The following is a 144,179-nucleotide window of genomic DNA, read 5'->3' as shown; positions in this document are numbered from 1 at the left end:
GTTGGGTAAAAAAAAAATTTGAACACAATAGACTGATTTTTATAAGTTATAGCATGACACGAGGGAAGTTTCGCTAGTAATCGTTTAAACTACCATATTAATATATTATCTATATTATTTCATTCTTGTTGGCACAGAACAAGTAGTTAGACAAAACAGACGTAAAGTCGCGTGACCTACCTTATGCTCATCTTCCAGGTCATACCAGTCCGCCCTAGACTCCTCAAAACTCTGCTCGGCCAACGGGAGCTTGATGCAGCCAATCACGTGCTGATTCGAAAACGAGTCCAGCTCGTATAGGCGCACCTGCACGTTTAGTGACGTCACAGGTCGACCGCTCAGCGCGAATAGTACCTCTTCATTCCATTGGGGTTCAAAGGTCATCGGCTGTATTTCGATTTTACGCTCATCCAACATACGGTCATTTTCGTCATAGATCTGAACAACTGGATAAATCTGTAGATTGGGAAATTAAGTCCATTATTTTAGTAAGAGTAAAGGTCTGCGGTGACGCGGTTTTACCGTTTAGGTAGTTTGGTGCGGTTGGGCAGTTTGGAAACTTTTGTTTCATTAGTTCGTGCCTGAGAATTTGGAACACTTTAGTGTCACCAGTACGTACCTTAGCATTTAGAACAAACTTATGTATCATCGGTACGTAGCTAAGCATTCAAAACACTATTGTGTCATCCATACAGTACGTTCTTGAGCGGTTTAAACACTCTTGTGTTATCAATACGTAGCTGAGCATTTAGAACACTTTTGTATCATCAGTACGTAGCTGAGCATTTAGAACACTCTTGTGTCATCCATACAGTACGTAGCTGAGCATTTAGGACACTTTTGTATCATCGGTACGTAGCTGAGCATTTAACACTATGGTGCCATCCATACATTACATACCTGAGCGGTTCAAACACTTTCGTGTCATGGATACAGTACTTATTTTGGTGCCATCCATACAGTACGTACCTGAGCGGTTTGGACACTTGTCTTACAGATAACTCCTTTCCCCTGTACCACCCCCACAATCAGTACATCGTCCTCCGTACTATAGTCCAACTGCAACAACAGCTTCCCATAATCCCCCGGGGTCTCAATGATATAGGGGTCTTCACTTTCAACACTATCTGCATCCGATGGAACATTCTCGTAGGTTTGATAGGTATACTCCGCTGGCCATTTGGTGTGATGTGTGATGGCATAGGTCTCATAGTCCTTAGCAACTGGCTGCCTACTTCGCTTGTATTTCCACCAGACCCAGATACATTTGCAGAAGACGATGAAGAAGGCGCTGGCGAGGGCAGTAGACACGCCTACGACGATAATGAGGACTACCGAGGATTTGACAGGCACTGCAAGACAACAAGGGTGGTAAGGCGATAAGGAGTGTACTACTCCTGGGGGGTGGGGATCATGCAAGAGGGGACTTTATGGTAATGGAGATTTATGGGAAGAGAAGGCCTGCAACTTGGCGAGGACTACGAAGGATTTGACAGGCACTGCAAGACAACAAAGGTGGTAAGGCGATAACGAAGTGTACAGCTAAGGGGGCTGGGATCAGGCAAGAGGGGACTTTATGGTAACGGAAATTAAGGGGAAGAGAGCATGCCTACAAATTGACGAGGACCACGGAGGATTTGACAGGCACTACAAGACAACAAGGATGATGGCTGGGGGTCAGGCAAGAGGGGGTACTAGGGTATGGAAACGGGGATATTTCTTAAAGAATGTCAATCAACTTCTTCTTTGTTATTGTTTATCGTTGAAAATACAGCGGGTTTATATTAGCAAGGATACTTTTAAATAACCATCAACGATTGAAGTTTGATACTTTATTAGTGATAATTTGATTGAAAGTTTCTCAGTGAGCGGGAGCATAAAATGGCGGCGTGATTGGCCTTCTTTAAAGGAAAGAGAACACGCCTACAACATGAGGACCACATAGGATTTGACAATCACTTATTATTTTGGAGAATCTGAGCTTTATTGTTATGATTTAACATAGAATAGAGAAATTATGATATGGAGCCATTATACGCGTCCAATGCCGAACCATACTCTAACACTAATTTTTTTAGTGCTGTTTTTAATGCTTATGTAAATCTATTTTCTGTCGAGTAGTTATTAAGACGAACAAAAGAAAACGAATAAGAAAAAAATAACGCTAACGTTAATACGTCTAGAGCTAAAAGATATCGGAAAATGCCACCTTAACTAAAACAAATGTTTCCGGCAAAGAATTCAAAATCATAATGAATTGCATATCCGTGACTCAAAGATAGTTAGCTCTTAGCTCAAAGGCCGGCGATCAATTTTAGAACAATAGAAAAAACCATTAACCTGGTCGTTATTTCCTTGGACTATTTTTACCGTCACATCTTAACAAAACTTGTTATGATCGGTTCAATGGAACTTAAGAGGCGCGAAAGTGCAATTTAGTTAGATATATGTAATAAATTTCGCCAACAAACACCGGTAAGATGCCACGTGTAAAATTCAATCTAATTACAAAGGCTGTGTAAGAGCGTAAAAAGTATATATTATTTCATTATACGCTACTTACGTGTGTCACAATCCAGATATGATCTCACTGCTGTGGTATAAATTGGTGTGGGGGCCATTTTGTTAAATTTCGGACTTGGGGCGAATAATGTATGTAAAGTTTTCCATGCTCGCAAATCTCTGGTTAAGCAATGTTTAATCAGGCGATGATGTTTGATATATCGAATTGTCAAATTATACTCGTTGTGTTTGTATTGCCTCTATTCTCGTGAAGCGGGGTAACAATGATAATCATCTAACATTTTAGTAGAGGGGTGGACTAGGGGGGCCGCCTCCCTCCTTTAACAGCCAAAAATACGTTAAATATGAGACATTATCTAAAATACAGGAGAAAATACCTTGAAAGTCCCTTTTGGGCCCCTCCTGGTAAAAATCCTGGCAACGCCGCTGTAGAGTATGTGTCCAGAGAATGGTTGTGTTGTCATTATTGAATGACGATGTCAATATTTGAATGATCAATAACAGAAAGGGCTCAAGAATAACCACAATAAAGACAAAAATTTGGCAGTCGACTGCCAGTTATTGCTATAGCATATACGGGCATCAAAGTGTTGTTTTGAAATATGAAATTTAAGAACACGTTTGAAACTACCCAGACTCTGTAGGAAAGTTAGACGTTCGTACAAAAAAAAGTGTAAACTGATCAACTTACTAAAGTATAGGGAAGAAAATGCAACCGTATATTGGTTTCAAAAGCTCTTTTCCTTTGCTACCAGAAAGTTGCTCGTCGTAAAATCGTATACAACCAAAATACCTATATTGTTTTTCGGTATTTTTGAAAATAATCATCCTTTTATAACTTGTAAAATGAAAATCAAGGCTACCATGTATGCACTCCGAAAGACGTATTTCTTCGTTTTATTTTTGTGCGCTTTGCAAAGGATCCGATTCAATTAGCAACTCTTGCAAGAAAATGCAAAAAGCGCAAATGAAATTCAAATGAGATATCTGTTGGAGCTTTTAGGGGGTTTAAATGTCTGATCAAAGGATTAACCCTCTGTCTGTACTGTGACAGATTCCTATCATAAAAACCTGAGGATATATTTCGTCTGTCTTTTTCCTATTAGTTGTCTACACCTATTTAAAACCTTTTAAATGAAACAACAAAATAAAGAGTTGAAAAACGTCGGAGCAAACAGCGAATGGCAATTGTGCAACCGAAAGGTACTTATGGATGTTAGTTAATTGTAATAATAATAATAATAATAATAATAATAATAATAATAATAATAATAATAATAATAATAATAATAATAATAATAATAATAATAATAATAATAATAATAATAATAATAATAATAATAATAATAATAATAATAATAATAATAATTTAATAATTTAAATAAGTTAAAAAGAGAAGGTCTTGATCTTGGATTTAAACATACTCGATTCTTTACAATTCCGGAGTTCTAGTGGGAGGGAGTTCCATATAGATATTTGCGACGATCGTAAATAATGATAACAGATAATTTTACATATTTTCATTGTATTTTTGTAGAAATATATTGAGATTTTTAGTCCCTTTCGGTTTTACAGCTGCTATTTGCCGATCGCCTTTTGCCCTCGCGCTGTCAAAGTTTTTTTTTTTTATAAAAATAGCTTAAATTAAGACCTCTGATCAATTTGCCGAAACCATGAACTGCGAAAACTACATTTTCTTTAGGTGACGAGTTGATGTTCCAGCACAGTAGGAGATGCAGGGGCATGGCCAAGGGACCCCCCTTCTAGCAGCCAAAAATACAGTAAATGTATCAGACATTATCTAAAATACAGAAGAAAATTATGGCTACGCCGCTGAGATGCAACAAGTACACATTTTTAGAAACTAAAACCGAACCTCCGTCGCTCGAGGTCGGTACTCGAATCCCCAGTTACCCGAAATAGTCGAGGATTCGAGATAAATGAGTTTAACTTTAATTGTCTTTCTCGTCTGACAATTAGAGATCCTGTACAGTCACACCTTTTTTATTGTTTTTTATGCATCGGAAGATAAACTTCGTGAAAAGTTTTAACATAACTATCTAAAAAGAAGGTTTTATACTTTACTAACCAATATTCGATCGAAAATATCGCAAAAGCTTCCAAAATGAGTCAAGAATGTAAAGAATGTAAAATAAGAAATATAAACAATTAGGATTTTTTTTTCCATATCAAACATATTCTCCACGGATAGTATCCTTCGTATGGATTGCCTTATATGGGCATAGATGCCCATATTTAGAAGAGCTAAAGTTCTCCCGCTCCCCGATCTCTAGAAACCATGGTGAAAAATACTGATTTCTGTCAATTTGAGACTCGCGGCAAAAATTATTAAGCAAAACTTGCTCGCTTGGTCAAATCTTTTTCTTACTAATCCTATAAAGTCCTTAGACCTAGGCCTCCAAGAGATTGACCGAGCAGGTTTTAAGGTCACCCAAATATTGATATGATTTTTTCTGTCCCTGATTGACGCAAGAATGATAAATTGTGGTTTTCCTCTTTATCATGTTTCTAAGGTTCTAATCATCTTATCCGAAAAATTAGACACAAATTTGGGAAGGAGCATTAGCCAAAACGTCTTTCCTGATATCTGTCAGTCTTACGACCAATACTAATAATTCACATCACAGCCAATCCTCTTTTCGCGGATAATCTATTTATCAATAGCACTCATGCTGATACAGGAACATGTCAATTATTGGGAGGGTGTTCTAGCTAGCTAGGGGTAGGGAATCGCTGTTAAAAGAGGCAGATACGCCAGTTCAAATTTTACAAAGAAAATACAAAAATAACGCCCCCCCCCCCCCTCTCCCTCCCTCCCTTCAAAAGCATAAAATTCTCTAGTTAAGACCATGGGGTAAATTTATAAAGTTTTTTAAGCGTAATAAAACATTTTTGTGAACTTGCTCGATTTGCGGTCACTGTTTAATGTAAAATATGTTTGAGGTAAACATACTTTAGCTTTTTTAGGATGTCTTTTATTCGCTCCATCTTTTTCTCAACAGAAGTCCAACAGATCACTAACTACACAAGTTTTTTTCTACGTGTGAACTCAGCATCAGCCTAGAGCTGAGTTCACACGTAGAAAGAAACTTGTGTAAGTTGCGCTCTATATTGTTCTTACCTTGGCAGTTTATCTGTTTTTTAGTTTATTTATTTTTTATTCTAATAAATACAAAAAGCCCAAATAGTAGTGCTCGTGAACCGGAAGAATGAATACACCAAAAACTGGAATTCGACTCCTGCTTAATTTTCGTCTTTAATAAAGCCTTCTTCAGGGCCCTGACGAAAATTTGGAGTCGAATTCCAGTTTTGGTGTATTGGTGTAATTTTTTTTTCCTAAATTGTGATGTTCATAGTGGTAAAAGCCCTTTTAATGAAAAAACATCAAATAAGATGGCTAGGCGTCATTTTGTCATCAAAACACCAAGTGTATAAGAAAGCAAACATTATTTGAAACGCAAAACGATATTAAAAATATATTTTGACGCTTGTGTAAAACAGAAAGTAGTTATCGATCTTGTACAATAACGTCTATTCTTTACGAGAAATGAAAATTTGATATTTGACACAACTTTTTTTAAAGAACGTCTAATTTTCAGTTGAGGCTGGGCCGTTCTTATTATTGGTGAATGTTAAGGCTGAAACTTTTCTTAACGACGTTCTTAAATTTAAGTGTATATAGAAATATCATTCCCCAAAATGTGTTAGGAAGACATGACACAAATAGCGACAACATTTTATAGAAGGATGCTATTGTGAACACAATTCTGCATTTTAAATCGTGTCAGACTAACAAAACAATATTTTGCTATCTCTCAGCCTCAGCATGTTCTTAAAATTTGGCGAAATCTCAGGCTGGACGTTTTTTTTATATATAAAAAAGTTTCATATGAAAAAAAAAGTGTTATGCCAAGAGTTGTATCCGCCCGTTCTTTTTAGGAAATGGTCCTTTCTCATTTGATAACCTGAAGATGCTGGATAAATCATTGTCGCCCCTGGATCAAAATACCACCCACGCAAAGTCTTAACCATTTCGATGAAGTTAATAGCCACAAAGTTAACTGTCTGTTTAGTCAGGAAGAAAACAGGGAAGGCTTTTCGTCACCAGAGGAACGGCCGAATAAAGAATGGAATTTATTACGAAACAACTTTGCAATTCAAATCTATAATCGCTTCCACTTAGGATAAAAACTATATTTTTTTCCTCTTTTTAATTTTCGGTGGCAGAAATGCAATTTTTAACTCATAAACAAGCGAGATTACAATGCGCAAATTTTCATACCGTCAATTAGGGATAGAAGCATCATTTAGCTAGTGAAAGAATCGAAAAAGTATCGGTTCTAGTTTTGAGGGAATATATTCTGCTGTGCAAACACTAGCTTATTTCCCCCACTCCAAATAATTGAATATCGTACACGCACAATCTTGAAAAGTGCTATGTTTTGCAAAACGTAGAATATTATGCGCATCGCTGCAAGCGAAGTTCAATTTCTTGTCGCTGCTTAGAGATACATTCGCCTCAGAGTCATTTGCGTATTACAAGTTGCAGCCCGCATTTCGCATATACTAACTTTTTGTTTGTTTGCGATAGTAATCTGTCAGAAAATACAGATATGCAAAAGATGCAGCTAAGCCGCATGCATTTTTGCTTTTTAATAATGGGTTGGACGCAAAATTTGTTATCAAAAGTCTAATGTATTTCTGTTACACCCAATTAAATATCGACTGCTAGATTTTCAGCTTTTGCTGGTGTTTTTCACTCTGAATATCTATCGTTTTACAGCCTTCTTATCAAAACCAGAGACAAATATCTTATAAGGCAAAAGTGTATTATTTTATATTTAAGTTAGATATTTTTTTCAAGCGAGAAAAAATCTAATATTTTGCTTAATATATCCGCATTTTAATTCACTGAAATTCGCACATATATATATATATTCATATTTTCTGTTTTATGAGCTGTATTTAAAGAGAAACGACCCTACTTACTTGGTCTATGGGAGCTTGCAAAAACGCGTCAGTAAGCATTTAAACCGTCTGATTCGATCTCCTTCCGCCATCTACCGACAAAGCTCAGACTCGAAACTTGCTTCCCAAATTACGGCCAAACGTAACTACATTTGGGGACGGAAATCGGGGCCAAAATCCTGGACAAGCAAGCTGGCTGTGAGCTAACTTTAGGTAGTTCTGACGGATCGGTCCAGCACTGATGTTAAGAAAGCTTAGCCAGTGTAAATGAATGAAAGACTAAGTCATTAACCGAATGATTAATGAATATTGATTCGAAGGGAAATGCGTGAATGCTACTGGTGGAATTGTATGCCAATCAGAATACATCTGAAATGGCTCTCACCATTTGGGAAAACATCGGTCATAATGATGTAGGAGAAAATTCAATATTGAATGAGGTTCTGAATGAATCAGAACGAATTAGAGAGATAAACTACCACAAGCCGATAGCTCGTTACTAGATATTCCGTTCATCTCAACGCACGCAAAAGATGTAATCTTGCTCTGTAATACTTTAATTATTCAAGAACTTAAACACGATTCGAGTTACATCCTGGCTTTTGCAAATATTAGGTTTCGTTTACGTGTACGAAAAAGGGTGTTCATTTCCAAGGAAAAATAATCGAAAATTAGTTGATTGTGAGAATAGGTTGCTTGCAAACAAGTTTTTTTGTCATTATTTTCTTTATCTCTATGGCAGCACTGCCGTTCCTTTTTCAATTTTTTCACGCATTAATATATGTATGTTTTTTTCAGTTTTGTGTTTAGTTTTTGTAATGTTTTTTTTTTTACCGCGAAAGCAAAACACGATAAGAGAGAGGACTTCCCCGCTTGCAGTAGGCACTCTTATTTTGCCTTTTTCGATCCAGGCCACTCCGGTCAGTCTTTCATGTGCCCTTGGAACCCATGATAGTTTTTGCAGTTTTTGTAGTGGCGATGCTTATTATATGAAATATGCAGGCGGTGTTTGAAGATAACTTAAAGGGTCTCTTTCAACCTCTATTTTGTCATCCTAACACGGGGGAAGGGGGATCTTCTCATGTCGACCTATGATAGGATGCTCGTCGTATTTTATAGGGGTCAAAATCGGGCCTCGGGTAATTTTAAAGGGAGAGAAAATTTCTTTAAGAAATTGTATTGTTTAGGGCTTCTAGGGTATTTTTGGGGTAGCATTTCTGAATGTGCAGGATTCTGAGAGTCAACTCGGGGAACATTTTTTGTTCTAAACGTTAAAAACATTTGTTTTGGCGCTCTCGGATATCAAATAGTCGCCAAGAAGATTTCCGGGAAGACAGACTCTTGCGTTACTGGGAAAAGTTCGCCCAAAACACATGAAGCCCATTGAGATTTTTTGTGTGCTCAATCGATAATGATAATGGCGTTTATTTACAAAATTTTAAGGGGAGGGAAGGGAGATTTGGCCTGTGCAATCATTCCATTTAGTATTCTGATAGGCAGCAAGATATTCATTATTCAAAATAGATGTCTTTGGTAATATAACACAAGGTTATCGGGTAAATGAAATATGGTAAATATCTGTTCTAGGCTCTAAAGGTGCTTACGTGTATTAATTAGGCCTAAAAATGAAGGTTTGTCCAGCGTTGTCAAAGTCATAAATCGATGACCTGTAATGGATAATTTTATGATTCATCCATTTTCTCCAGCTTTTGGAAGAAACTTTAATGACCCATGGTTCCTTTCGGTCAAAGAACCGTCATTTGCCAATCGCCATTTGCCGATTCGCACTGACCTTTTTTGAAATAGGAGCCATCGTCTAAATGAAAAGCTTCTGGATACATGTCTTACACCCCCCCTCACAACTGTAAAAACGATGCAAAAATCAAAAGCATTTTATAGCAAAACCGTTCAAATACAATGCAAACGTAAATCAATCCCCCTGGCTTCAGGTCATGCAATTCCCGCTAAAACATATGCTCGACCAATCAGAGGCCGTAGATCAAATGCACAGACAGACACGACAGCGCATCCAACAGGAACCGCCTTGCATAATTTACCATTCTCTACTGCTATGAACTTTTAATTGAGTTATTATTATTATTATTATTATTATTATTATTATTATTATTATTATTATTATTATTATTATTATTATTATTATTATTATTATTATTATTTTAATTGAGTATTTATTGAATTAAGTATAAACTTTGCTTCCAGATCACGTGATTTATATCCCTCTGAATAAAAGCAATGACAGATCTCTATAAAGAATGTCGATCAACAAATCCTTTGTTATTGCTTATCGAGGGGGGGGGGGGGCGTATTTCATTCCGCGGTATTGTGGCTTCTCGAGACTGCACGGTTTACGGTTATTGAGTATTTTTACGGTTTTTGGCGTTTTTTTCTGTGCGGTACCCCCCCCCCCCCTTACCTTCTCTCCTTATCATTGGAAATACTTCACAATAGCAATCTACGAATGAACATATGAAGAAACCGTTGTCGTCTTAGGGGTCTGGTACCGAGGAATTTTAGTTTCTTTTCAGAGGCTTTCTCCATTCACTAGAAAGCGGTCACAGTCACTGTTTTTCCCTTCTAAATACAATTCATAAAGTTCGCGAAGCACCTGCGGTACGGCAGCCTTAAAAATGACAAGAATCGTGCAGGTTTTCCAAATAAGGAATATATTAGTTTCCTTATATGGAAGTGACCGCGTCTGGGAAAAACGACAATTTTTGGCTAAATTTTCTTGATATGGTCAGATACGTTATTGACGATATTTGATTGAAAACATCGTGGTTATCCGCTTGAATTGGCCGATGGAAATGGATGCTTTGTGTTACTCTGTGCTTTTATAACTCGGCATTGAGCAGGAGTGGGAGGTATCGGAGTTCTGTTCATAAAATATTCTGCAAAAAGTGCACCATTTAAATATTAATCATTCTAAGGTATTCACCTACGAAAACTGAAAAATATCTCCCGCAAGGTACCTAAGGATATTATTTTCAATTTCCCGTAACGCATTTGTTGGCCATAACGTTTGTAAATATGCCCGAATATTCTACACATGCAAGAGAGCATAAGATAAGAGAGGGACACTTTGGTATTACCCGCGCGCCATGTCGATTCCAAATCCGGCTATTTTTGGTAACCACCACCCCACCACTGCGCGTGAAGATTTGCTCTTTTTATTTTGTCCTACTCCTCCGCGGGTTGCGTGTTGTTGTTTTGCCCACTCGATAGGAATAAAAAGAGATCATGTAAAATAACTCGGAAGAAGAAAACAAGTCTAACTTAAGTTACCAAGATTGGCAAATATACTCACAGAAAGCTAAATCCATGAATAGTTTGACTGTTGTGTTTGTCTGAGCGGCGAAGTCAAATGAGAAAGAAAAAAACCGACGAGCGATAAAATGGCTGATACTGCGTTTGATTCAAATCCCGACACCAGCTTGTATAATAACAACATAATAAAAAAACATAAAAATAACAACATCAAAGAAATACAGTAATATCTCCCTCTTTATTTTCTCACTTTTACAAAAGCTCAGATACTTACTTCATCTTGCTGGCTTTGATCATCACAAAATTCCATTCCCTCGTTACAAGGATAGTTTTATGAAATGTATTTATCTTGGATTCCTTCGCAACTCACCGGAATATTCACAAAAAATCAACATTATATCTAATGTCTAACTTACAGATTTCGTTTGACCATTAGGAAGATAATGAATGTTGAGAAACCACGAAAAAGCAGCAAATTCCCAGAAATAAGAGACAACATGGCCGCCACGCATGCGTAATAGTGCACATACAATGTCAAAATGGCTGCCATTTATTATAAGGAAATGTGGGGAGACATCACAATTTATCAAATTTTCTCGTTTCAGAGATTTTGGGCTCACGATGCAGGACTCGAAAAAAAACACCTTGCCATTCGAGTGATACACTTTCCGTTCAAACGATGCCAGAGAAGTCCTATAATTGTTCCTTTGGACATCGCACTTTTGTTCGCTTGAGAGCATACAATCCTCCATACATTCTCTGTAATTTCATTGAAATCGGGCATAAAAGTAGTCGTTTAAAAGGTAGAACTGGTCGCCGTATCACAGGTGCAGGACTCGAAATTGGTAAATCGACTATCCTTCCATCAAATTGGCCAATAAAATAGGCAGTACCGCCTTCCAATCTTGTTCCCGAAGAGATGACATTTGATGTAGTTATGCCTAGTTCAGGAACCATTATTGTTGTCTTTAAGATAAAGACTGAAGCAAGGAAAACGGTGCGCTCCGCAAGAACAACTTCTCTCCGTTCGTCCGTGCTCCATTTTGTTTTTAAACGGCCCCACGGCTTTCTGGGATTGACACAGGGGAACCATAAAGCCTTTCTAAAATACATTTTCCTTTTTTTTAATTTGCGCATATAATGTTTTCCAACCTCAGCAAGACTGCCGCACTTCCATTATAATTGGACGTATCAAATCAGATGCCCCTTGCACATTTAAATACCGCTAATACTACTTTTATTTGGAATTTTAGTCAACCTGATTAAAAACTTCTAGTGTAACAACAAAAGGGGAGCCCCTGTGCTGGCCGGAATCTTGTTTTTATTTGTGATACCGCTGTTATTCCTCGCGGGCCTAGCAAAATATGAGCCCAGAGAAACCGCTGGCTAATGTCCCTTATTTCTGGTGAGTTAGAGCAAAAACGGTGATTGAAGCACAAGGTTTTCCGCTCTTGATTTTGAATGAAGTCTCGTTTTGGAAATCTTGCAATCCTCGAAGTACTACATCCCCTTAATAAAATGCAACTGCCCGTATCCTTGATGCTAGAATGACATTTTCGATGGTATTTGTGCAAGTAGGTTGTTTCTTTCGGTTTCATGTCACAAAATAGCGGCAAACAACGAGATGTAAATGCCAAAGCGCGGGGGTAGGGTGAGTAAAAATGCTCACGCGCAGTGGTGGGGTGGTGGTTACTAAAAATAGCCAGATTCGGAATCGACATGGCGCGCGGGTAATACCAAAGTGACCCTCTCTTATCTTATGCTCTCTTAACACATGTTATTATACCATGAAGGTATACTAATTTCGAAAAATGTATTTATTTGTAGATAAATATTTTTTTAGCAGAAGCAGAAATAGCAAACATGTACAGAGTACCAGTGTCAGAGAAAAACGACCAGTGCAGGCTCGTACCCAGGATTTTTTTTTTTTTTTTTTGGGGGGGGGGGGGGGGTGCGAAATCCGAAAAAGTGGACCAATTCTTTCTGGACGGGGGGGGGGGGGGGGTATAAAAATCTGACAACCCACAAAAGAACAAAACTTTTTTTTGCTTTTGCAGTATCTTTGAGGGATGTTATTGTCGGATTTGGCTACACAAAAGTCTGGTTTTTGGATTGATGACATACCCGAGTGATCTAGCATTGAACAAGTTAAACAGCCAACGTCAAAATACCAGATAATTGAGATTAATTGCAGATTTAGAAAAAAAAAATTAAAATCAAGACAAAATTTCATATTTAGTAGGTTATAGACATTGTATGTCCTTGATATATAAAGAATGAACTTTTTTACCTAAAATACGCGATTTTATGAGGTACTTCCAGCATATACAGTGCCAATATAAGCCGCCATCTTGGATAACCGTGAGGGGGATTGGGTCTAGCTTTGAAAACGTTTTCTTTTAAATAAATCATTTTAATGCAGCCGACGACAGTTTTATCTTGAAATATTAACAAATACTGTTATATTTCCCCTAACAAAAAAAAAAAAAAAAAATCAGATATTTCGCCTTAGTTTTGGAAATACAAGATATTTTAAACTTCACCACAAATTTTTTTTTCCGTTATTACACAAAATCCTCAAGTGGTACCGGTGGGCACCGGTCTCATTATTAATTAGCATCCTCTCAGCTATATTTATGCCAAGTTTGGTGCTTTTGTCCGCTATGTATAGATTGAAACACTAAGAGACTGGACTATAGGGGGTAATTTTTTTGTTACATATGGCTTTCTGGCATCCCATAGGGCGGTTTTAAACCCCCCTAAAACCCCCCCTAGATCCGCTACTGTAAACTTTGTTTTTAGATGATTATTTTTAGATTTTAGAACATTATGTGCCAAATTTTACATGTAATAATAACAAAGGTCTAGCTTACAGGTTTTCTGTAAAGTGAATCTCTAAATTGGCTTTGAAGTAACTGTTAGCGATGGGTAGAACCCTCTAGATCGATTCTCTTTTTCCGGTAAATTTTTTAATCCACGAATGTATCGCGCATCCTTTGCACAATAAACTGATCGCCCAAAACAAGAAAGTGAAAAACAAACTATGAAATATCCTACGTGGGAAACGAAAAACAAGGTCTACTTTACATCCAGATTTACAGCCATAGAATTTATACACAATTACTGTTTATGGGGTCTTTTAAGACCTTAAAAGTAGCGACTGCTATTTTATTCTCATTGTGCTGTAACAAGAGCAGGTGCGGCGCCAGGATTTGCTGCCGAGGGAGGGGTGGGTGGAGGGAGGCGCAGTAATAGATATGGAAAAGTACAATCTTTGGGCCAAGTATAGACAGATTGACTCCACCTTCTACAGTGGTTCTTTAAAAGCGAAATCTGAAACCTTTAATAGCACATACATTGCGGAAAGATAAACCAAATGAAAACTGAGTGCTCATCCACATCACCAAATGAGACAGGGCTCTTCGTCTCCTTCAACAAACCTCTATTTGAACAAAGTCTGAGAGGATTTCAAGATTTGGTAAGCTGATCAATCAACTCATGGAAAAGAACCGCCAACAATCGTAAACATTATTTGCCCTCACAGACATCTTAAATATTCGGCACCTGGTCTGTCTTAGAATTCGATAAATACGGCTTATGATATCCGTAATTTCAAGGTAGGTTCTATGGCATCCAGCGCGCTTAGTATATCTTATATATCTTAGCTTCAAGTAAATAAACACATGATACGACCGGCCTTTCGTCCTGGGAACCGTCGAATACGGACCAATCAGAGCGTATCTTTCTAAACTACCATTGTTTTCTAGCCAATCAGACAGGGCCCAAGATCTAGCAAGCGCGTAACCCTCCACCCCCCCCCCCCCCCCCCTTGCGGCCAAAAAGCGGATCATTTCTTATTAATAAATCTCCAAATTCTATGCCTTTTCCATATGATAACTATGACTACGCACCCTCTCTCGGCCAATCTGGGAATACGCCTGTCTGGTCCCCAAATATGAAGATTTAACAGTATCTGTATCATACCATCTCTTTCGCTTCCAGGAATCTGAATCATTTTATATTTGCGCTATTTGCAGGAATTAATATATTTTACACAGTGGATGAGGAGACGAAAAAGGGCTTGACATTTAGGCTAAAGAGATGCCTTTATATTGTTTAATTCTTTAACTGAATTCTTGGCTACGTCGATATTATTTTTCTACACTTGTTTTCCCACCTGTCTGCTGCTCAACCATTTAAAAAAAATCGATCCCTGAATAATAAGGACGTAATTGCCCAAAAGGTAATCTAAAATTAGCAGCAAAATTTTCGCGTAAAGCAAAGAGTGTCTAGAAGGTTTAAATTTTCACCTGTCTTCCTGATTATATCCATGGAGTTTTAATTTTTAATAATTGCTTTATCTTGTCAAAAATTCCACCCCCGTCCCGGTGTTAAAAAAAACTATGCAACTATGATTTCAGTTTAAAAATCACCGGTTGCTATTTAAGCGCAACAGTCAGTTGTTGAGGCTCGTGTGTCATATCTGAATTAGAGCGGTCTAGATGAGATGTCGTATGAAAGCCTTCGCCGGAACTATATGCAGACTACACGGGTTGATCTCTCAAAAGCTTTACTGACAGGGAGCAGAAATCCGTATCCCCGCGAAACGAACACTTGATCATCGAATTCTTGATGGTGCAAAAAAGAACAAAGCATCTATTTTGACGGCAAAGCTCAGCGTCGTTTATTGGTCGTTTGACAGAAAAAAAAATCAATTTAATCAACGCTTTTCCGATCAGTCTCTCTAAGTTATTTTCAAAACAGGAGGTCTGAATTTGACGGAAAAACAAGTGGTCGCTGAAAGGACATCAAGCAAAGAGATTTGTTTACCTGGGGTGTAGCCATCTGTTTTCAAAACATTAAGATCTTTATTGGTAAGTAGCTTGTACTTCTCGTAAAATTTAAACCGATACGATGAAGTATTGTGTGGATTCTATTAGCTATTGTATTTCAAGAAAGCGAATGCATTCGATGGATATCATGATATGACATGATATATGATATATGGATATTATGTATACAGTGGATACCAATGTATATTGTGCACCAGTCAATCAATTTGCTAGGCGTTACGCGAGGTAAAAATGGTTTTAAGCTCTTGTTATTGACTTTATCAATCGATTGATAACTTCTATTGCTTATCTTCTAAACAAAGAAAACATCTATTAGCAAGGAAAAAATGCAAATTCTGAGAATTGCTTTTTGTATCGACTCCGCACAACACTTTTATTTTTCTTTTTCTTTTATGACCGAGCTTTAAGCTTGCACGTTAAAAAAGTTAAGGAAATTGGATCGCCTTGTACTAAAAAAAATATCTACATAATTCTAGATCTGCCCTTCATTTACTTTATTGTTTCGTGTTTTCGAACGTTACAAGCATTAGTCCGGGATATCACATTGCTTGAAATTCCTTGTTGCTGTGTATTTAATTTAAAAAAAAAGCTAAATCTTTTCTTCTTAAATGTGCCCTGGAAATGTACATTGGAAAAGGTTTTAGCAGAACAAGTAAAGTTAAAGTAGTTTTTCCCATTGGCGTACAGCAGTGATCTTGGACTAAGGTTTTGTTTATTTGTCCATGAGATATTCCTGCATTACTGTGGTTTCCAATGTTCTGCGAACACTCGCCGAATATTTCAAGCACATCGTCTTCTGGCTTCCGTCATTCATAATCTTTGAAGAGTTTTCATTGGCCAGCACATGACGCACAAATGGCGTCCAATCACACCAGGGTCCGCAAGACGCGCTGACCAAAAGTACCAGTATTTCCGCTTGTTTGAATGACGGAAGCCTGAAAGTAGTTTATCAGTTGGAAATCATTGAGGAGTGTTCGCAGAATATTTAGAATCGCAGAAGAATGCAGTTGTCCATCAAACTCCAAAGATCGCATATTCCCATGTTCAGTGTAAATCTGAGCTAAAGTCGATCCCCTGCTGTCGCATTTCGAGGCAGATGTTTGTTGTTGTGGCCGGTAATCGTCTTTTTCGAGAAGAATAATTGAAACTCTCTCTAGTTTTGCGTTTAAACATTAGATTAGATTAATTGAAACTCTCTATTACAAGTAAAGTAAATCATTTTTGACATAAAATGCTTTTAGCACTTGATGAATTAACTTTTAGCTATCAATAATTTATCTACCTGAGAAAAAGATTATGGCGAAATATTGTATTTTAAGATTTTTTTTGTGGTGAATTATACACCGAATAATCGATTTCACCTTTATTGGTCACACAGAGATCCCTCCGCGAATAGGATTCAGGCAGCCGCCCAACTCGCTGCAGCTAAATGGATTCCCGTCGCCCGACTAAAAAACAGTCGATTGCACTTGAAAGTTGAAGCTGTGATTGGTTTAGACGGGATTTGAGTGGCGGACAATAGCCCGCCAAAAAGATAAGTCCATAGCTTTGACTAAAAGTCATCAAAAAGTAAAAGGGATTTTCGATTTGAACACAATATAAAAAGATCCTTAACTTTTTTTGTCACTTCACTTTATTGTGCAACCATTAAGAAATAACGCAGTTTAAATATGTTTTTCGTTCTTAATTGCAGACCGTCTTTTAAAACGCTTCCGCAAGCGCAGAATTGTTTACACGTTTTACATAAATTAAAGATTTAGCACATTATCTGCTGCCTTTTTAATGGCAAATACTGCTTCCCTGTTATGAAAGGATGGCGTGAACGCTTTCTTTGTGATTTTCAAGTGAGACAGAAAATTTTAAAAGATATCTGCGGCAGCGGTAATCTTTGGATAACTCTTTGGTCACGGGGGCTTTTTTATTCTTTGCAGTACACAGTAATTTTTAAAGCGCAGTATAATTATATGAAATAGGCCGTGAAACCACGGGAATTAGGATACTTTGTCAGCGATTTCTTAATAAAATAACCAAAAATGCATTCCCAATTTGTATTGAATATTGTATTCAGCGAATAAAATATCTCTTACCTTTGTGCGAAATGTCTCCTGCCTCCCGATTCAGCGAAATCCTTTCTCGTTATATTTCTATTTCTCTCGTCTAAAAACCCACGCGGTCGTTGTTTTCAACTCTCGAAACATTTGAACAGTACTGAGTAACCATAGCCTTTTGAGTGTTCGTGACTAGCCCGAACGCTCTCCGAACCTAACTTCGTATGTTCGTACATACGAAGTTAGGTTCGGAGAGCGTTCGGGCTAGTCACGAACACTCAAAAGGCTATGATTACTCAGTACTGTTCAAATGTTTCGTGGTGTATTGTTCGTAAGCAAAGTCACTCGGAATGGCTTACTGCCATTTGAGGGTTTATTGTGTCCATAATGGCTTTTTGTGTCATGATTTTAAAGTAAGTGTATAATATGTATCTTGAAAAAGCCGGGCCCTGCGGTTAAGTACCTGAAAAGCTGGAGAAATAGCTTTGTTTCTACAAACTCGAATCAAGTTAGAGACGGAAATATCAGGGCCAAAAACGCAATCGTCACTTGAGGCCTGTGCACTGAAAACACTAGGACACATCCTTTCAGTTTCTTGGAAACTTTCCCATCATTCATTGCAAGCATATTTTTTCCTGACGTTCCTTTCCGGTCTCTGTGCTTCGGGTTTCCTATCATATCAATATTTGGGTGACCTTAAAACTCGCTCGGCCAATCTCTTGGAGGCCTGGGTCTAAGGGCTTTTCAAGATTTGTGTGATAAAGATTTGACCAAGCGATAAAGTTTTTTTGACACATTTTTGCCTCGAGTCTCAAATTGACAGAAATCAGCATTTTTCACCATGTTTTCTGGAGAACAGGGAGCGGGAAAACTTTAGCTCTTCTAAATATGGGCATCAATGCCCATATAAGGCAATGCATACGAAGGACACTATCCGTGGGGAATATGTTTGATATGGACGTCACACGTCACCCAGACCTTCTCGTTCTTTGCCCAGCCCTCCACGGCCACAGGCATCCCGAGTAGAACGCCAGGTACGGATAAAAGGGAGATTTGTCAATGATTGCTGAAGTTGCCGCTGTTTGTACGGGGCTTCAGAAAATTCCCGGCGTATCTCCGTGTGTGTGTGTGGTTAAGTGGTATATTTTCCCTGGAATTCCCATAATGCGTCGCGCGCGTCCTTCCTCCCGTCGTTTCTTATTATTCTAATTATTATTTTTATTCTAAAGCTTTCCTTGTAACGCTAGATTGAGCTAGTTCTAGAAACCACTTATGTAGCCCCTTATCGCGCAAACTTGACACTTAATTGGAAGCGTAAGAGACATGAAGTGTGTTTATTAGTAGATTCGCCTCCGGCTACCTTATCCCCATAATGAAAAATTTTAAGTCTTAATTAAAAGAAACGTGATGCAAGCGTGCGACATTATTTTTGACTCGTTATTCAGTTATATATTCATTCTGAGGAAACTATAATCTAGAGTCTACAATTCTGCAAGAAATCTTATTATATGCTGAGCTAGAATTATTGGCGTTCATATTTGTGAACGGTTAAATAGGTTGTAAAAAAACTTCTTACCCAAAGCTAGAATTCTTCCTCGGATGAATTTGGTTTCTAAGGGAGTTAAAGGAAATAAAAAGTAGAGAATCTCTCCAGACAAAGCTAACTTTTTCCTTTAAACTTGAATTTGGTTTCTAAGGAAACTGAAGAGGATAGATCTGCAGAAAAGACTAGAATTTTTCCTCCAAAGCTGAGTTTTGTTTTTGCCTGAACTGATCTCATCACTCTTCACGTTGGTTATTTCCAACATTCCTCATGTTCGTGAAAAAAAAAAATAAGAAGTGTTCTAAACATAACACAGCCTTAGAAGCGATTTCGTAGGTGCGACACCGCGGAGAATCCAAACAATGTCTGAAAAAGTCGCAGTCAATCAAACCGGCTTAACCAATCAAATTTCTTGATGTTTGCAGCCGCCAAAGTTGTGACCATAAAAACTACTGTCAATGTTGCCGGAAGAACTAAAATATTTTCTTCCATTAGTGTGTGAGATCTCTATTATTTTAAACAGATTTATTATAATAATACGTACTTTATGTATTTTGTACACCAAAAACTGGTACTCGACTCTGCCTAATTTTTGTCTGTAAAAAAACTGCCTTGCAGTAGTCTTATTTAAAAACTAAATTTTGGCAGAGTCGAGTACCAGTTTTCGATTAGCCATATTTAAAAGCTCTGGTCAACGAACACGACTATTTGGGTATTTTGATTGATTTTATTTGATTTACTTTATGTATTTGGATACAATTAAGTGTTAAAAGAGATCAACAATTTTTGAAGAAATATCTCGAGACTTGAACGGTAAGGATGTTTAGAGAAATCATACTGTCTCTGTCATATTAATGGCATATCGTAAACGAAATATATAAAAAACATAACAAATTGAAGGGATGAATCATTGACTTTATCTTTCTAATAAAAAGGTCGATTTTATGAGAAAGATATGAAACATGTCTGATGCTTAATAAGTCTTCAAAAGTCTGATGTTTCATAATATAGTTTCTGTTTTGAAGATTGGAAAGATATTATTTCTTTTTCTATACGTAGACATAGATTTTGATGACAAAATATCAAATGCCTCAAAAATCAGAAATGCAGAAAATGTACAGCTGTTTTTAATCGCTATTGGTATTATTGCTTTCTTCAACTAATTCAAATGAAATATTGTTGGAATGGCTTCTCGTTAGGTTAACCCACTAAAGTCTCTGACCAATCTAAAAGCACAATTGAAAAATAAAATGAAAAGCCTGGAGGTAGTTCACAGAACATTGAAAAGAGCTGTAACATCAGAAGCATAACTGAAACAGAAAATTATGAAAAATGACTGCAGTTTTTATTCTCTTTTTTAAATTGAAATAAAAGTAAATTGTTCAGAAAACGTGATCTCTCGCGTGATGTTTACCCTAAGTATAAGAGGAACTTGATCTTGTTGACTTATAAGCCGATTTAAAGACATCAGATGGAACTTGCCTGCGGTGGTTTTCTTTATTTCATTTTTTTTATTCATATTTAGTGGTGTGGCAAATTATTGCCCTCGCAACTAACCCTAATACGTACTCGTACTTTTTATCGATTTTAATTGGAAAGAAATGTCATTTAATAGAGGAATTATCTGAGGTCGCAAATGTGTGGACAGATACCTCTAGAGATATTTATACAGCTTTAGACTTGAGATACCCAAAGAGCATGTCTGCCGCAAACAGGGCGGAGTTTCGAAATCAGGGTAACGGTGAAAGAGATCTTAAGACTGTCAAAAAGACCCCTTAAGACCATGGCTGAGGTCTGAAAGAGGTAAAAACTTGACAAGTCCTGTCTCTCTGAGTAACAGCAAACATTAAAGGAAGTGTTAAGTTCATCGTATACACTCGCTTTTTGAAAAACGCCGTCGCTTTTTATTTTTTCTATTTTTTCCTGTTTTTGATGGTCGGTCGAATAAGATCGATTCCTGTCTCTTTGAATAGAACAATCATCGCCAGAGGAAGTTTGTCTTCATAGTGCTCCACGTATAGACGTTCTGTCGCTTTAAAAAATAAATCTAATCGGTCCCTGTACTAAGCAACGTCTTCGAAAAGATCTTCGCAGCCTGTCAATTTTTACTAAAAAGGTTGCGGAAACAATTGTTTGAAGATTTGAACGGCGTGAATTGGAAATTCATTTTTTTTTCTATTGTTTAGAATCCCACGATCTGCAGCTGATAAAGAAAAAAAGTGATGTGAAACAAGGTAAATAATACATGACGTAGACAAGAGCGGTCCAACTCCCATTAATTTGACAACCGAAATTTATCTTACAGGTTTAAAGAAGCGACGTTGGTTGAATAAGGTTGGTTGAACGAGGTATTGCTTGCTACAAGTCAGTCGTCGTTGTTACAGAAGAATATAAAACCAAGGTGAAGTTAGGAAATAGTAATTTTTATGGAAATTGAGGTCGACTATTCCTACAGACGAAGAATAAGTAATATCAAACGCTGGGAAGTAATTAATGCTTTCCATAGGTGAATTCGATTACAAGAAAAAATAAGGCTTTTTCGAGTGCTCAAGCGGGGGCCATAACAAAGCCATAAACATTGTTCTAAAATCACTATACAACAGTTTTATACTGCAATCATACTTGTGACGTCAGACCAGAATCCTTATGTGATTGGTTAATTTTTTGTAACGATTCACCATTGGCGCTTCACCTGTCGAGGGATAAACACTTAGGCCGTGCTCTTTGAAGAAAGCTACCGAGCCATTTTCTACATGAAAAGAATCTTCATTGTGACGTTGGGAAAAATTCTATCCTTGTCAATCTTTGCCTGATATTGATGAACAGTTCTCCACAATATATCAACAATTTCGCAGAAACCCTTTGTGTTTGTTAAGGAAAGTGCTGTATTTCTGGTAACGACTTCTCGTAGTTTGGCCATCAGTACTGTCTGTGACTATGTGAGCAGGACAACGAGGAACATCAAATTCGTCATCAATTTACGGGAAAAATCTGTGTTATTTGAAGATAGCCGAACTACTTTTCGCATTGTCAGCTTTTGCTGACTGACTTTGGCTGTAGTCATGAGAACAGTTTAACAAATAACACCGCCTAACAACAGTTACAGTTACAGAACTCAGATATGAATGTCTCTGAGCTTGTAGAACCGTACTACGACGTTGACACGGCGCTCAAAGTGGTTCAGATAACGCTCTACTCATCAATCATCTTAATTGGGGCCGTGGGTAACGGAATCATTTGTTGGACTGTATTCCGCAACAAACAGCGGCGAATAAGTGAGTTCCTAATTGCTAACCTTGCGGTCACGGACCTCGCGACGTGCGTTGTAAGTATTCCCTTCGACCTTATCGAGCGCGCGACTGGGGGCTTTCCATTTGGGTCCATCATGTGTTTTATGGTGTACCCCTTGCAGACTGTACTCATGGCGGTCTCGGTCATTACCTTGCTGTGTATGAGCCTGGAGCGCTATCGTATCGTCATGAGCCCTTTAAGGCCACGCATGACAGCGCGCATGGCTAAAATCTGTATAGTCATCGCATGGATAGTCCCTGGGATCGTAATAACGCCATACGCGCTCGTCTTGAGGCTTGAAGGTAAACAGTGCTTGGAAAACTGGCCGGAGGATTGGTACGTGAAGATTTTCACGCTCTCGATATTCGTGCTTTTCTTCGTTATCCCACTTTTCGCTATTGGAATTTCTTACGCGCGCGCTGGAAGGAAATTACAAAACGATCTTCTTCGCTTCAAGAAAATGAGCGATACGCACTCACGTACGCATGCGCTGTACCTCCGAAAGCGCGCGCTGCAAAAGCTCCGCATAACCAAGGTATTCATGCTCGCGTTTGTCGTGTTCACAATTTGCATGTTTCCGACCCACGTCACCTGGCTATGGCACGACTTCGGCTCTGGGCGTACGAGTGATAACTTCTATAACATTCTAGTATTCAGTAGCATTCTAACGTACATCAACAGCGCTATTGATCCGTTTATATTTGGCCGAATAAGCATCCCTAATTTCGGCTCAGAGGCAAGGAGGCCCGAGGGATTGCAATGCGTGGAAGGCTGCTGGTGCGTGCTCTATGTTCTCCGGATCGACTCGCTGGTTGCTGAGAGACAGAACGCGATTCGTGTAAAGCGCTCCATGCGCTCCAGATCCTCAAGCTCAGGGAAAACGGTTCGCCGAGTAGCGACAAAACGCGCCGGGCTGATATCATACGTATCATCGGTATGACAAAAAGAGTGGGCCCATCATAAGGGGCTACCTATTAGAGGAGAGAAAGAAGCTATAAACTAAAGGGGTAGTGTCATTAGTTTTCCGTGGGCCACGGTTTACTCAATAATCCACCATTAGAGGAGAGACAGAAGCTATCAATTAAAGGGGTATTGTCATGAGTTTTCCTCGTGCCACGGTTACTCAATAAAACGCCATTAGAGAAGAGACTGAAGCTATCCATTAAAAAGGTAGTATGATGTAGTAGTTAACTCCAAAAAAAACTGTGTCGTATGAGAAGTGACACACGAGGACTGACGGCGGAAGACATCTTGAAGAATTCCACTAAAAGTCCTTATATCCGACTTGCATGGCGGTGTAGTTTTGTTTTTATTTTAAAAACAAAAAACTCTCATCATTTTTTTAAATACAACTTTCCCTGTTTTATCTGATATTTTAGAAATAGAATTAAGCTGGTTTTTTTTAGGATGGATTGAAATTCACTTTAATTCAAACGAATTAAATTCACTTTTGATTCTAGCATCTTATTTGCATAGGTTTTCATAGCCTACAAAACCAGTCCCGCAAGTCGGATCGACGAGCATTATTAGTGTGTTTTCTGTTGTTGTGGTTAGCGACCGAGTTTGAGGACAAGTTCAGGATGTTTGCAGATGTTTTTATCGCAGCCCCAGACAGAACTAGGCTGCCTGCTACAAAATCGGGAGGTGCGACAACTCGCGCTACGAAATTCCCTTCTGTAAACAGGCTTTGGTGCTTGGTTCTTGTGCAAAATATCGGGGTAGATCGCATGCTAGTCATGCTCTCCCCTATCTCGTACAGAATAGGCGACTAGCACTAAAAAATCACGTGACTTTTTGGGTTGCAAACTCACGCACGATTCGGCTTATAGCAGCAAATTAACAACAACAAAAAGCAATTTACTCAGCGCTTACGAATCAGCCAGAAAGCTTCTTTTTCCGGAAAGGCTTATTTTCCTTGAAAGATTGTATTTGTTCAGTCATGCGTTTGACACTCAAAAGGTTACGTGCTGATTTCTTAGTGCAAGTCGTTTATTGGCTCGGATGAATTCGGTCTCAAGTCGTGCTCGGAGATCCAGCGGTTATTTGCGGGCGCGCCCCTAAATGTTTCTTCCGCAGACTTTCGCGACCGAAGAAGGAAACCACTCGAACTTCGAGCATGAACCTCAAGCATGGTTGGCCGCCTAGTCCCGGGCGTTCTGATTGGGTCTCCTGTGGTTGGCCGCCTAGTCCCGGGCGTTCTGATTGGGTTTCCTGTGGGTGGCCGCCTAGTCCCGGGCGGCTGATTGGGTTTCCTGTGGCTGGCCGCCTAGTCCTGGGCGGCTGATTGGGTTTCCTGTGGTTGGTAAGAATTTTTACGTCACAGGAAACCTTTTCGCTCTCCCCAGTCCATATTTCCCCACAGTTGTATATGAAAGAGTGTAAAGAATGAATAGTGTACCCCATAGCTTTGGCGAGTAAGTCGTTGCAGAAAGGAAAATAAATCCATATCAATCTTGTTTTGAAATCTTTTTTATTCTAGGTGAGGTGAGGTGAGGTGAGGTGAGGTGAGGTGAGGTGAGGTGAGGTGAGGTGAGGTGAGGTGAGGTGAGGTGAGGTGAGGTGAGGTGAGGTGAGGTAAGAGGTGAGCTGAGGTGAGGATTACTAGGCATATGGTCAAACTATACATTTAGCCATTGACCCCTCAACCGGTCTGTACCGGCCGTGAGAAGTACCCACATCCCAAAGAATTTATAAATGAAAAATAAACGCAATAAGATCAAGATACTCAGGCATCAGTCTAAGGGATAAATTGTCTTGAAGATAACCAAGGTGATAGCAACTACTCTTCAGCCAAATAATAGCACAGGTTTTTTGACATATCTTAAAGTGAACCCTCTGAACAAAACTCTTACAATACCACACAAGGGAAAGCAGCAAATACAACTCAAGACACAAACAGATATCTTTATTCTGATCCTCCAGGTCCATTTCCATGACCTCAAAACACTTCCACTCTTTCCACACGTCCACTCTTTAAAAGCTTGTGAAACCACTTGGATGCCATTACAGATTGTAAAGCATTCTAGGAGATCTACAGAAAAACCGGGCATGGAATGACCAGTCAACACGCCCCTCCCCACAGTTAGAAAGTTGTTTATAAGTCTTCTCACTAAAAAGCCAAAAAAAAAATTTCCAGGTCATACAATTTTGGAATCACTTTATTTCCAGAAAAGACAGCATATAAGAGAGCTATGGTGATTAATTAGAAAATTAATTTTTGTATCCAGGCCAAGCAAAACAAGGAAACAACCCCATGAATCCACCTTTGCTTGCAAACATCCATGAGCACAGCACTCAATTATGCCCCAATAGTCTTTATGATGTCCTAGGACACTCTCCCAATATGCTAAAAGTTGCATTTTTAATAAAAAAAATACAAACAACCATCAACTAGTGTTAACGATTAGCAAATCACTGTTGGAAAGCTTAGATACTGCTGACAGTGGTGATGCACTTTGACGGGCTGTAAACAAACTCATAAACCATAGTTAATAACTGTGGTGAAACAGACGTTTCGAGCCAAAGATTTTAGGTTGATGCCTCTCCTAATAAAATCAATCATAATAAAAACAATAGCATTAATAAGGTTGTTACCATGAGCACAATTTGATTCTGCATTTTAGAACGCATCAGGACTAAAAAAGAAAAAAAATTCTGCTATCTTAGCATCGGCATGTTCTTAGCATGTTTTTAAATTTTAGTGAAATCTCAGGCTGGACGTTCTTATAAAACACGTTCTTATAAAAAAGAGTGGAAGCTGGTGACCTTATAACGACCTAGTAATATTGACCGTCGAAAATGTCACGATTTGTATTGTGTTAATTCACCCTTAACTGACGTCTTCAAGGTTTAACACACGGGAACACCTTCTATTTGCCATGTTTCGCCTCATTCCCTTTCTTACCCTCTTCTTGGTACCAGTCACACTTTGTGTGGATCCCACAGATATCATCAGGCAGAACCGCCTGTGGATGAACTCAGGTTTGCTTCGCCCAAACCACCTAAGTATTGGAACGGTATACGGAATGCTACGGAATATTCAGCTGTCTGCCCTCAGCCAACTCACTCCCCACGCTTCCAGCCACTGTATGAGAATGGTGAGAGTTCAATCGTTGATTCACATTGTTCGCACAGTTGCTTATTAGTCGCGTCCATGCGCATACAGTAGCACAGTGTAGACAGAACATTGTAAGTTTTCTCCTCATAAAACTAACAAGCCTATTTTACGTTACTATTGTAGTTATGGTAAAAGTCTACAAAAAGGCGTAATCAATCGAACGAATTATATTCTAATGGCAATAGATATGTTGTTGTTATTCTTAAGCTCATTTGTACGGAAGCCCATGGGGGCCACTCAAGGTTTTCGTTAACAGCATCTCACCTTTCGGTCACGACTTTGAACTATTTGCGTCACGACAACTCACTTTGAGTGTCACGACAAAGCACTATTTGATTATCGCTTAAAACATTGCAGGTTTAGTTCACAATATCGCACTTTGTGCTCAAAACATCGCACTTTGTGTCTTAAAAAACTCATCATTTTGCCTTTGCTGTAAACATTTTAGTATATCGTTCACGACATTCAACTTTGTGCTTGTAACATAGCACTATTTGTCTATTGCATAAAATATTTGACTTTGTGCTTTATAACATGGGACTTTGTGTCTTAAAAAAACTCGCGGTTTGCCGAATGCCCAAATTATTTCAGGTTTTGTCTATTGCATAAAATATTCAACTTTGTGTCTAAAAAAATCTCGCGATTTGCCGAATGCGCAGATCATTTCAGTTTTTGTCTATTGCATAAAATATTTAACATTGTGCTTCATAACATGGGACTTTGTGTCTTAAAAAATCTCGCGATTAGCCGAATGCCCAAATTATTTCAGGTTTTGTCTATTGCATAAAATATTCAACTTTGTGTCTTAAAAATCTCGCGATTTCCCGAATGCGCAAATCATTCCAGTTTTTGTCTGTGCATTAAATATTTAACTTTGTGCTTCATAACATGGTACTTTGTGTCTTAAAAAATCTCGCGATTTACCGAATGCGCAAATCATTTCTGGTTTTGTCTATTGCATAAAATATTTGACTTTGTGCTTTATAACATGGGACTTTGTGTCTTAATAAATCTCGCGATTTGCCGAATGCCCAAATTATTTCAGGTTTTGTCTATTGCATAAAATATTCAACTTTGTGGTTCATAACATGGTACTTTGACCTAAAACCTTTGTAATAATCCATGCAAGAAGGAACCAAGGCCCCATTGTTCTGTGGCAAAAAGCTTTTCCCATATAGGATCTTTTTATACAAAAAATATTGGTAATAACATGTAGAATATAGTAAGATTTTGAGGAAATTATGTAGAAAATGTGCTCCCTAATATATCTTCTTTGTGATTTTCTGTTTTGAACCAATCAGATGGAGCAGGGACAATAGTTTTTCTTTTCTCTTCTACTTCTAACAAGGTTCCCACATCAAGTTTCTCCAATAAGCCATATTACAAAAAAAAAATAATAATAACTAACAATAAATATTAATCGAGGGGGGGGGGGGGGCACTAATAGATGGCAGAATGTTAGAGCAGCTCCTACACATTCCTTTTTAAATATCCGAAGGGAGGGGGGGACCGGCAATCAAGGGACTGCAATCGCTTTGAAATCTTTGCTTTGTGTTATTCCAGATACAGTCTCAGAGGACTGTCTTTACCTAAACATCTACCGTCCTGCGCATTCTCACCACAGGCTGCCCGTCATGGTCTGGCTACATGGCGGCGGTAATTACGTAGGGTCTGGGAACTGGTATCATAGCTCCGTGCTTTCGTCACACAATGACATCATCGTGGTAACGCTTAACCACCGCCTCGCTTTGTTTGGCTTCCTGTATATTTCTGGCACAGACCTCGCTGGGAATTATGGGTATCTAGACCAAGTACAGGCTCTTAAATGGGTGCATCAGAATATTGGTAACTTTGGTGGGGACCCGAACAGTGTGACCATATTTGGCGAAAGTGCGGGCGGCGCGAGTGTTCACTTTCATATTATGTCGCCCATGTCTGCAGGGCTTTTCCACAAAGCTATCATACAAAGTGGAAATGCTAACAGCAACTTTGCCTTTCATTCTCCGGATTCTTCGGATTACGATTGGATAATAAATGAGCTTGGTTGTCCTGATAAAAAGAATTTGCTGCGCTGTTTGAGAACAAAGAAAGTCGAAGAATTTATGAAGCTAATGCGCCCATTTTCATTTAGGAAACTCGGTTTCTTGCTTCCTGTTACCTCTGTGGATGGGCAGTTTGTCCCTGACGATCCAAGAAATCTTCAACAAACTCACCAATTTAATAACCTCACCTCAATCATGATTGGGTTTACCAAAGACGAAGCCAAATTCTTGTCTAACGATTTAAACCCCATGACATTTGAACTGTTCGAGAAAATCGTCCAACATTTGCATTTATATGGGGATTGTGAGATTGTGAAGAAAGCAGTCTTGCATAGATACAAAAACCATACAAACCCACAAGAAAACATGTATGAAAACATCGCTCGCCTCTTTGGAGACATGGCTTATTTTGCCCCAAGTGTACTTACCGCCGATTCCTTTTCATCTGCTGGTATCCCCACGTATATGTATCAGTTTTCCCATCGTTCATCATTCTCGAATTTCCCTGAATGGCTTGGAGTGCCACACTTTGATGAGTTGCAGTATCTGTTTGGGTCCCCATGGCAACCCAACCCAAGGCTAGATTCTGCATCCAGGTACTCCTTGGTCGAGAGAGGGCTTAGCTCGTATGTGATGGCACTTTGGACAGGTTTTGCAAAAGATAGGTCAGTTAGCAAACCATAATTGATGATGTAAATGATCAGAAGTATTTGCTTGTCAGATTCTATTATCGACGCTGTTATAATTATCACCAACAACACCGATTAATCACCATTAATAGCACCACAAACAGCATCTTTATCATCATTATCATCAACAACATCACCACCACTGTCACAACTATCGCACCATCATCACCTATCATCATCATAATTAGTAACTCAAACGAACAATATCATCATCATCACCAAAACCACCACAGCCAATCATCACCCCCGCAATCATCATCATCACCAAAAACATTATAATCATCATTATCAACAACATTATAATCATCATTATCAACAACATTATCATCATCATTATCAACAACATTATCATCATCATTATCAACAACATTATCATCATCATTATCAACAACATTATCATCAATATCATCACCACCACAACCATGGCCTCAATTCTACTGATTGAGACTTAATGCCAAGAAACGCTTGCCACGCAGGCTATAATTTAACATGATCCTTACTGAGATTAGAATCCCACTGCACTTGGGTTTTTGTTATACTGTTATAGTTTTTTAAAGAAAGCCCCTCTCTAATAAACGCCTCCTATCTATTGAATGCCCCCCTCGGACCATCGAAATTTAATAAATGCACTGGGCGTTTATTAGATCATTTACGGTATCGTTATTTACAAATTTCAGAATTCCGGATGGTTTGGTAACCTGGCCTCGTTATACGAGCGCGAGACAAGAGTACATCAACATTGGCCTGGCGCCTAGCATCCACCATCACTTTCAGGCCGACCGCATTGCATTCTGGAACAAATTCGTTCCATTGCTGGCGAAGCATTGTAGGGAGAAAGAAAACAAGAAATAGAAAAAGGAAGATGACCGGTTTAGGAACTTTAACAAACAGCGAAACCCAGATACAACGACACGCTTCTGAGTGTGCGTATGTCTACGTAGCGTTGTGGAAATCGAAACAAAAAATCAACACAGGATACCACTTTTCACTTGTGTTGACTTACTCTTACATTCCCGATACCACCACGCCTGCGCCGACCACCATTTTTATTCTTCGGCTTATCTTTCTAGTTATACCTGTACACTTAAAAGACTAATTTTTGTCTATCTTCTGAAACTGAAACCTTAGAGATAACACTGCCTCGAACTGTCGGCATGGTCTGGAGTGTTTCCCAAAAATAAAAATTATAAAAAGGAGTAGCAATCGAACATGACATTTCTTCGTTAGCAGCTTAAAAAAGTGCGCGAGTATTGGTCGAATACTGCGAGCGCTTCCCGATTTTAAATAGACCACTCGGAGCACCTTCGTTAGCAGCTTAAAAAAGTGCGCGAGTATTGGCCGAACACTGCGAGCGCTTCCCGATTTTGAATGGACCACTCGGAGCACCTTTGTTCGGCGCGATTTTGGGTTCTCTACGGTGCGTAACCAAGGTAACCCATAAACTCGAAAATCCTGTTTCCGCCATGTCCTTAACCTGCACGTGTTCGCAATTACGGTGTTCACAACCCCAGGCAAAAACGCACCTGATATAATAGCGAAAGGAGATTTTCTCAACAGAACACCGGTATTTTACACGACTAATGTTGCGTAATGGAGCGCGAGTGGTCACCGCAGGTAGTTGAATTATCCAAGCACACAACACCAGGCATACGGCTCTGCCACGTTTGCATTTGACACACGAGCGGATATTGATATACAGCGTCCTTTAAATCATCACCGTTGCCACGTGTGTCAAAATACCCGTGTCATATCGGTGTTTCATAACATCTAAACTCCCATCAACCATTTAGGGTCATCCTGGGTTGCTCACCAGCTTTTTCCGCTAGCAAAATAGCTTATATCGATCAGAATTCAGTGTTATGTTCAGAACTGGTGGTTCCGGAGTCGAAGCACAAACAGAGTAAAGGAGCTTATTCATCGAAAGGTCAGTTTATCTAATTTGTTCATTTTCATTAGCTTTCATTATTTTGACGGATTGACTTTTTTTTAAATTTATTTTGTTCTTGAAATTTATTATTATACATACTTCTAAATACTACATACTACTAAATAGTTGATCTTTCTTTTGTGTTTTCTTTTTCAAACAAATATTAATATTGTTTGTCAATACTTTAAACAATATTGTACGGTAGAATTGTTCTAGGTTTATGCATATAATATTATATTCTGGTGTTTTATAAAACAAAACAAAAAAAACAAAATTCAAGGGTCTGATATCAAAATTACGCAATTGCGATTATTGAAAAATAAAATAAAATCAATAAGATCAATTATTGAGATTATTTATTTTGTTCTAATTGAAACGCATTTTACTTAAATTGGGATTTTATAAGTGGGTTGACTAAATGCTCACGCTTTTAACACGGAACAAAATCGGGTTTGAAAGAAACAGGGAACCCTTGTATTTCAGTTAATTGGGTAAATACGGACAGGTGGCTTTAAAAGGTGTTTACAAACACTAAAAGCATTTTCAAAATAGCCTGTATAAAAGGATTTACGGAGTATCAAAGCTCATAAATGGAGTAAAAACAACTTCTTTTTATTATATATATTTTTTTAAAAAAGGTGACCTGAAAGTCGCAAAAAAACAAATTGCAAAAAAAAAATGCATCGGATAACTGCAAAGCTTGGCCATATTTTGATTATTTTTGCATAATAAAACAGACTTGTGGAGACCAATTACGGATGCGTATAAAAACGTGACCTCAAAAGGCATGATTCGGTGCGTTAACTTCTATGTTAATTGATGGGGTATTTCCCGCTAGACTCCATGGGTAAAACAGCTAATAGAATAATCTGTGAATACAGGGAATGTCTCATCACTTATGAGCGCCTGGTTTAAACCAATATTTGTGTAATTTATATTTTGGGCTTTATTTTTTTCTTTTTTGGTACATAGCTCGTTGATTAAAAAAGGAAAATATTTGTATGGCTGGGTACAATCAACAACCCAATAGTCTAGTGTGTATTACAATGTCTGTGTGCTTTTGAATGTTCGTGTTTTTAAGTGTTTTTTTTTTTAGTTATCATTACTTCTTATCTGGTTGGATCACAGAAAAGGATTTTCAAAGCGACCACCACAAATCGCGACTAGGGAAGAAATTAGTTGAAAAGCATCATGGGAAGAGCTTTCCCTTGGCTCTTTGAGCAAAAGCTGGGCCTGCCCATAATCCTTTGCGCAATCATTTCTCCTTTTTTGCCGTGTTCCCCCTGTACGCGAGGGGGTTATTGTGTCTGAGATTTGAAACAAGACATTGATCTGATCTTTTAAAGAGTTCTGTGTTGTCCAGGTGCATGAATTCTCCTTCTTTTAAGGGAAGTAATTTTTACACCTCCTTTAAGTAAATATTTTGTATAGAGAGATGTTTTTCTCACCCCTGAAATCTGGACAAAGTTCCCCATCCCCAAAATATATATGATTCCCAGCCCAGCCCAAAATCCAATTTTTGTATTTACTGTAGAGGGATTGCATCTTTTCAGTAATCACACATTTTGTAAGAAATTGATTTAATAGGAATTCCATAAGAAATTAATTATGTTTTATTTTCAAGGACCTGCAATCACGGTAATGGATCTTCACATGTTTGACATGTGTTATCAGGGGATAACAGACGGTGTTCAGCCAAATATGGTAAAGTCGGACATTCCATAATATTGAAATAAAGGCGTTGCTTTGACATCACTTAGCCTTACTCAAGGGCCATTCGCTAATAAAGTAATTCATTGGTTGAAATGAGACCCTCAATGTTGTTGACCCTAATAGGTTCTAATACTATGATATTTCAGGTGGATGTGCACATGTATAAAACGTATGTGAAAATGTGTAAAATTTTGAGATTTTTTTAAGGACATACTAATTTTGTTTTGAAAACAATCGTTTTTCTAGCTCGCTCCGTGGACCATGTAGTCCCCCAATCAATTGTTTTTTCTAAAAATCTAAATTTATATATATAATTGTTTAATTTCCTAGAATCTTGCACCCAGTCTTTTGTTGTTGCCTATACGGCAGTAATACGGGAGTTCGCTTGAATTCATTTTCCCCCCTAGAACTGCGTATGTCGAAAAATTACACGTAAAACTTGGAAGACTTCGTTTACTACCATATCAGTCAATCTTGTTTTAAAAACTTTCGTTTTTCTAGCTCGCTGGTTATTTTCTTATTAGGCATTACATACCATATTTGGGAGTCATTTATTTTTTCGCTATTTTTATCGCTCTACAGCTTTGTAAGTCGAGAATTTCCACGTAAACGTAGGAATTAGTGTTTACTACGATTTTGCTGGCAGCCATCTTGGATATGGAGCCAAGTCCCTAACGTTTTAGAATATCATTGGGCAAGACACTAACGTTTTAGAATATTATTGGGTAAGACACTGGCGTTTTAGAGCATCAAAGGTCCTCCTTGCGCTCGCCAGCCATTGATCGATATGTGTCCTATTTTTTCTGACAAGGGGGGGGGGGGGGGAGGGAGCTCTCAAACTGCACTCTACCCCTCTTCGATCCTCTGAAGACGTCCGACTAATGCCATTCCTATTTGCCAATTCTTGGTTTTTAAAGCAAATAAGCAGGGTGTGGGGCACAAGGGGCACGTGCCCCCTTCCCCCTAATCTTTAAAACTTATAATATCCAGTAGAGGCGTTGTTGTGCCCAAAGAAATTGTCTTAATGCTTCTGTATCGTGTCCCCCCTCTCCCCTCAATATTTCTTGGCCTGCAACAGCTTTGGATAGTCATGGCGTTATCACCATTTTCATAATCCACAACCACAATAATGCCACATTAGCTGATATATATGTGTTTGTTCCTTTTATCAAGATAAGACACGAAACTTACCAAGACTCCGAGTACAGCGCCTCCGCTCAGAGTGATCTCGCTCGGCTTGGTTTACAACTACCGCGACAGAGGGAGGACGACGCTCAATTGCTCTCCAAAATATCCTCCATGCTCAGCAAAGTCGCCGAAAATCAGGTAAAGACTAGCTCTCCACTTTACATTTGAACTATCCGGTAACTGAAAGAATGCTAACAACGCTAACTTGGTCATGCAGAACTTCTGACTAACTCGTACTATCTAACTCGCACTATCTAACTAACTCGTACTTGACTAACTCGTACTATCTGACTAACTCGTACTATCTGACTAACTCGAGCCCTAACTCAAGAACAAATCTCTCAATTCAAACTTTTCGCTGAAATACAGGGCCATGACAGGCCCTGTTTTTATTTCCTTATAATTTTAGGATTCTCGTCCCACCTCCCACCTCACTAAAACTCAAACTGACCCCTGGCTATCCTAACCTTTTACTTTTGAACACTATCAGTCATTTATTTTTTCAGCTAAGACAAGGAGAAAATATAGGATTAGAGGAGGGGAGAGAAGACAACGAGTCAGGGTCGAGTGGATATGGATCCATAAGCAGTCGGGTACGTCATGATGGCGATGATGAGAATGATGAAGAAGATGATGGTGATGGTGATGATGGTGATGGTGATGGTGATGGTGATGGTGATGGTGATGGTGATGGTGATGGTGATGGTGATGGTGATGGTGATGGTGATGGTGATGGTGATGGTGATGGTGATGGTGATGGTGATGGTGATGGTGATGGTGATGGTGATGGTGATGGTGATGGTGATGGTGATGGTGATGGTGATGGTGATGGTGATGGTGATGGTGATGGTGATGGTGATGGTGACGATGATGGTGATGGTGATTATTAATATTATGATGATGATAATGGTGATAAATGATGATGATGATGATGATGACGACGACGACGATGATGATGATGATGATGATGATGATGATGATGATGATGATAAACTCCTGACAATGACGGTAATCATTCCATTCCATGAATGACGGTGATGTTGTAATAATAAAGATAAAAAATAATGACGATAATAATAATGATGATGTTTATGGTGTAATGGCAATGGATATCGCCAATCCTAACATAGCTTCCATAATTAGCGATATACTTATCATAACATACCCTTCCACACTTAGCCCGGATCTGTGGAACCAGCCGACCCTGTAAATGAGCAGCAAGGCCGATACAAAAACGTGGAACTCACTCCTCTGGAACGAGACACGTTTATGGCAGAAGGGATACCTCTTCCTAATGGTGGCCACCTCACGAAGGTTAGCGACAGGAAGCGTCTAAGGGGGCAGGGATCTCCCCTCTTCATGATTAAAAAAAAAACGATGCCGGGGGATTTAAAATTTGAATCAACTTGGGCATACCATATCTATTGGCTCGCACTTTAAGCACCAGGGAACATCTAGGGGGGAGGCCTTTGAACCAACCCACCCCTCTCTTAATGAATAAAAAATAAAGGATTTCCAGGGATGGGGGTGGCGAAGTTGAACCCGGTTGAAGTGCGTTACCCTAATGACGCACGCTTAACTAAAGGTAAGCGTCAGAGAACTTTTAAGGGAAGGCGTTTGGTATAATCCCCATCCTCTGTTATAGACACAAGAGCGAGCTCTGAAGAGAATACGAAGAAAGATTAAAAACAAGGTCAGTATTTATAGAAGTGAGTAAATTGTTAATCCTGATAAGTCAGATACCAAGAAAGTTTCGGTCTCAATACCCTCCTGTAAACAGGCACGTGCTATGTGAGGGTGGGGGCAGGGGTGCCGAAGTAAGGCCACACCGAAACGTCGGTTTAAAATACAAACTGAGTCATTTGAATTGCATACACTATCCCCTCTACCGCCAAATGCATTTTTCTCTTTTTAAATATTTTTGTCTCTGTGGATTCACCCCCCCCCCCCCCCCCCTCGCCCACCTTACCTCTCTACCTCTTCTGATCAAATACTGGCTTAGTATCTGCATTATTTTCATTTATACTATAACAGGGGCGTATCTAGAGAAAAAAGCAGGGTGGGGTCCAGAGTAGGAAATCACTTGAAACTAGTCAATTAAGTATAAATAGGCATTCTTTGCTCTTGGTCACTAAATCCATCTATATTTTTGTTCTCCCCACATGCACGCATAAAACAAACCGTCATCTTAACTAACAACGAAGTGTCAACCGGAGTCAAACTTATTACTCCACATGAGCAGAGTGGGATCCGGACCTCTTGGATACCCCCCCCCCCCCCCCTTTGGACACGCGCCTGTATAGTCTTATAAAAGGTGTTTCAACAGCTAGGCTTCTGCACTTGTATATTTCCATCCATTTTATAACCTTACAACTTGTGGTTAATTATGACTATGACGTTTCTTTTTTAGCTTTCGGCACAAGAAAGCAGAAGGAAGAAAAAGGAATATGTTGAGACTCTCGAGAAAAGACTGGAGTCTTTTATCTTGGAAAATAACACGCTAAGGGATCGCGTGAGCTCACTCGATAACACCATCAAGTAAGACATTCATCAGGTTGCGCACTCGATAGCACTATCAAGTAAGACATTCCTCAGGCTGCGCACTCGATAGCACTATCAAGTAAGACATTTCTCAGGTTGCGCACTCGATAACACTATCAAGTAAGACATTTATCAGGTTGCGCACACGATAACACTATCAAGTAAGACATTTATCAGGTTGCGCACTCGATAACACTATTAATGAAGACAATTATCAGGTTGTGCACACGATAACACTATCAAGTAAGACATTTATCCGGTTGTGCACTCGATAACACTATCAAGTAAGACATTTATTAGGTTGCGCACACGATAACACTATCAAGTAAGACATTTATCAGGTTGTGCACACGATAACACTATCAAGTAAGACATTTATCAGGTTGTGCACACGATAACACTATCAAATAAGACATTCATCAGGTTGCGCACTCGATAACACTATTAATGAAAACAATTATCAGGTTGCGCACTCGATAACACTATCAAGTAAGACATTTATCAGGTTGTGCACACGATAACACTATCAAGTAAGACATTTATCATGTTGCACACACGATAACACTATCAAGTAAGACATTTATCATGTTGCGCACACGATAACACTATCAAGTAAGACATTTATCAGGTTGTGCACTCGATAACACTATCAAGTACGACATTCATCAGGTTGCGCACACGATAACACTATCAAGTAAGACATTTATCAGGTTGCAAACACGATAACACAATCAAGTAAGACATTCATCAGGTTGCGCACTCGATAACACTATTAATGAAGACAATTATCAGGTTGCGCACTCGATAACAATATCAAGTAAGACATTTATCAGGTTGTGCACACGATAACACTATCAAGTAAGACATTCATCAGGTTGCACACTCGATAACACTATTAATGCAGACATTTATCAGGTTGCGCACTCGATAACACTATTAATGAAGACATTTATCAGGTTGCGAACACGATAACACTATCAAGTAAGACATTTATCACGTTGCGCACACGATAACACTATCAAGTAAGACATTCATCAGGTTGCGCACACGATAACACTATCAAGTAAGACATTTATCAGGTTGCGCACTCGATAACACTATCAAGTAAGACATTTATCAGATTGCACACTCGATAACACTATCAAGTAGGACATTCATCAGGTTGCGCACACGATAACACTATCAAGTAAGACATTTATCAGGTTGCGCACACGATAACACTATCAAGTAAGACATTTATCAGGTTGCGCACACGATAACACTATCAAGTAAGACATTTATAAGGTTGCACACTCGATAACACTATCAAGTAGGACATTTATCAGGTTGCGCACTCGATAACACTATTAAGTAAGACATTTATCAGGTTTCGCACTCGATAACACTATTAATGAAGACATTTATCAGGTTGCGCACTCGATAACACTATCAAGTAAGACATTTATCAGGTTGCGCACTCGATAACACTATCAAGTAAGACATTTATCAGGTTGCGGACTCGATAACACTACCAAGTAAGACATTTATCAGGTTGCGCACTCGATAACACTATCAAGTAAGACATTTATCAGGTTGCGCACTCGATAACACTATTAAGTAAGACATTTATCAGGTTGCGCACTCGATAACACTATTAATGAAGACATTTATCAGGTTGCGCACTCGATAACACTATCAAGTAAGACATTTATCATGTTGCGCACACGATAACACTATCAAGTAAGACATTTATCAGGTTGCGCACACGATAACACTATCAAGTAAGACATCTATCAGGTTGTGCACTCGATAACACTATCAAGTAAGACATTCATCAGGTTGCGCACACGATAACACTATCAAGTAAGACATTTATCAGATTGCACACTCGATAACACTATCAAGTAAGACATTCATCAGGTTGCGCACTCGATAACACTATTAATGAAGACATTTATCAGGTTGTGCACTCGATAACACTATCAAGTAAGACATTTATCATGTTGCACACACGATAACACTATCAAGTAAGACATTCATCAGGTTGCGCACACGATAACACTATCAAGTAAGACATTTATCATTTTGTGCACTCGATAACACTATCAAGTAAGACATTCATCAGGTTGTGCACTCGATAACACTATCAAGTAAGACATTTATCAGGTTGCGCACACGATAACACTATCAAGTAAGACATTTATCAGATTGCACACTCGATAACACTATCAAGTAAGACATTCATCAGGTTGTGCACTCGATAACACTATCAAGTAAGACATTCATCACGTTGCGCACACGATAACACTATTAATGAAGACATTTATCAGGTTGCGCACTCGATAACACTATCATATAAGACATTTATCAGGTTGCGGACTCGATAACACTATCATATAAGACATTTATCAGGTTGCGGACTCGATAACACTATTAAGTAAGACATTTATCAGGTTGCGCACTCGATAACACTATTAATGAAGACATTTATCAGGTTGCGCACTCGATAACACTATCAAGTAAGACATTTAACAGGTTGTGCACACGATAACACTATCAAGTAAGACATTTATCAGGTTGTGCACACGATAACACTATCAAGTAAGACATTCATCAGGTTGCGCACTCGATAACACTATTAATGAAGACATTTATCAGGTTGCGCACTCGATAACACTATCATATAAGACATTTATCAGGTTGCGGACTCGATAACACTATCATATAAGACATTTATCAGGTTGCGGACTCGATAACACTATCAAGTAAGACATTTATCAGGTTGCGCACTCGATAGCACTATCAAGTAAGACATTTATCAGGTTGCGCACTCGATAACACTATCAAGTAAGACATTTATCAGGTTGCAAACACGATAACACAATCAAGTAAGACATTCATCAGGTTGCGCACTCGATAACACTATTAATGAAGACAATTATCAGGTTGCGCACTCAATAACACTATTAAGTAAGACATTTATCAGGTTGCGCACTCGATAACACTATTAATGAAGACATTTATCAGGTTGCGCACTCGATAACACTATCAAGTAAGACATTTATCATGTTGCGCACACGATAACACTATCAAGTAAGACATTTATCAGGTTGCGCACACGATAACACTATCAAGTAAGACATTTATCAGGTTGTGCACACGATAACACTATCAAGTAAGACATTCATCAGGTTGCGCACTCGATAACACTATTAATGAAGACATTTATCAGGTTGCGCACTCGATAACACTATCATATAAGACATTTATCAGGTTGCGGACTCGATAACACTATCATATAAGACATTTATCAGGTTGCGGACTCGATAACACTATCAAGTAAGACATTTATCAGGTTGCGCACTCGATAGCACTATCAAGTAAGACATTTATCAGGTTGCGCACTCGATAACACTATCAAGTAAGACATTTATCAGGTTGCAAACACGATAACACAATCAAGTAAGACATTCATCAGGTTGCGCACTCGATAACACTATTAATGAAGACAATTATCAGGTTGCGCACTCGATAACAATATCAAGTAAGACATTTATCAGGTTGTGCACACGATAACACTATCAAGTAAGACATTCATCAGGTTGCACACTCGATAACACTATTAATGCAGACATTTATCAGGTTGCGCACTCGATAACACTATTAATGAAGACATTTATCAGGTTGCGAACACGATAACACTATCAAGTAAGACATTTATCACGTTGCGCACACGATAACACTATCAAGTAAGACATTCATCAGGTTGCGCACACGATAACACTATCAAGTAAGACATTTATCAGGTTGCGCACTCGATAACACTATCAAGTAAGACATTTATCAGATTGCACACTCGATAACACTATCAAGTAGGACATTTATCAGGTTGCGCACACGATAACACTATCAAGTAAGACATTTATCAGGTTGCGCACACGATAACACTATCAAGTAAGACATTTATCAGGTTGCGCACACGATAACACTATCAAGTAAGACATTTATAAGGTTGCACACTCGATAACACTATCAAGTAGGACATTTATCAGGTTGCGCACTCGATAACACTATTAAGTAAGACATTTATCAGGTTTCGCACTCGATAACACTATTAATGAAGACATTTATCAGGTTGCGCACTCGATAACACTATCAAGTAAGACATTTATCAGGTTGCGCACTCGATAACACTATCAAGTAAGACATTTATCAGGTTGCGGACTCGATAACACTATCAAGTAAGACATTTATCAGGTTGCGCACTCGATAACACTATCAAGTAAGACATTTATCAGGTTGCGCACTCGATAACACTATTAAGTAAGACATTTATCAGGTTGCGCACTCGATAACACTATTAATGAAGACATTTATCAGGTTGCGCACTCGATAACACTATCAAGTAAGACATTTATCATGTTGCGCACACGATAACACTATCAAGTAAGACATTTATCAGGTTGCGCACACGATAACACTATCAAGTAAGACATCTATCAGGTTGTGCACTCGATAACACTATCAAGTAAGACATTCATCAGGTTGCGCACACGATAACACTATCAAGTAAGACATTTATCAGATTGCACACTCGATAACACTATCAAGTAAGACATTCATCAGGTTGCGCACTCGATAACACTATTAATGAAGACATTTATCAGGTTGTGCACTCGATAACACTATCAAGTAAGACATTTATCATGTTGCACACACGATAACACTATCAAGTAAGACATTCATCAGGTTGCGCACACGATAACACTATCAAGTAAGACATTTATCATTTTGTGCACTCGATAACACTATCAAGTAAGACATTTATCAGGTTGCGCACACGATAACACTATCAAGTAAGACATTTATCAGATTGCACACTCGATAACACTATCAAGTAAGACATTCATCAGGTTGTGCACTCGATAACACTATCAAGTAAGACATTCATCACGTTGCGCACACGATAACTCTATCAAGTAAGACATTTATCAGATTGCACACTCGATAACACTATCAAGTAAGACATTCATCAGGTTGCGCACTCGATAACACTATTAATGAAGACATTTATCAGGTTGCGCACTCGATAACACTATCATATAAGACATTTATCAGGTTGCGGACTCGATAACACTATCATATAAGACATTTATCAGGTTGCGGACTCGATAACAATATCAAGTAAGACATTTATCAGGTTGCGCACTCGATAGCACTATCAAGTAAGACATTTATCAGGTTGCGCACTCGATAACACTTTCAAGTAAGACATTTATCAGGTTGCGCACTCTATGGCACTGTCAAGTAAGACATTTAATCATGTTGCAAGAATGGTAAAGGGCCTGCGAATCAGCCCTCGACTTTTCTCGCGCCCCACTGAACAACAAGCCAGGTCCAGGGGTCGAGTCCGCTTTATCTGCCTCGGATTTTTATATTGTTGTTTGGCCGTAGCGAGCCAATAATAACGTTTTCCCGGATGATGATGATGATGATGATGATGATGATGATGATGATGATGATGATGATGATGTTGATGATGATGATAAAGATGTTGGATCCAAGATGTTGGTGATGATGATGATGATGAAGATGTTGATGATGATGATGATGAAGAAGTTGTTGATGATGATGCTGGAAGTGGGGTGGGGATTTCGATAGAGGACATTTGAAAATGTGGAATTGTGGGGGGGGGAATCTAATTGGCTAATTAGTTTATAACTAAAAGTTTAACCATTGATAGGGGTCTACTTACGGAACTTCAAGGTCTCCGGAATGAATCAAATACCAACACGAGGGAACCGCAGACAAAGAGCCGCTCTGTCCAGACAGGCATATGCCTCAAATGGTACGGTGGAAACACACTTGCATAATATCATTCGTGAATGTTAAACTCTTATTAGACACTTCTCACTGAGGGCTAACGCTCGAAACGTCAGCTCAACTACTCTGATTTCACAGAGGCTATCAGCATACTTTTTCAACCTTGCGTTTATTTATAGCTTTTCTACACCACACCTACGCAAGACTATCTAGTTCATCTACGGCTTATCTCTGGTCTTTCTAGTTTTATCACTGAATTACTCATTAAATTGGCTGGGTTGATTTGTTGTCAAGTTAATAAATTGTTGGTTTGTTGTGTGCTTGGTTATTTGGTTTCGGCAAGGGATTGGTATTATTACGAAAATAAACCACTTTGTTATGCAACACCTGTGTGTTTGTTTTGTGGGAGCCATCGATAGCGCTATTGGATGTTTGTCAACAGGGTCTTTGTTCGTGTATCATCGGCCCGAAAATATCGGATACGCGTAGTGTCGGCACGAAGTGTCGCCGAAAGATGCACGAAGTTCATCGCGAGCGTCTGTAACTCTCTATCCTCGGAAAGGATTCGGGCAATATACAAGACCCTGTTGACAAACATAATCCACTTCATAATACAAGCCCTACACCCACAACAGCGCGACTGATATCTCTCCTTACAAAACAAACACATAAGACGCGTTTATTTTCGTAACAATATCAATCGCACGTTCAATAGGAATACACTCTGCAGTGCTCCCTTGGTTTCGGCTGGTTGCTTGGACCATGAGGTTTGTTTACTGTTTGGCGGCTGATTAGTTTGCTGGGCTGGTTTCTTAGGGTTTTGTTGGGTTAATTTGCTTGGAAGGGAGTTAATTCTAAAGGTTGTTTTTGTTAATTGTTGGTGGGGCTTTCAGTTGTGGGCAAACAGCCAGAATTGTTTTGTTGGGCAAAGCCAATACTTGCGCAGTCAAGCAATCAACATCTACTGAATTTGTCTATGCTTTTTTTTTCGCAGCTATTTGAAGAAACATTAGAGTGCAGTAACGACCGCCAGATCTGACTCAAACAGGGGCGGCATAGGGCAGATGCCCCACCATCCAGAGACACGCTTCCCCGTGCGAGCTCCCAAAGCGTAATTTTGCCTAAATTTGGGCATGATCCAACATCCCTCCCCCACCCTCCCCCTACAACGGTTGCGAAACTGGCAATCGGGACGGTAGGAGTGGTCTTTTAATGCCAATTTCCTGGAAGAAAAACCCTCTTTTTTTCTCAAACACAGTAGAGGGGTTAAAGAGAGGGGGGAGGGGATGAGGAGTAAAGGATCAAGATGATGGGGGGGGGTGGGGTTGGTAGCACACTTTTTGTCACCACCACTGCAAATCATAAGATTATAGGAGACTCATAAATCAGCCTCTGTAACTGGTGCCGAAAAAAAAACAAATCGTTTTCGTGACATCACATAAGCAAAGGCAAACTGCATTTTAGCTTAAGTTGGTCAAACCGTCTAACAGCCGGGTTCATCTCCTTGTATCATATTCTAGAGTGATTTTCAAAATCAAGTGCAACAAAATTAAATTGTTAAAGTGTAATAGTCAGAACAAAAGAGAGCAAAGACATTACAGTGTATTAGTACTAAATAAACTCAATAGTATTTCACGGGTTTTGAAAACCACTCTATACGTGTTTCAATTAACTTAACATAAATATAGGCTGGTACTTCATGCAGCCATCAATATACTGTACCCTATATACTGAACCTAATCCTAACCAAAAGATGGCTACATGAACTACTGACTCGAGTATTGCACTGTGAGGAGCTGTTGCTGACTAATGTGACCGAATTCTCGAAGGCCCGGCGGGTAGATCTTTGTGGGCTCTCTTTCGGGCCAAACAAAGAAAGCGGCGAATCCTCGAGCATGGCGAGAAGTGCTTGTAATGTACAAAGACTCTTTATATAAAGCCAAAGTGTTATGTATAGAATGTAAATTTGTTATAATAAAATCATAGTGCGATGATTATATAACAATTATAGAGAGTTTGCAAATTGTTCCGTTTTCGTGTCCGCGTTTAGATGTGGACGATACCTAGTATCTTATTGAAAACAGTGGGGATATGCTTTTCTTGCAAATAAACATGAACCCTTCCCCTACCAGTAGTACCCTACCAACATCCCCAATCCCAACCCTTCCACAAGTACCCTACTAACATCCCCAATCCCAACCCTTCCCCTACTAGTAGTACCCTACTAACATCCCCAATCCCAACCCTTCCCCTACTAGTAGTACCCTACTAACATCCCCAAACCCAACCCTTCCCCTACTAGTAGTACCCTACTAACATCCCCAATCCCAACCCTTCCCCTACTAGTAGTACCCTACTAACATCCCCAATCCCAACCCTTCCCCTACTAGTAGTACCCTACTAACATCCCCAAACCCAACCCTTCCCCTACTAGTAGTACCCTACTAACATCTCCAATCCCAACCCTTCCCCTACTAGTACTACTCTACTAACATCCCCAATCCCAACCCTTCCCCTACTAGTAGTACCCTACTAACATCCCCAATCCCAACCCTTCCCCTACTAGTAGTACCCTACTAACATCCCCAATCCCAACCCTTCCCCTACTAGTAGTACCCTACTAACCTCCTCAATCCCAACCCTTCCCCTACTATTAGTACCCTACTAACATCCCCAATCCCAACCCTTCCCCTACTAGTAGTACCCTACTAACATCTCCAATCCCAACCCTTCCCCTACTAGTAGTACCCTACTAACATCCCCAATCCCAACCCTTCCCCTACTAGTAGTACCCTACTAACATCCCCAATCCCAACCTTTCCCCTACTAGTAGTACCCTACTAACATCCTCAATCCCAACCCTTCCCCTACTAGTAGTACCCTACTAACATCCCCAATCCCAACCTTTCCCCTACAAGTAGTACTCTACTAACATCCCCAATCCCAACCCTTCCCCTACTAGTTGTACCCTACTAACATCCCCAATCCCAACCCTTCCCCTACTAGTAGTACTCTACTAACATCCCCAATCCCAACCCTTCCCCTACTAGTAGTACCCTACTAACATCTCCAATCCCAACCCTTCCCCTACTAGTAGTACCCTACTAACATCCTCAATCCCAACCCTTCCCCTACTAGTAGTACTCTACTAACATCCCCAATCCCAACCCTTCACCTACTAGTAGTACCCTACTAACATCCCCAATCCCAACCCTTCCCCTACTAGTAGTACTCTACTAACATCCTCAATCCCAACCCTTCCCCTACTAGTAGTACCCTACTAACATCCTCAATCCCAACCCTTCCCCTACTAGTAGTACCCTACTAACATCACCAATCCCAACCCTTCCCCTACTAGTAGTACTACTAACATCCCCAACCCCAACCCTTCCCCTACTAGTTGTACCATACTAACATCACCAATCCCAACCCTTCCCCTACTAGTAGTACTCTACTAACATCCCCAATCCCAACCCTTCCCCTACTAGTTGTACCATACTAACATCACCAATCCCAACCCTTCCCATCCTAGTAGTACCCTACTAACATCCCCAATCCCAACCCTTCCCTTACTAGTAGTACCCTACTAACATCTCCAATCCCAACCCTTCCCCTACTAGTAGTACCCTACTAACATCCCCAATCCCAACCCTTCCCCTACTAGTAGTACTCTACTAACATCCCCAATCCCAACCCTTCCCCTACAAGTAGTACTCTACTATCATCACCAATCCCAACCCTTCCCCTACTAGTAGTACCCTACTAACATCCCCAATCCCAACCTTTCCCCTACTAGTAGTACCCTACTAACATCCCCAATCCCAACCCTTCCCCTACTAGTAGTACCCTACTAACATCCTCAATCCCAACCCTTCCCCTACTTGTAGTACTCTACTAACATCCTCAATCCCAACCCTTCCCCTACTAGTAGTACCCTACTAACATCTCCAATCCCAACCCTTCCCCTACTAGTACTACTCTACTAACATCCCCAATCCCAACCCTTCCCCTACTAGTAGTACCCTACTAACATCCCCAATCCCAACCCTTCCCCTACTAGTAGTACCCTACTAACATCCCCAATCCCAACCCTTCCCCTACTAGTAGTACCCTACTAACCTCCTCAATCCCAACCCTTCCCCTACTATTAGTACCCTACTAACATCCCCAATCCCAACCCTTCCCCTACTAGTAGTACCCTACTAACATCTCCAATCCCAACCCTTCCCCTACTAGTAGTACCCTACTAACATCCCCAATCCCAACCCTTCCCCTACTAGTAGTACCCTACTAACATCCCCAATCCCAACCTTTCCCCTACTAGTAGTACCCTACTAACATCCTCAATCCCAACCCTTCCCCTACTAGTAGTACCCTACTAACATCCCCAATCCCAACCTTTCCCCTACAAGTAGTACTCTACTAACATCCCCAATCCCAACCCTTCCCCTACTAGTTGTACCCTACTAACATCCCCAATCCCAACCCTTCCCCTACTAGTAGTACTCTACTAACATCCCCAATCCCAACCCTTCCCCTACTAGTAGTACCCTACTAACATCTCCAATCCCAACCCTTCCCCTACTAGTAGTACCCTACTAACATCCCCAATCCCAACCTTTCCCCTACTAGTAGTACTCTACTAACATCCCCAATCCCAACCCTTTCCCTACTATTAGTACCCTACTAACATCCCCAATCCCAACCTTTCCCCTACTAGTAGTACTCTACTAACATCTCCAATCCCAACCCTTCCCCTACTAGTAGTACTCTACTAACATCCCCAATCCCAACCCTTCTCCTATTAGTAGTACTCTACTGACATCCCAATCCCAACCCTTCCCCTACTAGTAGTACTTTACTATCCTCAATCCCAACCCTTCCCCTACTAGTAGTACTCTACTAACATCCCCAATCCCAACCCTTCCCCTACTAGTAGTACTCTACTAACATCCCCAATCCCAACCCTTCCCCTACTAGTACTACTCTACTAACATCCCCAATCCCAACCCTTCCCTTACTAGTAGTACCCTACTAACATCCCCAATCCCAACCCTTCCCCTACTAGTAGTACTCTACTAACATCCCCAATCCCAACCCTTCCCCTACTAGTAGTACCCTACTAACATCCCCAATCCCAACCCTTCCCCTACTAGTAGTACCCTACTAACATCCCCAATCCCAACCCTTCCCCTACTAGTAGTACCCTACTAACATCCCCAATCCCAACCTTTCCCCTACTAGTAGTACCCTACTAACATCCCCAATCCCAACCCTTCCCCTACTAGTAGTACCCTACTAACATCCCCAACCCCAACCCTTCCCCTACTAGTGGTACCCTACTAACATCCTCAATCCCAACCCTTCCCCTACTAGTAGTACCCTACTAACATCCTCAATCCCAACCCTTCCCCTACTCGTAGTACCCTACTAACATCCCCAACCCCAACCCTTCCCCTACTAGTAGTACCCTACTAACATCCTCAATCCCAACCCTTCCCCTACTAGTAGTACCCTACTAACATCCCCAATCCCAACCCTTCCCCTACTAGTAGTACCCTACTAACATCCCCAACCCCAACCCTTCCCCTACTAGTAGTACCCTACTAACATCCTCAATCCCAACCCTTCCCCTACTAGTAGTACCCTACTAACATCCTCAATCCCAACCCTTCCCCTACTAGTAGTACCCTACTAACATCCCCAATCCCAACCCTTCCCCTACTAGTAGTACTCTACTAACATCCTCAATCCCAACCCTTCCCCTACTAGTAGTACCCTACTAACATCCCCAATCCCAACCCTTCCCCTACTAGTAGTACCCTACTAACATCCCCAATCCCAACCCTTCCCCTACTAGTAGTACTCTACTAACATCCTCAATCCCAACCCTTCCCCTACTAGTAGTACCCTACTAACATCCTCAATCCCAACCCTTCCCCTACTAGTAGTACCCTACTAACATCACCAATCCCAACCCTTCCCCTACTAGTAGTACTACTAACATCCCCAACCCCAACCCTTCCCCTACTAGTTGTACCATACTAACATCACCAATCCCAACCCTTTCCCTACTAGTAGTACTCTACTAACATCCCCAATCCCAACCCTTCCCCTACTAGTTGTACCATACTAACATCACCAATCCCAACCCTTCCCATCCTAGTAGTACCCTACTAACATCCCCAATCCCAACCCTTCCCTTACTAGTAGTACCCTACTAACATCTCCAATCCCAACCCTTCCCCTACTAGTAGTACCCTACTAACATCCCCAATCCCAACCCTTCCCCTACTAGTTGTACCATACTAACATCACCAATCCCAACCCTTTCCTTACTAGTAGTACCCTACTAGCATCCCCAATCCCAACCCTTCCCTTACTAGTAGTACGCTACTAACATCTCCAATCCCACCCTTCCCCTACTAGTAGTACCCTACTAACATCCTCAATCCCAACCCTTCCCCTACTAGTAGTACTCTACTAACATCCCCAATCCCAACCTTTCCCCTACTAGTAGTACTCTACTAACATCCCCAATCCCAACCCTTCCCCTACTAGTAGTACCCTACTAACATCCTCAATCCCAACCCTTCCCCTACTAGTAGTACCCTTCTAACATCCCCAATCCCAACCCTTCCCCTACTAGTAGTACCCTACTAACATCCCCAATCCCAACCCTTCCCCTACTAGTAGTACCCTACTAACATCCCCAATCCCAACCCTTCCCTTACTAGTAGTACTCTACTAACATCCCCAATCCCAACCCTTCCCCTACTAGTAGTACCCTACTGACATCCCCAATCCCAACCCTTCCCCTACTAGTAGTACTCTACTAACATCCCCAATCCCAACCCTTCCCCTACAAGTAGTACTCTACTAACATCTCCAATCCCAACCTTTCCCCTACTAGTAGTACCCTACTAACATCCCCAATCCCAGTCCTTTCCCTACTAGTAGTACCCTACTAACATCCCCAATCCCAACCCTTCCCCTACTAGTAGTACCCTACTAACATCCCTAATCCCAACCCTTCCCCTACTAGTAGTACCAACTAACATCTCCAATCCTAACCCTTCCCCTACTAGTAGTACCCTACTAACATCCCCAATCCCAACCCTTCCCCTACTAGTAGTACTCTACTAACATCCCCAACCCCAACCCTTCCCCTACTAGTAGTACCCTACTAACATCCCCAATCCCAACCCTTCCCCTACTAGTAGTACCCTACTAACATCCCCAATCCCAACCCTTCCCCTACTAGTAGTACTCTACTAACATCCCCAACCCCAACCCTTCCCCTACTAGTAGTACCCTACTAACATCCTCAATCCCAACCCTTCACCTACTAGTAGTACCCTACTAACATCCTCAATCCCAACCCTTCCCCTACTAGTAGTACCCTACTAACATCCCCAATCCCAACCTTTCCCCTACTAGTAGTACTCTACTAACATCCCCAATCCCAACCCTTCCCCTACTAGTAGTACCCTACTAACATCCTCAATCCCAACCCTTCCCCTACTAGTAGTACTCTACTAACATCTCCAATCCCAACCCTTCCCCTACTAGTGGTACCCTACAAACATCCTCAATCCCAACCCTTCCCCTACTAGTAGTACCCTACTGACATCCCCAATCCCAACCCTTCCCCTACTAGTGGTACCCTACAAACATCCTCAATCCCAACCCTTCCCCTACTAGTAGTACTCTACTAACATCCCCAATCCCAACCCTTCCCCTACTAGTAGTACTCTACTAACATCCCCAATCCCAACCCTTCCCCTACTAGTACTACTCTACTAACATCCCCAATCCCAACCCTTCCACTACTAGTTGTACTCTACTAACATCCCCAATCCCAACCCTTACCCTACTAGTAGTACCCTACTAACATCCCCAATCCCAACCCTTCTCCTACTAGTAGTACCCTACTAACATCCCCAATCCCAACCCTTCCCCTACTAGTAGTACTCTACTAACATCCCCAATCCCAACCCTTACCCTACTAGTAGTACTCTACTAACATCCCCAATCCCAACCCTTCCCCTACTAGTTGTACTCTACTAACATCCCCAATCCCAACCCTTCCACTACTAGTAGTACCCTACTGACATCCCCAATCCCAACCCTTCCCCTACTAGTAGTACCCTACTAACATCACCAATCCCAACCCTTCCCCTACTAGTAGTACTCTACTAACATCCCCAATCCCAACCCTTCCCCTACTAGCAGTACCCTACTAACATCCTCAATCCCAACCCTTCCCTTACTAGTAGTACCCTACTAACATCCCCAATCCCAACCCTTCCCCTACTAGTAGTACCCTACTAGCATCCCCAATCCCAACCTTTCCCCTACTAGTAGTACTCTACTAACATCCCCAATCCCAACCCTTCCCCTACTAGTAGTACCCTACTAACATCCTCAATCCCAACCCTTCCCTTACTAGTAGTACCCTACTAACATCCCCAATCCCAACCCTTCCCCTACTAGTAGTACCCTACTAGCATCCCCAATCCCAACCTTTCCCCTACTAGTAGTACTCTACTAACATCCCCAATCTCAACCCTTCCCCTACTAGTGGTACCCTACTAACATCCCCAATCCCAACCCTTCCCCTACTAGTAGTACCCAACTAACATCCCCAATCCCAACCCTTCCCCTACTAGTAGTACTCTACTAACATCCCCAATCCCGACCCTTCCCCTACTAGTACTACTCTACTAACATCCCCAATCCCAACCCTTCCACTACTAGTAGTACCCTACTGACATCCCCAATCCCAACCCTTCCCCTACTAGTAGTACCCTACTAACATCACCAATCCCAACCCTTCCCCTACTAGTAGTACTCTACTAACATCCCCAATCCCAATCCTTCCACTACTAGTTGTACTCTACTAACATCCCCAATCCCAACCCTTCCACTACTAGTAGTACCCTACTGACATCCCCAATCCCAACCCTTCCCCTACTAGTAGTACCCTACTAACATCACCAATCCCAACCCTTCCCCTACTAGTAGTACTCTACTAACATCCCCAATCCCAACCCTTCCCCTACTAGCAGTACCCTACTAACATCCTCAATCCCAACCCTTCCCTTACTAGTAGTACCCTACTAACATCCCCAATCCCAACCCTTCCCCTACTAGTAGTACCCTACTAGCATCCCCAATCCCAACCTTTCCCCTACTAGTAGTACTCTACTAACATCCCCAATCCCAACCCTTCCCCTACTAGTAGTACCCTACAAACATCCTCAATCCCAACCCTTCCCTTACTAGTAGTACCCTACTAACATCCCCAATCCCAACCCTTCCCCTACTAGTAGTACCCTACTAGCATCCCCAATCCCAACCCTTCCCCTACTAGTAGTACCCTACTAGCATCCCCAATCCCAACCTTTCCCCTACTAGTAGTACTCTACTAACATCCCCAATCCCAACCCTTCCCCTACTAGTGGTACCCTACTAACATCCCCAATCCCAACCCTTCCCCTACTAGTAGTACCCTACTAACATCCCCAATCCCAACCCTTCCCCTACTAGTAGTACCCTACTAACATCCCCAATCCCAACCCTTCCCCTACTAGTAGTACCCTACTAATATCCTCAATCCCAACCCTTCCCCTACTAGTAGTACTCTACTAACATCCCCAATCCCAACCCTTCCCCTACTAGTAGTACCCTACTAACATCCCCAATCCCAACCCTTCCCCTACTAGTAGTACCCTACTAATATCCTCAATCCCAACCCTTCCCCTACTAGTAGTACTCTACTAACATCCCCAATCCCAACCCTTCCCCTACTAGTAGTACTCTACTAACATCCCCAATCCCAACCCTTCCCCTACTATTAGTACCCTACTAACATCCCCAATCCCAACCCTTCCCCTACTAGTAGTACCCTACTAACATCCCCAATCCCAACCCTTCCCCTACTAGTAGTACCCTACTAACATCCCAAATCCCAACCCTTCCCCTACTAGTAGTACTCTACTAACATCCCCAATCCCAACCCTTCCCCTACTAGTAGTACCCTACTAACATCCTCAATCCCAACCCTTCCCCTACTAGTAGTACCCTACTAACATCCTCAATCCCAACCCTTCCCCTACTAGTAGTACCCTACTAACATCCCCAATCCCAACCCTTCCCCTACTAGTAGTACTCTACTAACATCCCCAATCCCAACCCTTCCCTTACTAGTAGTACCCTACTAACATCCCCAATCCCAACCCTTCCCCTACTAGTAGTACTCTACTAACATCCCCAATCCCAACCCTTCCCCTACTAGTAGTACTCTACTAACATCCCCAATCCCAACCCTTCCCCTACTAGTAGTACTCTACTAACATCCCCAATCCCAAACCTTCCCCTACTAGTAGTACCCTACTAACATCCCCAATCCCAACCCTTCCCCTACTAGTAGTACCCTACTAATATCCTCAATCCCAACCCTTCCCCTACTAGTAGTACCCTACTAACATCCTCAATCCCAACCCTTCCCCTACTAGTGGTACCCTACTAACATCCTCAATCCCAACCCTTCCCCTACTAGTAGTACCCTACTAACATCCCCAATCCCAACCCTTCCCCTACTAGTAGTACTCTACTAACATCCCCAATCCCAACCCTTCCCCTACTAGTAGTACCCTACTGACATCCCCAATCCCAACCCTTCCCCTACTAGTAGTACCCTACTAACATCCCCAATCCCAACCTTTCCCCTACTAGTAGTACCCTACTAACATCCTCAATCCCAACCCTTCCCCTACTAGCAGTACTCTACTAACATCCCCAATCCCAACCCTTCCCCTACTAGTAGTACTCTACTAACATCCCCAATCCCAACCCTTCCCCTACTAGTAGTACCCTACTAACATCCCCAATCCCAACCCTTCCCCTACTAGTAGTACTCTACTAACATCCCCAATCCCAACCCTTCCCCTACTAGTAGTACTCTACTAACATCCCCAATCCCAACCCTTCCCCTACTAGTAGTACCCTTCTAACATCCCCAATCCCAACCCTTCCCCTACTAGTAGTACCCTACTAACATCCCCAATCCCAACCCTTCCCCTACTAGTAGTACCCTACTAACATCACTAATCCCAACCCTTCCCCTACTAGTAGTACTCTACTAACATCCCCAATCCCAACCCTTCCCCTACTAGTAGTACCCTACTAACATCCCCAATCCCAACCCTTCCCCTACTAGTAGTACCCTACTAACATCCCCAATCCCAACCCTTCCCCTACTAGTAGTACTCTACTAACATCCCCAATCCCAACCCTTCCCCTACTAGTAGTACTCTACTAACATCCCCAATCCCAACCCTTCCCTTACTAGTAGTACCCTACTAACATCCCCAATCCCAACCCTTCCCTTACTAGTAGTACCCTACTAACATCCCCAATCCCAACCCTTCCCCTACTAGTGGTACCCTACTAACATCCTCAATCCCAACCCTTCCCCTACTAGTGGTACCCTACTAACATCCCCAATCCCAACCCTTCCCCTACTAGTGGTACCCTACTAACATCCTCAATCCCAACCCTTCCCCTACTAGTGGTACCCTACTAACATCCTCAATCCCAACCCTTCCCCTACTAGTAGTACTCTACTAACATCACCAATCCCAACCCTTCCCCTACTAGTAGTACCCTACTAACATCCTCAATCCCAACCCTTCCCCTACTAGTAGTACCCTACTAACATCCCCAATCCCAACCCTTCCCTTACTAGTAGTACCCTACTAACATCCCCAATCCCAACCCTTCCCCTACTAGTGGTACCCTACTAACATCCTCAATCCCAACCCTTTCCCTACTAGTAGTACCCTACTAACATCCCCAATCCCAACCCTTCCCCTACTAGTAGTACCCTACTAACATCCTCAATCCCAACCCTTCCCCTACTAGTAGTACTCTACTAGCATCCACAATCCCAACACTTCCCCTACAAGTAGTATCCTACTAACATCCCCAATCCCAACCCTTCCCCTACAAGTAGTACCCTACTAACATCTCCAATCCCAACCCTTCCCCTACTAGTGGTACCCTACTAACATCCTCAATCCCAACCCTTCCCCTACTAGTAGTACTCTACCAACATCCCCAATCCCAACCCTTCCCCTACTAGTAGTACCCTACTGACATCCCCAATCCCAACCCTTCCCCTACTAGTAGTACCCTACTGACATCCCCAATCCCAACCCTTCCCCTACTAGCAGTACTCTACTAACATCCCCAATCCCAACCCTTCCCCTACTAGTAGTACCCTACTGACATCCCCAATCCCAACCCTTCCCCTACTAGCATCACCAATCCCAGCCCTTCCCCTACTAGTAGTACCCTACTGACATCCCCAATCCCAACCCTTCCCCTACTAGTAGTACTCTACTAACATCCCCAATCCCAACCCTTCCCCTACTAGTAGTACTCTACTAACATCCCCAATCCCAACCCTTCCCCTACTAGTAGTACTCTACTAACATCCCCAATCCCAACCCTTCCCCTACTAGTAGTACCCTTCTAACATCCCCAATCCCAACCCTTCCCCTACTAGTAGTATCCTACTAACATCCCCAATCCCAACCCTTCACCTACTAGTAGTACCCTACTAGCATCCTCAATCCCAACCCTTCCCTTACTAGTAGTACTCTACTAACATCCCCAATCCCAACCCTTCCCCTACTAGTAGTACCCTACTAACATCCCCAATCCCAACCCTTCCCCTACTAGTAGTACTACTAACATCCCCAATCCCAACCCTTCCCCTACTAGTAGTACCCTACTAGCATCCTCAATCCCAACCCTTCCCTTACTAGTAGTACTCTACTAACATCCCCAATCCCAACCCCTCCCCTACTAGTAGTACCCTACTAACATCCCCAATCCCAACCCTTCCCCTACTAGTAGTACCCTACTAACATCCCCAATCCCAACCCTTCCCCTACAAGTAGTACCCTACTAGCATCACCAATCCCAACCCTTCCCCTACTAGTAGTACCTTACTAACATCCCCAATCCCAACCCTTCCCCTACTAGTAGTACTCTACTAACATCCCCAATCCCAACCCTTCCCCTACTAGTAGTACTCTACTAACATCCCCAATCCCAACCCTTCCACTACTAGTAGTACCCTACTAACATCCCCAATCCCAACCCTTCCCCTACTAGTAGTACCCTACTAACATCCCCAATCCCAACCCTTCCCCTACTAGTAGTACCCTACTAACATCCCCAATCCCAACCCTTCCCCTACAAGTAGTACCCTACTAGCATCACCAATCCCAACCCTTCCCCTACTAGTAGTACCTTACTAACATCCCCAATCCCAACCCTTCCCCTACTAGTAGTACTCTACTAACATCCCCAATCCCAACCCTTCCACTACTAGTAGTACCCTACTAGCATCACCAATCCCAACCCTTCCCCTACTAGTAGTACCTTACTAACATCCCCAATCCCAACCCTTCCCCTACTAGTACTACTCTACTAACATCCCCAATCCCAACCCTTCCCCTACTAGTAGTACTCTACTAACATCCCCAATCCCAACCCTTCCCCTACTAGTAGTACCCTACTGACATCCCCAATCCCAACCCTTCCCCTACTAGTAGTACCCTACTAACATCCCCAATCCCAACCCTTCCCCTACTAGTAGTACCCTACTGACATCCCCAATCCCAACCCTTCCCCTACTAGTAGTACTGTACTAACATCCCCAATCCCAACCCTTCCCCTACTAGTAGTACTCTACTAACATCCCCAATCCCAACCCTTCCCCTACTAGTAGTACTCTACTAACATCCCCAATCCCAACCCTTCCCCTACTAGTACTACTCTACTAACATCCCCAATCCCAACCCTTCCACTACTAGTAGTACCCTACTAACATCCCCAATCCCAACCCTTCCCCTACTAGTAGTACTCTACTAACATCCCCAATCCCAACCCTTCCCCTACTAGTAGTACTCTACTAACATCCCCAATCCCAACCCTTCCCCTACTAGTAGTACCCTTCTAACATCCCCAATCCCAACCCTTCCCCTACTAGTAGTACCCTACTAACATCCCCAATCCCAACCCTTCCCCTACTAGTAGTATCCTACTAACATCCCCAATCCCAACCCTTCCCCTACTAGTAGTACCCTACTAACATCCCCAATCCCAACCCTTCACCTACTAGTAGTACCCTACTAACATCAACAATCCCAACCCTTCCCCTACTAGTAGTACTCTACTAACATCCCCAATCCCAGCCCTTCCCCTACTAGTAGTACCCTACTAACATCCTCAATCCCAACCCTTCCCCTACTAGTGGTACCCTACTAACATCCTCAATCCCAACCCTTCCCCTACTAGTAGTACCCTACTGACATCCCCAATCCAAACCCTTCCCCTACTAGTAGTACTCTACTAACATCCTCAATCCCAACCCTTCCCTTACTAGTAGTACTCTACTAACATCCCCAATCCCAACCCTTCCCCTACTAGTAGTACCCTACTAACATCCCCAATCCCAACCCTTCCCCTACTAGTAGTACTACTAACATCCCCAATCCCAACCCTTCCCCTACTAGTAGTACCCTACTAACATCCCCAATCCCAACCCTTCCCCTACAAGTAGTACCCTACTAGCATCACCAATCCCAACCCTTCCCCTACTAGTAGTACCCTACTAACATCCCCAATCCCAACCCTTCCCCTACTAGTACTACTCTACTAACATCCCCAATCCCAACCCTTCCCCTACTAGTAGTACTCTACTAACATCCCCAATCCCAACCCTTCCCCTACTAGTAGTACTCTACTAACATCCCCAATCCCAGCCCTTCCCCTACTAGTAGTACCCTACTAACATCCTCAATCCCAACCCTTCCCCTACTAGTAGTACCCTACTAACATCCCCAATCCCAACCCTTCCCCTACAAGTAGTACCCTACTAACATCCCCAATCCCAACCCTTCCCCTACTAGTAGTACCCTTCTAACATCCCCAATCCCAACCCTTCCCCTACTAGTAGTACCCTACTAACATCCTCAATCCCAACCCTTCCCCTACTAGTGGTACCCTACTAACATCCTCAATCCCAACCCTTCCCCTACTAGTAGTACCCTACTGACATCCCCAATCCCAACCCTTCCCCTACTAGTAGTACTCTACTAACATCCCCAATCCCAACCCTTCCCCTACTAGTAGTACCCTACTAACATCCTCAATCCCAACCCTTCCCCTACTAGTAGTACCCTACTAACATCCTCAATCCCAACCCTTTCCCTACTAGTAGTACTCTACTAACATCCCCAATCCCAACCCTTCCCCTACTAGTAGTACTCTACTAACATCCCCAATCCCAACCCTTCCCCTACTAGTAGAACCTTACTAGCATCACCAATCCCAGCCCTTCCCCTACTAGTAGTACTCTACTAACATCACCAATCCCAACCCTTCCCCTACTAGTAGTACTCTACTAACATCCCCAATCCCAACCCTTCCCCTACTAGTAGTACTCTACTAACATCCCCAATCCCAACCCTTCCCCTACTAGTAGTACTCTACTAACATCCCCAATCCCAACCCTTCCCCTACTAGTACTACTCTACTAACATCCCCAATCCCAACCCTTCCCCTACTAGTAGTACCCTACTAACATCACTAATCCCAACCCTTCCCCTACTAGTAGTACTCTACTAACATCCCCAATCCCAACCCTTCCCCTACTAGTAGTACCCTACTAACATCCCCAATCCCAGTCCTTTCCCTACTAGTAGAACCCTACTATTCTCAATCCCAACCCTTCCCCTACTAGTTGTACTCTACTAACATCCCCAATCCCAACCCTTCACCTACTAGTAGTACCCTACTAACATCCCCAATCCCAACCCTTCCCTTACTAGTAGTACCCTACTAGCATCCCCAATCCCAACCCTTCCCTTACTAGTAGTACCCTACTAACATCCCCAATCCCAACCCTTCACCTACTAGTAGTACTCTACCAATATCCCCAGTCCCTGAATGGGAAATTAATAAGACTGGTCCAAGATGTGTTTTAAGTTATAAGGCAATTTTATTGACAAGATGCCCCCCAAAAAATTGCCAAATCATATCTACTAATTTTACCTCTGGACAAGTTTCAAAACCATTGCATGGTGTACCTGGATAGGTTCACAATCCAGGGCATAAGGTTCTCTGTTTTGATCTATCAACAAGATTTCCCATAGATCTGAGGGAAGTGCTCCACCATTGTCAACCAAGCCTTGGGTATATTTCTAATTTACAAGGGGGGGTCAACTTTATTATGGCAGGAGTTGCAAACATCACAGGGATTCTTAAGCTTCATATTCTGATATTCCTTGAAACTATAGTATTACCAAATCTTCGCTTGGCCAGTCTTTCTTTGCATTCAGATATATTTCTTACAAAACACTGTGAAAATCTATGTAATGTTACATGGCCGTAGCAGGGGGTGGAGCACTAGGGGCATGCAGCCCCCCCCCCAAATTTAAGGAAATTACCAACAGGGGTGTGGCTGTGCTCCCCAATATTTTCTTAATGTTTCTGTATTGTGCCCCCCCCCCCCCCCCCCCCCATTCTTATGTGGCCTGCTATGGCTCTGTGTTATCAACTTAAGCTCATGTGAATCAAATAGATAAACGAAATGTTAAGAGAGATAATGATATGAACTTAATATTGAAGAGGGTTCTATGCCCTCTGATTCACACTAAAGCATTGATTTATCGTGCTGATTGTCAAATAGTATGCTTCTTGTACCCTTATATTGGCATATCATCAAAAATCGAAGAATTGAACATGGTGTATAGCTGCTGTATCGCTGATGATTAATGTATCAGAATACTCAAAATTTTCATTAATGCAACCATCGCTTAGATGGTATTGAATAAAACCTTGGCTTTCATCTGAGAAGAGTTCCTTTATGTCACAATATAACTGCTTTGGTAACATTTGACCTAGTATATTTTTAGCTTCCTTCTCATCATCTTCTTCATCATAATCACAATCTTCCTTGCCAATATCTCCTTTACTATCAATCTTATAGTTACCTGAATGAAGGCATCTCAAAAGCCAATGTGGATTTAGACTATCTAATACCCCTTGGAGAATCTTTATTTTAAGGCGGTATTGGGCGTATTTAAATGCATGCTCCACAGAAATGATTTCATCACTGTTTTCGTAGATACAGCCAAATTTCTCCCAGATTTCATTAACTGCTTTTTTAATATCTGAGTTCGAAGATTCCTGTCCATTTGAAGTGAGTTTATAGCACTGGTTCAGACGTAAATACATCACATATTTTGACCTCTGTGTGTTGCGCCATGGGAAGCGAGCTCTCTCGGCTTTCAGAAGTTTGTCCTCGTATTCCACGAGATCCCCGATAGGATCCCGAAACCATCTTTCCTTACCAATTTTCAAGCTATTTTTCCACGCGAATTTGACTTTCTCGTACGCGGCCAAATCTTCTGGGATACAATCAGCTCGTTTGGGTAGAAACTTTGCCCAGATTCTGCTACTAGTGAAAATCATCGATTCCTTCCAGTACCGACAAACTTGAGGAAGTCGCCCAAGGTCTTGTAGAGAAAGACAATCAAGTATTTTCCCCAACACAAGATCAGGGAATCCAAAAATCCATTTATCTGTGCTAGCTTTTGTCATCATTCTTGCAAAACAGTCGCTTTGTGCTGTGTTATCCATCCAACAAATTTATACTGAACAATTATATCGCCTATTCGGTAACAATTTATGTTCCGCCCGTGAATATTTCAAGTACTTACTTATCACTCACATTATGACTATTGAAATGATTTAAAAGAAAGAAACAAAAAAAAAAAACAGCAAAAAAACGTAGCTATGATTCACCCATTATTATTGTGCAATTGTAATGCTACGCAGAAACAACAAAGCTGTTCCTAAACCTCCTTGAGGGAGTTTGTTTCCCGTGTTTTCGGCTTCGTCAAACGCGTCCACCATGTTTTTTCAGAAAATGTGCACATGTGCACTTGCAAGGATGAGGAGCAGACACGCTAAATCCACCAGCGTAATCTGGACGTTTTTTCTCTTTTTTTGCGCTGCTCTCTCATTGGAATAACTACAAGGATCTCTGGCTAACATCAAATGGCAGCTATTGGGTACACCCTGACGGAAATCTCGATCAATCTGCACCGGAATGTGAGAGTTTGTTTGTTTTGTCTCCCACTTCTCATTGTTTAACATCGACGCATATTTGCATATTGACGGATGACAATGGTAGTACATTGTTGGCATTCACTTGGCATTTTAATGCACCGGAATCTATTGTACATAGTGATCATTACAAACGACGACAGCCAAGGCAAGCTGTTCAGGTATACTAAGGCACTTCTGACCCAACCCAGAAGCGTTGTGTTACCAAGTGGTTGTGACGGCACATCTGTTGCTAACGATATTGGTAATTATTTTATTCCATTCCCAGAAATAAGAGACAACATGGCCGTCACGCATGCGTAATAGTGCACATACAATGTCAAAATGGCTGCCATTTATTATAAGGAAATGTGGGGAGACATCACAATTTATCAAATTTTCTCGTTTCAGAGATTTTGGGCTCACGATGCAGGACCCGAAAAAAACCCTTGCCATTCGAGTGATACACTTTCCGTTCAGACGATGCCCTCGCTTGAGAGTATACAATCCTCCATACATTCTCTGTAATTTCATTGAAATCGGGCATAAAAGTAGTCGTTTAAAAGGTAGAACTGTTCGCCGCATCACAGGTGCAGGACTCGAAATTGGTAAATCGACTGTCCTTCTCATCAAATTGGCCAATAAAATAGGCAGTAGTGCCTTCCAATCTTGTTCCCGAAGAAATAACATTTGATGTAGTTATGCCTAGTTCAGGAACCATTATTGTTGTCTTTAAGACACAGACTGAAGCAAGGAAAACGGTGCGCTCCGCAAGAACAACTTCTCTTCGTTCGTCCGTGCTCCATTTTGTTTTAAACGGCCCCACGGCTTTCTGGGATAGACACAGGGGAACCATAAAGCCTTTCTAAAATACATTTTTTTTTTTTTTTTTATTTGCGCATATAATGTTTTCCAACCTCAGCAAGACTGCCGCACTTCCATTATCATTGGACGTATCAAATCAGAGATGCCCCTTGCACGTTTAAATACCGCTAATACTACTTTTATTTGGAATTTATTCAACCTGATTAAAAACTTCTAGTGTAACAACAAAAGGGAAGCCCCTGTGCTGGCCGGAATCTCGTTTTTATTTGTGATACCGCTGTTATTCTTCGCGGGCCTAGCAAAATGTGAGCCCAGAGAAACCGCTGGCTAATGTCCCTTATTTCTGGGAATGAGAAAGTTAGCACTATCCATGAGGCGATGGGAGTAGTGTTGAATGACGTAGAGCCATCTGATTGCCATGAAGATCCTACGAACTCTACTTTCTCCTTCAGCCGTTTCAAAGATCTGACAACATTAACCGAAGCTCTAAGAAATCTTGCCCCCTAGACCCGATGCCGATAAGTTTGGTTTTCCAATGTCTTGATGAATAAATTCCTGTAATCACGTCTATGATCAATATCTCTTTAGTCAGGTTCTTTTGCCGATGAGTAGGATGGCCTGGTCATCAACCCCCTGCTAAAGAATGCAGGCCTTTAGCAAACCAAAGCCAATCTTCGCCCTGTCAGCAGCTTGGCTTATGTCTCTAAACTGAATGAAACCGCTGCGGCTCTTCAGCTACAAGACCATATGCATCGACATGGCCTCTAACCAATGCGTTCCAGTCCTCGTATCGGAAAAACCATAGCACCATGACGGCTCTCCTGAGAGTTCGCAATGACAAATCTTCTTAGCATATACAGACAGCAGACCACCTTGCTGGTGCTGCTTGATTTCAGTTCCGCCTTTCAACCACTGCACACTGCTTCATCGCCTACAGAATCGGCTCGGAGTGAACGAAACCGCTCTTGTTGGTTCAGGTCTTACCTGTCAGGACGCACACAACGCCCGTGCGAGGTGGACTAGGAAAATCCTAGGATAACCTAGGAATATCCTAGGATTTTATTCCTAGGAATTCCTAGGAAATCCTAAGAAAAACCTAGGAATGAGGTGTGAAATTTCACGGTAAATTGGGACAAAACAAACAAGAGTTTCCTAAGATTTTCCTAGGAAATTCTTAAGATTTTCTTAGGAATTCCTAGGAAGAAAATTGCTTGTAAACCCTAAGAATTCCTAGGATTTTCCTAGGATTGCAATATAGAATTTCAGAGGAAATGATAAACACTAAACCACATACAATGAAAACATTCAAGATTCTTTTTATTCAAAGTTTAGGTGCATCACATTTTCTTGCAGGTTAATTGTAAATACAAACATACATTAGAACTCATATAAACAAGACTATTGTCTATTTGTGCAAAATCTTGGACTTAGAAAACCAGTCCCATGTATTCCAGCACAACTAATATATGTGGGTCCCGTTTGGATGAGTTTCATGTTTAAAATAATCTAACCTCATTCAAGCAACCCTAGTGCCTCAGTATAAAACAAAATGGAAGCAAAATGGTATAGGAAAAAAGGATACTAGCTACATTATAATAGGCATCTTTGTATAGTCATAGTTTATAACTTTGTATATTCAGATAAGAAGCTAGAAGCCTAAAGCCTATATGCACCATTTAAATTCGAACCCTAGTAGGTTAGCATGAAAAGATAACTAGGTTCTTCATTTGCAGGGTTTTACTGTGATCAGAATATTAAAAATAACAACTTATCTGGACAAGGACCAATATTGATTTTCACGCATTGATACGTTCCTTGTACCTCAAATTTCTTTCTTTTCTGGCTTTGCAACTCGGGCACATTTTGCTATCTCTATCAAAATGTCCTGCAAAGATATTAAGAGAAACACATAAGAAGGTAGTAGTGTTAAGAAGAAAAGAATAACAAAACACATCTAGTTCGAAAAGTCCGCTCACATACGATGATTCTATGCTAAAGTTGGTCGCAGAAATCACATTTATTATTGATCATATTACATTATAAAGCCCATTGCACACTAACCTTTCACTGCAATCCATGTTCTGCTCATCAAGTCCATTAAATAGGTGAATTTCGCGTAGAAAAGACGGGAGTAAACGGCTATCCGTTTGGAAGTTATGATAATGGCGTTCGTTCGACCGTTATGGTTTTGCGCCTTGGGCCCAAGCCCCTCTCGGCCCGGTACATTTTCATTTTACGGTCTTCTCTCTGCAAAGCGGGACTTCTTTTCTTATAATCTCAAGAAGCATTTCTATTAGAAACAATATATATTATGTCTAAATCAGATCTAAGATTTTAAAACAATTATCACCCTTCTTATCTTTCTTTACAATGTAGTACTAATTCTGAAAAAAAGTACGCCTCATAAAACTCGTGTTCGAGTCCAATGCCTGTCTTTGATTACGTTTCTTATTGTTGTAGTATAGCTTACAAAAGTGTGCTGAGGTCTGTTCTTGTGATAAAAATGTTCTTTTAGGATTTCCTAAGAATTTCCTACGAGTTCCTAAATATTTTAGAATGCTTCAAATCTTCTTCTTAAGAATTCCTAAGATTTCCTAATCCCAATTATTCTGATTTTCTGGTCTACTGCTTATACTAGGAAATCCTAGGAATTCTTAGGAAGTTTAATTATATTTTGTTAACACCTTTAGATCAAACTTAGGAAATCTTAGGAAATTCCTAGGAATACCTAGGAATTCCTAAAAACCTAGGAATCCATCTCGCACGGGCGTGTCTTGAAGCCAATGTTTCAAGGAAGTTTCACCTATCCTCCGGTCCGGGCTCTTGTCTAGGACCACTGTTGTTCAATGTGTACGTAAGCAGTTTGCTTGAGGTTATCGATAAGCATCTACCTATGGCGCACTCCTATGCCGATGATTTCCAGTTATATCTGTCGTTCAGTCCCTCTGATACGTCAAGCCAAGAGAAAGCTATGGAATCCATGCAGAACTGCATCGCCGACGTCAAATTATGGGCGCGTAAACGACAAGAAAACATAATTCATGATTGTCGGGACTCGACAGCAACTGCTAAAGGTTAAGGGCCTGTTTACATGGAGATAGGGTCACCCTCCTAGTAGGGTCACCCTACCAGGAGGGTTACCCCACTCTATTGTTTTTTGTGGTTGTGTTTACATGGATACATGTCAGATAGGGTGACCCTAGGGGTAGGGTGACCCTATCTACCAGCTAGGGTGACCCTACCAGGAGAGCCAACTTTTTGCCATGTAAACGCGCTAGTAGGGTGACCCTAGGGGTAGGGCTATCTATAATTGCATCAAATGACGTCAAGTTACGTAGTTCCGCGCTCTAATTTCCGCGCCAAATCAAGCATACAACAAAATGGCGTCTCGTCAGTATCAACCGGGCGAGTATTTCCGAAGATTCCAAGCCGAGAATATTGCGAATGAGCAGCAAAGTAGTGAGAAGGATCGACAATAAGAGGCCATAGCATTGGAAAACAGAAGCTATTGACGCTAAAGACAGAAAGATCGAGTTCAACGCCAATAGAAAACGTCTTCCCGCCATTTTGTTGTTTACGAAGCTTAGCGACCGAGCCCTAAAGATAGCCCTGCCCCGTGTTAGACCTAGCTTGTCGAGTTCTCATGTAAAAGAGGGCTATATTTTGACCCTCCTGGTAGGGTGACCCTACTAGGAGGGTGACCCTATCTCCATGTAAACAGGCCCTAACATCTCTGGGATAAGCGTAGGTGATGATGTGATAATGAAATCAACACCTGTTAGAAATCTGGGATCCTGGTTTGACGAGACATTCTCAATGACCACACACATCACAAGACCTGTAGTGCGTCGTTTATCCACCTTCATAATATCGAAAAAATACGCAAGTACCTCTCCTTCGAGGCTGCTGAGACATTGTTGCATGCATTCGTCACGAGTCGGGTAGACTATTGTAATAGCTTATTGTATGGCCTACCTGCATACCAACTCAAGAAAGTACAACGAGTCCAAAATGCAGCTGCACGACTTATCCTCTGTGAGAGTAGACGCAGCCACATAACACCTCTCCTTAAGCAGCTACACTGGCTTCCCTTTGAGTTTAGAGTAAAGTTTAAAGTATTATTAACGTATAAGGCTATCCACGGACTCGCACCACAATATTTAAGCGAACTTGTTACAATAAAACCACATTCTGCGTATAATATAAGACCGAACAGTGGAGTTAAGCTCCAACCGCCCAGAATTAAGTTTTTAGTCACTCTCGGTGACCGCTCGTTTGAGTTATCCGCGTCTAAGCTATGGAACAGCCTCCCTCTTGAAATTAGCAATAGTACAAATATTTCAAACTTTAAAACGCAGCTTAAAACTTTCTTATTTAAGGAGGCTTTTAACCTTTAAGTTCTTGATCGATATTGCCCTGCATAGTTATATTTTATTAAAATTGTATATTTATTGTATATTTATTAGGAAGAAGTAATTTGGAGAGGGATATTTGTCAAGAATGAAATCCAGGTGAAAGAACCAGCCCCTCGCACACCCCCCGCACGTGAACGATCACGTGGTTCAATGTTATTGAAGCGTGTCTTTTCTAGTCTGGTGTGTTTCTTTGAGTGAGGAAAATGCACGCTGTAAGGCGCAAAAGAACCTACGAAATCGAGCCTGACCATGGCCCTGCTAAGGTAAAACTCCAGCAATTAAGGGAATAAATACTACTGTAGCATTACATTGTCAACTTAACTTTCATATTATTATAATAAACAGCTCTTCAAATAAGATTTTGTTCTACCGAGCTTTTTAAGTTTTTGTTTACAGCTCGTGAAAGCCCGTGAAAGCATCATCATTGAATTTCTGTCTTTGTTTTTCCACAGAAGCATGAGGGCGAATCAGAAAAGAAAGCTACCACGGTAGTGTTTTCCCTGAATGAGGAGGTTGGCGCGTTGGCCAGAGCTTTGAAATTATTTGAGGTAAGCTTAAGAAAATAAATCGCCATAAGTTTAAAGACGACGCGTGGCGTATTGAGCTTATGCAAATGTATAATGATTTATGATATTGATATTCGAACACTGCTCATAAACGTGACAGTTCCTAACGGGAAAGCGATGTCGTTTTTGAGTGGATTACTTATCTTGCTTCTTACAACATTAAGTTTGGTCAAGAAGATTTTCCTTTTATCAAGTGGCTTCTACTAAAATCAGTAATTTTAGGCACTCCCAGATGAGAGGTTCTTGAAAAAGATCTATTTTTTGCATAAATATAAACACATTTGAAGGCTTTGAAATTGATATTTATTCTACTTTCACTGGAATTATAAATTGATGTGTGTTGAGTATGTAGGAAGGTGTTAATGAACCTTTATTTAGCATATAATCAACGAGCCTGTTCATACAGCTGGAGAATACTCTGGCCGGCTAAGTAACCGCGCTCCCGCACAGGGTACCCAACGTGTGATACACAACATATATGACATTCCCCCCTCTTCTAAGGAAGCTGTAGGGTCGGGGGTAGCCTAAATAACGAAGTAACGTGTCCGATTATAAGTTCAGCCTGTCTGGCGCTATGCCCTTGTTCGCGCGTGACGACCTCCTAGGCATGTCCGGCTCTCCCGCATCCTCAGGAACTTCCTCACTGATCGTCGTTATAACTAATGTTCGTGCTGACCACACCCATAGGGACTATTATCTCACTACCATACGTGCGAAGCTTTACTTTAGCGGGTTTGAGCTCTAGGTGTTTGCATGTACTCTCTATATCAGAAATATGCCCGCGCTTGTTGCATATGCGGCAAATGGCATTGTAGAACTTACAGTCCCTGCGCGTGTGTGTTTTTGCCACAGCTCATACATTTCTGTGGGGTTTGCTCTATTTTGAAAACACGGGACTGATGTGGCCGGGCAGATTCGGGGGTCTGGGCTCCAGTCTCAGGGATTGTGTGTGCTTGGTGGAATGCATTGGCACCTTTCCCTGCCTGTTCCATTGCTTTGGCAATGGTGACTGCTTTTTCTAGGGTTAAATCGCGCTCGCACAGCAATTTCTTAGAAATAGATTCATTTGCTAAACCACAAACAAATCGATCGCGGAGGGCCTGGGGAAGAAATTCCCCAAAATTACAATGTTCAGTCATTTGTTTCAATGAGGCCACAAATGCGTTGATATCTTCGCCAAGCCCTTGATTTCTTTGGTGGAATTTGTAACGCTCTGCAATTTCGAGCGGGGGTGGTGATAAATGACCCTCAAGAATTTCTATGATCTCTTGGTATGTTTTGTCCATGGGTTTTCTGGGTGAGGTTAGACCTCGTAACAGATTGTACAGTAGGTTTTGGGACCGATTAAACTAAGTAGTGAGGCTGTCTTTTTGTCTTCATTTATGTTGTTAGCATCAAAGAATAGCTCTAACCGTTCAACGTAACAAGTGAATGTTTCTGTGGCTTCGTCAAACGGCTGCATGTTGCCTATCGTATGACTGGCAGCCATCTTGAATTACGTAAGATTTGATCGAGGAGTAAATGCAGGAATTGCAGTGTTTACTTATGGTCCTTTGGTCGTTGAGTCCTTCACCAGCTCGTCGCCAGTTGTTGAGTATGTAGGAAGGTGTGAATGAACCTTTATTTAGCATATAATCAACGAGCCTGTTCATACAACTGGAGAATACTCTGGCCGGCAAAATAACTGCGCTCCCGCACAGGATACCCAATGTGTGGTACACAACATATATGACAATGTGTCGTGATTATATTAACCCATTGACTCCTGGCTTTTTTTGAGCTGAATTTACAAAAAACAGACTGAAAACAGATACCTCCCCCCCTATTCTGAGTTTTATACAGCCCGTCAAAGTCAAACACAGCTGCACCTAGTCAGCGGTATCCAAGCTTTCCAACAGTGCTTTGCGGTCCCCACTTTTAATCCCTCGTCATTGTGCTGAAGCCAGCACAAGTTGATGGTTGCTTGTATTTTTCCTCAAAAATACAGCTATGAGCATATTAGGAGAGTGTCTCAGGACATCATGACGTCTTTTGGGGCATAATTGAGTGCTTTGCTTATGGATATTTGCAAGCAAAGGTGGATTCATGATGATTTTTTCTTGTTTGACTTTGCCTGGATGAGAAAATAATTTTCTAATGAATCACCACAGCTCTCCTAAATGCTGTCTTTTCTGAAACCAAATTGATTCCAAAATTGTTTACACTGCTTTCTGGGTCTGTATGACCTGGAATTGATTTGTTTGGCTTCAGGGTGAAAAGACTTATAAAAAACCATCTGACTTTAGGGAGAGGAGTGTTGACTGGCCCTCCCCTCGTGAATTTTCCCCTGGATCTCCCAGAATGCTTTGCAATACGTAAAGACATCTTCGTGGTTGTACAATCCTTCAAGGAGTGGACATTGTGTTTTGAGGCCATGGAAATGTACCTGGAGGATCAGAATAAATGTATCTATTTGTGTCTTGAGCTGTGTTTGCTGATCTCTCTCCCTTGCGTTTTATTGAGAGGGTGATTCTGCTTTTCTCTCCTTGTTCGATTTGAGATTTGTCAAAGAACCTGTGCTATTATTTGGCTTAAGAGTAGATGCCAACACCTTGGTTGGATGCATATCTGCAAGACCATTTATCCCTTAGACTGATGCCTGAATATCTTCACCTTGTTGTGTTTATTTTGCATTTATGAATTTTTTGGGTTGTGGGTACTTCCCAAATCCGGTACAGGCCGGTTGAGGGGTCAATGTGTTAAAGACATGATGATCAGGCATTTGTCTTTGTGAGACCCCTGGGGAGCCAGTTTTCAGGTTTCCATAAGAAATGATCATAGGAGGAAATTAATGCGTACTGGCCACAATATTGCTGCCATTGTTTTTTTTTTTTTTTTGGGGGGGGAGGATGGGGGTTGGTAGGATGGCTTCCATTTCCACTGAATATTTCTTTTAGGTATCATATTCTAGTTAACACTGGTACTGAGTTTTTCTTACCTTCCAGTCGACTTTGCCAAAGTCCACTGACCAGCTTTTAGAAATTTGCTTCTAGTTTGCTTCCCGCCAATTTTTACTGACCTAAATTTAGGTCGTTGACGTGTCTCATAACATCCAATAGGAGCGCGAGAAAGATGCTGACGCCACAGTAAACGTCATGTACGCTATTTTGTTGCTTTCAGAAATCTTGTTTCTTGCAGCTCTTTCATTCTCTTTTAAGGTATCAAATTCGGATTAACATCAATACTGTAAAGACAAATAAATTTTAAATCTTTCCTGGTGACTGGACAGAAAAGAAATAGAGACTGGAAAGATTTGGAAGCAAAAACGTTTTCAAGTTTCTTTATTTTCATGCGTGCACTAAAGAATGGCTCCATAAAACGAGCGCATGCATATATTGTATCTTATTTTTCTCGGCAAAAATATGCAAATAAAAATCGAAATCGTGCAAACGGAACAAGGCGTCCTCTCCGCGCGCCTGATTTTGTTTTGCTGATTTTCGAGGAAAATACCCACCCGCACACTCCTATCAGGGAAAATCAAAGAGGGCAACTTGGTGCAAGTCTAACCTTCCAGTTGAAAGGGTAGATAAGCCTATATCCAGAGGAAGTCTGAGGGTGCGGACCCCCTCCCCCCCCCCTGCCAATGTGTCTAAATTAGAAATTATTTGGCCAACCATAGCATATTTGAACCCCTGTTTGATACCTACATCAGTATTTGGATGGAAAAAGCTTCTTGTGAATCAAGTGACCTATTTCGTAGCTGCAGAGGGTGACATTTTGACTAACCATTCGACAAAGTCAGTTTTTGCAGGTCTTAATTGCCAAGAAGGCATTCGTTTTCCCTAGTCACACACCCAAGTGATTTGTCAGTTTTTTAGTTCTCTTGTTTTTAAGCTGAAGAAATGAGATGAGTTTTTGAACCAAAAACATAGATGGCATGAATTCAAAGTGAGGCCCAAAATTGAATTGTCACATCAAAAATATGAGATGCTTTGTGCCCTCTGAAATAACAGACATCGCTTTTAAACTAAAAAGAAATAAACATTTCAAACCCTCATTCATGGTTGTACATAAAAGTGCCACTCTTTAATAATACCCATGCCATAATAGAGAAACAATTCCTAATCTAATATGGATTTTCTAAATAGTTTATCTGATCTTTGCTTTTAGGATCACCATGTGAATATGACGCACATTGAATCCCGCCCGTCCAAGGCATGCAAGACCCGCTATGATTTCTTCGCAGACTGTGAGGGGCTGCATGGTGCTAGTCTGAATCACTTTGTTGATGCACTAAAGAAGAGAGCCGTCAATATTACTGTTCTATCTGATGATAAGGGCTCAGGTAATAGAAATGTTTTGGGTCATTTCTTATAAAGGATTATCAAAAATAATATTTTTTCAATGACTTCGACTGCAAACCCCCCCTTTCTCCCCAGTAATTCCTGGGCCACCCTCTTAGTAAATCCTGGCTATGTACCTGGGGCATGTGTTAGAAATCTTAGAAAACCAGTTTCAGTTAATAATGTAATATCATGAAATGAAGTGATTGCATTTAGTAGAGCATGATAAGACAACTATAGCCTAGTCAGATATGGTCATTTAAGCAAACAAAACTGAGATATGAGTCATAAAGTACATATGAGTCATAATATGTACTTTATGACTCATAATATGTACTTTATTACTCATAATATGTACTTTATGGCTCATAATATGTACTTTATGACTCATAATATGTACTTTATGGCTCATAATATGTACTTAATGACTCATAATATGTATTTTATTATGAGTCATAAAATACATATTATGAGTCATAAAGTACATATTATGAGTCATAAAGTACATATTATGAGTCATAAAGTACATATTATGAGTCATAAAGTACATATGAGTCATAAAGTACATATTATGAGTCGTAAAGTACATATTATGAGCCATAAAGTACATATTATGAGTCATAAAGTACATATTATGAATCATAAAGTAAAGATAGGTAGACTAACTTCTAGGGAAATCATAAATCTTGAATACTATAATTGCTTGAAAAGCAGTCCCAGGTGAGCCACGTTATTTGGGGGAGGGGCTTATGCAGAGAGGTGCTTAATATTCAAAATCTGTTGTATAAAATCTGTTTTATCTAGATTTTACAATGTGGAAGGAGTTAATAGACAGCCCTAACCATTAACTTATTCTAATTTATTCTAATATAGTTACTCTACTAACTACAAATTTATTATTTCTGTTATTGGCAACCTGCATTTTTCAAGGCTTAGGCCCAGATGGTAAGTATTGAGTGTTAAGATCTGCATGAGCAAAGCATGATTTTGACAACTTGAGTAACTAGGCAACTCGTCAGCCTCATAGGAAAACTGCTAATTATGAAATTTAGTCAGAGTGCATGAGCTTTTGTGACATGCAGCTGATGCTATTTGCTTGCCCTCTTCTTTAAGTAAGTTAAACACAAATAAGTAGTAAGCTTAACTTAAAATATAATCAAATAATTAAATCCTTTTTAAGCCTGTCTTGTTAGAATTTGTTTTATCAATAAATGATCAATCATCTTTTAGTGCCATGGTTCCCCCGCAAGATTTCTGATCTGGACAAGTTTGCTGACAGAGTGCTGAGCTATGGAGCTGAGCTAGACTCAGACCATCCTGTAAGTTACAAATGTATAGCATTGGGGCGGGGCATTTAGGGGCATGTGCCCCCCTCCCCTTAAAAAAAATATATGGAAATGACCAGAAGTGTAAGTCTGTGTCTTAATGTTTCAATATCCCCAAATATTTTAAGGCCTGCTTATGTGGGTAGCTATTTGCCTTGTGTAAAACAGTAAAGAAAAATTTGGGTTATTGGTAATCTTTAGTAAGACCTTTTCCTAACTAGGGCTTTACAGACCAAGTATACAGAGCCAGACGAAAGGAGTTTGCTGACATTGCCTTCAAGCACAAACAGTATGTAATTTGAGAGCTCACAGGACAAATGAAGCCACTAATAAAGCAATCAACAATCACCTTACACTCCAGGAGTTTTATTAAGTTTCAGAGTAGGTGATGGGGATTGATAAGTAGGGGGTGGAAGTTAAAAAAGTAGCCAACACTCCGAAAATAGTAGCAGATGGTTCACTGGCCACCAGGCCTAAACGAACCCCTGCAATCTACTCAATAAATCATTTGGTTGATATTAGATGCATGATAACGTTGTTTTCAATTCACCTCACCTTTACTGATGAGAGGAAGGATATGAAACTTTTAAATTTATGTTTGATCACTTTCTGATTTTGTAAATTTTTATTTCTTTTAGCGGTGAAATTATTCCACAGGTCACTTATACAGATATTGAGATTGCAACCTGGTGAGACATTTTTTTATAAAATTATAGTTAAAAAAAAGTCTTTCACCCCAGTCAAACCAAGGTCACCAAGTCAAACACCCCTGTCAGTCACCCAGGCCACCCAGCCAAACACCTTAGACAGTCACCCAGGTCACCTTGTCAGTCCCCAGTCAGTCACCCAGTCAAACACCCCAGTCAGTCACCCAGGTCACCTTGTCAGTCCCCAGTCAGTCACCCCAGTCAGTCACCCAGGTCACCCAGTCAAACACTCAAGTTAGTCACCCAGTCAGTCACCCCAGTCAGTCACCCAGGTCACCCAGTCAAACACTCAAGTTAGTCACCCAGTCAGTCACCCCAGTCAGTCACCCAGTTAGCCACCCAGTCAGTCACCCCAGTCAGTCACCCAGTCAGTCACCCCAGTCAGTCACCCAGTCAAACACCCCAGTAAGTCACCGAGGTCACCCAGTCAAAAACCCCAGTCAGTCACCTAGGTCACTCAGTCAGTCACCCAGTTAGTCACCCAGTCAGTCACCCCAGTTAGTCACCCAGTCAGTCACCCCAGTCAGTCACCCAGTTAGTGGCTCAGTCAGCCATCCCAGTGAGTCACCCAGTTAGTCACCCAGTCAGTCATACCAGTCAGTCACCCCATTTAGTCACCCAGGTTACCCAGTCAAACACCCCAGTCAGTCGCCCAGTCAGTCACCCCAGTCAGTCACCCTGTCAGTCCCCAATCAGTCACCCCTGTCACCCAGTCAAACAACCCAGTCAGTCACCCCAGTTATTTACCCAGTCAGTCACCCCAGTTATTTACCCAGTCAGTCACCCCAGTTAGTCACCCAAGTTAGTCACCCCAGTTAGTCACCCCAGTCAGTCACCCCAGTCAGTCACCCCAGTCAGTCACCCCAGTCAGTCACCCCAGTCAGTCACCCCAGTCAGTCACCCCAGTCAGTCACCCCAGTCAGTCACCCCAGTCAGTCACCCCAGTCAGTCACCCCAGTCAGTCACCCCAGTCAGTCACCCCAGTCAGTCACCCCAGTCAGTCACCCCAGTCAGTCACCCCAGTTAGTCACCCCAGTTAGTCACCCCAGTCAGTCATCCCAGTCAGTCACCCCAGTCAGTCACCCAGTCAAACACCCAAGTTAGTCACCCCTGTCACCCAGTCAAACAACCCAGTCAGTCACCCCAGTTATTTACCCAGTCAGTCATCCCAGTTAGTCACCCAGTCAGTCACCCCAGTTAGTCACCCCAGTCAATCACCCCAGTCAGTCACCCAGTCAGTCACCCAGTCAGTCACCCAGTTAGTCACCCAGTCAGTCACCCCAGTTAGTCACCCCAGTCAGTCACCCCAGTCAGTCACCCAGTCAGTCACCCAGTCAGTCACCCAGTTAGTCACCCAGTCAGTCACCCCAGTTAGTCACCCCAGTCAGTCACCCCAGTCAGTCACCCCAGTCAGTTCAGTCACCAAGTCAGTCACCCAGTCAGTCGCCCCAATCACTCGCCTTGTCAGTCACCTGTCACCCAATCAGTCATCCCAATAAGGGCTAGTCACTCAGTACCCGCCAGTATTCCAGTTTTGTCAGTGACGATAAGTCAGCTAGTCACCCAAGTCATTCATTCACCCAATCAAGTCAGCTTGTTAGTTAACCACGTCAGTATGCCAATATGAATTCAAATCAGACAGTCTTGCACTCATCAGTCCCGTGTCATTCAGTCATGCCTAGTCACCTAGTCAACCCTGTCAATTGCCGTGACACAAGCCACCCACTGGCACCCAGTCAGTCTATGACCATAAGTCTTCTTTTCAGGGATAAAGTGTTCACAGAGCTGACCAAGTTGTATCCTACCCATGCTTGCCGTGAACATAACTTTGTCTGGCCATTGCTAGTGCAAAATTGTGGTTACAGGTAATGTATTGTTGTTTTTGCTCCACCTCAGTATCCTGTACTCTTGGCAAATGGAACATTTACATACACCTATTTCAAAGAAATTTGCACTCAAGAATCCGTGTTGTAACCCGCAGTAGATTATGGCTGAACGTCAGCAAGAACAATACAGCTTTCTAAAACTGTATTTGTTTTTATTTATGCTTGTTTGCTTAATCATTTGATACCCATAAAGCAATATACGTGTTTTTAAATGCGTATCTTCTGACATAATGGATCCATGGATTCCATTATTTGAAATAAGTGTAACATATCTTTGGAAAAAATATTTTTACAGTGAGGACACAGAAAGCTTAACTTTTTTTCAAAAATGTTCAAGCCGAATCTGATTGGTCAAAGTTGTTCAGCATGGCCCGCTTTCTGTGTCATCACTATAACAACAGCAAGTCTTTACCAGTAAAAGGAGCTATGCTGCAAGTGTTGTGAAATCACGCATCATCACCTCACCCAACACCATTTATTTTTAAGTACTTATTTGCTTTTCTGTTGATTTTCTTTAAGACTTGGGAATATTCCTCAGCTTCAGGATGTCTCAATGTTTCTGAAAGGTACACATGATACAATGAGGTGTAGGCTAATGCTCTAAATGCTAGCATAATTAAAATTGTGGAAGGGGCTTAGAATCAAAGCATGCAACAGAAGAGTGCAGAGAATTGCACAATGCCACTATATACATAACCACGCCCATTTCGTAGGTGTTCAAACACAAATGTTATCGTTTTCTCAGAATGCACTGGGTTCACTTTACGGCCTGTGGCTGGACTTCTGTCATCCCGGGACTTCCTTGCGGGCCTGGCATTCCGTGTGTTCCACAGTACTCAGTACATCCGTCACCCAACCAAACCCATGTACACCCCAGAGCCGTAAGTCCTTCCGTCACATCCGCCACTAATACCAGACACTACTAAATCCTTAAACTCACTCTCGTGGGTTTTCTCGCTACCTATCCGTAACCCTATTAATCAATACCGAATCCGTAAACCTAAAATCTCATGGATTTTCTCGCTACCTGCAACTGGCTCTGTCCTATTTATGGCATGAGAACTCTGAAAGGGCTTTTCTGGTTTGTCCTTTCTCAATATTCCCTTGTATCTATCACTGTTGTTCAAATTCAGAACTATATGTATTGTTTCCAGTGACGTTGTGCATGAGCTAATCGGTCATGTGCCTCTGTTTGCTGATCCAGATTTCGCACAATTTAGTCAGGTAGGTTTGCGTATTATTCGTGTGGACAATGCCAATGGCAGAAATTTAACCAGGTGATATTGGTGATAATGAAAACAATGGTAAAAAATTAACCTGAGGTTATTGGGATGACGTGGCGATGATGATTGGCACATCTCTAATGGCGTATTGTATTGGTGATTATGGGTTTGATTATGATGGTGGTGATGCTGATGATAATCCTGGTGATGGTAATGATGACATTGATGGTGATTTTTCTGATGGTTCGGTGACGAATTATGGTATTGTCAACAACAGTGATACTTAGGAGTTGTGATTTTGAAGGTAATGTTGATAATGGAGGTGCTGATATGAACTAGTATAAAGATAATAAAAGCTGATAACAGATCGATTTCTACCTTTTTTTAAGGAGGAGGTCATTTCAATTTGATAAATATTTGATTGGACCCCTTTGCATGACATTTATAGGAAATTGGTCTTGCCTCCCTGGGAGCACCAGACGAGTGGGTGGAAAAACTCGCCACGGTGAGCGCAATAATGCAACTTGCACTAAGAAATCTCTTGACTTTTTTATGTCAACCTCACACAAATATAAACCCAAAAATGACTTCGGCCGTACGCCAAAGAGGGTCAAAAGAAATAAACTCTTTCAACAAAAGTAAGCCCTTTCCGACATAGAAAGTTTCTGGCTGATCCGTTAGCGCTGACTGAGTTGCTTTTCGTTGTTCCTTTTTGCTCCAAAATCTCGAGCGCACGCGAGTTTGGCACCCCTGAAAGTCACGTGCAAGTTCCCTATTACGAGCTCGTCCCAATGCCCATAACAACGTCTCAGTCTCACTCTGACTTTGAGTATCCCGAAATGAGTCTTTACAACACCAAAACCATATCATCGGATTCACTTATATTTTTGGGTTAAATAAAAGGGGAAGAAAGTCTATTAGTTTCTAATCTTGCGAGTTGAGAAGACATGTCTTTTCCATCGCTCTTGGCCCCCTTTTTATGCCTGCTGTTTTCAATATTCCCGCCGAGAATTTCCAACACGCTAAACCGCCTTCTGACTTGCATTATTCAAGCGTTTTCTTTTCCAATACGCAGCCATCTGAAGCAGGTTTCGATCGTCAAAGTGGCTGTACTATTTCTGTATTATGCACAACAAACAAAAGCAACCAAATCTTTAGCTGGACACAGTACAGAGCAATTAGTGAGATTCATCTGATGGTGTCTTGGACATTATCAATTAACAATGTGTAGTTCCAGAAAATATCCACACCCCCCTATTGTGGGGGTCGGAGGTATGACACCCCACCCCTCTGGAATTTCCAATCCCCTGCAAAAAAATAAATACAGTAACTGTTAAGGAAAAGGGGCATTTTACCCCCCCCCCCTCCCCTCCGAAAATTCCTGGGCGTTTGAGCCCCACCCCCCTGGAATTTCCAATCCTCTCAATTTGGGGGGGGGGATGGATATTTTCTGGAACTAAACAATATTCATATGATGGTGTCTTGGGCATTATCAATTAACAATCTTGATATGATGGTGGGCATCAGCTGACGGCTGCTATTTTCGTCTAATTGTCCAGCTCTACTGGTTCACTGTTGAGTTTGGGCTGTGTCGGCAGGAGGGCGAGGTGAAAGCGTACGGCGCTGGTCTATTGTCCTCCTTTGGGGAGTTACAGGTAAGCCCAATTAGTGTAGAAGTATATACAAAATGGAAGTGGAATTCGTCGCGTTTGCCAAGAGTGCTCAAAGGTCCAATCAGAGTTAGGACTTCAGAAGCGGCAGTATGGCAAAGGCCCAATCAGAGACAGGACTTCAGAAGCTGCAATATGGATAGGTAGTGTATTCATAGTCTGGTTATAGCTACGTGTTTGAAAGTAAGTGCACAGTCTGAAAAACAAAATCTTCTAGGTGGCGCTGTTGGCAGAGCGTTGCTCCGTGCGTTGTAGCGTATCTCATGGGTGGAGTTTGCTGTTTCTCATCTCGCTTTTTTAACGTTCTCCAGCTTTTGTTATTTTTACTTCGTCAGACTAGCTGTGTGGTTACTGCCTTAGGCGTGTATCTGTGCCCGCATAATCCATCACCCAACTGGGAGAAGAGGGATTAGTCTGCAATGCTTAATCATCCATGGATCTCTACCTGAGCTGCTTAACTTACAGCTCGGGTCGAATCCAACTCTTGCTGCCTTTGTTTACCGTCTAATATTGGTTTCAAAACGAGGGGGGAAATGGGGTGCATTCCAAAGCTGTACAGCTAAAAATGGTCCATGTTTCAGTATTGCTTGACCGATGAGCCCAAGAAATACCCTCTGGAGCCTGAAAAGACCAGTGTACAGAAGTACCCCATCACGCAGTACCAGCCAGTCTACTTCATTGCCGACAGTTTCTTGTCGGCCAGAAACAAAGTTAGGTGAGCACATGAAACTTTATTAGGAAATGCTGCAACAAATACTTCCTTAGGCTAAGTTCAAACGTCGTATTATCCATGAGCTGTATTCAATGCAAATACATTCAATCGACTCATTTGCATGCATTTGCATTGAATACGGCTCATGGATAAAACGACGTTTCAACTTAGCCTTAGTGTTTTTCCTTATTTAATTATAAACTAAATGTTGTTATTTTTCTTATAACTAAATGTGTTTCCTTATTTATCACTAAATGTTTTTTCCTTTTTAATCATTACCATATGCTTGACAATTCAATTTAATTTTTCTTGCCTAAGCCATTCTTCATCCCATCTTGACTTCTTCATCCCATCTTAATTTCTCCGTTACCTGTTTTTAACTTTCTTTTTCTCACTGTCTCACCCACATCACTTCTTTTCCTTGTCTGCCCATGCGTTATTTTGCCCTGTTTCATCTCCTAACATCTTTTTCACACGATGCTTTTCAAAACCCCAATACCATTCATTATTTTAAATGAACATCTCATAATTGTCCTTTCCAACATCACTAAAGCTTTTATGAGCCCTCTTACATTGGCTACAGTGCTTCATCTAATTCTCACCACCTTATCCTACAATACAATGCGATACAATGATCTTTATTTGAGGGTTGCAAGTTTTCCAATGGCCTTACCTTGTGTTACCTTACTTTGTTTTACGTTGTCTTACCGACCCTTAACTTGCGTTACTTCACTCACCTTGCCCTACCTTCCTCACCTCGTCCTTCCATGCATTATCTGAACTTATCCTGCATCCTTACCCTTACCTTACCTCGCGTTACCTTACCTTACCTCGCTTTACCTTACCTTACCTCGCGTTACCTTACCTTACCTCGCGTTACCTTACCTTACCATGCGTTACCTTACCTTACCATGCGTTACCTTACCTTACCATGCGTTACCTTACCTTACCATGCGTTACCTTACCTTACCTTGCGTTACCTTACCTTACCTCGCGTTACCTTACCTTACCTCGCGTTACCTTACCTTACCTCGCGTTACCTTTACCTTACCTCGCGTTACCTTACCTTACCTCGCTTTACCTTACCTTACCTCACGTTACCTTGCCTCGCGTTACCTTACCTTACCCTGCGTTACCTTTACCTTACCTCGCGTTACCTTTACCTTGCCTCGCGTTACCTTACCTTACCTTGCGTTACCTTACCTCGCTTTACCTTACCTTACCTCGCGTTACCTTACCTTACCTCGCGTTACCTTACCTCGCGTTACCTTACCTTACCTCGCGTTACCTTACCTTACCTTACCTCGCGTTACCTTACCTTACCTTGTGTTACCTTACCTTACCATGCGTTACCTTACCTTACCATGCGTTACCTTACCTGACCATGCGTTACCTTACCTTATCTCGCGTTACCTTACCTTACCTCGCGTTACCTTACCTTACCTCGCGTTACCTTACCTTACCTTTGGTTACCTTTACCTTACATTGCGTTACCTTACCTTACCTCGCGTTACCTTTACCTTACCTTGCGTTACCTTACCTTACCTCGCGTTACCTTTACCTTACCTTGCGTTACCTTACCTCGCGTTACCTTACCTTACCTCGCGTTACCTTACCTCGCGTTACTTTACCTCGCGTTACCTTACCTTACCTCGCGTTACCTTACCTTACCTCGCATTACCTTACCTTACCTTGTGTTACCTTACCTTACCATGCGTTACCTTACCTTACCATGCGTTACCTTACCTGACCATGCGTTACCTTACCTGACCTTGCGTTACCTTACCTTACCTCGCGTTACCTTACCTTACCTCGCGTTACCTTACCTTACCTTGCGTTACCTTACCTTACCTTTGGTTACCTTTACCTTACCTTGCGTTACCTTACCTTACCTCGCGTTACCTTTACCTTACCTTGCGTTACCTTACCTTACCTCGCGTTACCTTTACCTTACCTTGCGTTACCTTACCTTGCGTTACCTTACCTTACCTCGCGTTACCTTATCATGCGTTACCTTACCTTGCGTTACCTTACCTTACCCCGCGTTACCTTACCTTTCCTTGCGTTACCATTAACGTTGTTTTACCTGGCGTAGCATTACCTCACATTGCGTTAACTTACCATATTTTTATATTACCTTGCTTACCTTTACCTTACCTCTTACCTAACCTTGCGTTACTTCAATTTACCTTAAGCTTATCTTGCATAACATTTCCTCACTTGCATTACCTAACCGTATCTTCACCTTGCCGTACATACGTCACTGTATCTTACCGTTACCTTAGCGTTGTCTTATCCTTACTTGGCCTGTGTTAGATTGATTTTCATTAACCGGTGTACTACACTTTAGCGTATTACACTTTATTGTGATCTGATTTATTGTTCTCTTTTGTGTTTTACTGACTATTACCCTTTGACTATCACACTTTGTTTCATGGGTTAATGAAAACCACTCTACCATACCGCATCTTTACTTTGCCGTACTTTGCTTTATCTTACCGTTACCTTAGCGTTGTCTTACCTTGCGTTACCTTACTTCATGTTAGCCTACCTTGCGTTACCTTACTTCATGCTGTCTTACCTTGTGTTACCTTTCATTACATTTCCACACCTTAACCTTAATTTACTCAGCACTGTTCCACAGAAGTTTCTCACCCACTATTTATGCTGCATTGCAGGGAGTTCGCCACCCAGATCCCTCGCCCGTTTAATGTACGTTACAACCCCTATACCCAGACCGTCGAAGTCCTGGACTCCAAAGAACGACTCATCAAGCTTGTAAACGACATCAAGTCTGACGTCACCACTCTGCAGGATGCACTAAACAAGATCGAGTAGATAACGTTACAAACGTCACACAACGACAGGAGGGACTAGTGTCACCCTTGTATGCCAAGCCACGGTAGCAGTGTTTATTGTTAAAAACTCGTCGATGGAAGTCTAAAACCCTGTTTTATTACCAAGGAATAGAACTTAAGCTTATAAGCAATGTATTGCAAGGCCTTGTAGTTTTATAACAGCAAGAATTGTAGGAAGAATTTTGTGCAATATATGTAAAGGTATTCTTAGGCAAGGGAATATGTGTTAAGGACTGTTTTGTTGTGATTTTAGAAAACTATCCCCCATCCCTTTCCCTCCATTGGTAATGTAGTGATATCAAGAAAAAATTCATTAGGTATTTAAGCTCTGTGTTATTTATAGACTGGATTTTTCCCGACCTGTAGTATCTTAAAGACCGGTAGTATCTTAAGATCTGTGGATTAAACTTTTTATTAAAAGAACCATTATCACCAACACCGTCGTTGTTATTGTTTCACAATATTAACCATAAACACGAGAACAATATCCACAACTAACAGTGTCACAATGTTTTAAGGAGTGCACTGTCTGATTAAAATGAACTTAAATAACTGGTGTGGCAAAGGATGATTCAATGCACATCAGAACAGGTGCGTGCCCAGGATTGGCTGATGGGGGTGCACAGTCATAGGTATATGGAAAGAGCATTGTATTTGAAGACCAACTTTTTTTTTGGGGGGGGGGGAGAGGGTGATCGCGCACCCTGTGCACCCCCCTGCGTCTGCACCTGCAGAATATGATGGACATTTCCAAGTTATCAACTTAATCCAGTGATTCTTGCGACCTAATTAGCTAACTTCCACTTTGACAATGGTGGCAACGGCATTATTTGATAACCGTCTTCTCATCATCTGCAGTTGAAAGAGCTTCCCATGAAACATTAAATTATATATGCCTATTTCAAATAAAGTTGCACTCGAGAACCCATGTGTCGTAACCCACGGTGGTTCATGGGTAGCGTATAACAGGCTGAATCCTTGTATCTCAAAGCTATGTGAATGTTCTTAAAAATGTAAACATGAATTCTGCAGCTCCCTAGATTCCCTAAACCTAGATTTGTATTTTACTTACAATTATTTGCTTATTTACTTGATACCCATGAAGCACTACGGGTTACGATACACACATTTCCCGAGTGCAACCTTATTTGAAATAGGTGTATCAGAGCAGACAGTTCAATCACTGTTGACAGAAAATAATATAAAAGTAACAGCTGTTGTTTGTTAAATTTTAGCTTCCAGCCGATTGCACCAAATAAATATGTCCATAGATTTGGTACTAAAACCACTTCATGTCTTGGCTTGGGGCCTCCTGTTCTTTGGTACTTTGTTGTGGGATCTCTTGTGTTTTTTCTGCTTGTACTCTTTTGGGAAATAAATCGGGAAACTTGAATGTGCCATCAGCCTGAAAAGCAATTTGAATCATGTCAGGAAAACAGCAATCAGCACAGCTCCACATTTGAAAAGAATGGAGGAACAGCAGCTGTGAAGTTTACAGTTCCCTAAGCATATGAGACTTAGTTGCAGCTAACCCGAATAGAGCGTTTGGTTAGAGTATATCTACGACTCAATGTAAGCAAATTATTACAGCTAGCAGGGATAGATCTAGATTTATGCCAAGGAGGGATAAACCCAAAATGGTGTGTGGTCTATCTCTTCTTGTGACTCATTTTTTTTACCTTTTTTTTCTAATGTACAACACCTCACTTGGCAGCACTTGGGGGATAAAACCTCCCCCCAGTAGATTAGGGCAAGTCGTCTATTCTTTTTGGCATAGCAAGCTTTGGTCCAGACCTCTCAAACCTTCCTCAATGGACAATGGACCAGATTTTGACCCTGACTTACCAGTGTCACATAGGCCACTTTGTAGTCAGGAAATTTCTTCTTCACTAATTTATCACCCTTTTGAATCATCTTTGTTTTACCTGGTCACAAGAATGCAGAACTAGTAAGATAACAGACAGTACAGATATATTTAGGCACATACAAGAATACAAAACTAGTGAGATAACATACAGTAAAGTATAGATATATTTAGGCACAAGCAAGAATACAGAACTAGTGAGATGACATACACAATGTAATGCATAATGTTTACAGGCTTATAAACAATAATGCTACAACATTCTTAACCTGGATTTGTTTCATTTATGAATTGCTTATTTATCAGTTGCTCATGAAGCAATACAGGTTATGACAGAAAGATTCTCCGAGTGTAACCTTATTTGAAATTAGTGTATGCATGCATACCTGTAAACCACCAAAAGTCTTAAGGCTTGAGAATGTTTGAGGGGAAGGGGTGGGAATACCCTAATAGATGTTTTCTGTTTAGAAAGTTCTCAAGCACACATCCACTGGTAGATTTACTTAACAAGGGTTTCAGATAAATTGCACTACACAAGGGAATTATTGTTATCTTATAGAAAATAGGCAAAATGTTGATTTTCTATGAAAATCGCTAAAAAGCGGGATATTTGGTGCTCAACGCGGGAGAGCAGGACAGGTTGTCCAAAATCTTGGACTCCGGCCTAATGCAGGATGGTTGACAGGTATGCACATGAACTGACCTTGTTGTATTCTAGTATTCACTCTTGCAACATCAACTTGATAGATGCTTTTTAAATAGTTTTTCACATCAATCTTTGACATGCTAAAAACAGAACACGTTTGATGCTAAGTATAGGTATATTATTCCCGGCTTGAGTTATTTATAAGAATAAAAGATTATAAATCAATTAATAAATCAATATTAATTGATATAAATCTCCTGATAACTAGGACTTGCACTAAGAAATCAAGTGACTTTGGAATGGCAAACTCGCGCGCGCTCGAGCTTTTAGCAGCAAAAAAACAACAACAAAAAGCAACTTATTCGGCGCTGACAAATCAGAAATTGATAAATGAACCTGAAACACATAAACTATACTGAGTTAGATCAACAGGGACATAATCTAAACATCAACAACAACAGAACAAATAAGAAAATCGCACAAACATCGAGCACCATCATCAGCTATCATAAGCATACTCGAATTTGCGAGAACATTGAACATTAAAAACTTACTCCATCGGGACATGAAATTGCACAACATTACTCTCCAGCTCTCTCCCGGGCCGCACTATCTTCATAAACCAGTTTGTAAGGAAAATACGAGACTGCAATCTTGGCTTCTTAACGACATGTCGGTACGCCATCTTGGATTGCACACAGGGTGCCCAAAAATAGCAATTTAACACACAGGAAGACCATCTATTAGCCCAATAAAGGACCGAAGCGCTACCTGACCAATGACCTGACATATAGGGACGCGTGACATATAGGGACGTTCCTCAAAATTACATATACGGACGCTCATAACAAGCAACTGAGTCGCTGACATATAGGGATATGTCAGCGATGCGTTACCAATTAAAATTACCAATTCGAGTCCGTGGGAGACAAGGGGGCCACACTGACCAATTATTATTTGTGGGAGGGGGGGTGCCAATGGTAGACATGACCTATAGGGACGCTCATAACAAGCAACTGAGCGCCTGAAATATAGGGACGTTACGAATACTAGTCCGTTGGCGATTATATCTATAGGAAAGCATGTTATCTAGTTTAACTTTTGAAAAAGTCAGTGCCAGAATATAAATTTATCCAGTTTGAATCGTCTTCGTGGGTACCAGTGAATTGCGAGGCTTCACAAAGTGTTCAAAATAGGCAATATTGACGGGATAATATCTCCTTTGCGTGAAGGGCCCACAATTCGTTCTAAACGAGCGAAGTTTGGCTGATACCTAGAGTGGTACCATTGCAGGAACGTACCCAGGGGGGGTGCAGGGGGTGCGAACGCACCCCTCCCCCACAACGGCCAAAAGTCCACTTTTAGTTCTCAGTAGACGTGCTATTTGTAGACAAAACTCGAAATCATAAGCTAGATCACTCTGGTATGTAGCCAAATCCGACAATAAACGTCCCGTGGAGATACTGCAAAGGCATAAAAAATATCCTTTTTTGTTCTTTCAGAGGTGGTTAGATTTTTATCAGAAAACTCTCCCCCCCCCACTCCCTCCACTTTTTCGGATCCCCCCCCCACCCCCAACACTTTTTCGGATTTCCACCCCCCCCCCCCCCCCGCCAAAAAAAAAAGTCATGGGTACGGGCCTGCATTGTGTACTGCCAAATTGGGCGCCATGAAACTCGCATACTATCACGAATATCGAAATTTGATTGGCTCCCGTACTCACTACCTATTGTGTGTTCACTGGCTGGAAAATGAATCTCACGTAGAAACCTATTTCGGCTTATTACATCGCTTACTGCATCGAAAGCCTTATACGCGTGTAAAACGTTTAGAATGGAAAAGATAGGGGGAGCTAGCCAAGTAATATATAAGAAAAATCACACAGGACACTTTTAGGGGCAGCTAGCCAATAATGAGAACCATCTACAAGAGCGAACGGGGGGGGGGGGGTACGCAGGAATTTAACAAGTTAGTCAAAGCATTCAGAAGCTGGATGAGGGCGTGGCCCCGCATCCCGTGAAGATTTCATAGCTCCCGCTTTTGGGCTGGACATTGGCGGCAAAGCGTCAGACGTTTGATAATATTACACGATCCCCTGTCATCCTCGATCTGAGACAGGACTTCAGTCGTCGCGGGGCACAGAACGACATAACAATTTGTTTGGAAATCATCTGTGGACTACAATGATTAAAAAAATTCTAGTTTTTCTTCTAATCTTATATATAAAACTACGTACATAGAAAGAATGAGTAAACATTTGATTTTTCCCTCGTTATGCGAATATGATCGACAAATTTTTTGCAGTCCAGTGAATGCAGGCCTATAGGCTGCGTACGCCCCTGATCTAGAATAAAACTCCTGTAATAAGGACACTTTTAGGGGGAGCTTGCCAATAATATGAGAACCATCTAGAAAGAAAATCCTTTAATAAGGACATTTTTAGGGGGAGCTAGACAATAATGAGAAACATCTAAAGAGTGAAACCCCTCTAAAAAGGATGCCAATGAGATTTCAAATAAACTTGTCCTCATATATAGGAACCCCTTAAATAACGACCTCGTTTGGGCCATTGACATTATCTCCTTGAGTGTTTTCCATCTTGGAGCCATCAGTATATGAATCTTTCGTTAATTGATTTATTTGCCATGCGTTGTGGTGGATTTGTTTAGTTCCAAGGCTCAACAGGATTCGAATCAACATTCCTGGACATTCTAAGACCGACTGCTCCTTGCTTTGTCTTTAATTTCTTGGGAAAATCTGAAAAAAAAAACCACTTCTAAAAAAGGGAGTCTTGCAATGTTATCAGCAATATACAATGCATTACCTTGAATAAAATGTATTTAGAATGTTTTATGGGTGAAAGGTGCCATGTCATGAATATTGATTGACATTTTCCAATGCAGGTTTAACTGGGTGTGCTCTTAAGATGAAAGTCTTTGCCGCGCTCTTCCTATTGGCCCACGCGGTGTCAAGAACAACCGGAAGTCAGTGACAATGTTCTGCCGGAGCCTAAAACCGCTGACACTGTAGAAAAAGTGGGTGACCTTGTTGCTGGGGATTCAACTCTTGAAAAACCGGATGACGAGGGTGAAGAGCCGGATGTTAAAGGCAAAGACCTGGATGGCGAAAGGGAAGACCCGGATGATGACGATGACGGTGACGACAATGAACTTGAAAATTCCGATAAATCCGATGTTGCTGAAACGTAAGTCCAATTGTTCATTAAAAAGTGAATTTCGCGAAATTCGAAAATAACTTATTTTCCAGCGAGCCTAGCAAAGATCAGTCGCAAGATGCAAAACCACTCTCCCGACGTCGATACGTCGCCCGACGCCAAAACTTCTGAAGCCGAAGCAAATCCGGACGGCAGCACCGACAATCTGGCAAGAAGTAATTTTCGGAGCCACATTCGGTAAATGCTTAACAATATACAATGCATGACTCCAATAGATCTATCGACGCCGATTTATCCCTCGCCGTCGCGGGTATGGCAAGAAGTAATTTCGTAGCCCAATAGGGATGGTTTTTCCTGATTTCCTGATATTTTCCTGATATATTAAAACTTCTTAGATCTTTTTCCATAGATGTTCAGTAGAAAAAATAGAGCTCTTGATTCGTGTTTACGCTATAACTCTAGATCGCAAACCCTTACTTCTTCTTTAGTCCTCTAATCAGCCATTTCTCATACATATTCAAATTAGTAAGAAGCAAAAAAAAAAAAAAACAGCAAGTATAAAGATTAGCGAAATTTTAGAAGCCAAGCCTATACCCACCCACTTTCATGTGGAGCAAACGAACGGACACAGAAAGCTCTTCGCAGGAGGGAATCTTGCTGTCGTTAATCGAACTCACGTTGATCGTCGGGATCCCTATGCGCGCAACAGACCTCAACTGTGTTCACTATTTTAACGAGAATCTTTACAAATATTCTAACACAGTTCACAGAAGACAGATACATTTGGCCGTCGTCGTCGTCGTTGTCGTCGCAGTCGCAGTCGTTATCGTGGCAGAAAATAGTAACCCATCAAACACGACCACCGTTTGATTTAACCACTATTGTTACCTATTCTATCATTCTAAATAAACTAAGACCCGTTTTACTAGCGTTGAAACTATTCAGCAGCACTTTACAGGGGGAGTGCCCAGGGAAGGTTTCTTTTATTTTTTATTTTTTATTTATTTATAAGGCTTCTACCACTATTACACATATGAAATAGCGGTAAGGTTGACGCAACAGAGCACGGCTCCAACTCAAGTGTAACCTCGGTTAGTAAGCACTGTCACTGGGGGTGGTCACTGCCAGAGGGTTTATTGCGTCCCAAGTGGTTCTTTTACGTCCCTTCGGTTCAGGTTAATGTAGTGCAGCTTGAAGAGACGGGACCTCTGGTTTAGTGTCCTTATCCGAGAAGACTGGAAACACGGGAGAATAACTTCAACTCACTTGTGACAAATTCGATTCAAGGCAGGAAACCCGGAAAAATCCCCAGTTTGAGCCAGGATTCGAACCTGGGCCACAGCGGTGAGAGGCCGACGCGCTAACACACTAGGTCTTTATATAGGTCTTTATATAAACGGAAGAACAGCAAAGGTATTGGCGAGCATGGACCAGCATGTAAGCACAGCATTTTTATTTTATGAAAGACAGCGAGCATTTTGCTTTTTTTTTTCTGGCATTTGGAGCAAATGATTTTTTTGCGAGCACATGTACAAGATATATTTTATTCTTGAAGATTGCTTAAGAAGCATAGTAAAGAACTCAGCTATTTTGTTTGAGTTTTTTATGATTACCCCTAGATACAGGACAACCATGCGCTAGGGATGCTACAGTTGTTCTTGTACCAGCAAAAAGGGCCCTAAACTGCCTTAGAAAATAATACTTTTGCGGAACACCTTGAACCTGCCTGTCTGGATCTGGTACCAGTCTGTATCTAACGTCGGTTGCCCGACGATGTTTCTATCACGAGATTTGAGTATTTTCGTTTTAATGACGTCATCGATGATGTCACACCTCATATGACTATTTATGCACCCCCCTTGAAACCTATATGACATCCTCCAACTTTCGTTGTCCCATGAGATATAAGTATTTTCGTTTTAATGACGTCATCGATGATGTCACATCTCACATGACTATGCATACCCTCGACACCTACATGACATCCTCCAACTTTGGTTGTTGGAGGATGTTTCAATCATGAGACATGAGTGTTTCGTCCTTAGATAAATCCACGGTTATTACATTATAAGCTTCGAGCGTTCTTACATTAAGCGTTACGTCCGTTATTACATTAAGCGTTGAAAATTTGTTACATTAAGCGTTGATTTGTTCTTACATGTTGAACTTATCTCAGAGAGCCCAACCTCAGCGGTTTGAATAAAAGTTAAAATGTTTCGGAGCTATATTGGTGGAGCTTTATTGGTTTAGACAAGGAATAATGAAATCTTCTTTTAATGTCATACTATTTGAAATTGCTATGGATGTCTATTCAACCAATTAGTCAACTAAGGCGGGCACCAGTATCACATGCGATCAACTACAATCCAACACGTGCCTCGCACATTACCTTTATTCTTGAAACCTCACGCATTTACTCTGAAACAACTACTAAGAACAAATTTATTTTCCCTCTAAATGAGCCATTGAGAAATGCAGCATTTGGCGCAATTGTAACTTAGTTTTTCATCTGTCTATTTATTCTAAGCTTTTTATAAGTCTAATGGATGCCCAGGTCACAGACCTCTGCTCGGCCAATTTAACATCGTTGTTATAGAAATGGGAAGGAATAGTTTTTTTTTTTTTTTTTTTAACTGCGAACTAAGGCATTATAACTTGCTTCAGACATTTGGTGTTTCATAGAGCGTGGTATAGATGTAGTTCTAGATTACTTCACTGCGATTTGAAAGTGCAAATGTAATTAGGGTAGAACCGTATGTCGATTTGTACTTGACTCTATTTCAGTTTCTTAGCTTGAAAAGAATTCCCTACTGTGAAGTCGCCAAACCTTCTGTGTAAGCCATGTTTTCTCTTTGATTTCACGCACAAAAACTTATTTCAATGTTTCGATGCCGGTCTTTTCATTAAAACAATAAGTTTTCCCCGAAGAAATCTGTTAAGTATGTACAAATTGCGATCCTTTATCCTATTTGCTGTTACGTTATTTAGCATTATTTCATCACACGCTAGCCGACAAAAAGTATCCCTAATTGAAACAATCCTCAACGCAAATATAGGAAATTACCCCAAACAATCTGTACAAAATTGTTTTGAAAATTGCATGTTATTGTTACTTTTGTAAATTCTTCACAAAAGCGCCGGCACAGATGGATTCATGAATATAAACAACATATGGCGATACCGCTTCGCCCGTAAGTAATAACTTAAAGGATTCCGGTTTTCAAGAGGGCACCTTGTGAATATTACCCCGTTGCACGAACACATAGCTATCATTAAGTGATTCCCTCTTCTTTCTTACTTGTGATCCCTTTAAGGTTTCTTTTTATGTTAGGTCTTTTGTTGTTCGTTCTTTGTTCAAGGCTAACAGGGTTTCAATTTTGTTCAAATCCATAAAAAACAAAGATGGCGTGTGTAATGTACAAAGGTCATTGAAGGTTGCTAAACGAGTAAATGCTTGTCTTTTCAAATTAATGATTACTGCCCCACCAAATATTTTATCCTTAAAATGTGATTTTTTGGACGTCTTCAAATTTAATTTATGGTTTATAGAAGTTGGAACAACCAACTCAATCAAGGAACCCTTTCAGTGAAGATAGCAGATATAATTTTGAATTACTTTTGAAAAGTTGATGTGCATAGAGATAAGGAGTTTGATTTTGGCTTTTGTAAGATCAGATTAGAAGTAAAATGGTACCATTTTTTTATTGAGTTAAAGTAAACCCTTAATTTCACGAATTTCGTTGTTTATCTCAATACCCACAAAACTACAACAAAATATTATTAAGTCAAGAAAAGCATTAGAAGTTTGATGGTACGGAATTCCGATTGAATTTTTTAAAGGGTATCAAAACCTGGCTCTTAACATTGGGGACTGTAAATCCCTCGTCTTCTTGGATAAGGACGTTTACCCGGAGGTTCCGTCCCTCACCGCACTTAATTAACCTGTATAGGGGACATAACCGAACTGCTGGGCACTCTGGCAAGATACCATATTCAGTGACAGACACTCATTAAATCCGCATTGTCACCAGTTTACTTCCGGTCGATAACGTAACAATCTCCGATGATTTTTAACGGAAAACGCGAAAAATATTTCAAAATATTGAAAGCATTGTGTCTATTGGAAGTTTCATTGATTTTATTTGTCTTTTAACGGTTGAGGTTTCCTTCGGACCTCCAGAAGTAAACTGGTGACAATGCAGCTTTAATGTAAACTGCATGCAGCAGTCTGTATCTATACTGACAAGTGAAGTCAGTAGCATATAAAACTCATTTGCTCAACTCTCGTAATCTGCTCAACAGGCGCTACCTTATCCGTGAAAGAAGAAAAAGCCGAGCCTAGTTAGACGATCTGGAATAGCGCGCGCTTTTTTTTGCCGAGCGCTACGTGGCTACGTCTTATGGAACGGCTTTCCCGGGAGCTTTACTGGGGCCCTTTTTTGAGAGCCTGTTTCGCAGGCTACAACTCTCGCGGTGTTTTATTTTTATTTTTTTCAAACGTGAGACAAGCGCCCGATCCAATGCGTCCGTTCCAGATTTATTTCCGTAAGTACACAAGCATAAGCCATTGAGCACTATCACCATGACAACCATTATTCGCAGTCGCCCGCGCGTGTCTTCGCGACACAATAAACCACTTGCCCATTGTGACTTCAATGATTGGTAGAGACACGCGCCAACGGTAAATATTTACCTGTAATTCATAAAATGCCGGACAACTGCCAATTAACGCGTTGAAAGGGGACTTAATCCACCGTGAGTAAGGCACATTTGGAACACATAATCGTGACCCTTAAGCCAATGTCTTCGTTAATTAACAAGGATTACAAGCACGTGCCGTCAAAATTAAAAAGCAAATTTTGTAAGCGAAGATCGTAAAGGCGGATTTACATGCACTGTTTGCATGATGCCATTTGTCAGGCCCCTACTTCCGTCTGCGAAGAAAAAAACAACGGGCCCGACACCAAAAATATGTTGACTTTTAGAAGTTGTTCCGATATGGAATAAATGCTCACATGAAGGAATCACGGGTGGCCCAGTGTGGTAGCGCGTACCAGCGTATGGGGCCTCTCACCTCTGATGCAACGGTTTCGATACCTGGTCTGGACATCTATCTGTTTCTCAGCCATGAATTCGACTTGTTAAACGTACATGGGAAGCACGGGTGGCCTAGTGTGTTAGCGCGTTGGCCTCTCACCGCTGTGGCCCAGGTTCGAATCCTGGCTCTGGCTGGGAACTTTTTCCGGGTTCCTGCCTTGGTTCGAATTTGTGTCACAAGTGAGTTGATGTTATTCTCCCGTGTCTCCAGTCCTCTCGGATAAGGACACTAAACCGGAGGTCCCGTCTCTTCAAGCTGCATTACACTAACCTGAACCGAAGGGACGCAAAAGAACCACTGAGGACGCAATAAACCCTCTGGCAGTGACCACCCTCAGTGACAGTGCTTACTAACAATACACACAAGGGGGCACTTGATGTGGACCCTAGCTCTGTTGTGCCTTCCGCACCAGTATAGCTGGTGGAAGTTGGTACATACATACATGGGCTTACTAGAAGCTTGTGTTTCTCAGCTCCAGGCACAGGCTAGCTTACCAAGACTCAGTCTTCAGTCAATCCCAGTAACTAGCTTGCTTTTCTCAGCTCCAGGATGGGCCATTCTTAATGCGTATTAGGGTTGTAAATAGGAAGAGCTTAGAGCATGGTTCTCTTTGTAATGATCGCCTGACAATTAGGCTTGCGTAACAGCCTTTATTGCCGTTTATTTGGGACTTCTTGCGTGTGACTGAGAATTAACTCGCAACAAGACGTGATAGTAAAACGTGATGTGACTGTGTTTCTTTGCGTGACCGTGATACAAAAAGATCCACGCTATACTCACCCTGGGTAAGGTTACTCATTATTAAATTCTCACTTAGGCCCAGTTTGGAGACCTCTACACGTCTCGCGCACGCGGGGAGGCGCTGGTTCAACCAACGTAACGGCTTACCGTATCTTCGTCTAAAGCGAACTAAACAGCTTACAATATCCGGAAAAAATAAACGAAACAGCTTACCCTATCTTCGTGCAAAGCGAACGAAACAGCTTACAATGTCCGGGAAAAATTAACGAAACAGCTTAACCTATCGCCGTGCAAAACGAACGTAAATAAAGACGTCTTTAGCTGCTAACCTAACTACATGCTTACACGAAAAAGACCGTACCAGCAAACCTTAACTCCGTTCTTACACGAAAACGATCGTATCCGATAGCCAAAATTTCGCTGCTTTTACGAATACGGCCGAAAGTAGGAGCCTCCCGGGGGGGGGAGGGATACTCTCCAGAAAAGTAGACGGGGGTGCTCGACCTATCTTTTAGGGTATAAAATTCTTACCAACTGCTATCTCTTAGGGGGTGTTTTGGGATTTTCCGATTCTGCCATCTTTTAGGAGTTTTCATGCCCGGTGAGGAGGATTTTTTTTTCCGATTCCGCCTTGAAAAGCGATGTGCTTGATGCCAGTATCTCAAGACCGCAATAAAATTTAGGAAAACTGAAACTTTGTTTTTGATGCTATCACTTAGGGGTAGGAATTTTTGTTGACCACGCCATTAGTGCTATCCCTTAGGGTTAAAATTGATTTTGCTGTCGAGCATCCCCGTTTGTTTTTCTCGAAGTCCATCGACCATGACTTTCTTGCACCAAAACCGTATCTCAGTTTCTAGCCTGCGAAACAGGCTCTAGAAAAGCGCCCCAGAAAAGCTCCCGGAAAATCCACGCGCTCGACCAAGAATAGGGGGACTGGGACTCCAAAATCTGCTGATTATCGCCTCCGTTTTTGCGGGCAAAGCTCGGCCTTCCAGCTCGGCGTTGGGCAAATATCCTGTTGGGCAGGCTACTCAGCTCCGTGATCATATCGCATGTGCATACCGTTAATATTGGGACCCTTGAGCAATAAACGTGATTAAATAGAGAAAACACCGTGAGAGAATTACTTTCCAAATATCAAATACCTAAATAGTATTACGTGATCAGCTTTTTCCGTTTACAAATAAATACGGTCACCATGAGGTCTTATAATGTTAATAATATTGTCCTTGTCACAGGGTTCTCAACTTAGCTAAACTAGCATTTACAAGATCAGTTTTTCCGATTAACGGTTACCACAAAGTTGTACAACATTGATATAATTCCCTTACCACAGCATTCCCATCTCATCGAGTGATACTTATAACTTATAGAGATGTTAATACTAAAGTTACTAAGTTCTTTCAGAAGTTTTAAACTTCTTGTGCATTATATCTAAAATTACATAATAGCCGTTATCCCTTTGTTCCCAATCTTTAAAAGTAAGCAAATATCTTACTTATACAATGATCCTCTCTCTTCAAGCTTGAAATTTTTGGGGGAGATTTTTTTAAATCTTCTTTACAATTTTCTTCTTCCGTTTTTTTGGGTCATAAAATTAAGGATCGGGAATAAAAAGTCGTTTAGGGAATCGATCCACGCAAATAACAGATTGACTCTCTGACGAAGAAGAGATCTCCATTTATAAAATATTTTACAGTCTTTTTACAGACTGTAAACAGAATTTTTTTCTTCACCTAATATTTTTTAGGATCTTGCTTTTCGTCTTTTTTTCTGTTCTGCTTACTCTCTTTTTTTCTCATTTTGTTAGTCAATCATTTATTTTAGTAACAATACGAAAGCTTTGTCTTTTTTTAATCTCTCATGGTTTTTTTCCTTCTTTTTATTTAAACTCGTTGCTTATTTTTCTCTTTTCGTGTACCGCTGAAGCTCTTTTCTTTCCTTACTTCGCTTTTAGACCTAATTCAGTATGAGGATTCGGTTATTTTTACTTTCTCGCTTCTTAACATAAAGGGTTTTATTCCTTTTTCTACCTCTTTTTCTACCTTTCAAGTACCATTTGTTTTTTAATGCGAGCAATTCGCATGGTTTTAACACTGAGTTTATTCTGTTTTCCTTTTTTTATCACAGCGCACGAGGCAATTATGTCATTTCTTATAATTCTAATTGCTTCTTGAAATGGGATTTTTGTGGTAAATTTTCACTTGCTAATGAGTAAAAAGGAAATTTCCTCTTATGACTCAACAACTAACAATGGCTTGGAGCTTTTAAAGCGTTGGCTCTTCAGTAATTGGCCACAGCTTCAACAAAAACAATCGGAAATGAAGGAAATTCCTAACAAACGAATCGTGAATTTAGCTTTTCTTTTGTCACTTCAGATTCGTGTCTTTCTAGAAATACACTTTTCCTCTCACAAAGGTATTGTGTGTCATGTTTACTCTAAAGGCGAAACTTAGAGAGAAAGGAAGCCCAAACCAATACACGCGTCTTTCGTAGATTTGGCAGAAGTTTATTTAATATACCTTTTATCTTTCATCCGATCTTGAGCAAATTCTTGGCATGCAAACTATCCTTATGCCAAAAGCAAGAGTCAATAAACGTTATAATGCAGCTCATGACTTGTATTTGTACTAGCTTACAGAACTACCATTGGCCGCGACAATGACACAGAGATAAGGAATTAAAACGCATGTATCTTACAGCGATCAGAAAAAAATGAAAACACACAGTATGTTATTACTCGAGTTATTTTGTGTCTCAGTCAAAATAAGCGATGCCGACGCGCCTAGTTTACTCTACGCGCCGCCAAAGACCATATCATGTTTCTTGCCGCTCGCTTAAGGGTAGACTCATATCTCGAATTGCGAGCTCATAAATCCGCCCTGATAACTATGGCTATAGCTGGCGCGACGGCCATCGGCAGACGATCAACCTTCCGTAAAACAGCACGAGTTATTCTCTGAGTAGAAATAATCCAAAAAGTAATAAAAATGGCAATACTTGATATTACGACTTTTAATTTATCTTAATTTGAGATACTTTGTGTTTGGTTTTATTATATTGAATGTATTGCTGCCTTAATTCAGCGCCTGTGGTTATGATTTGCAGAAATGTTTCCATCTCTTTTCTTTCCTTCCGTAGAAACTTCGTTCCGTGCGATAGGCGTCCTAAATTTGACGCATTGTAATATACATACCCGCTTTCAATAATGCCTTTTGAAACGAATTTGCGATCTCTGCTAAGAAAACAGCTTCGCGAAATCTCAATCTTTAGTAAAAATGTTGAAAACATGATCTAAATCTCAATCTCTATTAACACGGTTGAACACTTGATCTAAACGGAAAAGAAATTTCTTCTCCCGAAGAAATTTCTACAGACGCGTCTTCCCTAGCGTTAGGCGCCCTGTTTTTGTGCGATGTAATACACATATCCGCTTTCAATAATGCTTTTGAAACGAATTTGCGATCTCTCCTAAGAAAGAAACTTGTAGAAATTTGTAGTAACGCGGTTGAAACATGGCAAAGAAATACAAAAATTCCCCAAAGACCAACAGATTTACCTCTAACTATTAATATATTTCCCGGTATCCGGCAGTGATGGCAAAGAAACCCTTAAGGGTTGACTAATTCTCAACAGGATAGGCATGTTGAGAGTTTATGGTTACCCACTGCTTGCACGAAACGCCTCGTCACTCGATGCATGTAGCCATATTGTCCGTAATAAATTACTCGTATGCAATCGATTCCCAATTCAAATAAAGATAAGACCACAGCTCCTCCTTTTTGCTTATCGCGCCAAATCGACACCACATTTTGAGCGGCCAAAAACTGATAAAAAACATTCATGAACTTGTGCAAATAAGACCGTTATTTGAAGTGGGGTGCATTTTATTTTCAGCCCGGATTTTGACAGCTTCGAAAAACCACGAAATACAGAATGTCGAGATTAACCTAGTTTGTATGTCATATTCTGATTGTAACAAAAAAGCCTTTGTGTTTCTCACTCAGAATCATGTGATCGTGTTTCATTCAACGTATTCTTTGAAGAATTTTGTTGTTGTCTTTCACCCAAGTCTCTCATAATTTTGTCAATTTTCATCGAAAGCCGAATCCCCAAAGTCTCTAGCGTCACTTGAAAGGACTTTGTCTCTCAGACTCTCATAATACTGATAGCAAGCAGATTTGATGGCTCAATCGCCAACAAAGACAGCAGTATTTATTCTTAGGTCAAAATGACTTATGCAAATGTTACTCAAGTAAAGATGGTATGTTTGGGCAATCGATTCTTCGCCCAAAGCTTTTAACCCAACTGATCTCGGGGTTTTTTTCTTTGGTTTTCACGTCCCTAGCTTATGTCAAGTTTTCAGCTTTTTTTTATTTTTCATTTTCACAGGTTTCTAATTGCCTAGTAAACAATCTGTTCGATTTTGCCTATTTGGAATGGATATCAATAAAATCGTTGAGTGACTCAATGCCTTTTTAGATTTGCGCAATCAATGTTCCTTTTATCATTCCTTTTTTTTCTTATTATTTGTTTTCTTCCTTTTCACATGTGATATTCTGTTGAATTTTTATTAAAGTGTGAAATACACTATGTGACAATTGTGCCAGATGTCAAAAGAACTTTTATGCTTAATAAACCAAGTAAATTTTGTTAGAAAAATCGAGTGAACTGGGTCACACTTCTTATTAGCAACGCCACGCGAGCGTTTGTCATTCAACGGTTTATTAGAGTACACTGCGCATGCTCATGAACGCATTGTACAATGGTTAGTGTCGCCCAATGGACATCGATAGAAATCTACTTCACATCCGCTCAGCTTTGCCCACAAAAACTTATTCGCATATCTCATACGACAAGACCTTTGTATGCTCTTATAATATATACAAAGAAATTGAATTATACTCGGGTAAGCTTATTGTTTTCACGTCCTTGTAATTAGAAAAAGCGACAGAAGCGATTGTGGATTTGCTATCGGCACGTGTGGTCGATTTATATGGTTGAGTCGCACTTTGAAACACTATACGAAGAGACTGTTCTAAAGACAGTAAAATATAGTGAGACACAAACGTAGCTTTGTTCATAGCACTAAAGAGACATTTTACTTATGTTAAAAAAAGAAGAAAACGTGGCAACCAATTTCTGCTGAAAACCTTTTTTCGCCATAGCTAAAGGAATCACTTTTCTTTTATAAAATGTCCCTAGCATCATTTCCCTGTGTTGGTTTGAATACGACCAGGGCATTTTTTTCACTCACGCCTTCAAAGTACAAGCTAGACATCTTTCATAAATTATTTATTATATAACCACACTCTTTGAATGAATGTTTTATTGAAAAATATACTATAAAACACATCTCAGAATTTTCTTTAAACTATTAAGGAGTATGAGGATTTCCCATTTTTTTGAGATTACAATAGACGTTTTTACGTTTGCATTCAAGGCCTATTGTGCGATTTGAACAGTTTTTTAGCCGGAAAATTGCTGTCACTCAGAAATTTGCCGGATTTCCGTAAGCCGCCAAAGAAAGTCCAATACCCAGAAAAAAAACAAGTTCAATCAATTTATTTGTGTTTACTACAAAACCTTTGGGTTTCTCATTTTCCTTTTTTAGTCAAAACGTGTGTACAATAATTTTGGCAGAACCTCATTTAAATAGTTTCAAACTATATATGGATATTTTATACATATTTATGAAAGAATGTTAGTATTTCTAAACTATATATCTTCTTCGTTTCAATATATTTTGTAAAGTTCCATACTAGGCACTTTATTTTTATGCTGGCAATATAACCACTCGGTCTGTAGTAACAAACAGCGGGAGATGGTCTTGCGCGATAACATTGCCTATTCTTGTATCTCCTCCACTTTGAATAAAATCCACTGCCGCATTCAACCCTTCTTTCTTCGTTATTCCCATTTCCGACCATTTCAAACACAAGGTGGGAGTCCACGTTGATCGTGGAAGTCTCCACGGACGCCTCTTCTCGTGCGGAAGGCGCCCTATTTTTGCGCATTGTTATATCGCTCAATACGAACTGTCATGAGTCGAATTAGAGCTTCACGATCTCTGCTGTCCGAAAGAAAACACAGGTTTTCCAAATTCGCTTTTGAACTCCCCTTCGCGCTTCTGAAACCCAAGAAAGAAACACATTTAATTCAATTCAACATTAGATATCGTTTTATCCGTAAGGCGTTATTATGCCGGAAAGTGGAAACGATTCAACCATGGTACCTTATTTATTGTTTACCGACTACAATGGATTGGCAGGTAAATGAATGAGATATTGCGTAGAATCCTTAACTGTTGTGGTAGAAGGTAAATTTTCCTTAAAAATTCCCTTCGCTTATTTCAAATGGTATTGGGAATTTCCGTAAAAGATTAAGGTAAATTTCAAAGAGGACAGGAATAAATCATTTTATTTTCAACTCTTTCTTTCGGCAAATTCGGTATTAGAGTATTTTTTAAACCTCTCAATTAAAACAATTTTTGAAAAAGGTTTTTATTTGTGTTTTGTTTAATTTGTTTTAGGCAGCGTCGCGAAAACGTTGTGGTCTTTAGCTGTCAAAGAACTCATTTTAAGGGAGAGCAACTCTTAAGCGCTGATGATAAAGAAAAGCCCTCAGCTTTCGGCCCAACTTGTGAGTGCTGTGGTCTCTTGTAGAGAGCCTAAACTTCGCGGTACTCCAAGAAAGGAGAAAATATTGTCTAAGCCAAGTTGATTAAAATTGAAGTTTCATGACTGACGCGTAAAATATAAACTAGAAATATATACTGATTCCCTTGTCGAAATCCCTTTCCAACTAAAGATAAGATGAAAGGGAGAGAGGTTAAATAGAAAGAAAAAGAATGAAAGAAACGAGTAGAATAACAAGGGATTATTTCGAGGGTTTGGGCGAACGAGAAGCTCAAAATGGCGGGAGTGACAGCGCGCGCGACAACAAGAAACAAACATTGGCGGGAAAAACGCGTTACTTACGAATTCGGTGGTGATCCATTCCGCCGATGCCGAGGCAGCTGTAACGAGGTCTGAATCACTGGGGATCTGGTGTTTATTCGCTTGACCGAGCAGATGCTGAAGATGACGGATATATTCAATTGCACTGCGAAGTGTCTTAACTTTGGATAATTTCTTATTCTTAGGATCAGTTGGAACATGTTTTCTTAGCCTCATGAAGCCGTCGTTGACCAGTTTCACTCGTTTTCTCTCTCTGGCATTTCTTCTCGCTACTACAGCCGGCTCTTTTTGCTTCGCAGTACTCACTGCCCTCCGTCGCCGTGTTTGACCTAAAACAGGTGTGGGAACCATGGCGAATTTCGTAGCGGGTCGTACTTCTGCACTATCATCCTCGCTTAGCGAAGTATACCGAATGCTAGATGCTGGTATAGAGAAAGCCGAATTTTTCGAGATTTCATTCAAGCTCATGTCTTCTGTTTCACTCATCGATTTACGCCACCACCCTTGTGTTATGTTCCACTCCAGCGAAGATTCCTTTAAAGTTCTCTTGCCCCGTAAAACCCACTATTTATACGTCCATGACGCGCTATTCTGTGTGTTAATTTAAGGCCTGCCTTCAGGTTTAAAGTAGAGAAATGCTGCCTTGTGATTGGTCGGTTTGGATAATGGCGATCTGTCAAACAATGTGAGACTTGCGAGTTCCCATTGAGGGAAGCGTTCAACAGTATTTATGCTTCATTTTTAATGCAAACGAACTACCCTTTCGGCAATCAACTTCGTGAGTAATAAACTGAGTTAATCCACAAGAACCGACATTCTGAGTTATCCTATTCACGCGCGTATTTCTTGCCTATTGGGTTTTCCTTTTCAATCATATGCAGTCGAGTATCGTTCACGGTTTTTTGCTCTTTGTGTATTGATCAAACACAGGAATTAATTAATTATCTGTGCATAATATCATGATTGAAATAAAATGCAGAAGAAAAACATCGCTGATTTTAGAGTTCTGAATCCGTAAAATTATAAAAATTTTCATTTTGTGCGAGATTCATTTAAGACGGGATTGAGCTTACTGTTAAGTTCTGGTTGTTCAATTTTGATCTTTCCATCGAAAAAAGTGTTTTTCACGGCTATTCTAAATTTCCTTGATCCCAATCAGATCTCTCGCTATAGATCTACCACATTTTGGTCGATTTTATCTTAATAAATTCACCACACACCTATCGAGAATTTTCGCCAGTCTGATTTACCTCTTCAGAGCACAATTTAGACTAAACACACACGGGTTTTATTGCAAGCGTAGATTTGCGAAGTTAGAAGGTCTCGGGATCTCCGCGAGTCTACTAATTGGTTTTGACATCTGTCAATTTCCACCGGCACGAGTATTGAATAATTCAACAGTTCAAAACGAGGAATGGATGCCACATTGCGCATGCGCGTTTTTTTCATAAGTGCCACCTGTCGGGCTCAGCAACTAAACTACAGAAACCGTGTCCCACATGGCTTAACTTTGACATGCGATTCAAGTTTACCTGGGATTTCATAATCAATCTGGAAAACTCCCTTTCCAAATCAATAATGGTAGAAATTCAGCGAGGAATTCTCGCTGGTTTTCTTTTTGTTTGGGGTTGAATTGCACGACCCTCAAACACACAACAAAGAGGGTGGTATTGTTTGGAAGAATAAGACAATGTACGTTCTAATTGCTTGTTTTCCATGGAGCTTGACACTCAATGACAGAGACAAGTAGTATTTAGGTTGTAGATGTTGACTCTTTTGCGCCGAGGTACGCCCCATGTGTCACTCACATAGCGAAATCTTCTCATTTAAGTGTCTTTTATAATGGACCATTTATGAAAAGCACTTCGGTTTATTTTTGGAGTGGTAAAGATCGTCCCATAAAACACGGTGCTTGTGTTATTCACACCTGACGTACAAATGCAATTAACTTCGTTCACCAATCGATTAACTTTTTTCAAGGTATTAATTGCTAAAATAATTTACGACTCTTTTGTGAATCAAATAATTCTTCGTCAACACCCCATAAAATATGAGTGCAATGTCAAATTTGCAGTTTCTTTTAGTTAAAGAATATATCACACCATAAAGAAAAATTGTAAACACACGGTGTCATACCTTTTCCACGAGAGTGTCGAATGAACCAGTTCCTTAAGAATCTAATTAGAATTCCAAGAGGGGGGAGGAATGAAAAAAGACATTAGCTGTATGACATAAATGAAAAAATACTTTTGCTGTAGAATTTCTCCTCGACCATAGTAATTTGAATTTAAATACAGTACGACTTTTATGTGAAACAAGAGTAAAAACAATAAACCAGTGTTCATCGAGTGCTTTGTTTACACATAACCAAACCTTTATTTGTTGGCATCAAACATGCGAATTATATTAATTGCACTTGTATTAATTGTTTTTTAAGAACTTTCTTTAAGTAGCCTATTTACCCGCATCATAGCAAACCTTGTGCACCCATAATAGGTAGACAGCCAGATAATGCGCTCTAAGACCTGTTTGCTTTACTTTCTGTATTTGGCCAAGTTCTCTGTGCTATCAGAATTATAAGATGCTTTTTATTTATATGATAGCAACTGCACCTTTTAAATGATTTCTTTGTCTAACCTAATATCGCTCAGGTTTTCTTCCTAGATACACCTTAAAGACCTTAAATTACACCTATTTGAAAACGTCTCTAAAGAATTTCCGTACCACTCTTTTTTACTGTAATCTCAAAATCTATGCCATTCCTTGTGCCTGCGGTCTTAATAACCAGCAATGTCAGAATGACAGAGTTTATTATACCTGCTGTTATTATAGTTCTGATAGAGTTTATTATCAAGTCCTAGGTAACAATGTACAATGTAAATGTTCTTCTGCGTTAGGTTGAAATATATAACATAGAACTGATATTCGCAAAATCGCCAGGGTGTTTGCAATGACATTTCTGTTTTTTTTTTTTTTATTAGGTGTATATTGCCCATCGCATATTGTCGAAGGACAAGCGACCCCGGAAAAAAAACCGCGGATTGGTTTGCTTGCAATCAAACGAAGTATATTAGAAGAAGAATATAAAATTATTGCATCAATGCGGCCACCGAACAATGCGAGACTCGCGCCTTAGAGAGGAAGTCGACACTTGAATTGTATAAGTCCTGTCTTTTACAAATTACCTGCTATTATTAGAAGGCACGGACCTAGACATATTTACACCTGTTAACGTGAACAGGTCAAAATGATAATAGTTAATAGGTTAACTCATTCATTACCATTAGCCTCCCTGACGCCTGTCAAATAAGCAGTCTGAAAGTAGGCCCAACTCCAAAACGTCATGAATGCAAACTAAACTTTTTGCCCCAAAGACAAATACCCAAAATAAGTCTGAAAAAACAATTTTTGAATAAAAAAAATGTCTGTAGGCAAAAATGATCACATTGGAGAGCATCGAGGTCATTCACTATAAAATTCAATCCTTGGAATTATCGCATTTAATCAACTTCATCGTGCAAACATCCATAAGCATTCGTTATGCCCAAATAAAGTTAATGAAGTTCTAGGGCAGTCTCTTGATGAAAAAAAATTTTCTTTAGGAAATTACAAGCAAAACTCAGCAACAAGCTGTCACAGCGCCATCTCTAGACTGTAGTGACAACGAAGTGATCAACTGTAGCTGATCTTGACTGGTAGTGTGGAACTTTAAAATAGGGAAAAGTTTCTGTTTTCAGTCTGTTTTTCTTTTTTCTTTTCACAATTTTGAGCAAAGAGTACCAGGAGTGAATGGGTTAAGTATGAGCTGTATGGCTTTATTCTGTTAATTAAGTGACAGTGTTTAGCGCTTTTTTCTCGTCAACAACGTCAGAATTTGGATCCGCGCCTGATTAGCAATAGAAGCTGAGCAAATTAAAGATCGCCTAAAATATTGATCTAGAAATACAGGTGCCACCATAGTAAGGCGTTTATTAGTTTCGATAGTGATGGAACTGTAAAAGAATGTTCATAGTTGTAGCAGACAATGTAACAATGCAGCACCGGCCATACGTGTCAAACGAATAGAAGGAACAAATGAATATGGCCATATGTATGGCTAGCTCGGACGGCAACACTTTATTACGATTAGGCTGCGCTCGGGGGACACAACTGTCAGAGCACGCAGTGCTTTGTGGGTATGAAACAATCAAGTAATTAGGTTAAAACAAAATCCAGTTTAGGAAAACAGCAGTTCTCTTGTTTATGTGCATCTAAGCATTCGCGTTCTAAAGTTCTGAGTTTCATTTTTTCTTAATCTTGTTCTTTCTTATATCCAAATCTCCTGTTCGCTTATTGCCCTGTAAGGTCGGGTCTTCGCCGTCTCTTATTATTTTTTTCTCGTTGCAGATTCGCGCCTCCATAGCTAGCGTTTTTGGCATAGTTCGTTTACACGAACGAGCATTTCAAAATATCCTTTGTTAGTAGTCATGGAAATATGAGGTAGTCAATAGACAAAGCAATAAATTGTAGCACAAGTGAACAAAGCAATGTCAATATTCTTCAATTATTGCAACTGCATTCAAAACAGGTGTTGTTTACGTGACTGATGGCATCCCCAGCCCCCAAAGACCGTTGATCTATTTTCTCTCCCTTTGTGTGAGGTTCGTGAAACATTCGTTTAGCAACTTTAGGACGTTAAAGGGACGTTTCTCGCGTGTACATTTTGCTATATGTTGAAAACATTTTTTGTAAACAATGTTTCATCAGGTGGCTTGGCTATACACGAAACAATCATGATAAATGGAGGGGGGGGGGCTCATGTTTCGTTTTGCCTTCAGGCATTGCTCTCTTTGATTGTAATAATTTTTAAAAGCGTACAATTTCGATGCACGCTACCCGCCCTGAGAGACCGACAAAAAGAGATTCAGTGGATCAGTTCTAAACGGCAGCAGCACCAAAACAAGAAAGAAAACAATGAGCCACACGCTACATGTGGAATGCATTGTGTCTGATATATTTCAACCAATTTTCACGATTTAACTGTCTTTTGAGGAAGTGACTTTCGCGGTGTGTAAACCGTACGATTCTTCTACGCCAATGGTCTAGTTTTGGATCTTAATAATTTGCCCCTATCTTTTCCAGAAACTCTCCCGTAAAATTGGCTTGAATGTGTACAGTGAGTCTAAGCACATGGGAGGGAAAGGAATTTGAATTAAGGTTTATCTGGAATCGCATTGGAATGGCATGAAATTTTATTTTTCAGGAATTCATAGTCTCATAGTTCTTTGTCTAAGTGAAACAATATACCCCTACCCTCGGTGGAAGAAAGATTCTTTGACTAAACCACCGTCAGCTGTTGTTCACCTTGTGTTCATCGACAACAACTCGCTTCCTAGCATAATTGCTTTCCTACAAAAGAGGTGTAAAAGGCCTTTTAGCCCCCTATGGGGAAGGGCAGCGCATAAGTCGGTATCCCAGAGAGAAACAGGATGGTATAGGCTATGTTCTTTTGAATTAGAAGTGAAAGGAAACAGCGGGGACAACCCTTGCCACTTACGACGATGAGAAAGACGTGTGCTCGACCATAGAAACGATCGGTCTTACACTAAGAGGCAAGTGTCTTCATTGTGCACCTCCCAAGATCTAGAATCAAAACATTGACATAGAAAGTCACGAACATGCAGTGTTTGCCATCAGCTGAGGTTAAACAGAAAATATTGTTTTTCTCCTTGTCAGGGCAGAGTGTACAAACAAGCACAGTGATACGCCGCAGGCCCGGTGGCAAAGCATTCACGTGCATCCAGCGCTTTCTTTCTTCGACCATGATAGAGACCTTTTGGGACGCCAGCAGAGCCGCTGGGTCATTCAAGAATAAGGATATAAAGAACATTGTACAATGTGGCAAAAAAAGCTAAATTAGTGAAGTAAACTGGTCTTTATTCATTATTCATTTCACCTTTTTTGAGGAGAGGTTATTATCAGAACGTTATCTTAAAAAGCCAATATTTTCGAGTAAGCTGGTTACGAATTATCAAGGAATCGAGTTACTGGGGGTAAATGTATATGCGGAACTTGTAGTACTTTTCTGTTCATTCTGTACCTTTGTTGGTGCAAACCATTAGTTTCATTCTCACTCAGATTCTACTGTATGATTTTTTCTTTAAACAGTTTTAAAAAACTGTCCTTTCTTCTTTTTTCAAAGATTATCAAGAGTTGGCAAGGGCGGTAGAAACAGAGTTTGTTAAATGTGGACTTTAAAAGCACACTAGCATACACACGAAGTCGCCCTGCAGTTTTTTTGCCGATGAAGTTTAACTGAGGCAAACCGGCTATGCCATGCTGACGAGTCCTAATAAGGACGAAACAGCTGTCCATGGTTGCCGAACTGCACGGGTAATAGACTGTGCTAGCGTCCCGTCTTGGCCTGACTGGTGCCAATGTGTGTATGCTAGTGTGCTTCTAAAGTTCACATTTATGTATACATACTTGCAAGGAGAGTTTGGCTATCCGACGGAGTTTTAGACTAGCAAAGGTCGCATGCGTGATCCGCACAATTGGCATCACGCTAGCCCGGACGCAGCTCTAGATCCCACATGGATCTGAGCTGTGGTTTAAAGCACTTCGTTCGAGTCGAAGTCGCCCTGCAGTTTTTTTGCCGATGAAGTTTAACTGAGGCAAACCGGCTATGCCATGCTGACGAGTCCTAATAAGGACGAAACAGCTGTCCATGGTTGCCGAACTGCACGGGTAATAGACTGTGCTAGCGTCCTGTCTTGGCCCGACTGGTGCCAATGTGTGTATGCTAGTGTGCTTCTAAAGTTCAGAGTTTGTTAGGCTAAATTCTGATAATAAACCATGAAATTTACTCTAATTTTGTTGAAATGTTTGCGACGACATTTCCGTGTAAATCTAGGACAAGTTACGTTGCGTAATCTGAGCTACTACCCCGTGGCACGCGAACAGTCCCCGACGCGCTAGCCTAAACGTTGCCCTTTCGAGCGTTGCGAGTCGGGGACCCTGTTCCTACCGCCCTTGGAAATGGTTGGTTTTGTGCAAAATTTAAGTGAGAAGGTAACTTAGAACTTTGTCCAAATCAACAACCCATTTTTTTGCTTTTCACAGCTTAAGGTTTGTTGTAAATTCCCTAGCCTACAGAATGAATAATAACAAGTCCTCACAATTTGCTTTTACTTTCTTGACTTGATAACCTTTGTGCTTTTATTCACTTTCTAACTTCATCGTCCCTTGTAAGCAGTTCTCAAACTCGCTCAACAAACGAGTTGATGTAATTTTTTTTTTTAAGAAAAACGAAACTCACACAGGACACTTAGCCCCAAGCTACGCTTTATCTCATTACCAAACAAAAAGGTTCAATACATCGTCCAGCCTTTCGGTTAACCGCGAATGCATCAATGTCTGTCTTTTGTGAAGGTTTGACGCTAATAGACTGAGACCCCCGCAGAGCTACATGTGGGTATTCAACCCTCGTCTTGCCGCCGGCCTTTTAGTGGTTCGAGTCATTATGATAATGTCGTCGGCCTTGTAGCCTTCTTTTTCGGTAGAGTAGGCAATAAAGTGCACCACTAAGTTTCACTAGCAAGGGCTGACTTAGAGAATGTATGAAAAGAATGTAAAAACCAGTAAACGTACAGAATCACACCTTTGTTATTGTTTATATTCCATAGAATAAGCTTTAAAAACAAAGATTTATCGTGGATGAGGAGGTGATTGGGTTTCCGGTGGCGAATCGGCGGATCCGGTGCTAAAATTGCACGCCGATTACGGATCAAATAAAAAATAAGAACGGATTTCGGATTCTGATAATCGTGGCGTACGGATTTTGCCGGCTCTTGACTTTAAAAATCACATTTATGATTTTCTAATTCTTATCGTCTATTATGCCTTGCGGATTCGGTTTAAAGCAAAACTTTGTGCGGATCCGGCGGTTTTTTTAAACATATGAAGAAACCGTTGTCGTTTTAAGGGTCTGGTACCGAGGAATTTTAGTTTCTTTTCAGATACTTTCTCCATTGACTAAAGATGGTCACAGATACTGTTTTTCTCTTCTGAATACAATTCACAAAGTTTGCGAAGCACCTGCGGTACGGCAGCCCTAAAAATGACAAGAATAAGGAAAATATTAGTTTCCTTATATGGAAGTTACCCCGTCTGAGAAAAAACGACATTGGGCTAAATTTTCTTGATATGAAAAAAATATAAAAATCGGCGGATTCGATGACCCCTATTCAACCCTTCTCCCTCCACCATAGAGCTGCATAGTTTTTACTTTATTTATTAAATCCGCAATCGAAAAAATCGCAATAGTTTCCTATTCCCAATCAGTCATGTTTTCTCTCATTTGGTATTTTGCTGGGATTACAAAAGAGAGTATCCGTGAAAACTTCTCTTTCCGGCAACCGCCCTTGAAAAAATTCGCAAATTAGAGCCGAGATACATAAAATACCATATTCAGAAGAAATTCGACCTTTAGAAATAATTGATTTTCATTTTAGCTTAATCAACCCTAGGGCCCTGTCCCCCGCGTGAAGTTTCTACATTTTTGTTTCTCGGTCCCTGAGAAACAATACATATGTAATACATAAAAATGAAGACTAAAGTAAATAAAAGCTTGGAAGTTGGGACTGAGAAACAATACATATGTAATACATAAAAATGAAGACTAAAGTAAATAAAAGCTTGGAAGTTGGGACTGAGAAACAATACATATGTAATACATAAAAATGAAGACTAAAGTAAATAAAAGCTTGGAAGTTGGGACTGAGAAACAATACATATGTAATACATAAAAATGAAGACTAAAGTAAATAAAAGCTTGGAAGTTGGGACTGAGAAACAAAAATGTAGAAACTTCACGCAGGGGTCAGGGCAGTAGGGTTGATTAAGCTCCCTGTGGTAGAGAAGTGAGCTCCCTGTGGTAGAGAAGTGAGCTCCCTGTGGTAGAGAAGTGAGCTCTCCTGTTGATTGTGCTCAATTCTTCTCGTTACTTATCACAACACTTGACCTTCGGCGGAACTCGACTAAAGTTACCAGGGATAACTAAAGCTGAACAGCAAGATGCGAAAGAAGCTTTAAGTTACATAAATATAGCAACGCAAAATCAAAAGGGGTCGTTGCTTAGGGGCTTGGTTTTTCTAACATGACATTTTTGCTAGCAATAAAATTTCAGTAGACCAGACCTTTACAACTAATTATAGCCTTGTGTTGCAAAAGTCACACTATACATTGTTTAGTGTGACATTGTTTAGTGTGACTTTCTAGAATAGCAGTCGCTCCTTGTGACACGCACGCCTTCTTTACAAGAAGACTAGATGTTTCCATCAAAAAGGACTGGGCTCTAGAGTTCAGGGACAAAAGTCGAGATAGTCATTAGGACCGAAATTTTCGGGCTGAAGATGCGTTCGAAAGCCGTAGTAAAAACGTTTGAAGTTGGGTAGGGTTCTGCGTAACATAGCCAAATTTGATTGTGGGCGTGCAGACGACACCAGTTCAGGATAACATAAGCTAAATGACCTTTGCCAGAAAGAAACGTTCGATTTGAGCAAAAGAATATAAATACTCATCCTTTTTATTCTAGTTTCCCTGCCCACAGATTTCTTATACCGTCACGAGAACCCTTGTTTCGAGAGCCTTCTCCGCTGGTCGCATATCAAACATATTCCCCATTGATAGTGTCCTTTGTTTGTATTGCCTTATATGGGCATGGATGCCCATATATAGAAGAGCTAAAGTTTTCACACTTTCAGATCTCCAGAAAACATGGAGAAAAGCTGATTCCTGTCAATTTGAGACTCGCGGCACAAATTTGACAAGAAAAACTTGATAGCTTGGTCAAATTTTTATCTCACTAATCTTGAAAAGCCCCTAGACCCAGGCCTCCAAGAGATTGACCGAGCGGGTTTTAAGGTCACCCAAATTTTGATATGAGGGGCTTCCTCTGTCGCTATAATCTATTCCCGGGAAAACAATTTCACACGGGCGTATACGGAGCTCGCCCACCCCCTCGGGACAAAACTGCCACCCCCTCGGGACAAAACTGCAGTCAAATGCCCCTACCCCTCGGGATGCAAACTATAGGCAACTACCTGACAACAAGTCATAAACTATCTTTCAAAGCCAGTACACTTCAGCAATTACATTTGTACTAATGAAAATAACAGTTACTAAAAAAGATGAAAACATAAATCATTTTCATCTGGCATTAGTTATTGAATGCCAGATGCGTTTTTGCTCATTTTGCCATGCAGCTTGTCACATGCTGATACATGGAATTGCTTGCTACAGAAGAGACAGAGTCTCAAGCCAAAAACTGACATAACATTTGTGACGCTATTCGCTTGTCCCAAACCCCCCAAGGGGACAAGTCTTAGAGTAAAAACTGTCAATTCCCCCACCCCCTTGGGACAGATTCTCGTTCAAAAGTGCTCTAAACCCCCATGTTAACCCCACACTTCCCCGGGACCATTGCGGTGGGGGTTTCAAATAACTGGTGCATAAAGTCGACGAAAAAATTATTTCTTTTCCTCTTAAAGAAACGAGACTTTAACAAAACACTAAGTTTGTCGAAGAAGTCAAGCAGAATAGATTTTAAGGGTCATTTTGAGGTCAAATTGCGAGCGAAATGTTTGTCAACAAAAGTCAGTCAATGAGGGGATTTGACAACAAGCCATCAAATACCCTGTGACAATAAATGCGCTTATTTGATGTTTACCAAGTTCGGAAGCCAATTAGGGACGAGCGAATTGTGAGAGCATAATTTCTGGCATAATTGCCACAAAACTATGATAATTTTTAGACTTTTTGAAAAAAAAGGAATGCTTAGAATAATTTGTATTTTGTCGAACGAAAATGTTAAATTAAACCTCATATATCCCTTATAATTTATCATTTAGATGTAAAAGTGAGCTCGCTGTTGAATTTTATTACTGTTATTGTTATAATTATAAATTTTTAGGGGGGGGACTGAGGTCGAGGAATGTAGTCTCTTTCTCTGGTGGCTGATGCGCAATGTGTTTTTTGCTGATCGCAAGGAAAGGAAGCGTCGTGCTTGATGCATTCCGACCACGCTCATTGGTCCTCGGCCGTCAAGAAATTACAGCCGTGATCAGAAAGATAATTGACTCTGATTACTTTCAAACAAGCAAGTGTAACCAGCTTCAGTATTACATAGCATTGGAACTCTGTTCAGGCCCATACCCAGGGGGGTGCAAGGTATGCGAACGCCCCTACACACACACACACACACAACAGACAAAGGTCCACTTTCGATTGTCAATAGACGTGCTATTTGTAGACAAAACTATAAAGCATAAGCTGGATCATTCTGGTATGTAGCCAAATCCGACAGTAAACGTCCAGTGAAAATACTGCAAACGCATAAAAATTAGGTCCACTTTCTTTCGGATTTCGCATTTCGACCATTTCCCCCCTCAAGAAAAATCCTGGGTACGGGCCTGCTGTTTATGCGTTTCAGTAAAGCTTTGTATTTCATAGTCTCGCATAAAAGTTTTGTATTTTACTGTGTTGCTGTAATATCCTCATTTAAGCCCATATTAAGGAACAGGGTTTCAAGATCAACTTTTTTTTTATTGTTTTGCCCATTCTTTGTCGAGCATAATGTTGGAGAAAATTAGCATCATTTTTAAAGGCAAGCATAATCTGTACATAATTTTGATTAAAAAGAGGCATTGCTACTAGCATAATAATATGCCAGTTTTACAAGCACAGTCGACTCGTCCTTACACAATGCAATGTAATGTACCGTGACGTCACTTTTTTTAAAACATCATACATCTTGTCAAAGGAAAAAAAAGGCTAATGTTTTTGGAAAATAGGATAAAAGGAAATATTTCTCTTCGATGCAACTTTTCATTGTGAGGAACCTTTACAAGAAAACAATTAAAAAAACTCTCAAGTGATAAACTTTTCTAGTATTTACCGCTCCATTAATAAAAAAAAATGCGTAATGCCCGCATTTGTATGATCTCATTAAAAAAATGAGCCTAACAAACAAAAACAACCAGGCGCGTACCCAGGATTGGATGAGGGGGGGAGGGGGGCGCAGTCATAGGTATCGTAAGGAAAAGGCGTAGTATTTGAAGATTCCTTAATAAGACATGACCCATTTTTTCGCCGCGTGTACGCAAAAATAAGCCAGATCAAAAAATTGTAACGTTTTATTCGAAGGTATCCCCCCCCCCCCAAATTTAATCAAAACAATTTCAGGGAAACAGCTATAAGAAATATACATTCTTTTTGTCAGTAAAATTTGAAGCAATACTTTTCCTTTTATGCACGTCCAAATTACCATAGTAAAGCTGGCAGGAACTCAGCAGGCAACTCGGTGAAGTTAGCAGGCAACTCAAATGTGATGATTTGTGTAATATCTCGGCAGGTATTTGGCCGATTGTCACGAAATTTTGACACGATTGTACAAAATGTACAACAAACATATTCATGCATGTTTGATATCAAATATTATTAATCACGTGACTGTGTGACGTTGAACGTTCCAGCAGGCAAGTCGTTACATCACAATTGTCGCAATATCTACGTCCCATTTTCACCGATAATAATCAAACTTTAACCTAAGTGTACAAATGTAATAACGAAGACAACGCCGTATTAGTTATTCTCATGACGTCATCAATCACGTGACCGTGGTGAAAAAAACATTTTCTCGAGTTCCTATTGAGAAAACATTACGAAACTTTCGAAATATGACAAATAGCACATGTGATTTTACAATTATAAACTTTTAAAATATGAAGTCATCCATCACGTGACCTTGGGAAAAATGTCGACATCTAGAGTTCTGACTGAAATAACAGTACGAAACTTTCGAAACATCACAAATAGCACATGGGATTTTACAATTATGAACTTTTAAAATATGACGTCATCAATCACCTGACCGTGGGAAAAAAGTCGAAAGATGGGTACTTATACGTGATTTACTTTAATAAAAACATATAGCAGGCAACTCGATAGTACAGCAGGTAACTCGTTATGCGCTGGGAATATCGTATTCGTCGTTATTGAAGCTTCACTTTTTCGTATTTATACATGATTTACTTTAATAAAAACATATAGCAGGCAACTCGACAGTACAGCAGGTACCTCGTTATGCACTGGGAATATCGTATTCGTCGTTGTTAAATGTTCACGATTTGGTACTTATACGAGATTTACTTTAATAAAAACATATAGCAGGCAACTCGACAGTACAGCAGGTAACTCGTTATACACTGGGAATATTGTATTCGTTGTTGTTACAGTTTCACTTTTTGGCATTTGTACGTGTTTATATTTATTAAAAACATATAGCAGGCAACTCAATAGTACAGCAGCTAACTTGTTATATACTGTGAATATCGGATTTGTCCGTTGCTAAATATTTTCTTTTCGGCATTTGTACGTGTATATCTTTTACAAAAACATATAGCAGGCAACTTGACAGTACAGCAGGTAACTCGTTATGCACTGGGAATATCGTATTCGCACTCATTCTTAGTAAACGGGTACCAATAGCCCCCCAAAAAAGTTGGAAAATAAAACTTGTTATACTAGCTTGATAAGCAATCAACATTTTGGAGAATTATTTGTCCCAAAACGACCCATCAATATCTTTAAAGGCAAAAAAGCTACACAAATTTATATATGCCTCGGTAATCAAGCTGAAAAGGAGACTTTTCCATGTCCATTTCCCAAAAACACACAAATACATGACCGTTTAACCAGTAAAATACGCCTTCTTTTATTATTTTTGTGGCAGTAGATAAATTTTGTTGAATATAAACATCATAGAACACCGTAGACTCGTCTTTATATTGTCACAAATTTTGTTTAATTTAAGAGTTGAATCTATGTTTTCAAAATTATTAAATTGTTCTTTCTTTAAGTTTTTCTCAATACAAAATTAGAACGTCTAGAAATATACAACTACATTCAATTACTACCATCAATATCAATGTATTGGACGCAATAAAGTTGATTCTGATTTGATAAAGCAATTAAACAATATATGCTGATTGGTAATGGTAACGTAAATGACATGTAAAGTAACGTATATGACCTTCTAAGTAGGATACACGATGCAACTCTTAACTTGTAAAATTTTGGTCAAATTATTGCCTTTTAGTTATCATTAAAGGTTTTGAACAATAACTTGGTCATATTCATAATTTCTTAAACTTTTGCTCCTAGTAACGTAAATGACAGTTTTCACATCCAAACAAAAAGAATCGTTTAAATGCTTTCAAGCGCTTAACTGTATATATATAATGCGTGAGTGCAGGCGTTCATATAACAGTGCTCAATACATAGGTGTAGAGCGTATATATATATATATATATATATATATATATATATATATATATATATATATATACGAAAATACTTGGTTCTACTTACAGGTGATTTCAATTTGATATTTGGTGCTTTGATTTGAACCATCGTTTTTCTAAAACCTCTATAAAAAACGGTAACGTAAATGACACTAAGGTAGGCGGAAGCGTGCCTCAACGAGCTCCAGTGTCGCAGGAGTCAAACTATATGTTTTGCGCGTTTTACTACTTCGGGTGGGCGGCTCGATGACACATAAGATCATGTCCCTCTTGATCCAAATAACATCTTCGCGGGCAGGCCATCTGAAGCTGAAAGATTGAAGGGTAGTGCCACTACGTGACATAAAAGTCACGAGAGCTTCGCCGTCCTCCTGGTCGATCTGCTGTACTTTGCCAACATACCAGTCCCCTTCGTAAGCGGCAGCGACAAAGTCGTCTACTTTTAGAGCGAGCTCATTGCGTAGACTCAACGCACTGGGTGGAGTGAGGATGGCGGCTTTCCATGCACAATGGCTATCCTTTGGGCTGGAAAGGCAGTCGGGACAGTAACACGAGGTGACAAGAGTGAGAACGGTGTGTCTGTCCTTTTCGCATATAGCATGCATTGACATTGTGCCAGGGACAGTCTGTGTGCCATTGTACTTGTCCAGCCTTGCTGATGCCATTTTGAAGTCATCTGTTGAGTAGTAAATGTAGGTCACACTACTTTGATATTCGGTGGCCCAAACAAAGAAGCTGTGTGCATCGTCAATAACGACTTTGCCTGACCACACCGCCTCGTCGGCCATCCGCTTGGCAGCTCCCCCGACACCATCACAGGGATCTTTTCCGTGCCCCGCTTCAAAATAGTTCCATCTTGCTGGGACTCCGAACTCTTCCTTGTGGTTCGCGACTATGGCGAAAATTGTCTTGTTTCTGTATTGTGATGTGGGACTATCTGTCCAATAGTGTACAAAGGCCAGGTCAGGGACAAGATCCTTCAGCTCTTGATTCAGTCTCCCCAAGATGGCATACACGGCAGCTGCATTATGCGAGAGCTCTTCCGAGACAAAGGCAAAGCTCTTGTGCTCGAGGTCGTCTTTGCCTTCTGCCTTGTAATATACCACTACTGGATGTAGGGAGACCAAAGTGGGGCCATTCCAGTGAGCACTTTGCACCTCCTTGCAAGACTGGCAGTTGTAATTCTCGGCAAAGTCCATTTGAATTACAACATGCCCAGCTTGGAGGTTGCTTTTCAGACGCCGGAGTTGTTGGTATTGCTCATAGTGGCGTCTGTTGTGCTCACGGAACTTCAATGTCGCCGCTGTCACCTTGTCTATAAAATCTACTTTCGATGCTTTAGTATTGATAAGCTTGGTCCTGTGCTCGCCGTCCTCGTCCTGAACTCGCTTCCACTGTTCATATGTTATTTTTTCTCCATCCCCAATCTTCTTCAGGATCTCCAGGACCTGCTCGTCTGTGTTATCCTTAATGAAGGAATCTGGATTACCAGTGCTGATTAGAAGCCTTTTTTTCATGCTTCGCAGCAGAAGCGCCATGTTCTGGTGATGCTGGCAAAAACAGGTATCACGACAGGCAAAGCTTGCTAGCATCATATAAGGGGGCCTCATCTTGTAGAAAACCGCCTGCGAGATTTTAGCGTTTGGGTTTTCAGCCAGGTACTTCATGCGCAGGTTGTAAAGGTAGTCGCTCAAAATTCGCTTCCTATCACCACACTTTTTAGCATCTTGTTTTCCTGGCATCATACGACTATTGTCGTCTCTTTCGAGGAAACTGATTACATCTTCTTGGAGTCTCTTGCGGATTTCCACCAAACGACCCTTTCTTGTATAGCTAACTTTCTTGGTCTTAGCATCTTTAATAAATCTCCGCGACACTCCAATTTCTCTGCTCAATTGCCTCAGTCCTTGATACTTTTTTATAATTTTCCCGCTAATGATATTCCTTATGGCCCTCACTCCGGAGGTAGATTTATTGGTTTTCAAGGAATCCTTGACTTCGTCGACTAGAATATTCGCAAACAAAAGGCGCTTTTTCAGTTGGTTGGGAAACTGCTTTTCCTTTATACCGGATGCTTCTATTTGGGATTTTGTGCGGGTACGAGGTGTCATTTCGGCTAACGGGGTGGCAGCAGGGGGCGTTAGTTTTTAGGAAAGCTTTTCTTTCTGCTTCCTCATTTTAACATTGCTTTTTTCAAGGCTGGCGATTTGTTGTTTTAAGCGTTTTATTGTTTTGTTTTTTTTCATTCCACTTTCTCATGCTTGGAGTGGATGTTATTTTTACTTTAAGCGCGGGCCTGTCGGTGTTTTCTACCATCTTGGACATTTTAGTTTTTTCTCTACTTTTGCGCTGAGCCTCCGCGTTCTTCGCTCTTTTTTCCGCCAGCTCTTTTTCACTAAGTTTGGATGCTGGTGTGTAGTATTTTTGCACTCGTATTGACTCATTTTGTTGCCAATTTGAATCTTTCCCTTTTTTTCGTTCTCTGTAGGCGCGTTGAATCTCTGCTCTTGATTTCCCCATTTTGAATGCTTCGAATAAAACAATTACCATAAGATACAGCAATTTTCACAAATTTACAGAAAAATCATTCTGAAAGCTTTTTTAATTCTAAATAGTGGTCATTTGATCCTTTTTTAAGTAGCCCACCAATTGTTAACTAGCGTGCCTCATCCATAATACTTTGTCAATTACGTTACTTTCAATGTCATTTACGTTACCACTGGCAAAAGCATGTGCTGAGCCTCACTATTCTAGATATTAGCTAATGCGTATGCATTAGTGCCTTTATCAGTCATTTAGCTTCACACAATACCATAGGCGTGGTATCTTACCTTTTAAGGTAAGAATTAAAATTCTGCTTTTCGAGAAGTGAAAACCAAATTGAGTTTAAAAGTGAAGATAGAGTTGATACTTCTACCGCGAAGGTCATCGAAGGAAAGACTTGTATTACAGCTTGTTAGGCGTTAGATATCTTGGCAATTTAATCCTATACAAATTATCCTTATCTCACTCCTGTGTGTGCACGTGCGCCCCATTAGACGATAGTACGTAAATTCTATTGTCATTTACGTTACGGTAACGTAATGTGACACTAACATTTGTCAAGCTACTGTCTCTTCACGTTTCAAGCAAATTAGATTATTATTTTTCTTTAAGATATTACTAAGGTCGCTCTGCAATGTGACACTGCTAACAAGACCTCCTAAGGTCTTTTAAGACCTTTAAAAAGCTTTAAAAAGCTTGGCAGTTGTGACCTAGATTGAGTAACGTAAGTGACAGTGCAGTAAAATTATTGCCAATTAGCTGGCATGAAGTGATGATTTCTTGAACACTTTGATTTTTATGAACAGTTCTTAATATTGGTTTGGGTCTTTGAGCCTTAAAGTTGTTATAAATCGTGGCCAGAAATACCGAACCGGAAGCCATTTTGATGTTATTTTCGAGCTCGCGCGCTTGCCAATCAACTGATTGTTTTTTTCTGGTCTGTCATTGGCTTATTTTCCGAACGGCGCGTTTGTTTATAAAATGGCGAAAAGACGGAAGGTTGGCTTCTACGCTACATTAAATCAGTTAACGAGCCTTGATTCAAGTCCTGTTGTTATATAAAGACAAGTTAAAGGGAAAGGAAAGCTCTGGGAAGTGGAAAGGCTGATCACATCACGCCAAATTGCCAAAAATAAGGTAAGAACTAAGTTGTAATCAGGTAAAAGCGAGTTAACCTGCCGACTAGTTTTTCGTCGTTTTAGGGCACGTTGCTCTCGACGTGGTTTTAACGTTATCCGCCGTATTAGGGCTCCTTGCCCTCGGCTGGATTTGGTGGAAGTTTTATTCGTAAGGCGACCTGTCTTTGCAAAGTCTTTCAGTGCAACTAAGTTGATAATCAATTCTACTTGACAACCACGTGTAGTTAGAATACCTGGTGCTTTGGAGGGGTTTTCTCGACGTACGATTCATTCATCTGATTGCATTTTGTATGAACGACGTTAAGCATAAAATCAGTGCGTACATGTACATCTGTCAATTTGATTATATTCAGAAAATTATAAAATGAAACTTGTCAGAGGGCAGAAAAAGTCCCTATTCTACGTCAGTTATTCAAAGCAAACAAACACTGGAATATCCTAGTTATATTTGGATGTTGATTTCTTTTGCAGCACCTTTAGGACATTACCTGCTGTGCTTGTGTCAGATATAGATTTCATAAATATCTTACCAGCCTTAAAGGGCTGAATATTATTTACAAAGAATATTACACAAAGTGTACAATAAATTGTTAAAATATCTAATTACATCGAATAATACTACGACAAAAAAGCATAAAATTGCATATAATAATCTATTAATACATGTTTTCCTATTTTTCAGCCTCTATTACTCGCCTCCAGTCTTACATGATGGCCTTTTAGTATTGGAGCAGATGGCCTTGTTTAGAGCTGCAGTAGAAGGGTTTATTTTGTCATAATCTAGGTTGCCTGTTTCTTTTAATTTCAGAGGGGATTTTTTCAGGGGTCTTTTCAGAATATTTGATAACAAATGGCATTTCATTGATAATGGAAGATTTCCCACAATAAGTTTTTTTTCCAATTGGTTGGGACAGAGTAGCTGATCGTCATGGACAAGGACTGAAAGTTTTTTTATCCAAGGAAAGTCAAATTCTTTGTTTCATTTTCTCCAAAAAAATCCTCTGAAGTGTCTAACCAACAATTATCTAGAGCTTTCCAGGAAAAAGTAAAAATCTGTTATGTAAAAAATGCACTTATTGATGACGAACGGTGAGCAATAGTCCACTACTTGGGTGATACTAAACAGCAAATATCCACCCTGTAATCACCTCACCAGGTATATATGTTAAACTTATGTTATTTTGGATGTATTTCTCCTTTTATTCTCTTCAATAATCAACATACAACATGACAGATCATAACACACAGCCCACGAGGCCAACAACTACCCAGAATGCAACATTGTAGGTTACGTCATGATAAAGACTGCTTAACAATACATTCTTCATCTACCATGACAAAGCCATTCTCTTGTACTTCATTATCTCCCTTAGTGCATCCTTGAAGCACTCTGCTATTCGTTTCCTTGATTCAGATCCACTTACTACTGCTATAGTAAGATTTCCTGGTATGAAAAAATTGGACCAATAATTACATAAGAATTTAAACAAATGATTACATACAAATTTTAACAAAAAAATGCAGCCTTTTGATGACAATAAATCATCTATACTATGAAGAAAGGAGAAGGACAAAAGAACAAAGTTGCTCATGTGGCTAATCCCTGCACCATCACCACTTATCTTCACTTGAACCCTTTCCCAGGCTTAACAATGTTGGAGCTTTTCTAAAAAAAATAATTGATCATCTCTTTAGGAAAGGCATAACATTTTGTTATATAGAAAAGGCTATAAAGTAAAATGCTAGTAAAACTTATAATAATCACCCTGTATTGTGTTTTGGTGTTACAAACTATGTATTGTACATGTTGAAAAAAAACTTACGAGAGATTCTATATGGTCAGCCAGTAAGCTTCTTAAAAGACTGTCAATCACCTGGAGCCTGTCCTGTCCTTGTTGTCATTTCACATTCATTGTATAGCTTTGATCTGCACTCACTGTTTCTTGCTAGATTCAGCATCAGAAATAGATGAAGTAATAGTGTTACTAGAGATTCAGAAATAGATGAAGTGAGAGTTTTGCTAGATTCAGCAGCAGAAATAGACAAAGTTATTGTGTTACTAGAGATTCAGAAATAGATTAAGTGAGAGTGTTGCTAGATTCAGCAGCAGAAACTAGATCTAGATGAAGTGAGATTGTTGCTAGATTCACCAGCAGAAATAATATATGAATTTATAATGTCATTAGAGATTCAGAAATAGATAAAGTGAGAGTGTTGCTAGATAAAGCAGCAGAAATTACATGTAGATGAAGTGAGATTGTTGCTAGACTTAGCAGCAGAAATAGAAGAAGTTATGCTAGATTTAGAAATAGATGAAGCGAGAGTGTTACTAGATTCAGCAGAACTTGACACGAGAATGCCGGATGGTGTAGATGGATTAGATGGTGCACATTCAGCTGTTGTATAGTGCTGCTCGTAAAACTCTTGGAATGCTAAATTTTTTCGTGACTCAAGACGTTTTCTGTCTCTATGAGGAAAGCATCCCCAGGAACATTTCCGTTGAGCAGGTCAATGAACCTAATCTTACAAGTAGTTTCGCACTGGATTGTTCTTCTCCACTCGGCAAGTCCGATATTAATCTTGGGCCAGAACACAACTTTGTTTGCGTTTTGCAATTGATCCCTAACGTAACTTTAGCTTAGAGTTTTGTGATTCTGTCAGAACAACCGCTGTGGCCCAGGTTCGAATCCTGGCTTAAACAGGGGATTTTTCCGGGTTCCTGCCTTGAATCGAATTTGTCACAAGTGAGTTGAAGTTATTCTCCCGTGTTTCCAGTCTTCTCGGATAAGGACACTCAACCGGAGGTCCCGTCTCTTCAAGCTGTACTACACTAAACCTGAACCGAAGGGACGCAAAAGAACCACTGGGGACGCAATAAACCCTCTGGCAGTGACCACCCCCAGTGACAGTGCTTACTAACCGAGGTTACACTTGAGTTGGAGCCGTGCTCTGTTGTGTCAACCTTACCGCTATTTCATATGTGTAATAGTGGTAGAAGCCTTATAAATCATAAATCATTTTACCTTTGATCGCCTATGACATCTTGTTTTCATAGGACTCGATTAAAATAAAACAAAAAGTGACTCGCGCGAAAACAACTTGAAAAACTTGTTGCTATGATTGCTATGGTATTGGATGGTTCCTCATTACTAGGCTCTCTCGGCATGGAATGACAAAGCTTAGTACATTTTCAGCATATATGGCGGCGATCAGCACTCAAGGAGTCGAACTAAACACCGTTTTCTCGTTGTACTCGCGCGGTATTAAAGAAGTATTCGATACGAGAACACACGTTCGACATTCGCGACGTAGTCATTGATAAAATCGGTCTCATTTTAGTGGCAAAACCGAAGCAAAATCTTTGAAATAAGGTTTAAAAAAGGATGTCACTGTTTCATTGTTCGGGATTCGAAATCAAGGCCGTGCAATTGTTGCTTCACAACCGAGGCCGCAATGCTAGAACTTCTGCAAATTCCCCGGTTCTTCTATTATGGCCGCCATCACCCAGTGAATTACACGAGTTCCACAAAACCGAATTGTTTTTTAACCGAAATTAACTATGTTAGCCAAACAAACATTCTATACTTGCTCAGTAATCCAACCAAAGGCCGTGCAATGTGCGAATTTTATTATTTCTATAAATATCAAGGTATGTAATTCTGGAGTAGAATACTTTACATTGATTCTTATCCTGCGAAAAACGCTGTTTTTTTTTTCAAAGATTCGCGCGCTACTGCGCATGTCAGTCCGGTACTTCTGGCCATGATGTTTCAGGGCTTCTGTACGGATATACAAGAAATTATATTTCGATTTTTTGTGCCTGGTAACGTAAATGACCCAAATCCACGTGACATTTGGATCACGGTCCAGTGTGTTGAGCAAACCAACAACGACAACCGTATCTTTAATTTAGGTGAGTCCTGAAACATGTATCTCCAAATTGTGACACAATTCAGGCAGCCACTACAGGCAGAACATCTCAAGTTTTCGGTTTAAACTTTGTTTTTTATTTTTGTGACATATGGTTTTCGTATAGCGTTACATGTTCAGAGGTCAATATTTTGTAATATGTCGAACTTTTTACACAGAAAACTTAAAACAAAATCTCCCATAGACCCAAACTCTTCGCAAAATCACACATCTCTCAAGAAATTGCGCCTAAATACAAAATGTAGAGCTATATATACGTGTGACATCAATGGTACGCGTTAACTAAAAATGAGTGATTCGTCGTTATTGAAGCTTCACTTTTTCGTATTTGTACATGATTTACTTTAATAAAAACATATAGCAGGCAACTCGACAGTACAGCAGGTTAACTCGTTATGCACTACGAATATTGTATTCTTCATTGTTAAATGTTCACTTTTTGGTATTTGTGCGTGATTTACTTTAATAAAAACATATAGCAGGCAACTCGACAGTACAGCAGGTACCTTGTTATGCGCTGGGAATATCGTATTCATCATTGTTAAATGTCCACTTTTTGGTACTTATACGTGATTTACTTTAATAAAAACATATAGCAGGCAACTCGACAGTACAGCAGGTAACTCGTTATGCACTGGGAATATCGTATTCGTCGTTGTTAAATGTTTACTTTTTCGTATTTGTACATGATTTACTTTAATAAAAACATATAGCAGGCAACTCGACAGTAAAAAAACAGTCTAAAACTCCGTCGGATAGCCAAACTGGTGCCAATGTGTGTATGCTAGTGTGCTTTTAAAGTCCACATTTATGTATACATACTCGCAAGGATAGTTTGGCTATCCGACGGAGTTTTAGACTAGCAAAGGTCGCATGCGTGATCCGCACAATTGGCATCACGCTAGCCCGGTCGCAGCTCTAGATCCCACATGGATCTAAGCTGTGGTTTAAAGCACTTCGTTCGAGTCGAAGTCGCCCTGCAGTTTTTTTGCCGATGAAGTTTAACTGAGGCAAACCGGCTATGCCATGCTGACGAGTCCTAACAAGGACGAAACAGCTGTCCATGGTTGCCGAACTGCACGGGTAATAGACTGTGCTAGCGTCCCGTCTTGGCCCGACTGGTGCCAATGTGTGAATGCTAGTGTGCTTTTAAAGTCCACATTTATGTATACATACTCGCAAGGATAGTTTGGCTATCCGACGGAGTTTTAGACTAGCAAAGGTCGCATGCGTGATCCGCACAATTGGCATCACGCTAGCCCGGTCGCAGCTCTAGATCCCACATGGATCTAAGCTGTGGTTTAAAGCACTTCGTTAGAGTCGAAGTCGCCCTGCAGTTTTTTTGCCGATGAAGTTTAACTGAGGCAAACCGGCTATGCCATGCTGACGAGTCCTAATAAGGACGAAACAGCTGTCCATGGTTGCCGAACTGCACGGGTAATAGACTGTGCTAGCGTCCCGTCTTGGCCCGACTGGTGCCAATGTGTGTATGCTAGTGTGCTTTTAAAGTCCACATTTATGTATACATACTCGCAAGGATAGTTTGGCTATCCGACGGAGTTTTAGACTAGCAAAGGTCGCATGCGTGATCCGCACAATTGGCATCACGCTAGTCCGGTCGCAGCTCTAGATCCCATATGAATCTAAGCTGTGGTTTAAAGTACTTCGTTCGAGTCGAAGTCGCCCTGCAGTTTTTTTGCCGATGAAGTTTAACTGAGGCAAACCGGCTATGCCATGCTGACGAGTCCTAACAAGGACGAAACAGCTGTCCATGGTTGCCGAACTGCACGGGTAATAGACTGTGCTAGCGTCCCGTCTTGGCCCGACTGGTGCCAATGTGTGTATGCTAGTGTGCTTTTAAAGTCCACATTTCTCTATTCAACGGTCATTTACCAAAGTCCCGAATTTTTCCCCTTATGTTTACTGTAAATTTGACCTCTATTGAGCAGTCACCTCTATTAAGCGGACGCGGTAACCAAAGGAGGGTCCCAATTGGTTGATTTCATTGTTTTTCACCTCTATTAAACAGTCATCATCAATATTTGTCAGCATGATAACAGATAGTGCACGTCATATTTTTAACTGTCTAATCTAAAACATCGGGTAAAAATACCCGATAAATTATCGGGTAAAAAATACCGGATAATAAACACTGATATACGATACCCAAAAGCGGGAGCTAGTGGTGACATATTAACACATTAATTTTATTAATTCACAGATTCTTCTGGGTTTCTTTTGATTGTACCTGAACGTGTGCGTGAGTCTATTTTTTGTGCGCGTTGAATTTGAAACTACTGTCTAGTCTATGCTGAATGTATTGCTTTGGGCTTCGAACTTCGAACACGGAAAAGTGTTCAAATATCATGGTCTTGAAAGGGGTTCTGATCCCACATTTCCGCTCAATTTTATGCCCAATTCCGCATCACACAGCTCTCTTGGTTTCCCGTTTAAAAAAAAAGAAAGGTAATAAATCCTGCATCCTTCACCGTCGATTTTGTGCCTGTCCGCAACCCGGGGATGAAATAAGAAATCTAAACTTTAGATTTCAGTGTTCCTTTCAGTAGGCTGGAATATTAACTTTTTCAAAGGTTTCGAAATGTTCATATCGAATGTAAACTTTATAAAACTATCGAGAACACGTAATATAAATATAACCTTTCTTAGACTATCCAGGACATGTTATTCCATTAAACGTTGCGTATAAGTATAGAAATGTCCATTAAACTTTATATTTAAGTCTAGAAATGTTCTTAAATTGAACCTTTATGTCCGGATTTTGCATACATTTACGTATTGCGGACCCGTAAATTAAACCACTTACCGTACCTAGGATTTCTTATGTTTTTATTCTAGTCATTCTTTAAAAAGCCCAATCATAGATTACGAATAACTGGGGAAGAATGGGTTTATGACCTTGAGATAAAAAAACAGTGGGAGGTAAAAATTTCCATACAAAACATCGCTGTATTTTTTGCACAACTTGGGGTACGAAAACTCGCTTCAAAATGCTATATTTGATAAAAATTTTGACCAAAGCTGGATTTACTCTAAAATGAAGGTATGAATCGAGGCGGTAGGCCTCTTGGTGTTATATTACTAAAACTGCCTTCATTAAAAGCAATGACAAACTACCGGAATTCCAGCTTATCATGCCAATCACCAATGTTTTATCAATGCTAAATCTTGGGGACCAATCTTGGGATATTAATGATACACAGTTTCTAACATGGGGTTTCAATAACTTTTAGAGTAGCAGGCTGTGCTTGGGAAATAGGCGGCTGGAGCCAGGCGCATACACAGGGGGTTTCCCCCTTGGCGAAAAGTGGGTCATTTCTTATTAAGAAATCTTCAAATGCTATGCTTTTTCCATATGATTCCTATGACTGCGCACCCCGCTCAGCCAATCCTGGGTACGAACCTGCTACTTTGTACCGAGTAAAGATTACAACAACTCATATGTGTCCATTAACGAAAAAACCCTAATAATTTTCCTTTTTTTCTTCTTTGAAAACGCTATGTTTGAAAAAACGGCAGCTGGCAGTTTGGGCTCAAAACTACCCATGATCCTTTTCCATATACATCCAAGATGGTGGCAAACAACGATGCTACGATTTTTGAGCGATACAAAAAAGAAATATGCTCCCAAGTACTGTAACAATTAATTGGCTAATGGAAAACCAATGAAGAACGACAATAAAGGATGGTGACCATGGCATAATGTAATTTTAAGTTGTTTATTACCAATCACACATAATTTGCAAACTTGTACCGAGTAAAGATTACAACAAATTGACTACAAAAAATTTGACTCTTATTTTTGTTGAGTATAATGATGAAGAAAAATCCCTTTTCTATTATCAACTTTCCATTTATTTAGTTTTTTATGCATTTGTTACTTTCCTCTTCTGCTTTGCGAAATGATTTTTCAAGTTGTATGTATAGTGTAAATAAAACTGTAGAACTATTGTATTCTGTATACCTAGAAACAAGCAGAAAACACTTAATAAGGGTTAGTTTGTGTTTTAAAACAATTAGCAGGAAATGATAAGATAAATTTAGAGTTAACATGTACTGGAAATTTCTAGAATAGTTTCTGCAATTAGAAAATGTTGCTTCCCTTGAGCTTGAATATAATATAAATAAACATATATGTATGAAATTGCAGGTAACTTTTTAAAATTTTGTGTGATCCCAAGGTATGCAACTTGTATGTAAGGTCTAAAAATATCAACAAACTAGCATGCATATTTGGTTCATATTTTGGTTCGGTAACGTAAACACCAGGGTACCACAAGAAAAGGAGTGGCCCGTTCTTTTTTTAAACGACACCTGCCTCGTAACAAGGCGTCTCAAGTTAGAAAAACAGGTAAAAAATTATTTTTGAGCGCAAGAGCCATGGGAAGGTTTAGCGCTGGCTGGCTGGCTTGGTTAGAGTATTGACGTCACAGTCTAGCGGCCGAGGTATACGAACTTTTTCTTTCTTTCTTTCTTTGTTTCTTTCTTGTCTTTAGGCTAATATTAACCCTCACGCGCCGGGCTGTGGGGTTAGTCACGTTAAATAGTCACACGTACAAATAGCTCAGGTCTCACTTGCCCTTAAACCAACCTCTCGTCGTGTTCCACTGGTATTCTTTTCTGCGGTCTCAGCTGTTCTGATACAAACTCTTCAGACTTTTCATCTTTGATGGAACTTAAAAGAGTTTTTCTGCTTGGAGCAGTTTTGGCGTTTTTGTGGTACGGGCACCATCGATGGTTCAAAGAGAAGGAAAAGTTCCTTATCCAAGAAACTGCGAAGACTCACACTGTTAGTTTCAGGGAGTTATTTTTACTCCACTCAGAGAGTAAAAACTACTCTTTGCGATGGAGTACTTTTAAAGGAGTAATTTGAACTCCTTTATTGGAGTAAAACCTACTCCACTGAGAAGTATTTTTTTTGTTTACTCCCTTAACGGAGTAAGTTTTACTCTACTGAGAATTAGTATCGAATGTTTATTAGAAAAAGAGTAATTTTCACTCTTGTTGATCAAATAATGGAGTAAAAAGTACTCTTTTCTGGGAGGTAATTTTAGCAGAGTAAAAGCTACTCCAACTATCTGAAGTGAAAAGAGTTATTTTTACTCCAGATGGTTAAGAAATGGAGTAAAAAAGTACTCCTTTGAGGGGGTAGGCTTTGAAGAATAAAAACTACTCCAGCCATCTCGTGTTGAAAGAGTAATTTTTACTCCAGCTGTATCTTTTTAGAGCAGTAACAAACCACTCCAAATATATAAAATAAAGGGAGTTGTTTTTTTTACTCTGAATTAGCTGAATTTAAAAAGGAAAACGATAGTCTTTATTATATAAGACAAAAGATAAAAATAATAATTTATCGTATCGTAAAAAAGGGAGTAAAAAATTACTCCAAAAAGGGAGTCATTTTGTACCTCGGTTTTTTACGCACTTTTTGGACTTTTTTAGTTTCTCTGAAACTAACAGTGTGACGCCTGAGCACCTGCTATAAGTTATTGCAGCAAAAATTGTGTTGATATTTCAAGGTGCATAACCCCCGTTTTTGCTTATGCTTTATAGTTTTGTCTACAAATAGCACGTCTATTGAGAACCAAAAGTGGACCTTTGTCCGTTGTGTGTGTGCTGGTGTTTTTTTTTCTAAAATACAGTACATACATAAAGCTGTTAAAGTTGTTATAGAAAAATAATATTGTGTATGTTTGTTTCAGTTTTGTTATGTTGAGACACTTGTTAGTAATTTTGTCCTGGATACCTTATTTCAAATGACTATTATTTTTCAAACATTTTTTCAACTTATATTTTTGTTATTTCTTAAACTGAATTGTTTAATTAAATGTTTTGTCAAATTCATAATAACGTCTTTTCCTTGGTGTTTCTAAATTACTCTAATTTCTCCAGTATTAACCCCTGAAGTAGGTGAAGTTTAAACGGCCATTTTGTAAAAACAGGGGGGAGAGGGTTGAAATCATCCCTTTAGTTACCCAATTAGTAGGGGGAAATAACAAGATAGGGAGTAAAAATTGACTCCCATTTTGAGGGTGAATTGTACTCTTTTAATGGAGTAACTACAAGCAACCTAGTAAATTACTCCCTTTAGTTACTCCCCCGGAGAGAGTAGGAAAAAAAGGAGTAAAAAATAACTCCATTTTGAGGGTTAATTGTACTCCTTTAATGGAGTAATAGCAAGCAACCTAGTAAATCACTCCCTTAAGTTACTCCCCTACAGGGGTAAAATCTACTCCCTTGAGAGAGTAGAAAAAAGGTTTTTTACTCACTTTTTGGACTTTTTTAGTTTCTCTGAAACTAACAGTGTGACGCCTGAGCACCTGCTATAAGTTATTGCAGCAAAAATTGTGTTGATATTTCAAGGTGCATAACCCCCGTTTTTGCTTATGCTTTATAGTTTTGTCTACAAATAGCACGTCTACACTGTTAGTTTCAGGGAGTTATTTTTACTCCACTCAGAGAGGAAAAACTACTCTTTGCGATGGAGTACTTTTAAAGGAGTAATTTGAACTCCTTTATTGGAGTAAAACCTACTCCACTGAGGAGTATTTTTTTTTGTTTACTCCCTTAACGGAGTAAGTTTTACTCTACTGAGAATTAGTATCGGATGTTTATTAGAAAAAGAGTAATTTTCACTCTTGTTGATCAAATAATGGAGTAAAAAGTACTCTTTTCTGGGAGGTAATTTTAGCAGAGTAAAAGCTACTCCAACTATCTGAAGTGAAAAGAGTTATTTTTACTCCAGATGGTCAAGAAATGGAGTAAAAAAGTTCTCCTTTGAGGGGGTAGGTTTTGAAGAATAAAAACTACTCCAGCCATCTCGTGTTAAAAGAGTAGTTTTTACTCCAGCTGTATCTTTTTAGAGCAGTAACAAAACACTCCAAATATATAAATAAAGGGAGTTGTTTTTTTTACTCTGAATTAGCTGAATTTAAGAAGGAAAACGATAGTCTTTATTATATAAGACAAAAGATAAAAATAATAATTTATCGTATCGTAAAAAAGGGAGTAAAAAATTACTCCAAAAAGGGAGTCATTTTGTACCTCGGTTTTTTACTCACTTTTTGGACTTTTTTAGTTTCTCTGAAACTAACAGTGTGACGCCTGAGCACCTGCTATAAGTTATTGCAGCAAAAATTGTGTTGATATTTCAAGGTGCATAACCCCCGTTTTTGCTTATGCTTTATAGTTTTGTCTACAAATGGCACGTCTATTGAGAACCAAAAGTGGACCTTTGTCCGTTGTGTGTGTGCTGGTGTTTTTTTTTCTAAAATACAGTACATACATAAAGCTGTTAAAGTTGTTATAGAAAAATAATATTGTGTATGTTTGTTTCAGTTTTGTTATGTTGAGACACTTGTTAGTAATTTTGTCCTGGATACCTTATTTCAAATGACTATTATTTTTCAAACATTTTTTCAACTTATATTTTTGTTATTTCTTAAACTGAATTGTTTAATTAAATGTTTTGTCAAATTCATAATAACGTCTTTTCCTTGGTGTTTCTAAATTACTCTAATTTCTCCAGTATTAACCCCTGAAGTAGGTGAAGTTTAAACGGCCATTTTGTAAAAACAGGGGGGAGAGGGTTGAAATCATCCCTTTAGTTACCCAATTAGTAGGGGGAAATAACAAGATAGGGAGTAAAAATTGACTCCCATTTTGAGGGTGAATTGTACTCTTTTAATGGAGTAACTACAAGCAACCTAGTAAATTACTCCCTTTAGTTACTCCCCCGGAGAGAGTAGGAAAAAAAGGAGTAAAAAATAACTCCATTTTGAGGGTTAATTGTACTCCTTTAATGGAGTAATAGCAAGCAACCTAGTAAATCACTCCCTTAAGTTACTCCCCTACAGGGGTAAAATCTACTCCCTTGAGAGAGTAGAAAAAAGATTTTTTACTCACTTTTTGGACTTTTTTAGTTTCTCTGAAACTAACAGTGTGACGCCTGAGCACCTGCTATAAGTTATTGCTTATTGCAGCAAAAATTGTGTTGATATTTCAAGGTGCATAACCCCCGTTTTTGCTTATGCTTTATAGTTTTGTCTACAAATAGCACGTCTATTGAGAACCAAAAGTGGACCTTTGTCCGTTGTGTGTGTGCTGGTGTTTTTTTTTTCTAAAATACAGTACATACTTCCCACCTCGACTTTATTTGTTGCTGATTTTACCGTAAGAACCAAATAGAATAGAAACAAAAAACGTTCTTGAAAAACCTCAAGACTAAGTAGAAAAAAAACAAGATCCAATTAACTGTTTTAAAAGGCTCATTTCATTTTAATTCCGGTCAACAAAAATACCAAATAGCATCAAATAAAAAAGCCTGTCAAAACTTGATAAAAAGTATATTTTAGATATACTGATACCTTGTGATGTTAAGGTTTTCTCTTATAAGCGCCTTAGTCTCTTCTCACTTGCCCTTAAACCAACCTCTCGTCGTGTTCCACTGGTATTCTTTTCTGCGGTCTCAGCTGTTCTGATACAAACTCTTCAGACTTTTCTTCTTTGATGGAACTTAAAAGAGTTTTTCTGCTTGGAGCAGTTTTGGCGTTTTTGTGGTACGGGCAACATCGATGGTTCAAAGAGAAGGAAAAGTTCCCTATCCAAGAAACTGCGAAGACTCAGGAAAGAATACCAGTGGAACACGACGAGAGGTTGGTGAGAGGGCAAGTGAGAAGTGACTAAGGCGCTTATACGAGAAAACCTTAACATCACAAGGTATCAGTATATCTAAAATATACTTTTTATCAAGTTTTGACAGGCTTTTTTATTTGATGCTATTTGGTATTTTTGTTGACCGGAATTAAAATGAAATGAGCCTTTTAAAACAGTTAATTGGATCTTGTTTTTTTTCTACTTAGTCTTGGGGTTTTTCAAGAACGTTTTTTGTTTCTATTCTATTTGGTTCTTACGGTAAAATCAGCAACAAATAAAGTCAAGGTGGGAAGTATGTACTGTATTTTAGAAAAAAAAAACACCAGCACACACACAACAGACAAAGGTCCACTTTTGGTTCTCAATAGACGTGCTATTTGTAGACAAAACTATAAAGCATAAGCAAAAACGTTGGTTATGCACCTTGAAATATCAACACAATTTTTGCTGCAATAACTTATAGCAGGTGCTCAGGCGTCACACTGTTAGTTTCAGAGAAACTAAAAAAGTCCAAAAAGTGAGTAAAAAACCTTTTTTCTACTCTCTCAAGGGAGTAGATTTTACCCCTGTAGGGGAGTAACTAAAGGGAGTGATTTACTAGGTTGCTTGCTATTACTCCATTAAAGGAGTACAATTAACCCTCAAAATGGAGTTATTTTTTACTCCTTTTTTTCCTACTCTCTTCGGGGGAGTAACTAAAGGGAGTAATTTACTAGGTTGCTTGTAGTTACTCCATTAAAAGAGTACAATTCACCCTCAAAATGGGAGTCAATTTTTACTCCCTATCTTGTTATTTCCCCCTACTAATTGGGTAACTAAAGGGATGATTTCAACCCTCTCCCCCCTGTTTTTACAAAATGGCCGTTTAAACTTCACCTACTTCAGGGGTTAATACTGGAGAAATTAGAGTAATTTAGAAACACCAAGGAAAAGACGTTATTATGAATTTGACAAAACATTTAATTAAACAATTCAGTTTAAGAAATAACAAAAATATAAGTTGAAAAAATGTTTGAAAAATAATAGTCATTTGAAATAAGGTATCCAGGACAAAATTACTAACAAGTGTCTCAACATAACAAAACTGAAACAAACATACACAATATTATTTTTCTATAACAACTTTAACAGCTTTATGTATGTACTGTATTTTAGAAAAAAAAAAACACCAGCACACACACAACGGACAAAGGTCCACTTTTGGTTCTCAATAGACGTGCTATTTGTAGACAAAACTATAAAGCATAAGCAAAAACGGGTGTTATGCACCTTGAAATATCAACACAATTTTTGCTGCAATAACTTATAGCAGGTGCTCAGGCGTCACACTGTTAGTTTCAGAGAAACTAAAAAAGTCCAAAAAGTGAGTAAAAAACCGAGGTACAAAATGACTCCCTTTTTGGAGTAATTTTTTACTCCCTTTTTTCTACTCTCTCAAGGGAGTAGATTTTACCCCTGTAGGGGAGTAACTAAAGGGAGTGATTTACTAGGTTGCTTGCTATTACTCCATTAAAGGAGTACAATTTACCCTCAAAATGGAGTTATTTTTTACTCCTTTTTTTCCTACTCTCTCCAGGGGAGTAACTAAAGGGAGTAATTTTCTAGGTTGCTTGCTATTACTCCATTAAAGGAGTACAATTAACCCTCAAAATGGAGTTATTTTTTACTCCTTTTTTTCCTACTCTCTCCGGGGGAGTAACTAAAGGGAGTAATTTACTAGGTTGCTTGCTATTACTCCATTAAAGGAGTACAATTAACCCTCAAAATGGAGTTATTTTTTACTCCTTTTTTTCCTACTCTCTCCGGGGGAGTAACTAAAGGGAGTAATTTACTAGGTTGCTTGTAGTTACTCCATTAAAGGAGTACAATTCACCCTCAAAATGGGAGTCAATTTTTACTCCCTATCTTGTTATTTCCCCCTACTAATTGGGTAACTAAAGGGATGATTTCAACCCTCTCCCCCCTGTTTTTACAAAATGGCCGTTTAAACTTCACCTACTTCAGGGGTTAATACTGGAGAAATTAGAGTAATTTAGAAACACCAAGGAAAAGACGTTATTATGAATTTGACAAATCATTTAATTAAACAATTCAGTTTAAGAAATAACAATAATATAAGTTGAAAAAATGTTTGAAAAATAATAGTCATTTGAAATAAGGTATCCAGGACAAAATTACTAACAAGTGTCTCAACATAATAAAACTGAAACAAACATACACAATATTATTTTTTCTATAACAACTTTAACAGCTTTTGAACATTACCCTTTTTGGCGTCATTACGGTTTTCCAAAAGAACTGCCTCCTCCTCCATCTTTGTATATTCAGATAAGAAGCTAGAAGCCTAATCCCTCTATATGCACCATTTAAATTTGAACCTGGTAGGCTAGCTTGAAAAGATAACTAGGTTTTTCATATGCAGGGTTTACTGTGATCAGAATATACGGACAAAAACCAACTACAGTAACATTAGATATTCAAAATAAATATCTGGACAAATTTTAGGTGCAAGACTGATTACTAGGTTTTTACTAAGCTAAGTTATTCAATTTTGTGCTTCAAGTAACAGTTTATAAAGCATAGGCGCTTTAGATGTAAGTACAGTGATTAGTGAATAACTTAATTTACAAAGTTTTTATTCGTTTCTTGCGATTTACGCATTGGTACATTCCTTATACCTCAAACTTCTTTCTTTTCTGGCTTTGCAACTCGAGCACATTTTACTATCGTTATCATAATGTCCTGCGAAGATAATAAGAGAAACACATAAGAAGGTAGTATTGCTTTGGAAGATAACAAAGAATCACAAAACATATCAGTCTAGTTCGAGATATCCGCTCACGAACGATGATTTGATGGGGTTGATGCTGAAGTTGGTCGCAAAAATCACATTTACTATTGAACCTATCACATTATAAAGCCCATTACACACTAACCTTTAACTTCAATCCATGTTCTGCCATCAAATCCTTAAAAAAGGGGAATTACGCGTAGAAAAGACGGGAATAAACGGCTATGATATTTTGGACGAGGTTGCACCTGTTAAAACTATGAGAGTGCGTGACAAAGACGTGCCGTATATGACTACAGGTTGGAAAAGCGCTATTCGAGCAAAGCGCAAGGCTAATGCAAAATACCTTAAAGATAAAACTCCTGAAAATTGGGAACTCAGACGCAGGGCTAGGAATGAAGCGACACAGCAGAGGAGAAAAGCGATAAAGGAGTATTGGAGACTTAAAACTGCGGAATTGAAGGAAAACCCTAAAGAGTTCTTTTGAACGAAAATGGTGAAGTTATCAAAGATCAAAAACAAGTTGCTGAAGTTTTCGTGGAGCATTTCGCATCCATAGCTGATGGAATTGGAGGTGATGCTGTCAAATGCAAGAATGTGGAGGATTTCGAGAATCATCCTAGTGTTTTAAGAATCAAACAAAAAAATTTGGAAGAAAGTACTATTTGCATAAAACCAGTCACACAGGGTCAAGTTTCTGGAGCACTTGGGGCTCTAAACATCAGGAAAGCAACTGGAAGTGACCAAATTCCCTCTAAATTACTTAAGATTGGTGCGGAAGAGTTGGCGAGGCCACTCGCCACTCTATATAACTCTTGTATTACTGCAGGCGCTTGGCCTAGTGCTTGGAAGAGGGGAGATTGGATACCAGTATATAAAAAAGACGATAAGCTCTCAAAAGAGAATTATCGACCAGTCACTATCTTGTCCTGTGTAAACAAAGTACTTGAGAAACTGGTTAGTGTACAACTCGCCACGAGTTTCGACTCCCTTATGTACGTGAACTCTAGCGCATATCGAAAACAATACAGCTGCGAAACAACTTTGATCAATCTCACGGAAAGGTGGAAAATGGCAAGGGATGAGAGACTTTCAGTGAACATTCTATCAACAGATATGTCAAAGGCATTTGACTCGATGCATCCCCCCTTACTACTCAGTAAATTGAAAGCCTATGGAGCTCAGGATACATGTCTGCGACTTCTTGAGAGTTATCTCTCAGACAGAAGAAATCGTGTTAGAATGGGAAAGGATCTAAGTTCTTACAGCACGGTCAACCGAGGCTGTCCTCAGGGTTCGGCCCTAGGACCATTGCTCTGGAATATTTTTCAGAATGACCTCCCAATGAGTGTCAATACGGAGTTATCAATGTACGCCGACGATCATCAAATTTACCATTGCGGTCAGGATCCGGGAGTGGTCACAGCAAAGCTCAGTGCAAGTGCCGAACTCGCGACTGCGTGGTACGAGTCCAATTTGTTGGCTGGTAACCTCAAGAAATACCAAACACTAAGCATCGGTTATGGTAAAAAGGCAAACGCCTCCGTGGACTCGATCTCACGCATTTCTATCAACAACCAGGAAATACGGTCAGCGGACTCCCTAAAGCTACTAGGAGTTACAATAGACTCTCAACTCAATTTCTCGGAGCATATAAGCATAGCATGTAAAAATGCTGGCAGAAGAATCGGTGTGCTGATGAGACTCAGGAACTTGATACCTACAAACGCTAAACTAGTTCTCTATAAATCTGCTGTGTTGCCTTATTTGACATACTGCCACTTGACCTGGCATTTTTGTAAGGCAAGCGATAGTAGGAAGCTTGAGCGTTTACAGGAACGTGCCTTAAGAGCTGTTTTTAAAGACTGGAAATGCACTTACCACGAACTATTAATAAAGGCTAATTTATCTACTCTACGTAATCGTAGACTGCAAGACATTTGCATCTTAATGTACAAAGTTAAAAATGGCCTTTGTCCATCTGGGATTAGTGATTTGTTTTCTAAAAAAACACGAACTATAATTTAAGATTGTCCGATTTTGTTATTCCAAGATTTCATACAGTCACTTACGGGAAACATTCCCTAAGATATATGGGGGCTAAACTATGGAATAGCCTACCTAGGGCAGAAAGATCAATTGACAGTTTAAAAAGTTTTAAAGTGACTATGAGAAAAAAGGATTTCGAATTTATAGAAAATTGTAAGGGCTGTACCCTATGTTCCGCATGATAATTTTTAAATCTAGTCATTTTTTTCTTCATAATTTTATATAGATTACAATCAATTTACATGTATTTATATATATATATATATTTATTTAGCTTTATCAGTAAGAATCTACAATTTTAAATTTTTAATAATCAGTATAATTTTTATAATTTTATCTTTTTTTGTGTCCCCCAATTAGTAGGGGTTTTATCCCCGGCTAGAGGTTGTTTATGACACTTTAATAAAGTTTCTATCTATCTATCTATCTATCCGTTTGGAGGCTGTGATAATGGCTTTCGTTCGACCGTTATGATTTTGTGCCTTGGGCCCAAGCCCCTCTCGGCCACTAAAGGGACGCCCGGTACATTTTGGTTTTACGGGCCCTGGTGAGCCGTCTTCTATCTGCAAAGCGGGACTTTTTTTTTTTATAATCTCAAGTAGCATTTCTATTAGAAACAATATATATTATTTTATAATGTTCAAATAGTATCTAAGAATTTTATATTATTATCACCCTACCTATCTTTCTTCTCAATGCAGTACTGATTATTCTTAGCGAATTCTGAAAGTACACCACATAAAACTCATGTTCGAGTCCAATGCCTGTCTTTGATTACATTTCCTATTGTTGTAGTATAGCTGACAATATATGCAAGTATGGTGAGGCCTGTTCTTGTATTGAAAATGTTCTTTTACGATTTCCTAAGAATTTCCTAAGAGCTCCTAAATTGTAGAATGCTTCAAATCTTCTTCCTAAGATTTTCTTATCCAAATTATTCCGATTTTCTGGTCTACTGCTTATACTAGAAAATCCTAGGAATTTTTAGGATGTTTAATCATATTTTGTTGTTTTGATCGAACTTAGGAAATCTTAGGAAACTCCTAGGCACAGGGTAGAGTTTTTTTGTCTCAATACCAATAAATACGATAAATTATTATTTTTATCTTTTGTCTTATATAATAAAGACTATCGTTTTCCTTCTTAAATTCAGCTAATTCAGAGTAAAAAAACAACTCCCTTTATTTTATATATTTGGAGTGGTTTGTTACTGCTCTAAAAAGATATAGCTGGAGTAAAAACTACTCTTTCAACACGAGATGGCTGGAGTAGTTTTTATTCTTCAAAACCTACCCCCTCAAAGGAGTACTTTTTTACTCCATTTCTTGACCATCTGGAGTAAAAATAACTCTTTTCACTTCAGATAGTTGGAGTAGCTTTTACTCTGCTAAAATTACCTCCCAGAAAAGAGTACTTTTTACTCCATTATTTGATCAACAAGAGTGAAAATTACTCTTTTCCTAATAAACATTCGATACTAATTCTCAGCAGAGTAAAACTTACTCTGTTAAGGGAGTAAACAAAAAAAATACTCCTCAGTGGAGTAGGTTTTACTCCAATAAAGGAGTTCAAATTACTCCTGAGATTAATTAGCTGAGATTAAAATAATATTGAGAGCACATATCCTGGTTGCCTCCTGTGGTGTTGTTGTGTTTCTGCGCTGTTTATTTTTCGCGCTGCAGGCGATACTTGGTTAAAATTTTGTAGTGTTTTTCGGGTCAAGCCGAGAAAAATAAGGAAAAATCCATAAAATATTTAATAATTGTTCGATTTTAAAAAGAAACACATTTTTGTAATCAGGAGACAAATATAAGTCTATAGACAAATTATTGAAAAATCATTTTTTTGAGTATTGCATTTCATCTTTAATGGATTAACGGAGCGCTAAGAACGTTTCCTGTTTCAATGCTATTTGGTTCTTCCGGTTTAATCGTAGCATCAACATAGCGCATACCTCATACATAATCAATTTTTTATTGTTATGGCTGAGTAGGCTAAGTATGCAGTTCAGTCATGATCACGTTAAGTCATTCTGTGTTACACGGAGGTTTGGATTGGTTAGAATATTGACGTCAGAGTCAATAGCGGCCGTGGTATGCGAACTTTTTTCTTTCTTAGATTATATATAAACCTCATCTGTCGCTGGTTCTCGCAACTAGCGAGAAATGGTTATTTTATTAATGAGTCGAAAGAGAATAATCAAAAAGTGCAAGTAGTGCGTTAACGTTGTAAGAGCTGCGTACTGACCCGTACAAATAGCTCAGGTCTCAGCTGTTCTGGATGTTCTTTGATGGAACTCAAAAGAGTTTTTCTGCTTGGCGCAGTTTTGGCGTTTTTGTGGTACGGGCACCATCGATGGTTCAAAGAGAAGGAAAAGTTCCCTATCCAAGAAACTGCGAAGACTCAGGAAAGAATACCAGTGGAACACGACGAGAGGTTGGTTTAAGGGCAAGTGAGAAGAGACTAAGGCGCTTATACGAGAAAACCTTAACATCCCAAGGTATCAGTATATCTAAAATATACTTTTTATCAAGTTTTGACAGGCTTTTTTATTTGATGCTATTTGGTATTTTTGTTGACCGGAATTAAAATGAAATGAGCCTTTTAGAACAGTTAATTGGATCTTGTTTTTTGTCTACTTAGTCTTGGGGTTTTTCAAGAACGTTTTTTGTTTCTATTCTATTTGGTTCTTACGGTAAAATCAGCGTGACGCAAATGCGTCACGGGGGTTATGCACCTTGAAATATCAACACAATATTTGCTGCAAGAACTTATAGCAGGAGCGGCTAATAAATATTTGTATCATATAAATGTCATGGCGTTTTCTAGGATCAGGCCATTTTTAGACGCACGGATTAGCCAATCAGATCCACCACCTGGGCCATAAAAAATTCATAGATTGGCTACACTCCAAGGCTCAGAAATACGAGCGTCAACTGTTGGCCGATATGGTTATCACGCTAATTTTAGAAACAACGATCCCGCAAGAACTAGCCAATCAACGCAGGGGAAGTATTGGCATATCGTGGCGCCTGTTCTTCAAAAATGTCGGACGAGGGCAGCAAGTCAGCTAGTATTTCTAGTGTAGATTCGGATGATTCGCTACCTTACATTGTTCCGCATTCACGACAAAGTTTTGCAAAACACTTTCTTCACTCTGTTTCCAGAGGAGTTTTTGGAGTAGTTTTTTGCGGCCCGTGGAGGTTGTTTCCAAGTTTGTCCGCATTTTAGTCGCCAACGCACTTTCTCGGCGTACATGTTTTGTCTCAGAAGTTCAAAAACATTGCTTCTTGTGGTCGCTCTCCTCTGATTTGAATTCTGAAGTTCTTTTTCTAGACTTCATATGAACTTACGGGCATTCGTTCAAGTGTGAAAGGGCGATGTTCTGCTAAAGCGGCTAACTAATCCGGCATAACGAACTTTCGCCATTACTGGATATTGTGCGGACCAAATGGAAACAGATGCAAAGACGCGCGAGATTCCTGTTTCTAAAAATAGCATGATAACCAAATCGGCCGTCTCACCCATACAGTACTGGATAGTGACGCCCCTATTTATGAGCCCCTGCTAGACTATTACACAGAGGAAACGCGGTAAAGGGGAAGGGGGGTTGGGGTGTCAACCACGTTTCACGATAAAATGATGGCAAGGTATAATCTTTACTCGGAAATCGCGATTTTAAAGAACACAGATTCCGATTCCGACAGGTCAAATAGGTCTCTTTGCAGTGCTAAATAATAAACAATTAATTTCAAAGTAGTGTACGTTAGAGTGGTTTTCAAAATTCTGTGAAATACTATCTAGTTTAGTTAGTACTAATACACTTTTATGTCTTTGTTCTCTTTTGTTTTGGCTTGACTATTACACTTTGACAAGCACAATTTGTTGCACAGAATTTTGAAAACCACTCTAACTTGGGAGCAGGGTTTTTATGATAACCAGGGGATTCCCCAGCGCGGTGTTTATAATACATTCTTTTTCTTTAAGAAACTTTAAATGCGACAAAGCAACGATGCAAGCCTTAGAGGACTCAACGTCATCGTCATAATATATGGAACGATGTAGATATAGCACAAGCAACGATGCGAGCCTTAGAGAGCATTCAACGTCATCGTCATAATACATAGAACGATGTAGATTTTTTAATAGCATACATAGCACCTTGATTAAAAAAACAATTAAAAATTAAACAAACCGGATACAGTAAAAACCCGCGTATAAAACAAGTGGATTAAGAGCACCCAGGCCTGGTTTTAGGAAATAAAATACCATTTATATAAGAACACATTTAGCCTGAAAAATGAAAGTTCTTATATTGAAAAATACCAAATATCCATACACTGCTTTCCATTGCTTACAATGAATGGGGGGAGGGTGATAAAAAACAGAGAAAATCAAAAGCAGTCAGTAGAATACAAATGTCCATGGCAGCAGAGCGTCGAACTCACCTTGCATCAGCACAAAGAACTGAGATGTGTGTCAGCCTTTACCCACCCCGTCCTCTCTTAGGTACACTCGGACACATACCTTGTAGCCCTATTACGTCATCTATTATGTTCTATTATGCCCTTGTTAGCCACCCTTGTTGTTTTTATTTAATATCGGATATAATGTGCTGAAACTTGAATTTAAGACTTTATTTGCCAATTTTCAATTTTCAATTTAGCTTCGCCAAATCAGCAGATGGAAATGGATGCTTTTTTATTGTACTTTGATAGGATGACAAAATGGCGGCTGACAGAGGCTGTTTAAGAAAACAGTCCTTCGATTCTTTTATTACAGTAAATACTCCAATTTTCATGTCTACGAAGATGGGCTTATTTATAGCCACACAAATGCAAGAAGCAACTCCACTCACATCGGAACCAAGGAGCGAATTAGAAATACATTGTGGTTCATTATTCCACCCTTGGAATTCTCAATACATGGCGTATTAACTTGATCTACAGAACAACAGGCAGAATGCGAAACAAGAATTTTACCCATGGTACACGATTCGCTTATTCAACATTATATTCCAGGAGCGGCGGAAGGGGAGGGCAGCCCCCCCCCCCCCCAACTTTTCTGAGCGTTTTTTTATATATATATATTAACGTCTTTTTAAACTAACGGGTTTCAAGTGGTATATATGCAACAGACAACAAATTTGTTGAACAGTTTAACACATTGACCCCTCAACCGGCCTGAACCGGCTTTGGGAAGTACCCACAACCCAAAAAATTCATAAATGCAAACTAAACACAACAAGATGAAGATACTCAGGCATCAGTCTAAGGGATAAATGGTCTTGAAGATATGCATCCAACCAAGGTGTTGGCAACTACTCTTAAGCCAAATAATAGCACAGGTTCTTTGACAAATTTCAACTCGAACAAGAAAAGAAAAGCAAAATCACCCCTCTCAGTTATCCCCCAAAAAACTTCATGATGTCCTGAGACACTTTCCTAACATGCTCATAGCTGTATTTTTGATGAAAAATACAAGCAACCATCAACTTGTGCTGGCTTCAGCACAACGACGAGGGATTAAAAGTGGGGACCGCAAAGCACTGTTTGAAAGCTTGGATACCGCTGACTAGGTGCAGCTGTGTTTGACTTTGACGGGCTGTATAAAACTCAGAATAGGGGGGAGGTATCTGTTTTCAGTTTGTGTTTTGTAAATTCAGCTCAAAAATAGCCAAGAGTCAATGGGTTAAAATCCCAGCGTTCTTATAAATAGGATTTGGAACCACCACCCACCCCTCCCCCTAGAACTACCAACCAACCTGTCCCCCTAGCACCACAACCCACCCATCCCCCAACTTTTCTCCCCCCCCCCCCCCCCAATTATGGCAGCACCCCGCCGCCCCTGTTTTCAAAGTAGGTGTACAGTTTACCAAAATATATTTTGTACTGAAATGATTTTTTTATATATAGAACAAAAAAAAAATGGTGTTTCAAAACATATCATGGGACACTTAGCTAAGCCTAGAAATTGGTTGTAGTTTTCAAACCAGCAGACGACTGCAACAAATTGTATGCGATAGGCCACTTTTCCAGATGATAATGTAAAAAGGGCTTTGGTACATTAGAGTTTTTTTCACAAACCTGTGTCTTAAACTCCAACATGCGAAAGACTCATATCTTGAAAAGAGCCAATGATAGTATAGACTATAGTATAGAATAACAACAGTTAATCTTGTGATGAAGCAATTTATTATTGTACAACAAGAGACCATGATATGAGAGAACGAATCCCCGTGGCCCATGATAACGTCCAAGAAAGCTATTTTTAGATTGCGCGAGCTTGTCAATCATAGCATCCATACATGGTTCGTCGCGCCATATTTGGTTATGGGCACCACGAGCTAGTACAGTTTCACACCAATTTTTTTCCCTCTGCACTTCTTTACTTCGTTCGATACCTGTTTTTATCCTTTTAGCTGCTCTTCAAGGCTCATGATCACAATGCTACTCATGGGGTGGTGTCCTGTTATCTGTTAAGTTATCTAATGTTCAGTTATCTAAATGTTATATAAATAATTGAACGGAAAAGACGTCGGGGAGACGGTGAATTTGGAATTTGGATGCATCGTGCAGACTCCTAAAAAGTTATTTTTCTCTGCAATTCGGTGAGATGGAATACCTAGGCATTCTCAGAGTCTATGTTATGTATTTTAATACAAGAAGGCCTTTATTTTTCTTTGATTTATAACATTTTTAAATGAATGAAATTCAATTTTTCACGCAAATGTTCAGAAATCATGTCACTCAAGAAACCCTTGTCACTGGAATAAGATCTACTTTATTATAACGACTTGAAATCCTTTATTTGTAATATCGGTGTGAATTTAATGGTATTAAGTTCTGGATGAATTTTTTTCATTAAAAGGGAATTGGAAGAGAATTGTGTTTTGTAAACACAGATTTATGATTGATTGTTAAAACTTTTACTGAGGAAGTTGATCCCAGAGCCTAAAATCACCCACTTTATGCATTTCAATGTCCCAGAAACAGTTGATTGGCTCCAGCGTACTCTATGGAATATCATTTTTACAGCGTTCGTAAAGAAGGTATTTTCGGTCAAAAAGATTCCCGAAACATCCTTTGCCGGATCACATTGCTCAAAATGTGATCGCGCGAAAAACTCATGTTGCTAGGAAACGTGAGCACCAACAGAGGCGAATCTATAAATAACTGCTTTTTCTAAAAATAGCTTTTACTGACGTCATCATTGGAACATATCCTAATACGGGGGATTCGTTCTCTTACATCATAGTCTCTTGTTTTTCATCAATTAAAAAGCTGGGAGGCCTGTGGTCCCATTCAGCGGTCACCCGCTGACATAGAGAAATTATCTTCAGCGGGCGCGAGCTCCATCTGCGCCCGTTCATTATTCTCGTTACCAGTTTCCAACGCTCTGTGATCTGTGATCACCTGACTACTTTTAGAGGCGCGAGCAGTATTATGGTCTAGCTAAGATCATTTGCATATAATTTTCTCTTCTCTCTTGTCGAGTTGCGCCATTTTGCCCCGGTTTCGGACGAGTTTCCCGCTCGTATAATTTCCCAAAATATTTGGAGATTGAAACCGAAGAAGGTGCAACGATCGTATTATTCATTTATAAGCTCGATGTTGGCAGAGTTTGGTCGAAGCCGTGATAATTACGGCTGAAATTGTGAGCGGCCTATGAGCGCCGTTTTTCAACCGCTATTTCATGAAAGTTGTGTCCTGAAGTTTACAGCGAAAAGCAATGGTTTAACACCACAAACATGATACCTACAGCTGCACAACGGATTTTCTAGTGTCCCTTGGTATCTACGCTGACAGGGAACTCGAGTGAGCACCGAGAATAATTTGACTGCACTGCATCAAGTTGGTTTTGTGCACTTGGATCCCGAGACGAACACAAATTTGTTACCTCGTAGAGGACTTTTCTGTCCTACGCAAAGGTTCAATCAGTATACCACTTTATAAACAACGAGATAAAAGGATAATATCAAGCACAAGCCATCATGTTCTGGAAATTCGATTTGCATCCGTCCACTGCAATTGATTCCATTTTATCCAAGGAGGTAAAAAATCTTCAATGTGACATTGTTCATTGCACAATTTCAATGTTTTGGCCTCGTGTCTCACTCGATTGTTATAATCTCAAGGATATCAAATTGTTCTTTTGGGTGGCTATTTCATGGTATTAACCTCCCTTGTTTACAGGATTGTACCCTGATTGAAATACTCGACGAAGATGACGTTTTGCAGGAAACGAAATCGCAAAATAGAAAACTGATCGACTTGTAAGTGTGTATTCGATCATAAATACAACTCTTGATAACTTCTTGATTGCAGCAATGAATTCTCATTTAACAGTGATCGGCTCTTATCTGAAACGTGCAACTGATTTTTATAAATATTTGCTGTTGTACTTATTTCATAGCTCCACTGATATTCATTGTGTTATGTTTCCCCCGTTATTTCCTGTTGCACCGGTTTCGATCATGTTTTATAAACCGTGATATATATTGGCATATTTTGTTTTGAATTGCTTTGTATTGAATGTGGTCAATTCTTTTGCTGTACTTATTAGCAGAGAGCTGATTTCGATTTTTATACTTTGCTTGAAAGTTGTTTTTCTGATGTGATTATAAGTCCCATTTCCTGGTTTGTATATTTGGAAGGGGGAGGGGTGGTAAGTGGCAGTCATACACAGTTTTAACAAACTTCTCAATTATATTTCAATATACACATAAGTTTTTAAGTAATGTGCATTTTTGTACAAGTGAGTAATTAAAGGGGGGGGGGAAGGGGACCCCCATTGTGGCTTTCACCTAGTTTCACTCTTACTTTCCAAAAAACTTTCTTTAAGCTGCAGCAAAAACTTAGCATGTGCCATGGCAACTGCGACTTGCAGTTACTTTTTTGCGATCGATTTGCAAACAAAAAAAATGTATGTGTGGCAATCACTTACAGGATTCTGAAATAATCACTATGCCTT

The 144,179-nt window shown here is 40.1% G+C and overlaps 9 protein-coding genes and 5 long non-coding RNA genes across 21 annotated transcripts in view; 8 read left to right on the top strand and 6 right to left on the bottom strand.

Moving 5' to 3' along the window:
• Positions 1 to 7,889, bottom strand: part of LOC5502685 (synaptotagmin-1) — a 10,143-nt gene extending 2,254 nt beyond the window's left edge. Inside the window, exons 1-3 of the mRNA XM_032370981.2 lie at positions 7,534 to 7,889; positions 970 to 1,352; positions 181 to 456 (exon numbers count right to left, since the gene is read on the bottom strand). Of these exons, the coding sequence (XP_032226872.1) occupies positions 181 to 456; positions 970 to 1,352; position 7,534 (660 nt within the window). The 5' untranslated portion in view covers positions 7,535 to 7,889. The remainder of the gene's footprint in view (positions 1 to 180; positions 457 to 969; positions 1,353 to 7,533) is intronic.
• A 6,349-nt stretch (positions 7,890 to 14,238) lies between these two features.
• LOC5502682 (neuropeptide FF receptor 2) lies at positions 14,239 to 24,988 on the top strand. Of its 2 annotated transcripts, none has more exons than XM_048722455.1 (3): positions 14,239 to 14,414; positions 21,428 to 21,475; positions 21,547 to 24,988. In XM_048722455.1, exon 3 carries the CDS (start codon positions 22,363 to 22,365, stop codon positions 23,470 to 23,472), a length of 1,110 nt encoding a protein of 369 aa, XP_048578412.1. In that variant the 5' UTR covers positions 14,239 to 14,414; positions 21,428 to 21,475; positions 21,547 to 22,362; the 3' UTR covers positions 23,473 to 24,988. The 2 variants fall into 2 exon arrangements, with proteins under 2 accessions (XP_048578412.1, XP_032226877.1); XM_032370986.2 differs by lacking the exon at positions 14,239 to 14,414 and adding an exon at positions 15,130 to 15,671.
• A 1,319-nt stretch (positions 24,989 to 26,307) lies between these two features.
• Positions 26,308 to 30,583, top strand: LOC5502680 (acetylcholinesterase). 2 transcript variants are annotated; one of them, XM_048722448.1, is made up of 3 exons: positions 26,308 to 26,629; positions 28,213 to 29,287; positions 30,058 to 30,583. In XM_048722448.1, exons 2-3 carry the CDS (start codon positions 28,284 to 28,286, stop codon positions 30,230 to 30,232), a joined length of 1,179 nt encoding a protein of 392 aa, XP_048578405.1. In that variant the 5' UTR covers positions 26,308 to 26,629; positions 28,213 to 28,283; the 3' UTR covers positions 30,233 to 30,583. The 2 variants fall into 2 exon arrangements, with proteins under 2 accessions (XP_048578405.1, XP_032226878.2); XM_032370987.2 differs by having other exon boundaries at positions 28,213 to 29,356.
• A 279-nt stretch (positions 30,584 to 30,862) lies between these two features.
• LOC116610206 (cyclic AMP-responsive element-binding protein 3-like protein 1) lies at positions 30,863 to 44,561 on the top strand. Of its 2 annotated transcripts, XM_048723047.1 has the most exons (10): positions 30,863 to 30,994; positions 31,171 to 31,304; positions 32,932 to 33,011; positions 34,194 to 34,346; positions 34,715 to 34,801; positions 35,388 to 35,522; positions 35,854 to 35,901; positions 36,619 to 36,746; positions 42,472 to 42,576; positions 43,546 to 44,561. In XM_048723047.1, the coding sequence occupies exons 3-10, from the start codon at positions 32,949 to 32,951 to the stop codon at positions 43,562 to 43,564; spliced, it is 738 nt and encodes a 245-aa protein (XP_048579004.1). In that variant the 5' UTR covers positions 30,863 to 30,994; positions 31,171 to 31,304; positions 32,932 to 32,948; the 3' UTR covers positions 43,565 to 44,561. The 2 variants fall into 2 exon arrangements, with proteins under 2 accessions (XP_048579004.1, XP_048579003.1); XM_048723046.1 differs by lacking the exon at positions 30,863 to 30,994 and having other exon boundaries at positions 31,033 to 31,304.
• Positions 44,562 to 59,324: 14,763 nt separating this feature from the next.
• On the bottom strand, positions 59,325 to 63,765 carry LOC116619244. Its single transcript, XM_048723015.1, has 2 exons — positions 63,630 to 63,765; positions 59,325 to 63,453 (listed from the first exon to the last, which is right to left on the bottom strand). The coding sequence occupies exon 2, from the start codon at positions 60,273 to 60,275 to the stop codon at positions 59,355 to 59,357; it is 921 nt and encodes a 306-aa protein (XP_048578972.1). The 5' UTR covers positions 60,276 to 63,453; positions 63,630 to 63,765; the 3' UTR covers positions 59,325 to 59,354.
• A 2,320-nt stretch (positions 63,766 to 66,085) lies between these two features.
• LOC5502679 (phenylalanine-4-hydroxylase) lies at positions 66,086 to 81,686 on the top strand. Of its 2 annotated transcripts, XM_048722786.1 has the most exons (15): positions 66,086 to 66,246; positions 66,436 to 66,531; positions 70,699 to 70,873; positions 71,802 to 71,816; positions 72,102 to 72,190; positions 72,418 to 72,485; positions 72,835 to 72,885; positions 74,670 to 74,768; positions 75,309 to 75,355; positions 75,535 to 75,670; positions 75,944 to 76,013; positions 76,461 to 76,517; positions 77,572 to 77,667; positions 78,264 to 78,397; positions 81,073 to 81,686. In XM_048722786.1, the coding sequence occupies exons 1-15, from the start codon at positions 66,187 to 66,189 to the stop codon at positions 81,230 to 81,232; spliced, it is 1,353 nt and encodes a 450-aa protein (XP_048578743.1). In that variant the 5' UTR covers positions 66,086 to 66,186; the 3' UTR covers positions 81,233 to 81,686. The 2 variants fall into 2 exon arrangements, with proteins under 2 accessions (XP_048578743.1, XP_048578744.1); XM_048722787.1 differs by lacking the exon at positions 71,802 to 71,816.
• On the bottom strand, positions 81,649 to 84,484 carry LOC5502684 (39S ribosomal protein L23, mitochondrial). Its single transcript, XM_001623799.3, has 4 exons — positions 84,317 to 84,484; positions 83,820 to 83,902; positions 83,098 to 83,177; positions 81,649 to 82,657 (listed from the first exon to the last, which is right to left on the bottom strand). Exons 1-4 carry the CDS (start codon positions 84,445 to 84,447, stop codon positions 82,532 to 82,534), a joined length of 420 nt encoding a protein of 139 aa, XP_001623849.2. The 5' UTR covers positions 84,448 to 84,484; the 3' UTR covers positions 81,649 to 82,531.
• Positions 84,485 to 98,093: 13,609 nt separating this feature from the next.
• Positions 98,094 to 100,349, bottom strand: LOC5502681 (achaete-scute homolog 2). The gene is made up of 2 exons (XM_032370984.2): positions 99,760 to 100,349; positions 98,094 to 98,909 (listed from the first exon to the last, which is right to left on the bottom strand). The coding sequence occupies exons 1-2, from the start codon at positions 100,222 to 100,224 to the stop codon at positions 98,841 to 98,843; spliced, it is 534 nt and encodes a 177-aa protein (XP_032226875.2). The 5' UTR covers positions 100,225 to 100,349; the 3' UTR covers positions 98,094 to 98,840.
• Positions 98,909 to 99,615, top strand: LOC116610212. The gene is made up of 2 exons (XR_004293259.2): positions 98,909 to 99,050; positions 99,312 to 99,615. It is a non-coding gene; the product is annotated as an uncharacterized LOC116610212 (long non-coding RNA).
• A 16,981-nt stretch (positions 100,350 to 117,330) lies between the features above and the next one.
• Positions 117,331 to 119,530, top strand: LOC116610215. The gene is made up of 2 exons (XR_007306830.1): positions 117,331 to 117,761; positions 118,446 to 119,530. It is a non-coding gene; the product is annotated as an uncharacterized LOC116610215 (long non-coding RNA).
• Positions 118,943 to 120,533, bottom strand: LOC125560722. 2 transcript variants are annotated; one of them, XR_007306832.1, is made up of 2 exons: positions 119,587 to 120,533; positions 118,943 to 119,429 (listed from the first exon to the last, which is right to left on the bottom strand). It is a non-coding gene; the product is annotated as an uncharacterized LOC125560722 (long non-coding RNA). The 2 variants fall into 2 exon arrangements; XR_007306831.1 differs by having other exon boundaries at positions 118,943 to 119,207.
• A 12,067-nt stretch (positions 120,534 to 132,600) lies between these two features.
• LOC125560724 lies at positions 132,601 to 133,383 on the bottom strand. Its single transcript, XR_007306834.1, has 2 exons — positions 133,303 to 133,383; positions 132,601 to 133,108 (listed from the first exon to the last, which is right to left on the bottom strand). It is a non-coding gene; the product is annotated as an uncharacterized LOC125560724 (long non-coding RNA).
• A 3,822-nt stretch (positions 133,384 to 137,205) lies between these two features.
• On the top strand, positions 137,206 to 139,491 carry LOC125560770. The gene is made up of 2 exons (XR_007306851.1): positions 137,206 to 137,706; positions 139,194 to 139,491. It is a non-coding gene; the product is annotated as an uncharacterized LOC125560770 (long non-coding RNA).
• A 3,179-nt stretch (positions 139,492 to 142,670) lies between these two features.
• The window catches only part of LOC5502607 (serine/threonine-protein phosphatase 6 regulatory subunit 3), a 30,101-nt gene continuing 28,592 nt past the window's right edge, over positions 142,671 to 144,179 (top strand). For 2 of the 3 annotated variants that reach the window (XM_048722427.1, XM_048722425.1), the window contains exons 1-2: positions 142,671 to 143,259; positions 143,402 to 143,481. In XM_048722427.1, coding sequence (XP_048578384.1) covers positions 143,200 to 143,259; positions 143,402 to 143,481 — 140 coding nt within the window. In that variant the 5' untranslated portion in view covers positions 142,671 to 143,199. The remainder of the gene's footprint in view (positions 143,260 to 143,401; positions 143,482 to 144,179) is intronic. The other variant, XM_048722426.1, reaches the window with a different exon arrangement.

Source organism: Nematostella vectensis, chromosome 15, assembly GCF_932526225.1.
Source record: "Nematostella vectensis chromosome 15, jaNemVect1.1, whole genome shotgun sequence".
Lineage (NCBI taxonomy): Eukaryota > Metazoa > Cnidaria > Anthozoa > Actiniaria > Edwardsiidae > Nematostella > Nematostella vectensis.
Note: the sequence above shows the minus strand (reverse complement) of the source record. Positions and strands in the feature narration are given on the sequence as shown.

Excerpts from the sequence above, each read along its gene's own strand:
- LOC5502682 (XM_048722455.1), top strand. The coding sequence starts at position 22,363 with ATGAATGTCTCTGAGCTTGTAGAACCGTACTACGACGTTGACACGGCG.
- LOC5502681 (XM_032370984.2), bottom strand. The coding sequence starts at position 100,224 with ATGAGTGAAACAGAAGACATGAGCTTGAATGAAATCTCGAAAAATTCG. Across the intron at positions 98,910-99,759 it reads AATGGATCACCACCGAATTC|AAGCGCGAAGGGGAGTTCAA; the intron begins GTAAGTAACGCG and ends CTTGGGTTTCAG.
- LOC116619244 (XM_048723015.1), bottom strand. The coding sequence starts at position 60,275 with ATGGATAACACAGCACAAAGCGACTGTTTTGCAAGAATGATGACAAAA.
- LOC5502684 (XM_001623799.3), bottom strand. The coding sequence starts at position 84,447 with ATGGCGTACCGACATGTCGTTAAGAAGCCAAGATTGCAGTCTCGTATT. Across the intron at positions 83,903-84,316 it reads CAATTTCATGTCCCGATGGA|CATGTCAAAGATTGATGTGA; the intron begins GTAAGTTTTTAA and ends TTCTGTTTTTAG. Across the intron at positions 83,178-83,819 it reads GAATACTAGAATACAACAAG|GTAAAACAAAGATGATTCAA; the intron begins GTCAGTTCATGT and ends TCTTGTGACCAG.
- LOC5502679 (XM_048722786.1), top strand. The coding sequence starts at position 66,187 with ATGCACGCTGTAAGGCGCAAAAGAACCTACGAAATCGAGCCTGACCAT. Across the intron at positions 72,191-72,417 it reads AGCTAGACTCAGACCATCCT|GGCTTTACAGACCAAGTATA; the intron begins GTAAGTTACAAA and ends TTTCCTAACTAG. Across the intron at positions 74,769-75,308 it reads GTGCAAAATTGTGGTTACAG|ACTTGGGAATATTCCTCAGC; the intron begins GTAATGTATTGT and ends ATTTTCTTTAAG.
- LOC5502680 (XM_032370987.2), top strand. The coding sequence starts at position 28,284 with ATGGTCTGGCTACATGGCGGCGGTAATTACGTAGGGTCTGGGAACTGG. Across the intron at positions 29,357-30,057 it reads ACAGGTTTTGCAAAAGATAG|AATTCCGGATGGTTTGGTAA; the intron begins GTCAGTTAGCAA and ends TACAAATTTCAG.
- LOC116610206 (XM_048723047.1), top strand. The coding sequence starts at position 32,949 with ATGGATCTTCACATGTTTGACATGTGTTATCAGGGGATAACAGACGGT. Across the intron at positions 33,012-34,193 it reads ACGGTGTTCAGCCAAATATG|ATAAGACACGAAACTTACCA; the intron begins GTAAAGTCGGAC and ends CCTTTTATCAAG. Across the intron at positions 35,902-36,618 it reads GAAGAAAGATTAAAAACAAG|CTTTCGGCACAAGAAAGCAG; the intron begins GTCAGTATTTAT and ends TTTCTTTTTTAG.